At 43.1% G+C, this 126,964-nt stretch overlaps 8 protein-coding genes across 8 annotated transcripts in view; all 8 read left to right on the top strand.

Annotated features, from left to right (window-relative positions):
• The first annotated feature begins 5,296 nt into the window (after positions 1-5,296).
• Positions 5,297-19,068, top strand: LOC311110408 (uncharacterized protein). Its single transcript, XM_084188956.1, has 6 exons — positions 5,297-5,758; positions 7,899-8,029; positions 8,230-8,403; positions 16,190-16,351; positions 17,060-17,171; positions 17,633-19,068. The coding sequence occupies exons 1-6, from the start codon at positions 5,500-5,502 to the stop codon at positions 18,589-18,591; spliced, it is 1,797 nt and encodes a 598-aa protein (XP_084045082.1). The 5' UTR covers positions 5,297-5,499; the 3' UTR covers positions 18,592-19,068.
• A 6,499-nt stretch (positions 19,069-25,567) lies between these two features.
• On the top strand, positions 25,568-44,427 carry LOC311110407 (uncharacterized protein). Its single transcript, XM_084188955.1, has 6 exons — positions 25,568-26,020; positions 27,837-27,967; positions 28,172-28,354; positions 41,034-41,198; positions 41,576-41,687; positions 42,853-44,427. Exons 1-6 carry the CDS (start codon positions 25,744-25,746, stop codon positions 43,893-43,895), a joined length of 1,911 nt encoding a protein of 636 aa, XP_084045081.1. The 5' UTR covers positions 25,568-25,743; the 3' UTR covers positions 43,896-44,427.
• A 4,956-nt stretch (positions 44,428-49,383) lies between these two features.
• On the top strand, positions 49,384-55,664 carry LOC311110424 (uncharacterized protein). The gene is made up of 4 exons (XM_084188970.1): positions 49,384-49,520; positions 49,643-49,888; positions 51,771-51,901; positions 53,071-55,664. The coding sequence occupies exons 1-4, from the start codon at positions 49,481-49,483 to the stop codon at positions 54,262-54,264; spliced, it is 1,611 nt and encodes a 536-aa protein (XP_084045096.1). The 5' UTR covers positions 49,384-49,480; the 3' UTR covers positions 54,265-55,664.
• Positions 55,665-70,868: 15,204 nt separating this feature from the next.
• On the top strand, positions 70,869-77,194 carry LOC311110373 (uncharacterized protein). Its single transcript, XM_084188919.1, has 3 exons — positions 70,869-71,358; positions 74,574-74,704; positions 74,906-77,194. The coding sequence occupies exons 1-3, from the start codon at positions 71,088-71,090 to the stop codon at positions 76,076-76,078; spliced, it is 1,575 nt and encodes a 524-aa protein (XP_084045045.1). The 5' UTR covers positions 70,869-71,087; the 3' UTR covers positions 76,079-77,194.
• A 4,828-nt stretch (positions 77,195-82,022) lies between these two features.
• On the top strand, positions 82,023-91,363 carry LOC311110372 (uncharacterized protein). Its single transcript, XM_084188918.1, has 7 exons — positions 82,023-82,515; positions 83,441-83,571; positions 83,778-83,942; positions 87,183-87,347; positions 87,732-87,843; positions 88,067-88,194; positions 89,268-91,363. Exons 1-7 carry the CDS (start codon positions 82,239-82,241, stop codon positions 90,291-90,293), a joined length of 2,004 nt encoding a protein of 667 aa, XP_084045044.1. The 5' UTR covers positions 82,023-82,238; the 3' UTR covers positions 90,294-91,363.
• LOC311110412 (uncharacterized protein) lies at positions 83,952-84,989 on the top strand (the record flags this gene model as incomplete). The annotated part of the gene is made up of 1 exon (XM_084188959.1): positions 83,952-84,989. A coding segment is annotated over one exon (1,038 nt), but the record flags the coding sequence as incomplete, so codon positions are not given.
• A 5,047-nt stretch (positions 91,364-96,410) lies between the features above and the next one.
• On the top strand, positions 96,411-113,138 carry LOC311110419 (uncharacterized protein). The gene is made up of 7 exons (XM_084188965.1): positions 96,411-96,920; positions 97,346-97,476; positions 97,675-97,860; positions 103,526-103,690; positions 109,358-109,469; positions 109,851-109,978; positions 111,128-113,138. Exons 1-7 carry the CDS (start codon positions 96,638-96,640, stop codon positions 112,031-112,033), a joined length of 1,911 nt encoding a protein of 636 aa, XP_084045091.1. The 5' UTR covers positions 96,411-96,637; the 3' UTR covers positions 112,034-113,138.
• Positions 113,139-122,970: 9,832 nt separating this feature from the next.
• The window catches only part of LOC311110418 (uncharacterized protein), a 14,395-nt gene continuing 10,401 nt past the window's right edge, over positions 122,971-126,964 (top strand). The window contains exons 1-3 of the mRNA XM_084188964.1: positions 122,971-123,467; positions 124,381-124,511; positions 124,693-124,866. Coding sequence (XP_084045090.1) covers positions 123,185-123,467; positions 124,381-124,511; positions 124,693-124,866 — 588 coding nt within the window. The 5' untranslated portion in view covers positions 122,971-123,184. The remainder of the gene's footprint in view (positions 123,468-124,380; positions 124,512-124,692; positions 124,867-126,964) is intronic.

The raw sequence follows: 126,964 nt of genomic DNA, 5'->3' as shown, positions 1-126,964 counted from the left end.
GAGCTAGTGTCATTTTTCAACATGGTGTGGGTCAATGGCTCTGCACCACCACATTGGGTTTGTTTGTGGCAGGTGGGCTTGTTGACTGGTTCTCTTGACACGTAGTTGTGATCAGTCAGTGCTGGAACCTCCCATTGAGTAACAGCATCTTTATTCTGCGGTGGCATTGGCACACTCAGATCAGACTCTGCATCACTACAGTTGTCTTCATCTGTCAAACAAACATAAGAGCGACCACAAGTTTAACAAAATACAATACACAGACAGCCTACTGGTCATGGTTAGGTAAAAGAAAAGAAAACACTTTAAGTTGAATAATTTAGCTAGTTAGACATTTCATGAGCATCACCTGTGGCATGCCAGCAATGATGGGGATAATCATGGAATGGGGGAGACATTGTCAGACAGAAGTTGTTGGATAGCTAACAATGTAAGGACTACGCTAGTTAGCAATACTGTATCAGATGGGCTGCCCTCAAGCTAGCTGGCTAAGTGAGTAAGCTAGGCAACAGTTAGCTAGCTACAGTATGTTAGGACTTAAGAGTGGCTACCTACTGCTAACATAGTTAGTGTTGTGATGTGACTTGCATTAATGTGATGACTGTTATTTATCGAATCAACTAACTATGTTGAATTGTCACTCGATTAAATTAATCATGTTAATTAATTAAATTAATCATGTAACAATTAACTTAAATTAACAATTAAGGAATTTGGGGCACCACGGGAGAAGTTGTTTATACAGTTACCATCTCCCGAATTAAACTCTAAAAGGTCTTTACCTATCACTATGTATAAAACAGTCAACGTATTAATCATTCTGAATGTCGCATAATCCTTGAACCTGCAAGAACCCTAACCTTATTGATGAATCAGCAATACACAAATTGGCTTAATTATTTATTTACTAACTAACTAAATAATAACACAGAATACAAACACACACGGTATAGGTTATTGATTACTAACGTAATACAATGAAAACAGGTCCCTGGTGGACTGGACTATAGCATGACTGCTTGGTTAGGAGAATGAGGGGTCATTCACAGAGACTGAAAGGGAGAGACAGAGATTCAAACTATCGTTGTTACATTTGGAAACTACGCTCACAGTAATCATAATACTTAGCACCCTAACCACCGCTCATTCGGTTAAGAAATGCAATGTATATATTTACGCGTAGCTGTCCTTGATCGTTGTCTCTCTGTTGAACCACTTTCTAAAAAAGAGTTTGAGTGTCCTGGTTCCACTTCGGTGAGTCTCGGCTTGTCTTCGAATGGAGTGTTCGTTGGAATAGATACTTCAGATGTACCAACGGTTGTCGGAGAGGGATTGTCCTTCCCAACTTGTGTCTTTAGTGAAAGTTCTCTAGACGACTATACATGCCTGCTGCAGACTGATATCATAAGGTCTAGTGCGTTTATCTGCTTCTTCACCTCGTGTAGAGGTTGAGAGTTTCAGAGTTTCACCATTTCAAACGTGTGGACTAATGTCTCACGTTTTCTGGTCTGTAGAGTGTCAACCATTTTAAGCCATGGGGCTTCCTGGTCTTCCTGGTCTGGTAGAAATTCGTCATGAGGGGTTTTATACTTGAGTAGAAAAGGGGGCGTTTCATCATGTTTGTGCTCATCTGGGCGTGGCCGCTGACTGAGAACAAGTCAATATGGAAAACAATCATTTCATCTAGAATGCTAAAATCACATTGTTATCTTCACAAAAGTATTATTATACTTAATCATTCGTTTTCTACAACAATTAGATGCAACCCTCATAACTGGGAAGTGTACACCCCCAGAGATACAGTTATGTTGTTCCACCGTCTTTAATGACATCACAACATAGTAACGAATTTGACATGATTGTTCTTTAAATCACCACTGACCATTTCCCACATTCTTTGTGTTAGAAATATTGTTTCATTATCCACTTTTGGATGTTGGAGTTTTGGCGGGAAGAATCCCTGTGTTAACAAAGGGGTCCTTTCTCCCAATACTTCATGGCAAGGAAGAGACAGTCTGCACAGTATTTACGACTGGTTGTTAAGTCATAAAATTGGCCAACTTCTCCCTCCACCCTCTCCTGTGGGAGAGAGAGAGGGTCCTTTGATCCACTGTCAGGACAGTCATGACATTAGCTACGCTAGCTAACTTCTGCCTGATTCAGGACACCCCATCTGTGACGATAGTTAGCGAGTAGCAGCTAGCTAACAGCTACAGTACCTGTATGTGTTGATGTCCTGATGAGATGTCGCCTGGTCTGTGCTGGAGCATCATAGCCCAGACACTTCTCAGGGAAAGGATGCTCTTCAGCCGGCCTCTTGTCCACGAAGTGATAGGAACACACATAGGGTCGGTTTGGTGGTTTCTTCAAGTTCAATGCTTTGAGTCAAAGCCGAAGAGACTCCTCGTCCTTAGGAGATGGGTGCAAATCAAAAGGCGCCTCACAACTGCACTCCCTCAAAAAAGTTTGGTGGTCAAAACACTCCTGCTCCATGAACAGCTTCCGTTTCTGCCAGTTATTGTGGCCTCCCCTTACCGAACATAAAATGCCCGTTTTGCGTGAATCCATGTTTGGGAAGTTGTGAGAAGCGATAGTGAGTTAGTTAGCTAGCTAGCTGTGAACTATTGGCCGGAAGTCCCCCACACAAAAAAAAAGACCCCGCCCATATTTCCATTGAAAATGAGGCGAATAACACAGCACACAATCCCAACAACACCCAAACAATGGCTAGAGGTCTAGGAGGGAGCTCAAAGACTAACCACCTAAGGGTGGCTCCTGCTTCTACCTCCTCTGGTGTCATTGGGTCACAACGTTGGAGGCTGAGCATTAAGATGGACGCAGACAAGCCGTACGCCTGCCCCACGTGTGGGAAGTGCTTTACTTAGGCAAACTATGTGAAGAAGCACCAGACCGTTCACACTAAGGACCTTCAAGTGCAAACAATGTTACAAGATCTTCTCCTTCCTGACTAACCTTACCAGACATAGTAGTGTCCACAATGGGGAGAAATCGTAGCAGTGTGGCTTGAGATGTACACAGGGGATATCTGGGAACCATTCTTTAGCTGACATTTTATAGTCATCATATGAAGTGTCTTGGGGTAAGAGTTTTTTTTTTATTACTAAGTCCCTCAGTTGAGCATCTGGGTTTGCTGTCTTTCTCACATGATACATCCTTGTTGTTTGGTGTGCTGGCATAGCCAAAACACTGTCATTGAAGTCTAACACTGTTCCTTAATGTACTAACATTAGGTGATCAAATCTGTTAATAAATGAGAATTCATGTTGTCCTTTTGATATGCTTGTTTGTCATTTAGAATTGAAATTGGCCTTAGTTTTGTTGGCTTCCTTCAAACCTATAGGTTTCTGTCCCTGCCACTGATGGGATCGAGCCAGCAATTATTGTTAGGTCATTTATGGTAATTTTTCTAAACAACTCTGCTCTGAGCTTGAAAGATACCAGAGAGGAAGAGGCTAAATCTGTCCACGAAAATATGCCCACGAAGTGAGGAATTTTTGTATGGAGGTCAATTCTTATTTTATTCCTCGTGTTACATTTGTTTTACTCTGCATTGTTGGGTAGAGCAAGCATTTCACAGTAAAGTATACACCAGTTGTATTCGGTGAATGCAACAAATAAAATAAAATAAATTGATTTTGATGAGTGTCGAATTTGGTCAACAAAAAATGTAATTGCTAATTTGCTACATGAGGCTTATTTGATCGAATAGAAGTTGAATAGAATGCACTGATAAGTGGACACACGTGGCATTTCGGCAAATTACCCAAAAACGACGTTAAATTGGAGTTGTGCTTGTTGTCATAGAGATAGATGATAGAGGACTCATCATGGATATAACCCGTTTTAGCATGGACATTGCCATTGAAGGCTTCCACTGTTTTAAAGTAGTCAACTGGGTGGAGATTCCTATGAGTTGGGAGCAATCAGCCAACGAAGAAGAAAATGGACTACTTTAAAATGGAGTGCGCTGCCATAGACTGTAAAAATATGCCCATACTGTCACAGGCGCTATAATGGCATAGATACAAAGATGCCGCGTTTAAAAAAACTGGGAACTCGGAAATCTCAGACTTCACACTTCAGTGCGTTCAAGACAACTGAGAACTCAGACAAAAATGAGCTCAGACTGGGAAAAATCGGTCCGAAACGGTCATCCAACTTGGAATTCCAAGTCAGTAACTCAAGCCTCTTTCTAGTGTTCCGACTTTTCAACCTTTAGATCACTGACGTCATGATATGACACCATTTTCTTTCAAAGTTCCCTGTTGTCTTGAAAGCATCATCAGTCCTTTATTTGTTTTTTATTTGTGTACTTGTTTGACATTTTACTGCATTGTTAGGAGCTAATAACATAAGCATTTCGCTGTGCTCACTATATCATCTGCTAAATTGTGTACACAAACCAATAAACTTTGATCTATCTCTATGCCCTGTTGTTCACACGTGTATCTGCCCTCACATTAGCTAGAATGTTACCACCTGATCTTGCCTCCTTCCGCCTTCTATCTTTAAGGACATGTATTTCCATTTTTAGAGTGGTCACTCGAATATCTTGTCAATATAATAGGCAATCGTTGAAGAGGTTTGATGAGTAACGTAATAAGCAGTACCGTATTTCCAGTGGTGTAAAGTACTTAAGTAAAAATACTTTAAAGTACGTTTTGGGGGGTATCTGTACTTTACAATTTATATTTTTGACAACTTTTACTCCACTACATTGCTAAAGAAAATATGTACTTTTTACTACCATACATTTTCCTGACACCAAAAAGTACTCCTTACATTTAGAATGCTCATGCAGGACAGCAATATGGTCCAATTCACGCACCTGTCAATATAAGGTGTTGTCATCCCTACTGCCTCTGATCTGGCGGAATCACTAAACACAAATACTGCATTTGTACATTTTTGGAGTGTGCCCATCTGTCCATAATTGTTTGTTTTTTTATAAAGTCGTGCTGTCTGGTTTGCTTAATATAAGGACTTTGATGTATAGCATTTACTTTTTACTTTTACTAAAGTATGACAATTGAGTACTTTTTCCACCACTGTACTTAAGTACATTTAAAACCAGATACTTTTAGACCTTTACTCAAGTAGTATTTCACTGGGTGACTTTTACTTGAGTCAATTTCTATTAAGGTGTTTTACTTTTACTCAAGTATGACCATTTAGTACTTTTTCCACCACTGCATATTTTAAAGAACAGCGCAAATACCCCTTTTTTATTTAGCCACACCCTTTGAGCTATGACGCCAACCAATAACCTCTCTTCAGTGTAAACGGAAGTAAACAATGACTAAGAACAATTTCCACGTTAGCGTTTTTATTTAGACGTTTATGAACACAATGGAACTCAAACCATGACTCATTTAACTGCACAGTATCGCATACTAACCCCAGGTAGTGTTTAGTTCGCGTTGGAGACTGGACTTGGTTGATAGATGTTATCTAGGTAGGGCTAGCGAGCTGCTAACAATGGCTAACTGTATGGTTTCTCACACTCAAATAGCCTCCATCATGGAGGTGCTAGCAAATGCAGCAGTGGCAGAGATCTGTAAACTCGTTGACGACGACTATGCTGTGTTTCGTTTGGAAATAACTCAAAGCCAGAAAGAAAACAGGGCATTGCGGAGGAAACTACAGCTACAGGAACTGAAGGTGGCGCGGGAGCGCGTTCTCGCCAATCGTCCCAGTAGTGTCAAGATCCTCGACCGATACAGAGGAATGGCAAGAGGTACATTTTGCAGAAGGCCAAGGCTGCGGGGCCTATCGCCCCGTTCCCCTTCTTCTTCAGTGGGGTTTATCGGCGGTTGGCATCCAATGTTATGGCGCATTACCGCCACCTACTGTACTGGAGTGTGGCCCAGAGACAGGGAGAATCTAAATCCTACCTACCATTTACATTTACGTAATTTAGCAGACGCTTTTATCTAGAGCGACTTACAGTTAGTGAGTGTATACATTTTTTTTCATACTGGTCCCCCGTGGGAATCGAACCCACAACTCTTGCATTGCAAACGCCATGCTCTACCAACTGAGCTACACAGGACTGTACCAGCCCCGTTGCTCTTAAAAAAGATAACAAAATATTTGAAACTATATCTAATGACGTTCTACTCAATATACTCTTTAAACGAATTTCCTCTATCCCCTTCGCCCTCATCCTAGATCTCATCCTCTCTGTTTCCCTCTGATACTGCCCACACTGTAGCAATACTGTTTCCTGACAATAATCACACTTTCCTGTTGCATGCTTTCCTATCACATTTAATGTCTTATTCAACTGGCTGTGTCCCACCCTTAATCTTGTAAAAATAGCCTCCTCTCTTCTGTCCCTTCCTATCTATCTCTATGACAACACTTGAAATAAATGCCTTCCCTTATTATCTCTATTCCACTGCTCCTGCCATCTCTGCACCATCACTGTATATGTCAGTCTTTTTGCCTCTGCCTTGCTTATTGAAACTTCAACGTCAACATCCCCACTACTAAGTGCTTGTTTAGCCAGTACATCTACTGCCTCGTTCCCTTCCACCCCCACATGGGCTGGGACTAAAGTAAATCTTATCTGAATATCCATCTGTTTAATCCTGCCATGGGTTTGTAGCACCTCATAAAGCAGGTTTTGTCTGCTACATGAGCTAAAGGACTGGAGACTCATTAACACTGTACATGAATCAGAGCAAATAACTACTCTGTCTTGTTTGACTTCCTCCACCCACTGCAAGGCCAACAGTATGGCCATTAGCTTCACTGTATATACAGCCAGATGATCTGTAATACGTTGCCTGACTTCCACCCCACATTCCTGCACTACAAATGCTGACCCAGTACGTCCTGTCCTTGGATCTTTTGAACCATCTGTGTAAATGGCCACAAAATCCTGATAGACAGTATCCAGACGTCTCTTAAACAAATCGCCCCGTTCCCCTCTGCGCATGTGTTAACCAAGAGTGGAAGAGGCGAAGCAAGAGGTTTTTCTCAACCCAAAATCTGGCCACGAAAATAAGCCCAGGAAGTGAGGCATTTTTGTATGGAGGTAAATTAGTGTCGAATTTGGTCAACATAAAATGTAATTGCTAATTTGCTACGTGAGGCTTCTATTGATCAAATAAGTGTTGTAATGGTTAGGTTGTTACCAATGCACTGATATAAGTGGACGCCACGTGGCATTTCTGGAAATTTTGAATATCAGAGTTGTGCCTGTTGTCATAGAGATAGATAGAGGACTCATCATGGATATAACACATTTTAGAATGGACATTGCCATTGAGGGCTTGCACCATTTAAAAGTAGTCAACTGTGTGGGGATTCCTATGAGTTGGGAGCAATCAGCCGATGAAGAAGAAGAAAATGGACTACTTTAATATAAATGGAGATAGCCTCAATGGTGCTGCCCATGCTGTCACAGACGCTATAATGAGTCATCTATATATCTCTATTGGCTAGAATGGTCCCACCTGATCTCGCCTCCTCCCGCCTGCCTTCCATCTTTGAGGACATGTATTTATATTATCAGAGCCGTCACTCGAATATCTTGTCAATATAATAGACAATCTTTGGTTAACCAGAATTGGGTCTTGGTCAGTTTTTGGATTGTATGCAGTAATTCCCCTGATTACTTAGCTATCTTGCAGAAAGACACAATATCATATTCTAACCAGATTCTTCATTTACTGCATTTCCTATTATTTACTCATTGAAAACAATAAGATGCTTGGAACATAATACATCAATCAATAAATAGTATAACAAGAAGTTATGAGAAGTGTTACCTTACCTAGAATTCTAAAACTGTCAACAGTGTACAATATAGCGTTGAGCATTGACAGTAGCTAACCTAACCACCTTTTTTCCCCCAATCACTCTCTCAGGTGAAGGACATCTCACTGGAGGCTACAGGAGCTTTGTGAAGCCAGCGGGACACAATACATGGAGAGATGACCAACCAATCACTGTTGATGAGGGAAGTGGAACCTCAACCCAGCACGTTTTAGTGATAGAGGTTAGTGTAATAGTTTTACATCAAATTTACAGTGCATTAAATGTGGCTAGTTTATTTCAGAAAGGCTCCCCTCAGCTATTCACTTGCTTACATGTACATCCTTATTTATCTGCCATAGGGGAGCTTGTGAGACTTCCCTAGGACATTGTTATCCAATTCAACCCATGTACCGGTAATAACCTCCTCTCTTTTTGTGTCAGTCTGTAGATGCAGAGGCTGCAGGTCCTGGGGTTAAGCTGGAGAGGTCTGAAGGAGAGGAGGACCCACGGCACAGCAGAGACATCCAGATTGAAGTGGCTGGAGCGCCCCCTGTAGCCACGGAGGACCCAACCACCTCCCCAGCGCCGCCCAGGACCCGAGGCAACATCACGGAGGTCAGTGGAACGCCGAACGCCGTCCTCAAGTCAGAGACCGACACCAAGACTTTAACTGTAACACACAGGCTCTTACACACAGGATCTGACCACAGATCAGACCCAGAGAGACTGGGGCTGGGGAGACTGGGCTGTCCTCCTGCTCCCGGCTCAGAGTATTTACCGGTATTTCACCAGAGCCAGAGGATGGTTCATTCCCGTGGGGATGGTGATGGTGACGCGTTAAACACTGCCGGTGATGATCCGTCTTGTTCTTACGCTACAGAGATGGACCCTGGCAACATGCCCTTGGGTTTAGAGACACAGACTGATCTGTCTAGAGAAGACTGGAACCGGTACAGTAGTAGTTTATACTCTGAAGGGTGCCTAGATAAGAAAGGGGAGGTTATAGTGATAGATGAGGTGAGTGTGAAAGTGGAGGGTGACGCTCCTCCCACATGGAATGCAGATAGTCACCTAGGAGACGGACACTCACAGGGCACAGATTTCTTAGATTACAGGGAAAGCTTAGAGTCAAATCCAAATGTCTCGACCCACTCCCCTTTACACACGTTCAGGGATCGCGACCAAGTGTCAATGTCGATGGTGCCTTCCGATTCACATGGCCGTGTCCTTTTCGATCAGGTATTGAACTCAAACGACAGGGCTAGAGCCCAGGCTCGAGGAGGAGGAGGAGCCACATCAGGCAATAGTAAAGAAAAGCGGTTCCTCTGCACGTTCTGTAACAAAGGCTTCAGCTGCTCCCAGAATGTGGAGATCCACCAGAGGGTCCACACAGGGGAGAAACCCTTCAGTTGTACCCAGTGTCATATGCGCTTTGCCCAGGCTGGCCACCTGAAGAGGCACCAGAGGGTCCACACAGGGGAGAAACCCTATAGCTGCCCCCAGTGTGAGAAGAGGTTCTCCCGCCAGGACCAGCTGAAGATGCACTTGAAGGTCCACACAGGAGAAAGGCTGTTTGCTTACAAACGCACTGCGGGAAGAGGTTCTCAAAGAGGCTCTACCTCAGGATGCACCAGCAGAAAAACCATTCCACTCTATAACATAGAAAGTAACCATTCCACTCAATAGCTTCTGACGTTTAGATCAAACGGCGCATTAACGACAGAGGAATTTTCAGCAGAAAAGATCCACAGATGCATTTGGAATAACGAGAGTAACAGATTTCAGTGTTGAACATTCCTGGGTAGAATATTGCATCCAGACATTGAGATATACAGTGGGGTCAAAAATGATTGACACACTTGATAAAGATCAGCAATAATGACTGTATAAAATATAAATTCAAATACTGAGCTATATTATATGTAATAAAAAAAAAATATATATAATTGATATATTATTTTATACTAATAAAATTGCTCCAGGAGAAAGAGATTTTGTTTAACAAGTAATACTTTTGTTTCAAAAAGGTAGTGGTCAAAATTATTAACACCCCTAAAGATTCTTAGATAAAGTGGTCAAAAGTTTGATATTTGGTCCCGTATTCCTAGCACGCAATGTCTAAATCAAACTTGTGACTTTACAAACTTGTTGGATGCATTTGCAGTTTTGGTTGTGTTTCAGATTATTTTGTGCCCACTAGAAATTAATGGTAAATAACCTTTTACTGCAGTGGGCTAAATCTTGGTCACACAGAGTGTTTCTAGATAGTCTTAAACAAATCTACTTTGAAACAAAAGTATACACCTCACACACATGGTTATGGGTTTAAAAAAAGAAGATACTTGTACCATGTCAGATATAGAATTTAATTGTATAAATGTTTGGCTTTGCATCCCAATATTACACTGAAATATAACAAAACCGTTTGAAATAGAAACACCGGATTTGACGGTAAAAAAAAAAAAAGTGTCTATTAATTATGAAATTATGAAAAATATTAATAACATTCCACCCATGAGGCCACTAGAGGGCGATTTGGTCAGTTGACTGCAGGAATTAAGTATTTTGTCCCATATTTATAGCATGCCATGACTACATCAAGCTTGTGACTCTACAAATTTGTTGGATGCATTCGCTGTTTGTTTTGGTTGTGTTTCAGATTATTTTTGTGCCCAATAGAAATGAATGGAAAATAATGGAGTGTCATTTTGGAGTAACTTTTATTGTAAATAACAATAGAATATGTTTCTAAACACTTATACATTTGTGTGCATGCTACCATGATTACGGATGATCCTGAATGAATCGTGAATGATGAGGAGTGAGAAAGTTAGTGTCAAAGATCATACCTCCAAGACATGTTCTCCTCCCCTGTTATTGGTAATGGTAAGAGGTTAGCATGTCTTGGGGGTATGATCTTTGACCCTCTGTATCTTTCTCACTCATCACCATTCAAGATTCATTTAGGATTATCCATAATCATGGTAGCATCCACATGAAGGTAGAAGTGTTTAGAAACATATTCTATTGTTATTTACAATACAAGTGAATCCAAGTGAATCCAAAATTACACAATGCATTATTTATCATTTATTTCTATTGGGCACAAAACACATTTTTCCCCAAGACACTTTTAATGAGAAAATGAATGCAGTTTGTCAAGTTCATGCTGAATTTTTGTTGAGACGTGTATGTGTGGTTTTCATATGGTGTATTAAGATTTTTTAAAAAGTTTAATAAACACAAAATGGGACTTTTCATTCTAAGATTTTCATTGAGACTCTCTTTAATATACATCACATCTGGGCCCCTATCCACAAAGCATCTCAGAGTAGAATATTGGTCGTAAGTGCTGAGAATAGAGACATTTTACTCCTACTCTAATGGGTAGAAATAAAAGCTATGCATGAAGCCTCTTTAGTGATAAGAGTCCCGCCTAGTCGACAGATATATAGAAGACCTGAGTTGTCCTAATCAGTTAACAGTTACCAGCAAGTGTCTTGATAATAGAAAAAGGCAGAGAGTCAGTGGTTCCTGCACCACATGCAATTTCTTTGGAGTTGTTGAAAGAATGTTTTGATATTTCTATATGATCAATCCATAAATAATCTAGACCTACATGCAACAGTATCTCTTGCGCTTTTGACAATGATTTCACAAGGCCTAATTCACAATATACAAATACTTATAACCACTAGGCTAATAAATAAACATGTTTTTCTTTCAATTATTTTATTACCTACAATCATGTTATTTCAAGTTATATCTTTGGAGCGCAATATCACGTTGTTAAAAAAGATGCCTAAATTGGGCATGCCTATACAGTGAGGGAAAAAAGTATTTGATCCCCTGCTGATTTTGTACGTTTGCCCACTGACAAAGACATGATCAGTCTATAATTTTAATGGTAGGTTTATTTGAACAGTGAGAGACAGAATAACAACAAAAAAATCCAGAAAAACGCATGTAAAAAATGTTATAAATTTATTTGCATTTTAATGAGGGAAATAAGTATTTGACCCCTCTGCAAAACATGATTTAGTACTTGGTGGCAAAACCCTTGTTGGCAATCACAGAGGTCAGACGTTTCTTGTAGTTGGCCACCAGGTTTGCACACATCTCAGGAGGGATTTTGTCCCACTCCTCTTTGCAGATCTTCTCCAAGTCATTAAGGTTTCGAGCCTGACGTTTGGCAACTGACGTTTGCTCTCCCCGTCGCCCCAAGATGAATGGTTTTGACCACTAAAGTTACATGTCATTTGCGGAGTGTATGATCATGAGCCAAGTCATATAAATGTAGCCTATAATTTCACTTCCCCTGTGAGAACTACGAGCACGGGCTGAATTGGCTTTGCTGTACCGCAGCGGAAGCCTGCCAGCACCCTACCTACCAAAGGTTGCACTGTGTCCATTTACAATGTCGAAAAACGTGTCGGCAATTTATGGAAGATGTCAAATCTTTGGAGATAACAATAGATGGTGAAGTCAAAGATAGTCCAGTGGTTTCCATCTGTGGTGAAGGTTTCCCTAAATCAATGCTTATGACAAATCCAGCTCCAGAACCAGCCATTGAGCCAGTTGGCTAATCTTTTGAATACGGTGTAGTTAAAAAAAAACACACACAACAACAGATAACAATAGCTAGCTAGATAAGGTTAGCAAGATACAGTGCCCTCCGTAATTATTTGAAGCATCTTTTCATATTTTTGCTATATACTCCAACAGCTTGGATTTGAAATCAAACAATGACTACGAGGTTAAAGTGCAGACTGTCAGCTATAATTTGAGCGTATTTTCATCCATATCGGTTGAACCGTTTAGAAATTACAGCACTTTCTTTACGTAGTCCCTTCATTTTAGGGGACCAAAAGTATTGGGACAAATTGACTTATATGTGTATTAAAGTAGTAAACAGTAAGTATTTGATGCCATATTCGTAGCACGCCATGACTACATCAAGCTTGTGACTCTACAAATTTGTTGGATGCATTCGCTGTTTGATTTGGTTGTGTTTCAGATTATTTTGTGCCCAATAGAAATGAATGGTAAATGTATGTACAGTGGGGGAAAAAAGTATTTAGTCAGCCACCAATTGTGCAAGTTCTCCCACTTAAAAAGATGAGAGAGGCCTGTAATTTTCATCATAGGTACACGTCAACTATGACAGACAAATTGAGAAAAAAAATCCCTGAAAATCACATTGTAGGATTTTTAATGAATTTATTTGCAAATTATGGTGGAAAATAAGTATTTGGTCACCTACAAACAAGCAAGATTTCTGGCTCTCACAGACCTGTAACTTCTTCTTTAAGAGGCTCCTCTGTCCTCCACTCGTTACCTGTATTAATGGCACCTGTTTGAACTTGTTATCAGTATAAAAGACACCTGTCCACAACCTCAAACAGTCACACTCCAAACTCCACTATGGCCAAGACCAAAGAGCTGTCAAAGGACACCAGAAACAAAATTGTAGACCTGCACCATGCTGGGAAGACTGAATCTGCAATAGGTAAGCAGCTTGGTTTGAAGAAATCAACTGTGGGAGCAATTATTAGGAAATGGAAGACATACAAGACCACTGATAATCTCCCTCGATCTGGGGCTCCACGCAAGATCTCACCCCGTGGGGTCAAAATGATCACAAGAACGGTGAGCAAAAATCCCAGAACCACACGGGGGGACCTAGTGAACGACCTGCAGAGAGCTGGGACCAAAGTAACAAAGCCTACCATCAGTAACACACTACGCCGGCAGGGACTCAAATAGTGCAGTGCCAGACGTGTCCCCCTGCTTAAGCCAGTACATGTCCAGGCCCATCTGAAGTTTGCTAGAGTGCATTTGGATGATCCAGAAGAGGATTGGGAGAATGTCATATGGTCAGATGAAACCAAAATATAACTTTTTGGTAAAAACTCAACTCGTCGTGTTTGGAGGACAAAGAATGCTGAGTTGCATCCAAAGAATACCATACCGACTGTGAAGCATGGGGGTGGAAACATCATGCTTTGGGGCTGTTTTTCTGCAAAGGGACCAGGACGACTGATCCGTGTGAAAGAAAGAATGAATGGGGCCATGTATTGTGAGATTTTGAGTGAAAACCTCCTTCCATCAGCAAGGGCATTGAAGATGAAACGTGGCTGGGTCTTTCAGCATGACAATGATCCCAAACACACCGCCCGGGCAACGAAGGAGTGGCTTCGTAAGAAGCATTTCAAGGTCCTGGAGTGGCCTAGCCAGTCTCCAGATCTCAACCCCATAGAAAATCTTTGGAGGGAGTTGAAAGTCCGTGTTGCCCAGTGACAGCCCCGAAACCTGAAGGATCTGGAGAAGGTCTGTATGGAGGAGTGGACCAAAATCCCTGCTGCAGTGTGTGCAAACCTGGTCAAGACCTACAGGAAACGTATGATCTCTGTAATTGCAAACAAAGGTTTCTGTACCAAATATTAAGTTCTGCTTTTCTGACGTATCAAATACTTATGTCATGCAATAAAATGCAAATTAATTACTTAAAAATCATACAATGTGATTAAAAATTACAGACCTCTACATGCTTTGTAAGTAGGAAAACCTGCAAAATCGGCAGTGTATCAAATACTTGTTCTCCCCACTGTATATCGTGGATTAATTACACAAAAAGTGAAATAGTTCAAGCCTGTATTTGTTTTAATCTTGATGATTACGGTTTACAGCTCATGAAAACCCCAAATTCAGTATCTCAGAAAATTAGAATATTGTGAAAAAGTTCAATATTGTAGACTCAAGGTGTCACACTCTAATCAGCTAACTAACTCAAAACACCTGCAAAGGTTTCCTGAGCCTTTAAACGGTCTATCAGTCCAGTTCAGTAGGCTTCACAATAATGTGGAAGACTGCTGACTTGACAGTTGTGCAGAAGACAGTCATCAACACCCTCCACAAGGAGGGAAAGCCTCAAAAGATCATTGCTAAAGAAGCTGGCTGTGTACAGAGTGCTGTATCCAAGCATATTCATGGAAAGTCGAGTGGAAGGAAGAAGTGTGGTAGGAAAAGGTGCACAAGCAACAGGGATAACCGGAGCCTTGAGATGATTATCAAGCAAAGGCCATTCAAAAATGTGGGGGAGCTTCACAAGGAGAGGACTGAGGCAGGAGTCAGTGCATCAAGAGCCAACACGCCCAGACGTATCCAGGAAATGGGCTACAACTTTCGCATTCCTTTTGTCAAGCCACTCCTGAACAAGAGGCAACGTCAGAAGCGTCTTACCTGGGCTAAGGAGAAAAAGAACTGGTCTGTCGCTCAGTGGTCCAAAGTCCTCTTTTCAGATGAAACTAAATGTTGCATTTCATTTGGCAATCAAGGTCCCAGAGTCTGGAGGAAGAGTGGAGAGGCACAGAATCAAAGTTGCTTGAAGTCCAGTGTGAAGTTTCCACAGTCAGTGATTCATCAAGTCCAAAGTCAACTCAGCCGTCTACCAGGAAATGTTAGAGCACTTAATGCTTCCTTCTGCTGACAAGCTTTATGGAGATGCTGATTTCATTTTCCAGCAGGACTTGGCACCTGCCCACACTGCCAAAGGTACCAATACCTGGTTCAATGACCATGGGATTACTGTGCTTGATCGGCCAGCAAACTCGCCTGATCTGAACCCCATAGAGAATTTATGGGGTATTGTCAAGAGGAAGATGAGAGTCACGAGACCCAACAATGCAGACGAGCTGAAGGCTGCTATCGAAGCAACCTGGGCTTCCATAACACCTCAGCAGTGCCACAGGCTGATCGACTCCATGCCACGCCGCATAGATGCAGTGATTCATGCAAAAGGAGCCCCAACCAAGTACTGACAGCATGTATAAGAACATACTTTTCAGAAGGCCGACATGTCTGTATTACATTTCCTTTTTTCACTGGTCTTATGTCATATTCTAATTTTCTGAGATACTGAATTTGGGGTTTTCATGAGCTGTAAGCCGTAATCATCAAGATTAAAACAAATACAGGCTTGAACTATTTCACTTTTTGTGTAATTAATCCACGATATATATGAGTTTCACTTTGTCAATTGAATTATTGAAATTACTTAACTTTTCCACAATATTCTAATTTATTGAGCTGCACCTGTATACCTACACATACCCACAGACTTACAAAAACCTACGGTACATGTCAAAATAGTTTAGTCAGGTTTGTCTGATGATGACTTTTGACTTATCACAGCTGATTTATTTTTACCCACATCATATTTATGTCCCCAATGATGGGTTTAACAATAATGAAGTCATTCTGTAACTACAGTATAGGACTCAAACGTAGTGGGAATGGGAAAACAACTTCATGTTGAAAGTGTGTTTATTATCTCTGTGTGTGTGTATATGTACCTGAGGGAGTGTATGTCTGTGTAATCTGTATCACCTCTCTCTTCCAGGAGGAGGAGGGTCCAGAGGTGCTGCTGGTGAAGGTGGAGGGGTGTGAGGAGGGTCTGGGGAACCCTGAGGGGACCATGGTCATAGATGACAACCAGACTACACCTCCTGAACCCACAGAGGAACCAGCTGAGCAGCACAGGACCACACACAGTCTCACTGAGGTGAGCCCACTGTGAACTACTGTCTGTATCCACAAGGAGTGCTGATCTAGGATCAGTTTAGCCTTTTAGATCATAATGAATACGATTATTTGGAAAGTTCCTAGATCAACACTCCTACTCTGAGACCCTTTGTAGATAAGGGCCCAGGTCTTCATTAATTTTGTCTTAAGTGTGGGACCATGCCTTTGAATTATCAAACCATTAAAGAGATAGTTCGGGATTTTGGCATTGAGGACTGGAAGTCTTCGGTTACAGCTAGCATGCTAGGGGTACCTGAAGACTTCCATTCTTTGTGCTAAGCTAGTTAGCATTGGCTCACAAAATTACCTCTAACTTTGTTAATACTGGACGCAGATACATAATAATCGTATTCACAAGTTCATCTGACTCTGGGGAAGTTTAAGAATGTCTGCTAAATGACTAAAATATTACATTTACATTTACGTCATTTAGCAGACGCTCTTATCCAGAGCGACTTACAAATTGGAATATAAATGTAGATAATGGGCTTCATTGCCAAAATCCTGAACTATCCCTTTAAAGAGTGTCATGTAATCAAATCAACTAACACTTTTGCATAGTATGAAATCAACATGTTTACATAATACTCATAGCAATGCCTCATTGCCCAATCAGAAGATGATGCATAGAAGGGTGCTGATATCAGATTTCTTGATCCAACATCCTCTCACTCTGTATCTCTTACAGTCAGTAGACATGGAGGATGGGAAGCCTGATCTGCTGCTGGTCAAAGAGGAGACAATAGAAGACGGACCAGAAAGTATTGATCTGTTGAGTGGACTAAAGATGGGGGAGCAAGGTAAGGGAGACATACACAGAACATAATAGATATACTTCAATGGGAATAGTGATGCATCTACATAAAATCAAATCAATACAACTTACACTCAGTGACCAGTTTATCTAGTACTGGGTCGGACCGCCCTTCGCCTCCAGAACATCCTGAATTCTTCGGGGCATGGATTCTACAAGGTGTGGCATTAAAATGTTGCTCAATTGGTATGAAGGGACCTAATGTGTGCCAGGAAAATATTCCCCACACCATTACACCACCGCCACCAGCCTGTACCGTTGACAGGATGGGGACATTGACTCATGCTGCTGACGCCAAATACCTAATACCTAATAAACTGGCCACTGAGTGTATGTTTACATACTAAAACAAACATTATAATGTATGAACTTGACCAGGTAAAAACTCCATATGTAGAGTTCTCTCTGCCATGTTTGTAAAGTCTATTTTGTAACCTCTTCCTGCAGGTGGTTGGCTGGAGGCTAACAGAGGAGACTGGGCGACCATCTTGGATTCCCAGACCCAGATGGGTGCAGCCAAGGGCCCAGGGTACGACATCACTGAGCAAGCCAGGACCAGAGGAGACATAGTGAAGGTCAGTGGATTGGACAGCGTCCTCAACTCTGGGCTGGGGAACAACACTGTTAACCAGAAACTGACAATGGAACACAAAACAACATCCAAACTTAGTCTCCATGACAACAGACTGCCTGAGACCAGGGCTAGACGTAGATTTGGTCTGCAGGGACAGGGAGGTGTCCGAATGCAGCTGGAGAGAACAGACACAGACTCGGCTAGTGATGCTCCATCCTGTTCCTATAGTTGTGATTCAGAGAGACTGATGGCACCTCAGGTTAACCCCCTAACAGGTGCTGCCTTCAGCCTGCCTTCTATAAGATCTATCAACTGGAACATGGACTCTGCGACAACACAGACACACCCTGGCCTTCATCCTCCTCACACTCTCCTTATGTTAAACCAGACGCCAGACAATGCCAGTGCCTCAACACTAAATGGCACAACAATCCCATTGAAAAATTACAGTAGTAGTAACGCTTTCAGTTGTTCCGGTGGCAAAGAGAAGCGCTTCCCGTGTTCGTTCTGTGGGAAAGTCTTCGGTTTCCCTAAGCAGGTGGAGATCCACCAAAGGATGCACACGGGGGAGAAACCGTTCGGTTGCCACCTGTGCCGGGCCAGATTCTCCCACTCGTCCAGCCTGAAGAGGCACCAGAGGGTCCACACAGGGGTGAAACCCTTCAGCTGTACCCAGTGTCAGATGCGCTTTGCCCAGGCTGGTCACCTGAAGAGGCACCAGAGGGTCCACACGGGAGAGAAGCCGTTCGTCTGTACGCACTGCGGGAAGAGGTTCTCAGAGAGGAGCTACCTCAGGATACACCAGCAGAAAATGCACAGGGCCCAAGTATAGAGTATAGTGACATGTAATGTAGTTAGTTTGTTTGTAGTTAATTCTGTTGGTTTTGGATGTAGTAGGGAACTGGATGAGGTGAACTGAGGAAAGAATGAGTATAATGAGGCAGAGTAGATGATATGGTGATGGTTGGTGTGATGGTATCTGTAAAACTGCTTCACTGATGAAGATTGACAACATTGTCCCTTTATAGGTTGATACTGGTGTTTTATAGTGAGACAAGGATGGTGCCTTAATTCATGTTTACTTGACATGTAGTGAAGATGTGTGTAATGTAATGTTGAACCTTTTCCAAAGTATTCTAAAATAGATTTTATCAAAGCGAGGGTACAACATTTACAGAAAAGGTCAAGTGTTACCATAGTGAGAAGTTATTCTATTTGTCACGTATCGTTTTGTGCCAAAAAAGTACTGTACTTAAAAGTTATGAGCACATTACCATTTTGTTTAAATTAAATACAAAATTGAATCTGTGCTGACTGACTCTGTTATTTTTGTATCATTGCAGGGATTGAGTTTCCCTTATCTCAGACTAACAAAAACATTATTCTTGAATTAACACATATGGATTTTTTTTTTTTTGAATGAACTCCAATAGCTCCATATTGTTACGTACTTAAATCACAGTTGTCTGAATACCCATACTTGTGTCCTAAATAGCAGGTCCTTTTGAGTATGTGAAAAAATTAAGTTTAATAGCATAGCCGCGGGAAGTAGGGGTGCTGAGGGTGCTGCAGCACCCTCTGATAAATTGAAGAAAAAATCAATAACAAATTAAAAAACATTTCCACTAAATTAGTGAAGTAGGCCTTTATTACTCCCCTGGTTGACAGCACCCCAACCCCAAAACATCTTGCCACAGCCATATTTAATAGTTTGCGACATTTAGAAAATGTAGTATACTTTAAATGCCCGGATGTCATACTAATTTTGGCTTTGATAACAGCTGATCAATTAGATATGGGGATGCGCTACCGAAATCAATGAATTGCAGGAAACAACGCAATCCCGCTTGACGCATTCTCAGTATGCGAAACTAGAACTAGAATCTAGAATCTCTTTTTTAATGTTTCTGCACATAATAATGTGCACACTAATGAAGCAGCTCACTGTTTGCGTGTCAGTGTTTTTTTTCGTAGAACAAACGAGAAAAGCAGGATCAAGGGAATCATCGTGTAATGTGACCACCCACGTCCTGGGGTTGAGGATGGATGGAATGAAAGATTTGGGACAAGGAAATCGCAAAATGTAATTACATCCAAGTTGTTAAATTTTTTTAGTAAACACAGTATTACCATTAAAGGTTCCATCATGCTTCTCTTTTCTGCTGTGAACCCCCTTTTTATGTCAAATATGTTAGGATAGAAGCTTATACTCAACAAAAAGAAGAAGAAACTGTATTATGAAGCCAAGATCAATGATATAAAGAATGATGGAAAAAATACTTTTGAGTACTTTAAATAAAATGATGGGCAGAAAGACATTCAACTCCATCTTTCATCGAATCAGATGGCTTATTCATCACAAAAACGATTTGATGTTGACAATTCTTTTAGTGATTACTTCATTTGCAAAGTGGGCAAACTTAGGCAGGAAATGCCAACAACGAAAAGTGAGCCATCGCACTCATGCATAAAAAAACAAATAATGAAAGAAAAGCAATTCCAAATTTGAATTTGTTAAAGTTAGTGTGGGAGAGGTGGAACAATTATTGTTATCGATCAATAATGACAAACCTCCTGGCATTGACAACGTAGATGGAAAGCTACTGAGGATGGTAGCTGACTCTATAGCCACTCCTATCTGTAATATATTTAATCTGAGCCTAGAGGAAAGTCTTTGTCCTCAGGAGGGAAGAAAAAGTCATTCCTCTACCCAAGAGTGGTAAAGCAGCTTTTACTGGTTTAAACAGCAGACCTATCAGCTTGCTGCCAGCTCTTAGCAAACTGTTGGGAAAAATGGTGTTTGACTAAATACAACGTTATTTCTCTGTAAACTAATTAACAGACTTTCAGCATGCTTATAGAGAAGGGCACTCAACATGTACTGCACTGACACAAATGATTGAGGATTGGTTCAAAGAAATGTATAATAATAAGATTGTGGGAGCTGTAGATTTCAGTGCAGCCTTTGATATTATTGATCATAACCTGTTGTTGAGAACTTATGTGTTATGGTTATTCTACCACTGCCATATCATGGATTCAGAGCTATCTTTCTAATAGAACTCAGAGGGTTTTCTTTAATGGAAGCTTCTCTAATGTCAAACATGTAAAGTGTGCTGTACTGAAGGGCAGCTCTCTAGGCCCTTTACTCTTTTCTATTTTTACCAATGACCTGCCACTTGCATTAACAAAGCATGTGTGTCCATGTATGCTGATGATTCAACCATATACGCATCAGCAACCACAGCTAATGAAGTCACTGAAACCCTTAACAAAGAGTTGCAGTCTGTTTTGGAATGGGTGGCCAGTAATAAACTGGTCCTGAACATCTCTAAAACTAAGAGCATTGTATTTGGTACAAATCATTCCCTAAGGTCTAGACCTCAGCTGAATCTGGTAATGAATGGTGTGGATGTTGAACAAGTTCAGGAGACTAAATTACTTGGTGTTACCTTAGGTTGTAAACTGTCATGGTCAAAACATATAGATTCAATGTTTGTAAAGATGGGGAGAGGTCTGTCCGTAATAAGACCTAGTTAAGCTGCAGCTGGCCCAGAACAGAGCGGCACGTCTTGCTCTTCATTGTCAGAAGGCTTATATAAATACTATGCATGTCAGTCTCTCTTGGCTAAGAGTTGAGGAGAGACTGACAGCATCACTTCTTCTTTTTATAAGAAACATTAATGTGTTGAAAATTCCAAATTGTTTGCATAGTCAACTTACACACAGCTCTGACACACACACTTACCCCACCAGACATGCCACCAGGGGTCTTTTCACAGTCCCCAAATCCAGAACAAATTCAAGAAAGCGTACAGTATTATATAGAGCCATTATTGCATGGAACTCCCTTCCATCGCATATTGCTCAAATGAACAGCAAACCTGGTTTAAAAAAACAGATAAAGCAACACATCAAGGCACAAAGCCTCTCCCCTATTTGACCTAGATAGTTTGTGTGTATGTATTGATATGTAGGCTACGTGTGCCTTTTTGTAATACTGCGTTTAGATGAGGGACGCAAAAACCGTCATACCAGTCGGCATAGCGGGACAAGAAAGCAAGAAAGATGGTTATGGCAAAAGCAAGCCAGCACAACAGTATGCGTTGCTATGGTGATTTCAGTAAACAAACAGTGCAAACCAACATCCGGTAGAAAACAACGCTATGGAATATTTTAACTCTGGCAGCAAGTCCCGTCTCCTGTGGCGGCTGACGGCATTCACCGCCAGCCACATCAGCATTTACCATTATGCTCTCATTGAAAACAATGACATCCGGTTTGACGTCTACCGTCTACCTCGTACCATGAAAACACAGCATAACTGTGGTGGAGAGCATGAAGCACAATCCTTGGAGAAATAGAAAAAGGTTGCTAAAATCAGGGCAGTTGAGAAAGTCTCCTATGCGGAGGCTGTCAAAAGGGTATTAAGATCAAGGGTTGTGGGTTCGATTCCCACGGGGGGCCAGTATGAAAATGTATGCACTCACTAACTGTAAGTCGCTCTGGATAAGAGTGTCTGCTAAATGACTAAAATGTAAATGAGTAGCTTTGAAGGTCTGGTGGTAGTGAAGACCGCTAGGCCTAGCTACAATGAAGCCTACACCGCATCCTGAGTATCAACAGCAGGATCCACCCTTGCAAAAACAAATTGCAGTCAGAGTGCAGTATAAATGCAGTTCAACTGCAGTACACTACATTTATTCTGCAATTACTGCATCCAAAATACCACAGTCGACTGCAGTTACTGCACTTTTACATCAGTTTCAAAACTGCATTCTTTTTTTGTCAGGGCAGAAATTCTTCATGTGGATAAAGTGGACTTTGTATCATTTATAGCAATGGTGATAAATGGAACTGCACAAGTTGAAAGGAAGATCGACATCATTGTTTCTGCAGCTGAACTCTTTCCGGGATTAAAATATTTCACATCTGAAGAGCTTCATTAGGGAAATGTCTCGTGCGGTATGCTGAGCCTGAGCATGGTATTTGAGTTGAAGGAGTGGGAATGTATATATTTTAGTAAATATTTTTGTAGTATATGTATGGGGATTAAAGATGCACTATGCAGAAATCGCCCCGGGTTGCTAAAATTCTAATAGTTCGCTTAATTCCAGTTTGTGTGACAAAACATCCAAGTATAGTGTAGAGAATCATTGTATCATCTAAACTGCTGTGAAATATATTTTCCATAACCAAATTATTAAAACAAACCTTAAAAACGGGAAGCATAGACATAGTGCACATAGAACAGATATACAGTTTCTTAGACTTGCTTTCAATGAGAATTACAGTTCTATAACTCACATTTCTGTGTGAATGTTGTCTGGTCATACAAAAAGTTACATATTGCAGCTTTAAAGATGCACTATGCAGAAATCGCTCTGGCATTTCCTGGCTGCTAAAATTCTAATAGTTTGCCTCATTTCAGTGTATGTGACAAAATAAGCATGTATAGTGTAGGGAATCATTATACCATCTAATCCGCTGTTAAATATATTTTCCATAACTTCAAATAATGTATTTTCAGCTGTTTGAAGCTGGTGTACAAAACCAAAAGTAAAAGAAGAAAAAACTAAACTTAAGAATGGGAAGCATAGAAATAGTGCACATAGAACCGATCTACCGCTTCTTATACTTGTTTTCAGTGACAGACGGATCTATAACTCATATTTCTATGTGAATTTGGTTGGGTCACCCAAAAAGTTACATATTGCAGCTTTAATGTAAATGTTCCCTTCCCTGTATGGAATTTACTTTTCTTTTGTACATTTTGTACCCCCATCCAGTTAATGGTGACAATGCACCTTTTTGAGTGTAATTCGCCATAGAAATCGAAGAAGAAGAAGAAGTCTGCTGGACACTGAGAGAAGGGAAGTCAAAAGCACACCCAGACCTGATAATAGAGCTGTTGCCACTTTATTGGGTGGGGCAGAAAGGGTGTAAGGTAGGTTTTCTGTGGGTCTGATCTCATGTTGGGGTAAGGGGAAATGAGGCAGCGGATAAGGTAGCGAAAGCAGCTCTGAAGAGGGAGGAGGTCGATGTGGTGGTCCCTTTAGGGAGGATGGAATGTAGAAGCATCACAGCAAAGGGGTTGACCCAGGAGTGGCAACGTGAGTGTGAGAGAGAGGAGCGGGGAAGGCAGTTTTTCTCCATCTTGAATTCTGTGAGGAATGTCAGTAGGTATCAGGGGAGTGAAAGGAGGGATGGGGTGCTGTTGACAAGACTGAGGTTGGGTCATTGTGGATCGGGAAGTGGGTTATTGTTAGTGGGGAAACACCCATATGGGAAGTGTGAGGAATGTGGGGAGGTAGAGACTGTGAAGCATGTCCTGTTATATTGCAAGCAGTATGCTGAAGATAGCAGGATATTTTTCTGTGAGCTGGCGGAGTTGGGTGTAACCACATTTTTGCTTGTAACTACACTACATGACCAAAAGTATGTGGACATCTACTCGTCGAACATCTCATTCCAAAATCATGGCCATTAATATGGTGTTGGTCCCCCCCTTTGCTGCTATAACAGCCACCACTCTTCTGGGAAGACTTCTCTAGATGTTGGAACATTGCTGCAGTGACTTTCTTCCATTCACCCACAAGAGTGAGGTTGGGCACTGATGTTGAGCGATTAGGCCTGGCTCGCAGTCGGCGTTCCAATTCATCCCAAAGGTGTTCGATGGGGTTGAGGTCAGGGCTCTGTGCTGGCCAGTCAAGTTCTTCCACCGATCTCGACAAACCATTTCTGTATGGACCTTGCTTTGTGCACGGGGGCATTGTCATGCTGAAACAGGAAAGGGCCTTCCCCAAACTGTTGCCACAAAGTTGGAAGCACAGAATCGTCTAGAATGTCATTCCTTCACTGGAACTAAGGGGCCTAGGCCGAACCATGAAAAACAGCCTCAGACCATTATTCCTCCTCCACCAAACTTTACAGTTGGCACCATGCATTGGGGCAGGTAGCATTCTCCTGGCATCCACCAAACCGAGATTTGTCTGTCAGACTGCCAGATGGTGAAGTGTGATTCATCACTCCAGAGAACGCGTTTCCACTGCTCCAGAGTCCAATAATGGCTAGCTTTACACCACTCTAGCCAACGCTTGGCATTGCGCATGGTGATCTTAGGCTTGTGTGTGGCTGCTCGGCCATGGAAACCCATTTTATGAAGCTCCCGACAAACAGTTCTTGTGCTGAAGTTTCTCCCGGAGAGGAACTCGGTAGTGAGTGTTGCATCCGAGGACAGACTATTTTTACGCACTACACTCTTCAGCACTCAGTGGTCCCGTTCTGTGAGCTTGTGTGGCCTACCACTTCGCGGCTGAGCTGCTGTTGCTCCTAGATGTTTCCACTTCACAATAACAGCACTTACAGTTGACCAGGACAGCTCTAGCAGGGCAGAAATTTGACGAACTGACTTGTTGGAAAGGTGGCATCCTATGACGGTGCCACGTTGAAAGTCACTGAGCTCTTCAGTAAGGGCATTCTACTGTCAATGTTTGTCTATGAAGATTGCATGGCTGTGTGCTCGATTTTATATTCCTGTCAGCAACGTGTGTGGCTGAAATAGCCGAATCCACAAATTTGAAGGGGTGTCCACATACTTTTGTATATATAGTGTATATTGGGCTCAAATGACAGGCAGAGCGAAATAGCAAGGAAGCTGTTGTGGGTTCTCTATTCCACCGGCCTGCACCAACGGGTATGAGGCTATTAGATATTTAAGTGTGTTTCACACTCCCGCCCGAGAAAGGCAGCAATACAGTGTCTAGTCTGCCGGAAACGGACAAGAAGAAGAAGTCTGCCGGGAACACACACAAAGAAGAAGAATTAAACGGAAGAACAACTTCCGCACTAGCGTTTTTATTTAGACGTATTAACATCCTGGAACTCAAAATATTATTAATTCAACTGCACACCCCATGTAGTGTTTAGTTCGAGTTGGAGACAGGATTTGTTTGATAGCTAACTAACTAGCTAGCTGCTAACAATGGCTAACAGTATGATTTTTCACACTCAAATAGCCTCCATCATGGAGGTTCTAGCGAATGCAGCCGTGGCAGAGATCTGTAAACTCGTAGACGACGACTATGCAGTGTTTCGTTTGGAAATAACTCAAAGCCACAAAGAAAACAGGGCATTGCGGAGGAAACTACTGGAATTGAAGGTGGCACGGGAACGCGCAGAAAGGACAACGCGAGAGCGCGTCCTCGCCAGTCGTCCCAGTAGTGTCAAGATCGTCGAACGATACAGAGGAATGGCAAGAGGTACATTTAGCGGAAGGACGAGGATGCACGGCTTGTCGCGGTTCATAGCGTAGTGCCTGTCACCGAGTTCACCAATGCACGTGTTCAGATGTGTTACCCAAAATTAGGTCTTGGTTCGTTTTTGGATCGTAATAATAATACTTTTTATATAGCGCTTTTATTTACAAGTAGAATTGCACAGTCCTTTTAAAAACAGAAAACAAGTTAACAAAACAAATGTAGGGATCTGGCAGTTCTTGGGCGATGGTCTTCCAAAGCTTTGATGATAGGCAGGTCAGAAAGGTAGTATCTTGAGAGGAGGGAGTATAGGTAGTAGGGCCAGGCTGGGCAGCGAGGTAGAGGCATTGACAGACAGGCCAAGGAGCTCTTGATCTGGCACCTCGTCTTCAATTGTCACAGCTCCTCCTCCGTAGGTAGGCTGGATCGTCCACCACTGAAATGCAGCACCCACCAGGGTGATGCTTCGGTGACTGTAAAAGCGACTGTAAGACCACCACACGCCCTACGAAGCGAGCCTCTGCATCCCCTCACACGGCTAGGAACTGGGACAGGGGGCCAAAAAGCGATGCTGTTGATCTGGTGTTGGTGTATCATTCAAATCATATTAACGAGCTAGCCAAGACAAATATAAACTGACTTGCCATAATCAGTTCTGCAATTCCGTGGGTTACCACCAGATATTTCAGTTAATTTATCAACACATTATCAAAAACAAAAGTTGATAAAAAATGCAATAATAAAACACTTAAACAATACAATATTTACAGACATCTCTGCCTACGATGGTCCCAGTCGGTAATAGATAGAACACCTGTGGGGAAAACAACCTGTGGTTACCTACAGTGCCTTCAGAAAGTATTCATACCCCTTTACTTACTCCACAGTTTGTTGTGTTACAGGCTGAATTCAAAATGGATTCAAATGATTTTTTTCTCACCAATCTACACACAATACCCCGTAATGACAAAGTGAAAACATGTTCTTTTAAATTTGTTACTAATTTATTGAAAATGAAATACAGTATTCACACCCCTGAGTCAATACTTTGTAGAAGCACCTTTGGTAGCGATTACAGCTTTGAGTCTTTCTGGGTAAGTCTCTAAGAGCTTTACACACCTGGATTGCGCAACATTTGCCCATTATTGTTAAATAAATTATTTTACACTAAAGGTGAATTTGAAAGAATGTTTGTTTTCCCAAATTTGTGGGTGTGGTCGAGGGGAATTCCTTATTACGTGAATATCGACTCTATATATATCGCTAGCTATCTTGTAGCCTGGTTGCCGTCGCTGTTCAGCTACTTAATTCCACTCCTTGTACTCCAAAGATGTGACAAGGAGTGTAATGTTAGCTAAAACGACTGGTACGCAGACTAGCTCTCTTGCACAAAGAAACAATATCATATACTAACCAGATTCTTGATTTACTGTATTTTCTGTTATTTACTCAATGAAAACAATATGATGCATGGAACATAATACATAAATCAATAAATAGTATCAAGAAGTTAGGCCAAGTGTTACCTTACATCCTTGCCAATTGTAGACAGTGTCAATAGTGTACAATATACCGTTGACAGTGCTTGACTTAAATAGGTACCAGTACTCATTTTGGGTGCCGGTACTGTTTATATATAGGTGCAGGAGCTCCACAATATTTTGAGCTAATATTCTATAAGAGGAACAGGAGTTCAAGCAGTAGAAAATTTGATGTGCCAGTACTCCGCACCGGCGAGCTCCTGCACAAGTCAAGCACTGACGTTGAGCATTGACAGGAGCTAACCTAACCACTGCTTTTCCCCCAATCACTCTCTCAGGTGAAGGACATCCCACTGGAGGCCACAGGAACTTTGTAAAGCCAGCGGGACACAATACATGGGGAGATGACCAACCAATCACTGTTGATAAGGGGAGTGGAACCTCAACCCAGCACGTTATCGTGATAGAGGTTAGTGTAATAGTGTTGCATTAAAAATTAAAGTTACTTTGTCAATCAAATGTGGCCCGTTTATTTCAGAAGGCTCCCCTCAGCTATTCACTTGCTTCCATGTATATCCTCATTTATCTACCATTGGTGAGCTTTGTGAGACTTCACTACCACATTGTTATCCAATTCAACTCATGTACCGGCAATAACCTCTCTTCTTGTCAGTCTGCAGATGCAGAGTCTGAAGGTCCTGGTGTCAAGCAGGAGAGATCTGAAGGAGAGGAGGACACACGGCACAGCAGAGACATCCAGACTGGAACGGCTGAAGCGCCCCCTGTAGCGCCCCCTGTAGCCAGAGAGGACCCCACCGTCCCAGCGCAGCCCAGGACCCGACGCAGCATCACGGAGGTCAGTGGAATGCCGAAAGCCGTCCTCAAGTCAGAGACAGACACTAAGACTTTAACTGTAACACACAGTCTCTTACGCACAGGATCTGACCACAGATCAGTCCCAGAGAGACTGGGGCTGGGGAGACTGGGCTGTCCTCCTGCTCCCGGCTCAGAATACTTACCAGTATTTCACCAGAGCCAGAGAACAGTTAATTCCCGTAGGGATGGGGATGGTAATGTGTTAGACACTAGTGGTGATGATCCGTCTTGTTCTTACGCTACAGAGATGGACCCTGTCAACATATCCTTGGGTTTAGAGACACAAAGTGATCTGTCTAGAGGGGACTGGAACCGGTACAGTAGTAGTGTATACTCTGAAGGGTGCTTAGATAAGAAAGGGGAGGTTATAGTGGTAGATGAAGTGACTGTGAAAGTGGAGGGCGACGTTCCTCCCACATGGAATGCAGATAGTCACCTAGGAGACAGACACTCACAGGGCAGAGATTTCTTAGATTACAGGGAAAGCTTAGAGACAAATCCAAATGTCGCGACCCACTCCCCTTTACACGCGTTCAGGGATCGTGACCCAGGTTCCACGTTGATGGGGCCTTCCGATTCACACAGCCGTGTCCTTTTCGATCAGGTATTGAACTCAAACGACAGGGCTAGAGCCCAAGCTCGGGGAGGGGGAGCCACATCAGGCAGTAGTAAAGAGAAACGGTTCCTCTGCATGTTCTGTAACAAAGGCTTCAGCTGCCCCCAGAAGGTGGAGCTCCACCAGAGGATCCACACAGGTGTGAAACCCTTCAGCTGTACCCAGTGTCACATGCGCTTCGCCCAGGCTGGCACCCTGAAGAGGCACCAGAGGGTCCACACAGGTGTGAAACCCTTCAGCTGTACCCAGTGTCACATGCGGTTCGCCCAGGCTGGTGACCTGAAGAGGCACCATAGGGTCCACACAGGGGAGAAACCCTATAGCTGCCCCCAGTGTGAGAAGAGATTCACCCGCCAGCACCAGCTGAAGATGCACCTGAAGGTCCACACGGGAGAGATGCCGTTCGCCTGTACGCACTGCGGGAAGAAATTCTCAGAGAGGAGCTACCTCAGGATACACCAGCAGAAAAAACATTCCACTCAATAGCTTCAGATGTTAGATGTATTAAATATAAAGATTAATTTTCATTGTTGTCAGCAGAAAATACCCACAGATGCATTTGGAATAATGAGAGTAACAGATTTCAGTATTGAATATTCCTGGGTAGAATATTGCATCCAGACGTGATACAGTGAGGGAAAAAAGTATTTGATCCCCTGCTGATTTTGTACGTTTGCCCACTGACAAAGAAATGATCAGTCTATAATTTTAATGGTAGGTTTATTTGAACAGTGAGAGACAGAATAACAACAAAAAAATACAGAAAAACGCATGTAAAAAATGTTACACATTGATTTGCATTTTAATGAGGGAAATAAGTATTTGACCCCCTCTCAATCAGAAAGATTTCTGGCTCCCAGGTGTCTTTTATACAGGAAACGAGCTGAGATTAGGAGCACACTCTTACAGTTTGTTACCTGTATTAAAGACACCTGTCCACAGAAGCAATCAATCAATCAGATTCCAAATTCTCCACCATGGCCAAGACCAAAGAGCTCTCCAAGGATGTCAGGGACAAGATTGTAGACCTACACAAGGCTGGAATGGGCTACAAGACCATCGCCAAGCAGCTTGGTGAGAAGGTGACAACAGTTGGTGCGATTATTCGCAAATGGAAGAAAGACAAAATAACTGTCAATCTCCCTCGGCCTGGGGCTCCATGCAAGATCTCACCTCGTGGAGTTGCAATGATCATGAGAATGGTGAGGAATCAGCCCAGAACTACACGGGAAGATCTTGTCAATGATCTCAAGGCAGCTGGGACCATAGTCACCAAGAAAACAATTGGTAACACATTACGCCGTGAAGGACTGAAATCCTGCATCGCCCGCAAGGTCCCCCTGCTCAAGAAAGCACATATACAGGCCCGTCTGAAGTTTGCCAATGAACATCTGAATGATTCAGAGGAGAACTGGATGAAAGTGTTGTGGTCAGATGAGACCAAAATCGAGCTCTTTGGCATCAACTCAACTTGCCGTGTTTGGAGGAGGAGGAATGACCCCAAGAACACCATCCCCACTGTCAAACATGGAGGTGGAAACATTATGCTTTGGGGGTGTTTTTCTACTAAGGGGACAGGACAACTTCACCGCATCAAAGGGACGATGGACGGGGCCATGTACCGTCAAATCTTGGGTGAGAACCTCCTTCCCTCAGCCAGGGCATTGAAAATGGGTCGTGGATGGGTATTCCAGCATGACAATGACCCAAAACACACGGCCAAGGCAACAAAGGAGTGGCTCAAGAAGAAGCACATTAAGGTCCTGGAGTGGCCTAACCAGTCTCCAGACCTTAATCTCATAGAAAATCTGTGGAGGGAGCTGAAGGTTCGAGTGCCAAACGTCAGCCTCGAAACCTTAATGACTTGGAGAAGATCTGCAAAGAGGAGTGGGACAAAATCCCTCCTGAGATGTGTGCAAACCTGGTGGCCAACTACAAGAAACGTCTGACCTCTGTGATTGCCAACAAGGGTTTTGCCACCAAGTACTAAGTCATGTTTTGCAGAGGGGTCAAATACTTATTTCCCTCATTAAAATGCAAATCAATTCATAACATTTTTGACATGCGTTTTTCTGGATTTTTTTGTTGTTATTCTGTCTCTCACTGTTCAAATAAACCTACCATTAAAATGATAGACTGATCATGTCTTTGTCAGTGGGCAAACGCACAAAATCAGCAAGGGATCAAATACTTTTTTCCCTCACTGTATATATGGCATATTTGTGCCTAAAAAGTCTGTTTCATATTGTGTTTGTACTGTGTAGGCCAGGGATGGGCAACTTTGATGGGGGTGGGGGGCCACAGAAAATCGAAACTCAGAGCCTTTTGGGGGCCCTAAGCTACATTTTGAGAGCAAAGCATTTTAGCGGCCCCCTTGACAGCAAATATTTAAAAAAAATAGTTTTAGAGTTAATTTCCTGCCATTCTACACATTTTGCCATGGGGCGTAGAGAAAATTGTGCCATTTTTAAGTATGTTTTCTGCAATTCTACATATTTTGCTATGAGGTGGATAGAAGATTTTCTAATTTTATATGTAATTTCATGCAATTCTACACATGATCAATGGGGGCCCACAGGTCAGTAATTCAATCATGATTACTACAAGTTTGGAAAAATACACATTTTGCCATAAGGTGGAGACAAGTGTTTGCAGTTTTTAATATAATATCTGATGATCAATTGGCTCCCCCCGGTCGGTAATTCGGCCATGATTACTACAAGTTTAGGTAGCTGGGGGGGAATTTAATCCGCAGTAACAAGGGGCGCTGCCGGTTGCCCATCCTTGGTGTAGGCTATATGTGACGTGCTCAATCATAATCAGTTGGAAGTCGCAATGACTAATTTGCATATAAACTGTGTTTTTGTCAACATTTAGATTTTTTTGCTATTTGGGGGTTTCATCTGGTTTTAACAAAACAATGTCTTTGTTTTCATAATCTGTATGTATCATTGCCAAATTCAGTATAAATATAGTTTTTAATCTTATAAATGTAGGATGAAATGGAGCACTTTCCCATCGGTTCGGTGGATGCTAGCTTGTAACACATCAGGCTTTCGCGGCACTAGCTTATCTGCACAATGAAAACCCTCCTCTATTCCCGAAATCATGAATGAATTACAAACTAGCTAGATATATATTTTGAATCAAGCTACAATAGGCTATTCAATTGGAGGATTTTCCTGTTTTCCCAATCAAAGCTACTGTAGTGTATCATCCGCGGGAAAACAAAGTGTACTTCAGGCTACACTCTCTCGCACTTCAAAACCCATCTCCCGAGTGGCGCAGTGGTCTAAGGCACTGCATCTCAGTGCTTGAGGCGTCACTACAGACCCCCTGGTTCGTTTCCAGGCTGTATCACAACCGGCCGTGATTGGGAGTCCCATAGGGCGGCGCACAATTGGCCCAGCGTCGTCCGGGTTTGGCCGGTGTAGGCCATCATTGTACATAAGAATTTGTTCTTAACTGACTTGCCTAGTTAAATAAAGGTTAAAAAAATATATATACATAGTTACACTGTCACTACTGCCTACACCTTAGCTAGCATGCTTAGGTTTATACTGCATTGATGGATTCCCGGGAGAGAGAAATCGCTAAATTTTTTAATAGCAATGTTGTGCTGGGAGCTGGTTCAGACGATCAGTGGCATCAACTTATTGGCGACTACTTTTTGACCCTGCGCCACAGAGCAACGCCATCAGCGACTCAGACAAGCTCACTGAAGTCGAGGCCGAGCACCTTGAGGAGGCATCCGAGGAAGACCACCCATTAATGGTGGATCCGTCAATTACGGTGCTTCAGTCAGTCGAGGGGGAATATGTCAGTGGTGCTGAGCAAGAAATTGAAAAGGCTTGCGAGTTCAGGTGCACTTCCAAGTCCAATGAATGGAAGCCGGGATTTTTGCTTTTACCCCCGAGGAGATGAATTAGCTAACTCACCAATGGTAAGTGCTTGCCATTCAACTATTAGTCGAGTTTATATGGCTGTGAGTGTGTAATGTGTGCGTCTTTCTGTGTCTGTCTATCTGTCAGTGTCTGTGTGTGTGATGAGGCACACATAGACTGACTAGCTAACTGTTAGCGTATTAAAGCCAAGCGTGTGTGTGTGAGTAAATGTGTGGCTTGGGAGGGAGAGCGAGAAGTGGGGGACGTGTAGCCCATGCAACCTAGCTATGTAGCTAGTAATGTATGGGACCTGTGTGTGTGTGTGTAATTGAGTGAGTGAGTGTGGTGTGTGCGTGGGCACGGGGGAGAGAGAGAGAGAAGTGGGGAATGTGTAACCCATAAAACATTTGCAGTAACTTATGGGACCTGTGGCTGCTGATATTTGTCCTAAAGACAGGTTACATAAATGCATGAAATGGCCATCTATAAAGTTATCACATACACACTACCGTTCAAAAGTTTGGGGTCACTTAGAAATGTCCTTGTTTTTGAAAAAATAAGCAATTTTTTGGTCCATTAAAATAACATCAAATTTATCAAAAATATAGTGTAGACATTGTTAATGTTATAAATGGCTGATTTTTAATGGAATATCTACATAGGCGTACAGAGGCCCATTATTAGCAACCATCAGTCCTGTGTTCCAATGGCACGTTGTGTTTGCTAATCCAAGTTTATCATTTTAAAAGGCTAATTGATCATTAGAAAACCTTTTGCAAGTTACAAATAACTTTCTTCTGAAACTCATCAGTCTATTCTTGTTCTGAGAAATCCCAGCATCGCCTCTTCACTGTTGACGTTGAGACTGGTGTTTTGCGGGTAATATTTAATGAAGCTGCCAGTTGAGGACCTGTGAGGCGTCTGTTTCTCAAACTAGACACTAATGTATTTGTCCTCTTGCTCAGTTGTGCACTGGGGCCTCCCACTCCTCTTTCTATTCTGGTTAGAGCCAGTTTGCGCTGTTCTATAAACTTCTGATAAACTTGGATTAGCAAACACAACGTGCCATTGGAACACAGGACTGATGGTTGCTGATAATGGGCCTCTGTACGCCTATGTAGATACTCCATAAAAAAGCAGCTGTTTTCAACTACAATAGCCATTTACAACATTAACAATGTCTACACTGTATTTCTGATCAGTTTCATGTTATTTTAATGGACAAAAAAATAGCTTTTCTTTCGAAAACAAGGACATTTCTAAGTGACCCCAAACTTTTGAACGGTAGTGTACCTTTACATCAAACCTGACCCATTTACACTACTGGTAAAAGTGTGTGTGTGTGTGGAATTCACGCATGCATTTCAATGAGTGCAGGTTGTATAGTTTGTGTGTTGTATTGAAAGTGTGTTGATATTACTTGAAAATCTATTGGCTAGAATAGATTATGACGATGACTGAATGTTAAAGAATTATAAATTGTTATGTCTTATTTTTCAGATGAAAAACATCTAGTGCTCATTGGCAAGATCTCTGGTTCCGTTAACCTCTGCAAGGAAACGGTCATCTGGAACAGGAGCTAACAAAAAGGAAACATCAGAGGACATATTTCTTTGATAGCTAGCAAGTCTGCAGAGAAACATTCAAGTTCTGACACACTTGATGTTTTCTGTTATTATTGGGGCTGCAACAGTATCAACAAGTTCGTGAGGTATTTAAGAAAAAATGAGTAGGACGATGTATCATGACTAGAAATAAAAGAGCAGAGAATACATTGTGCCTTTCAGCACATATTAAAGGCATGTAAAAACAAATAAAAAATCAGATTGATTTCAGATTTTCTACAACAAGCTGACTGCAGTGATAAAGTTCTACAAGGAACATGGTGTGGCTCCAAGGAAGAAGAGGTGTGGTGGTCGTCTTGCCAGAAAACGGGTGCTGTCCTACAAGGACACTCAGCGAATCTTCCACGATGTCAACAACTCCGCCGGTGTCCACGCGATGCCGCTCCCAGGACAGATCCCTGGATTTAAGAGGGCAGACATCCGGTGGCTACCGACATATGAGACCAAGTCCTGTGTGTGGCGCTAGTACAAAAAAGTTCATGCGTGATCATGGTGAGTGTTTTCCAAAATATTGATACTTTTATATTTGTACCCAACGTTCATCAGCTCAAGCCAGCAGCAAAGACTCTAACCAAAGCCCACACGAATCGGATCCAAAGAGACTGTCAGTGCTTACTCTCTGGTGACGCGTGTGTACTCAGATTTTCTTTAACGTTTCTCACTTTAGTTGCTGCTTAGAGACCAGAGCTAACTCTGACCATTTTTAGCTCCAACCCCCTCATTCCCCTTCCATGTTTTAGCTCTATTGAGATGTTGTTTACTCTGTGTGACTGTCATAACAATGTAGGTCCTGGGTTTGTGAGCGGGTTGCTTGGGCACATCTATGCACATTCTCTATAACGTATTTATAAGAGATGTTATTTAACGTGGTAATGTATTCATTATTTATCATCCCAAGCCTCATCTCCGAATGTGATCCAACATGGAAAAACTATGGGACACAACCATGAAATGTTCGAGGACTACGTGGGATGGGCACACGTTTGTACGCGCACATGCGCACATACGTGCACACAGCATGTAGTCCACGCACATATAATGGCGTGAACATGTGCAGTGTGAGAGTGTTTCTCAGTCATACATACAGTACCAGTCAAAAGTTTGGACCCACCTACTCATTCCAGGGTTTTTCTTTATTTTTACTATTTTCTACATTGTAGAATAATAGTGAAGACATCAAAACTATGAAATAACACATATGGAATCATGTAGTAACCAAAAACGTGTTAAACAAATCAAAATATTTTATATTTGAGATTCTTCAAAGTAGCCACCCTTTGCCTTGATGACAGCTTTGCACACTCTTGGCATTCTCTCAACCAGCGTCATGAGATATTCATCTGGAATGCATTTCAATTAACAGGTGTGCCTTCTTAAAAGTTAATTTGTGGAATTTATTTCCTTCTTAATGCATTTGAGCCAATCAGTTGTGTTGTGACAAGGTAGGGGAGGTATACAGAAGATAGGCCTATTTGGTAAAGACTAAGTCTATATTATGGCAAGAACAGCTCAAATAAGCAAAGAGAAAAGACAGTCCATCATTACTTTAAGACATGAAGGTCAGTCAATCCTGAACATTTCTATAACGTTGAACGTTTCTTCAAGTGCAGTTGCAAAAACCATGAAGCGCTATGATGAAACTGGCTCTCATGAGGACCACCACAGGAAAGGAAGACCCAGAGTTACCTCTGCTGCAGAGGATAAGTTCATTAGCGTTAACTGCACCTCAGATTGCAGCCCAAATAATTGCTTCACAGAGTTCAAGTAACAGACATCTCAACATCAACTGTTCAGAGGAGACTGCGTGAATCAGGCCTTCATGGTCGCATTGCTGCAAAGAAACCACTACTAAAGGGCACCAATAAGAAGAAGAGACTTGTTTGGGCCAAGAAACACGAGCAATGGACATTAGACCGGTGGAAATGTGTCCTTTGGTCTGGAGTCCAAATGTAAGATTTTTGGTTCCAACCGCTGTGTCTTTGTGAGACGCAGAGTAGGTGAATAGATGATCTCCGCATGTGTGGTTCCCACCGTGAAGCATGGAGGAGGAGGTGTGATGGTGTGGGGATGCTTTGCTGATGACACTGTCAGTGATTTATTTAGAATTCAAGGCACACTTACCCAGCATGGCTACCACAGCATTCTGCAGCAATATGCCATCCCATCTGGTTTGCGCTTAGTGGGACTATCATTTGTTTTTCAACAGGACAATGACCCAACACACCTCCAGGCTGTGTAAGGGCTATTTGACCAAGAAGGAGAGTGATGGAGTGCTGCATCAGATGACCTGGCCTCCACAATCACCCGACCTCAACCCAATTGAGATGGTTTGGGATGAGTTGGACCACAGAGTGAAGGAAAAGCAGCCAACAAGTGCTCAGCATATGTGGAAAAGCATTCCAGGTGAAGCTGGTTGAGAGAATGCCAAGAGTGTGCAAAGCTGTCATCAAGGCAAAGGGGTGGCTACTTTGAAGAATCTCAAATATAACACTTTTTTTGGTTACTACATGATTCCATATGTGTTATTTCATAGTTTTGATGTCTTCACTGTTATTCTACAATGTAGAAAATAGTAAAAATAAAGAAAAACCCTTGAATGAGTAGGTGTGTCCAAACTTTTTACTGGTACTGTATGTATGCACGTGTACATGTGTGTGCGTGGACGTGTGAAAATAAGTGAATGTTGCCAATACATTCTGTTGCTTGTACAGTACAGATGTTTGATGAACAGTACACCTGCTCATCAAACATCTCATTCCAACATCATCAGCATTAATATGGAGTTGGTCCCCCCTTTTGCTGCTATAACAGCCTCCACTCTTCTGGGAAGGCTTTCCACTAGATGTTGGAACATTCCTGTGGGGACTTGCTTCCATTCAGCCACGAGCATTAGTGAGGTCGGGCACTGATGTTAGCCGATTAGGCCTGGCTCGCAGTCGGCGTTCTAATTAATCCCAAAGGTGTTTTGATGGGGTTGAGGTCAGGGCTCTGTGCAAGCCAGTCATTTTCTTCAACACCAATCTCGACAAAACATTTCTGTGTGGACCTCGCTTTGTGCACAGGGGCATTGTCATGCTGAAACAGGAAAGGGCCTTCTCCAAACTGTTGCCACAAAATTGGAAGCACAGAATAATCTAGAATGTCATTGTATGCTGCAGCGTTAAGATTTCCCTTCATTGGATCTAAGGGGCCTAGCCCGAACCATGGAAAACAGCCCCAAACCATTATTCCTCCTCCACCAAACTTTACAGTTGACACTATGCATTGGGGCAGGTAGCATTCTCCTGGCATCCGCCAAACCCATATTCGTCCGTCGGACTGCCAGATGGTGAAGTGTGATTCATCACTCCAGAGAACAGGTTTCCACTGCTCCAGAGTCCAATGGCACCAAGCTTTACACCACTCCAGCCGAAGCTTGGTGTTGCGCATGGTGATCTTAGGCTTGTGTGCTGCTGCTCACCCATGGAAACCCATTTCATGGAGCTCCCGACAAACAGTTATTGTGCTGACGTTGCTTTCAGAGGCAGTTTGGAACTCGGTAGTGAGTGTTGCAACCAAGGACAGACAATTTTTACCAGCACTAGGCGGTCCCGTTCTTTGAGCTTGTGTGGCCTACCACTTCGCGGGTGAGCCGCTGTTGCTCCTAGACGTTTCCACTTCACAATAACAGCACTTAGTTGACCAGGGCAGCTCTAGCAGGGCAGAAATTTGACGAACTGACTTGTTGGAAAGGTGGCATCCTATGACGGTGCCACGTTGAAAGTCACTGAGCTCTTCAGTAAGGCCATTCTACTGCCAATGTTTATCTGTGGAGATTGCATGGCTGTGAGCTTGACTTTATACACCTGTCAGCAACAGGTGTGGCTGAAATAGCCAAATCCACTCATTTTGAAGGGGTGTCCACATACTTTTGTCTATATAGTGTATGTGTACAAACTTATGTGTGCACATATACATGTGCGCGACAACGATGCAGACAGACACTTTGTCTGTATAGTTAGAGCAATGTGTAATTTGTGTGTGTGCGTAAGTGAAAAAGAAGAACACAGGCTGTCAATCGATTTCATGTTTTGTTTTAAGTAAATAGTTGTTATTCATTATTTCAATAAATGTCTTAAAAGTAACTGTAAACTTTGACTGCATTTTTCTAAAAAACATAATTTGGTGACACTCCGCATGTAATGGCATGTAACTCACTTGTAATTTGGAGTAGAGAGATCATGTTGGTCTCATTAGAAAGCTAATGTTCTCCTCTTTCCAGCACTGTCCAAATGTGTTTTGGGGTCAATGTGAGTGATTATGATAAAGCAAGTCACATATGATGTTCACAAATGCCTATTTCATTATTTCCGTTCAACTACTTAATTATTTTCCCAAAACACTTTTAATGAGAAAATGAATGCAGTTTATCAAGTTCATGCAGATTCTTTTTTGGGAGACATGTACAGTTGAAGTTGGAAGTTTACATACACTTAGGTTGGAGTCATAAAAAATCGTTTTTCAACCACTCCACAAATTTCTTGTTAACAAACTATGGTTTTGCCAAGTTGGTTAGGACATCTACTTTGTGCATGACACAAGTAATTTTTCCAACAATTGTTTATAGACAGATTATTTCACTTATAATTCACTGTATCACAATTCCAGTGGGTCAGAAGTTAACATACACTAAGTTGACTGTGCCTTTAAACAGCTTGGAAAATTCCAGAAAATGATGTCATGGCTTTAGAAGCTTCTGATAGGCTAGTTGACATCATTTGAGTCAATTGGAGGTGTACCTGTGGATGTATTTCAAGGCCTACCTTCAAACTCAGTGCCTCTTTGCTTGACATCATGGGAAAATCAAAAGAAATCAGCCAAGACCTCAGAAAAATAATTGTAGACCTCCACAAGTCTGGTTCATCCTTGGGAGCAATTTCCAAACGCCTGAAGGTACCACGTTTATCTGTACAAACAATAGTACGCAAGTATAAACCCCATGGGACCACGCAGCCGTCATACCGCTCAGGAAGGAGACGCGTTCTGTCTCCTTGAGATGAACGTACTTTGGTGCGAAAAGTGCAAATCAATCCCAGAACAATAGCAAAGAACCTTGTGAAGATGCTGGTGGAAACAGGTACAAAAGTATCTATATCCACAGTAAAACAAGTCCTATGTCGACATAACCTGAAAGGCCGCTCAGCAAGGAAGAAGCCACTGCTACAAAACCGCCATAAAAAAGCCAGACTACGGTTTGCAACTGCACATGGGGACATAGATCGTACTTTTTGGAGAAATGTCGTCTTGTCTGATGAAACAAAAATATAACTGTTTGGCCATAATGACCATCGTTATGTTTGGATGAAAAAGGGGGGAGCTTGCAAGCCGAAGAACACCATCCCAACCGTGAAGCACGGGGGTGGCAGCATCATGCTGTGGGGGTGCTTTGTTGCAGGAGGGACTGGTGCACTTCACAAAATAGATGGCATCATGAGGAAGGAAAATGATGTGGATATATTGAAGCAACATCTCAAGACATCAGTCAGGAAGTTAAAGCTTGGTCGCAAATGGGTCTTCCAAATGGACAATGACTCCAAGCATACTTCCAAAGTTGTGGCAAAATGGCTTAAGGACAACAAATTCAAGGTATTGGAGTGGCCATCACAAAGCCCTGACCTCAATCCTATAGAACATTTGTGGGCAGAACTGAAAAGGCTTGTGCGAGCAAGGAGGCCTACAAACCTGACTCAGTTATACCAGCTCTGTCAGGAGGAATGGGCCAAAATTCACCCAATTTATTGTGGAAGGCTACCTGAAATGTTTGCCCCAAGTTAAACCATTTAAAGGCAATGCTACCAAATACTAATTGAGTGTATGTAAACTTCTGACCCACTGGGAATGTGATGAAAGAAATTAAAGCTGAAATAAATCATTCTCTCTACTATTATTCTGACTTTTCACATTCTTAAAATAAAGTGGTGATCCTAACTGTCCTAAGATAGGGAATTTGTACTAGGATTACATTTCAGGAATTGTGAAGAACTGAGTTTAAATGTATTTGGCTAAGGTGTATGTAAGCTTCTGACTTCAACTGTATGTGTGGTTTTCATATGGTGTAATTAACACTTGTTTATGTTTAATAAACACAATTGGACTTTTCATTCTAAGACTTTCATTGAGACTCTCTTTACTATACATCACATCTGATCTCACCCTATTTTGCATACACCCTACAGAACTTTATAACCAATATACACTTACTAAATATACCTACACATACCCACACACTAACAAACACCTACTGTACACATCAACATAGTTTAGTCAGGTTCGTCTAATGATGACTTATCATAGATTACTTTTTTTACCCACAACATCATATTTTTGTCCACCATGATGGGTTTAACAACAATGAAGTCATTCTGTAACTACAGTATAGGACTCATGTAGTGGGGATGGGTAGACACTCCATGTTGAAAGTGTGTTTATTATCTGTGTGTGTACGTACCTGAGGGAGTGTATGTCTGTGTAATCTGTATCACCTCTCTCTTCCAGGAGGAGGAGGGTCCAGAGGTGCTGCTGGTGAAGGAGGAGGGGTGTGAGGAGGGTCTGGGGAACCCTGAGGGGACCATGGTCATGGAGGACAACCAGACTACACCTCCTCCTGAACCCACAGAGGAACCAGCTGAGCAGCACAGGACCACACACAGTCTCACTGAGGTGAGCCCACTGTGAACTACTGTCTGTATGGTATTAGGTCAAGGCCGGTATCCACAGTGTCTCAGAGTAGGAGTGGTGATCTAGGATTATAAAGAATACGATTATATGGAAAAATCCTAGATCAGCACTCCTAGTCTGAGACTCTTTGTGGATACGGGCCCAGGTCTTGATTAATTTTGTCTTAAGCGCTTTCAATGATCAAACCATTAAAGAGTGGAAAGTAATCGAGCTAACAGGTTTGCATGGTATCAAATCAACTAACATGTTTGCATAGTACTCATAGCAATTCCTCATTGCCCAATCAGAAGATGCTCCATAGCAGGGTGCTCATATCAGATTTCTTGATCCAACATCATCTCACTCTGTATCTCTTACAGTCAGTAGACATGGAGGATGGGAAGCCTGATCTGCTGCTAGTCAAAGAGGAGACAATAGAAGACGGACCAGAGAGCATTGACCTGCTGAGTGGACTAAAGATGGGGGAGCAAGGTAAGGGAGACATACAATACATTTGGAAAGTATTCAGACCCCCACCCTTTTTCCACATTTTGTTACGTTACAGCCTTATTCTAAAATGGATTAAATAGAAAAAAATCCTCATCAATCTACACACAATACCCCATAATGACAAAGCGAAAACAGGTTTTTAGACATTTTTGCACATTATTAAAAATAAAAACAGATACCTTATTTACATAAGTATTCAGACCCTTTGCTAAGAGATTCGAAATTGAGCTCAGGTGCATCCTGTTTCCATTCCATTGATCATCCTTGAGATGTTTCTACAACTTGATTCAATTGATCGTTCATGATTTGGAAAGGCACACACCTGTCTATATATGGTCCCACAGTTGACAGTGCATGTCAGAGCAAAAACCAAGCCATGAGGTCGAAGGAATTGTCCGTAGAGCTCCGAGACAGGATTGTGTCGAGGCACAGAGCTGGGGAAGGGTACCAAATACATTCTGCAGCATTGAAGGTCCCCAAGAACACAGTGGCCTCCATCATTCTTAAATGGAAGAAGTTTGGAACCACCAAGACTCTTTCTAGAGCTGGCCGCCCGGCCAAACTGAGCAATCGGGGGAGAAGGGCCTTGGTCAGGGAGGTGACCAAGAACCCGATGGTCACTCTGACAGAGCTTCAGAGTTCCTTTGTGGAGATGGGAGAACCTTCCAGAAGGACAACCATCTCTGCAGCACTCCACCAATCAGGCCTTTATGGTAGAGTGGCCAGATGGAAGCCACTTCTCAGTAAAAGGCACATGACAGCCCGCTTGGAGTTTGCCAAAAGGCACCTAAAGGACTCTGACCATGATAAACAAGATTCTCTGTTCTGATGAAAGCAAGATTTAACTATTTTTTTGCCCAAAAAATCTAAATATCTGTTTTTACTTTTTCATTATGGTAATTCTGTGTAGATTGAGGAGTAAAAAATACAATTTAATCAATTTTAGAATAAGGCTGTAACGTAACAAAATGTGGAAAAAGTCAAGAGATCTGAATACTTTCCGAATGCGCTGTACATATACAGAACATAATAGATATACTTCAATGGGAATAGTGATGCACCTGGCTATTATTTTGTCCATACAACTCCATATATAGAGTTTTCTCTGCCATGTTTATAAAGTCTATTTTGTAACCTCTTCCTACAGGTGGTTGGCTGGAGGCTAACAGAGGAGACTGGGCGGCCATCTTGGATTCCAAGACCGGTGCAGCCAATATCCCAGGGGATGACATCACTGAGCAGGCCAGGACCAGAGGCAACATCATAGTGGAGGTCAGTGGATGGAACAGCGTCCTCAACTCTGGGCTGGGGAACAACGCTGTTCACCACAACCAGAAACAGACAGTCGAACACAAAACAACATCCGAACTTAGTCTCCATGACAACAGACTGGCTGAGACCAGGGCGAGGCATAGATTTGGTCTGCGGGGACGGGGAGGTGTCCGTATGCAGCTTGAGGGAACAGACACAGACTCGGCTAGCGATGCTCCGTCTTGCTCCTATAGTTGTGATTCAGAGAGACTGATGGTGCCTCAGGTTAACCCCCTAACAGGTGCTGCCTTCAGCCTGCCTTCTTTAGGATATATCAACTGGAACATGGACCCTGCGACAACACAGACACTCCCTGGCCTTCGTCCTCCTCACACTCTCCTTATGTTAAACCAGACCTCAGACAATGCCAGTTCCTCAACACTAAATGGCTACACAAGCCCATTGACAAATGACAGTAGTAGTAAAACTCTCAGCAGATCTGGTGGCAAAGAGAAGCGCTTCCCGTGTTCATTCTGTGGGAAAGCTTTCAGTTTCCCCAAACAGGTCGAGATCCACCAGAGGATGCACACAGGGGAAAAACCATTCAGCTGCCATCTGTGCCGGGTCAGTTTCTCCCACTCGTCCAGCCTGAAGAGGCACCAGATGGTCCACACAGGGTTGAAACCCTTCAGCTGTACCCAGTGTCACATGCGCTTCGCCCAGGCTGGTGACCTGAAGAGGCACCAGAGGGTCCACACAGGGGAGAAACCCTACAGCTGCTCACAGTGTGAGAAGAGGTTCACCCGTCAGAACCAGCTAAAGATGCACCTGAAGGTCCACACAGGAGAGAGGCCGTTCGCCTGTACGCATTGCAGGAAGAGGTTCTCAGAGAGGAACTACCTCAGGATACACCAGCAGAAAAACCATTCCGCTCTATAACATATAAAGTAACCATTCCACTCGATAGCTTCTGACGTTTTGAGCAAACCCTGCAATAAAGACAAAGATTAATTTTCATTGTTGTCAGCAGAAAATATCCACAGATGCATTTGGAATAACGAGAGTAACAGATTTCAGTGTTGAATATTCCTGGGTAGAATATTGCATCCAGACATTGTGGGATATATAAGGCATATATAAGCCTAAAAAGTATATTACATATTGTGTTTGTACTGTGTAGGTTAGGATGTTCACAAATGCCTATTTCATTTACATTACATTTACATTTTGGTCATTTAGCAGACGCTCTTATCCAGAGCGACTTACAGTTAGTGAGTGCATTTTATTTTATTTTATACATTTTTTATTTCATTACTTCCGTTCAACTACTTTTTTCCCCAAGACACTCTTAATGAAAAAATGAATGCAGGTTATTAAATTCATGCTCATTTTAAGTTGAGACCTCTGTGTGGTTTTCATATGGTGTATGTAAAACTTGTTTATGTTCAATAAACACAAAATGGGACTTTTCATTCTGACTTTCATTGAGACTCCCTTAATAGACACTGTTTACAAAACAAACTGACCAGGTGAAAGCTATGATCCCTTATTGATGTCACCTGTTAAATCCACTTCAATCAGTATAGATGAAGGGGAGGAGACAAGTTCAAGATTTTTAAGCCTTGCGACAATTGAGAAATGGATTGTATATGTGTGCCATTGAGGGTGAATGGGCAAGACAAAACATTTGAGTGTGCTTGAACTGGGTATGGTAGTAGGTAGTGATGGGGAAACAAAGTTTTCTGAAACATTAAGCATTTCCAGAAAATTGTGTCCAAAATAGGTTCATTACTTGAGGCTTTGATCCACACAGTGTACACTATTGGCACCTGCTGATCAAAAGCATTTAGAACAGCCAAATTATTATAGATGACGTCGCACACCCCGTAGCGCGTACGCAGGGTAGCCTTTTTGTCTTCTACAGAAGCCAATACCAAACCAATCAGCTGGCTAATCGACAAAACAAAGCTTTGGACGTCATTGATCACGTGCTTCTGATAAAATGGTACAAGCATCGGCACACTGCTTCGAAGTAAACTGCTTAGCGATTTCGCCGCATGCCTCGGAGCTCCGGTATCAAACGTAGCATCGCTAATAGTAGGTGCCAGGTGCCATCCAAAGGACATCCAGACAACTTGACACAACTTTGGGAAGCATTGGAGTCAACATGGGCCAGCATCCCTGTGGAACGCATTTGACGCCTTGTAGAGTCCATGCCCCGATGAATTGAGGCTGTTCTGAGGGCAAAAGGCGGTGCAACTCAATATTAGGACAGTGTTCCTAATGTTTTGTACACTCTGTGTACATCACATCTTTCACCCTATTCTGCATACACCCAACAGCACTTTATAACCAATATACACTCACTCTAACAAACACCTACTGTATGTAACGGGAGTCTGTGTGCTGTTAACAGCTTAGCTTCCTCCACTGTCTGACTTCCCCATACTGGGCTCAAACCAGTGATCCTCTGCAACACACTGTGTGACTGCCCTCCTTCACAACGTGCAAACCTATTTAGCCATACAAAAGGTACCTTATGAATGGCTCCATCTGCAACATTTCCAACTAGCTGTGGAGTGAGGTACGTTCTTAACTCGGTTACATGTACACGTCAAAATAGTTTAGTCGGGTTTGTCTGACTTTTTACTTATAGCCGACTCATTTATGTCCACCATGATGGCTTTAATAACAGTATAGGACTCAAATGTAGTGGGGATGGGTAAACACTCCATGTTTAAAGTGTGTTTATTATCTGTGTGTGTACGTACCTGAGGGAGTGTATGTCTGTGTAATCTGTATCACCTGTCTCTTCCAGGAGGAGGGTCCAGAGGTGCTGCTGGTGAAGGAGGAGGGGTGTGAGGAGGGTCTGGGGAACCCTGAGGTGACCATGGTTATGGAAGACAACCAGACTACACCTCCTCCTGAACCCACAGAGGAACCAGCTGAGCAGCACAGGACCACACACAGTCTCACTGAGGTGAGCCCCACTGTGAACTACTGTCTGTATGGTATTAGGTCAGGGCCTGTATCCACAAAGTATCTTAGAGTAGGAGTGCTGATCTAGGATCAGTTTAGTCTTTTAGATCATAATGAATAAGACTATGTAGACAAGTCGATCAGCACTCTTACTCTGAGACTCTTTGTAGATAAGGGCCCAGGTCTTGATTAATTTTGTTTTAAGTGTGGGACCATGCCTTTGAATTATCAAACCATTAAAGAGTGTCAAGTAATCAAATCGACTAAAACGTTTGCACAGTATCAACTCAACTAACATGTTTGCATAGTACTCATAGCCATCCCTCATTGCCCAATCAGATGCTGCATAGCAGGGTGCTCATATCAGATTTCTTGATCCAACATCCTCTCACTCTGTATCTCTTACAGTCAGTAGACATGGAGGATGGGAAGCCTGATCTGCTGCTGGTCAAAGAGGAGACAATAGAAGACGGACCAGAGAGCATTGACCTGCTGAGTGGACTAAAGATGGGGGAGCAAGGTAAGGGAGAAATACATATAGCCTACATACAGTAATAGATCTTCAATGGAAATAGTGATGCGCCAGGCTGTTTTTTTTTCTAAATTTCCTTCAGTGAAATCATTACAACTTATGTTTACATACTAAAACACATAATGTATGAACTTCACCGGATAATTGACCAAAAAAACTCCATACGTAGAGTTCTCTCTGCCATGATTTTGTAACCTCTTTCTGCAGGTGGTTGGCTGGAGGCAAACAGAGGGGACTGGGCGGCCATCTTGGATTCCCAGACCCAGACCGGTGCAGCCAATGGCCCAGGGGATAACATCACCGAGCAGGCCTAGACCTGAGGTGACATAGTGGAGGTCAGTGGATAGGACAGCATCCTCAACTCTGGGCTGGGGAACAACACTGTTAACCACAACCAGAAACAGACAGTGGAACACAAAACAACATCCAGTCATAGTCTCCATGACAACAGACTGGCTGTGACCAGAGCGAGGCTTAGGTTTTGTCTGCAGGGGTGGGGAGGTGTCTGTATGCGGCAGGATAGAACCGACAGACTGCTAGCGATGCTCCGTCCTGCTCCTATAGTTGTGATTCAGAGAGACTGATGGCGCCTCAGGTTATGCTGCCTTCAGTCTGCCTTGTATAGGATCGCTATGTGGGAAAGCCTTCAGTTTCCCTTAACAGGTGGAGAAATCGTTTGGCTGCCATCTTTGCCAGGCCAATTTCTCCCAGTTGTCCAACCTGAAGAGGCAACATAGAGTCCACACAGGGGAGAAATCCTACAGCTGCCCCCAGTGTTTCTCCCACCAACACCATCTGAAGATGCACCTGAAGGTCCACACGGGAGAAGGCCACACGGGAGAGGAGCTTCCTCAGGTTACACCAACAGAAAATGCACACAGCCCATGTATAGAGTATAGTGACATGTAATAATATGATAATAATGATTAGGGAATAATAATAGATTTATTTTCATGGGACAATGATGATGCACTTCAGTAAAGGAGTAGCTTGATTGGAGGTGGAGTCGATGGTACAGCCAGGGAGGGAGACACATCAGTCAGACAGGCCCAGAGCTTTTCATCAGGCACCTCTGTCTCTGAAGTTCCTTTTCCAAAGTATTCTAAAATTCATTTTATCAAAGTGAGGGTAAAGATAGTGTTACCATACTGAGAAAATTTACACTTCTTGTCATATATCGTTTTGTGAAATAAAAGTACTATACTTGAAGTCACTCATGTTAGAGTAGAACCATTTTGTTGAAATGAAATACAAAATCGAATTTGTGCTGACTGACTATTTTTTATTTTATTTTATCATCTGAGGGACTGAGATCCCAACAATCCCAACAACACCCAAACAATGGCTAGAGGTCAAGGAGGGAGCTCAGTCTAACCACCTGAGGGTGGCACCTGCTTTACCTCCTCATGTGTCATTGGGTCACAACGTGGGAGACCGAGCATTAGGACGGAGACAAGCGCTTCGCTAGGGCAAACTATTTGAAGGAGCACCAGACCGTTCACCCCAAGGAGAGGCCCTTCTCGTGCAAACTGTTACAATAGCTCCTTCCTGACTAACCTTACCAGACATAGGAGTGTCCACAACGGGGAGAAATTATAGCAGTGTGGCTTGAGATGTACGCAGGGGATGTCTGGGAACTGTTCATTAGCTGACATATTATAGTTATCATCTGAAGTTTCTAAGGGTAATAAGGTAATTAACCACATACCCCTCATTAACCCTTTATTAACTTGTCATTTGAAACAGGCTTGTGTAAATAACTGTTTTTAGAGAGACAGTAAGATAGCTATCATAGGAGATTTTATGTGTAATGTACACTGAACAAAAATCTAAACGCAACATGTAAAGTGTTGGTCCCATGTTTCATGAGCTGAAAAAGATCCCAGAAATGTTCCATACACACAAAAAGCTTATTTCTCTAAAATGTTTTGCACAAATGTCTTTACATCCCTGTTAGTGAGCATTTATACTTTGCCAAGATAACCAATCCACCTGTCCAGTGTGGCATATCAAGAAGCCGATTAAACAGCATGATCATCACACAGGTGCACCTTTTGCTGGGGACAATAAAATGCCACTAAAATATGCAGTTTTGTCACACAATACAATGCCACAGATGTCTCAAGTTGAGGGAGCGTGCAATTGACATGCTGACTGCAGGAATGTCCGCCAGAGAATTGAATGTTAATTTCTCTACCATGAGCCGCCTCCTACATTGTTTTAGAGAATTTGGCTGTACATCCAACAGGCCTCAACCGCAGACCACGTGTATGGTGTCATGTGGGCGAGCGGTTTGCTGATGTCAACGTTGTGAACAGAATGCCCTGTGGTGGTGGGGTTGTGATATGGGCAGGCATAAGGTACTGACAACGAACACAATTTCATTTTATCGTGATTTGAATGCACAGAGATACCATACAAGATCCTGAGGCCCATTGTCATGCCATTCATCCGCTGCCATCATCTCATGTTTCAGCATGATAATCCACGGCTCCATGCTGCAAGGATCTGTACACAATTCCTGGAAGCTGAAAATGTCCCAGTTCTTCCATGGCCTGCATACTCACCAGACATGTCACCCATTGAGCATGTTTGCAATACTTTTGATCGACATGTACGACAGCGTGTTCCACTTCCCGCCAATATCCAGCAATTTCGCACAGCCTTTAAAGAGGAGTGGGACAACATTCCACAGGCCCCAATCAACAGCTCTATGCGAATGAGATGTCGCGCTCCAGGAGGCAAATGGTAGTCCTTATATGAACTGTAAAATCTTTTAAATTGTTGCATGTTCCGTTTTATATTTTTGTTCAGTATTCAAAAGCAGTACCATGTTTCAAAGAACAGTGCGCGTACCCTTTTCATTTAACCACACCCTTTGAGCTATGACGCCAACCAATAAGATCCTTTCTCTTCAGTGTAAACGGAAGAGAACAGTGACCAAGAACAATTTCAATGTTAGCGTTTTTATTGTTGTTATTTAGACGTTTATTAACACCGTGGAACTAAAAATATGACAAATGTAACTGCACAGCATCACAAACTTACCACAGGTAGTGTGTAATTCGCGTTGGACTTGGTTGATATGTTATCTAGGTAACGCTAGCTTGCTAGCTTGCTAGTTGCTGACGTTAACTAACAATGGCTAACTGTATGGTTTTTCACACTCAAATAGCCTCCATCATGGAGGTGCTAGCGAATGCAGCCGTGGCAGAGATCTGTAAACTCGTAGACGACGACTATGCAGTGTTTCGTTTGGAAATGTCTCAAAGCCAGAAAGAAAACAGGGCATTGCAGAGGAAACTACAGCTACTGGAACTGAAGGTATCACGGGAGCGCGCAGAGAGGACAATGCGAGAGCGCGTCCTCGCCAGTCCCAGTAGTGTCAAGATCGTTGACCGATACAGAGCATCGGCAAGAGGTACATTTTTCCGAGGCTGTGCTGCCTGACGCCGTTCATATATAGCTCAGTGCCTGTCGCCCCCTTCCCCTTTGCACACATGTTCAGATGTGTTACCCAGAATTGGGTCTTAGTTAGCCCATTCAAATAGACGGTAAATGTTATTAAACATTTTAAACTGGGTGGTCCGAGCCCTGAATGCTGATTGCTGACAGACGTGGTATATCAGACCACCCTTATGACAAAACATCTAGTTTAGCTGCTCTAATTACGTTGGTGACTAGTTTATAATAGCAATAAGGCATCTCGGGGGTTTGTGATATATGGCCAATATACCACGGCTAAGGGCTGTGTCCATGCACTCGCTTTGGGTCGTGCATAAGAACAGCACTTAGCCGTGGTATATTGGCCATATACCACACCTCTGGCCTTATTACTTAATTATACAGTCTATTCTGATGACTGCCTGAGGGCATTTCTCCGATGCTGCCCATGCTCCGTCTTAACACGAATATGCCTTGCCCAAGATACCATTTTGGTAAACTCGAACACTGGATAGAATACGTAAACATAAATGGTACCGTAGATCTGTCATGTACAACCACAGAACAATCATGAGCCAGATGTTTCACACATTTTTATAAATCTGAAGCATCTGGTGAGCATTTCCACAGAAGCCCAGTGGCCGGCAGTGGAAGAAGATGGACCGAGTTTAATTTTGGTCGACATTCTGCACATTTTCTCATTGATGAAACAGATCCTCAATAGAGTTTTCTGTTCCCAAAACTGAAATCTGTTACGAACAGAGTGGTTCTGGTTTAACCGAGATTTCAGTTTTGGAAATCTCGGTTAAACCAGAACCACATAAATTATTTTTCAAATAGAAAATATACACTTGCAAAGTTGCACCCGGCTGTATTTTGAGAAACACAGGAAATGTGGAATGGAATGGTCGAATGGAAATGCGAGCGCAAGGTGAGAGGATGTGTCATAGCCGAGGCAGCGTTTGAAAACAGCCAGGTGCAACTTTGCTAAACTGTGCACAGTAAGTGTATATTTTGTATTTGTAAGATTCTTTCTCTCTTATATGAAAGTTAAGTTAAAGGTTTCCAAAACTGTATCACAAGTGAGGTGCATTTGCGTTCAGACAGTGTCTGGATTAAACAGAGCGTCGGGATTGTAGTTCACGAGGGAGCAAACTGGGATCAATACCATCAGCTGAGAACCAGGGGGGCCGGCTGTAAACTAGGTATACCCCACTTGGGTTCTTGAGAGCTTGGTCTTGGTCAATTCTTGGATAGTAAGCAATAATTCCCCTGATTACTTAACTATCTTGCGCAAAGACACTATCATATTCTAACCAGATGTTTTATTTACTGCATTTCCGATTATTTACTCAATTAAAAAAAAAATATGCATGGAACAAAATGCATCAATCAATAAATAGTATATCAAGAAGTTATAAGAAATGTTACCTTACATCCTTGACAATTCTAGACAGTGTCAAAAGTGTACAATACACTGTTGAGCATTGACAGTAGCTAACCTAACCACTAGAGCCTGACCGATATTGATATCAGCATAAACCGATAATCGATATTCAATAAATAGGGTGGAAAAGGGGAATCTGATGCTTATCTGAACATTTGTGGACATTCTCATGATGTGGAAATATTGTCACAATGTAAGAAATCTACATTTGAAGTGAAGTTATTGGATGGCAGTTTATGAAAATTCAGTGTGGAAAAATGACACTTTTTCATTTTCCGCTGTAACAGTATATCGGCAGATATATCGGTATCGGTAAGTTTTGTTCCCCCAAAAATCTGAATCCGTATTGGACCCAAAAAAACATATAGGTCGGGCTCTACTAAGCACCTCTTTTCCCCCCAATCACTCTCAGGTGAAGGACATCTCACTGGAGGCCACAGGAGCTTTGTGAAGCCAGCGGGACACAATACATGGAGAGAAGACCAACCAATCACTGTTGATGAGGGGAGTGGAACCTCAACACAGCACATTATCATGATAGAGGTTAGTGTAATAGTGTTGCATAAAACAGTTACTTTGTAAATCAAATGTGGCCAGTTTATTTCAGAAAGGCTACCCTCAGCTAGGGATTGGCACGGTTATGTGAATATCCAAACTGATATTAGTATTCGATTACTAGGAGAGTATTCATTTTTGAGGGGGAAAAAAAGGCCTATTATTTTTTAAGGCAGTGTCTAAAATTAAACAATGATCTATGTGACATTGCTACGTAGCCTACGAGGATAGACCATTACATTAAAACATGTTATACAAGTTTTATTACAGTTTTTATGAGTGCGCCCCATAAAAAAAGATTTTACACTGGTGTAGCTTGTTATTGTCGGTCAATCAAGAGGAACCATGTGTAGCAAGTGAAGTGGGAGCTTTCTAATCAATGCTAAATGGAATTAAAGTTACAGAATTATGCTGGCTAAATGAGAAGGAGTAGGCAACAATGATCAACCAACAGGTAGGCTGTTGTTTCATATGAATGGAGTTGTAGACAAGGACGGGAAGCGCAGAAAAATAGCCTCAATTAGCCTTGCTACTTTAGCTAGCTGGCTAACTTAGCTAGCTAGCTTGCTTCTTTATATTGATGCAGTCTAGACAAGATAGCATGACAGATAAACTATGGCAGCAACAAGTTTGTCGAACTAGCGCAAGTTGGTTTGGCTACTTTCCCTCTCTCTTTCTCCCTCAGTGCTACACACACCGGCCCCTGCTCCTCTCTCGACTGCCCCCTACCGTTAGCGCAGCGCACCTTCTCTCTCAAATCTCCATTGAAGTAAAATAAAATAAAAATACATTCTTTAAAACATATGTATCCAGATATCCGAATAAAAGATCATGATATTATTCAAATAGTGAAATAATTTAAAATGCCCATCGCTACCCTAAGCTATTCACTTGTGTACATCCACATTTATCTGTCATTGCCTCCAGAGACTGTTTTTTTTTTTTTTTTTTTTTGAAAAGCCCAAAATGTCCTCTCATAAGTACAACAGGACCTAACACAGTGGCATGTATTTCATTAGTGATACGGATCAAACACAAATGTCCATTAAAGAACATAAAAAATGATTGCTGGGTCTCAGGAGGATATGGGAGCTTGTAAGACTTCCCTATGACATTGTTAACCAATTCAACTCATGTACCACCTCTCTTCTTGTCAGTCTGCAGATGCAGAGGCTGCAGGTCCTGGAGGATCATCTCTGGTCAAGCAGGAGAAGACTGAAAGAGAGGACCCACGACACAGCAGAGACACTGAGACTGGAGTGGCTGGAGCGCCGCCTGTAGCCCCGGAGGACCCCACCACCACCCCAGCGCTGCCCAGGTCCCGATGCAGCATCGGGTCAGTGGAACACCGAACGCCGTCAGAGATGGACACTGAGACTTTAATTGAAACACACAGGCTCTTAAACAAAGGATATGACCACAGATCAGACCCAGAGAGACAGGGCTGTCCTCCTGCTCCCAGCTCAGACTATTTACCGGTATTTCACCAGAGCCAGAGGTCAGTTTATTCCCGTGGAGATGGTGACGCGTTAGACACTGGTGTTGATGATCCTTCTTGTTCTTACACTACAGAGATGGACGCTGGCAACATGCCCTTGGGTTTAGAGACACAGACTGATCTGTCTACAGGGGACTGGAACCGGTACAGTAGTAGTGTATACTCTGAAGGGTGCCTAGATAAGAAAGTGGAGGTTATAGTGGTAGATGAGGTGACTGTGAAAGTGGAGGGCGACACTCCTCCCACATGGAATGCAGATAGTCACCTAGGAGATGGACAGTCGCAGGGCAGAGATTTCTTAGATTACAGGGAAAGCTTAGAGACAAATCTAAATGTTGTGACCCACTCCCCTTTACATTCGCTCAGGGATTGCGACCCAGTGTCCACGTCGGTGGGGCCTTCCAATTCACACGGCCGCATCCTTTTCGATCAGGTATTGAACTCAAACGACAGGGCTAGAGCCCAGGCTCAGGGAGGGGGAGCCACATCAGGCAATAGTAAAGAGAAACGGTTCCTCTGCATGTTCTGTAACAAAGGCTTCAGCTGCCTACAGAAGGTGGAGATCCACCAGAAGGTCCACACAGGGGTGAAACCCTACAGCTGTACCCAGTGTCATATGCGCTTCGCCCAGGCTCGTGACCTGAAGAGGCACCAGAGGGTCCACACAGGGGAGAAACCTTACAGTTGCCCCCAGTGTGAGAAAAGGTTCTCCCGCCAGGACAATTTGAAGATACACCTGAAGGTCCACACGGGAGAGAGGCAGTTCACCTGTACGCACTGCGGGAAGAAGTTCACAGAGAGGAGCTACCTCAGGATACACCAGCAGAAAAACCATCCCACTCTATTAACATAGAAAGTAACCATTCCACGCGATAGCTTCTGAGTTTAGATCAAAACTGCATTAAAGGGTTTGTAGCATTAACATAACCACATGTAACATGGATTTGCATTAGTATACGCATCAAAAGTCCCAATGCAAAGTTACTTAGAGTTATTACATAAAACCCATCAGAATGCCGGAAAATGTTTTTGCGGGGTGTGACGTAATATGGAGGACCCAGGCAAGCCATAATGTAAACTCCAACAGAAATAACTTCAAATGTATAACATGTTTACACTCTTGACTACTGGTTTCAATTACATTTTCAGCCAACTTACAAGCAAATACTTTATGAATTTATTGTTACAAATCAGCTTGCAAGGTTGCTAGCCAACTAGCCTGCTAACGTCAGTGGTGTAAAGTACTTAAGTAAAAATACTTTAAAGTACTACTTAGGTAGTTTTTTGGGTATCTGTACTATACTTTACATTTCTGACAACTTTTACTTACATTTTCCCTGACACCCAAAAGTACTAGTTACATTTTGAAGGCTTAGCAGGACAGGAAAATTGTCCAATTCACACACTTATCAAGAGAACATCCCTGGTCATCCCTACTGCCTCTGAGCTGGTGATCTCACTAAACACGAATGCTTTGTTTGTGAATGATGTATTATGGAGAGTGCCCCTGGCTATCCGTAAATTTTAAAAACAAGAAAAATCTGCGCAAGCAAGCCGTTTTTGCCGCCAGAATGGCCAACGCTACCGAAATTGTTGTGGACATTTTGTTGAAGAATCCCTTTCATTCTCTGGGGTACACAGAAAAGGTGCGAATTAAAACCGAGGGTCGACCTCTGCCTGAGAACAGTTTCATGAAGAAGGATGAAAAGGTGAGGGCGTTCAATACCAATTGGTATCAATAGTATAGCTGGTTAACAGGGAGCCTTTCATCAAGCCGCCTGTATTGCTGACCTTGCCTGCTTTTTGTTAAGTCAGAGCCTTGGGGGGAAAGGGGGTACAGTGACCTGAAGAACATTGGTCGTTCAGCAAAACAGCATAACAAAAGCAGGGAGCATATAAATGCCCACATCAGATTCAAGCTTCTGGGAAAAAGCCACTTCAATCATGTAATGACCTCCTTCAAGGTCTATGTGTTCAAACTGCGCAACACAAGTAAGAAGAAACAGGGATGTTATCAAGCGGCTTATCGACCCCACTGCATTTTTGGCCATACAATAATTGGCGTTTAGAGGACACGAAGAGAGGGAAAGTTCCACTAACAAGGACAACTACAAGGAGCTTGCAGAGGTAATTGCACGTTACGATGCTTTACTTGCTTAACATATGGAACTTTCGACTGTCTTTTCTTGGATGTCGAAATCAATTCAGAATGTTTTGATAGCTTCCATCGCATCATCCATTAAAAGTGAGATTAAAGAGAGAGGTTGACACAGCACATTTTTCCCGCACTCGCTCAAGTAGCCTTTCCACTTTCCTTCTGTATTTATTTAGCAAAGGTGATAACACAATCACTCCGGACAGACACAAACAAGTCTGATCAACTGTAGGCTACTAATAATAACAGCTGCATACAGCCTATGCACCCTGTCCATCTGGTCAGGGTAAACAAATTGTTAACGTTATGGACAGTTACCAGTCAAAGGTTTGGACACACCTACTCATTCCAGGGTTTTTCTTTATTTTGTAATATTTTCTACATTGTGGAATAATAGTGAAGACATCAAAACTGTAAAATAACACATATGGAATCATGTAGTAACCAAAAAAGTGTTAAACAATTCAAAATATATTTTATTTGAGATTTTTCAAAGTAGCCACCCTTTGCCTTGATGACAGCTTTGCACACGCTTGGCATTCTCTCAACCAGCTTCATAAGGTAGTCACCTGGAATGCATTTCAATTAACAGGTGTGCCTTGTTAAAAGTTAATTTGTGGAATTTCTTTCCTTCTTAATGCGTTTGAGCCAAGGTAGGGGTGGTATACAGATGATTGCCCTATCTGGTAAAAGACCAAGTCCATATTATGGCAAGAACAGCTCAAATAAGCAAAGAGAAACGACGGTCCATCATTACTTTAAGACATGAAGGTCAGTTAATCCGGAAAATGTCAAGAACTTTGAAAGTTTCTTCAAGTGCAGTCACAACAACCATCAAGCGCTATGATGAAACTGGCTCTCATGAGGACCGCCACAGGAAAGGAAGACCCAGAGTTACCTCTGCTGCAGAGGATAAGTTCATTAGAGTTACCAGCCTCAAATTGCAGCCTAAATAAATGCTTCAGAGTTCAAGTAACAGACATCTCAACATCAACTGTTCAGAGGAGACTGCATGAATCAGGCCTTCATATTATATTTTTTAAATGTTATATTTTTATAATTTTTTATAAATACATTTTTTACAATATTTTTGGTTTGTCATTTAGCAGATGCTCTTATCCAGAGCGACTTACAGTTAGTGAGTGCATACATTATTTTGCTTGGGGGAAGAAACACGAGCAATGGACATTAGACCAGTGGAAATCTGTCCTTTGGTCTGATGAGTCCAAATATGAGATTTTTGGTTCCAATTGCTGCGTCTTTGTGAGACACAGAGTAGGTGAACGGATGATCTCCGCATGTGTGGTTTCCACCATGAAGCATGGAGGAGGTGGTGTGATGGTGCTTTGCTGGTGACACTGTCAGTGATTTATTTAGAATTCAAGGCACACTTAACCAGCATGGCTACCACAGAATTCTGCAGCGATACGCCATCCCATCTGGTTTGCGCTTAGTGGGACTGTCATTTGTTTTTCAACAGGACAATAACCCAACACACCTCCAGGCTGTGTAAGGGCTATTTGAACAAGGAGAGTGATGGAGTGCTACATCAGATTACTTTGCCTCCACAATCCCCTGACCTCAACCCAATTGAGATGGTTTGGGATGAGTTGGACCTCAGAGTGAAGGAAAAGCAGCCAACAAGTGCTCAGCATATGTGGGAACTCCTTCAAGACAGTTGGAAAAGCATTCCAGGTGAAGCTGGTTGAGAGAATGCCAAAAGTGTGCAAAGCTGTCATCAAGGCAAAGGGAGGCTACTTTGAAGAATCTCAAATATTAAATATATTTAGATTTGTTTAACACTTTTTTTTGGTTACTACATGATTCCATATGTGTTATTTCATAGTTTTGATGTCTTCACTATTATTCTACAATGTAGAAAATTGTTCAAATAAAGAAAAACCCTTGAATGAGTAAGTGTGTCCAAACTTTTGACTGGTACTGTATTTATAGTCCATTTGTGTGTCAGGAGAAAATGTGAATGTGGTCAAATGTGGTTTATATTCAAACTTGGGCTGACTAGACTGCCTTTACGTTTTCAATCCAAAATTATTAACTGGAATTAATCAACATAATAGTGATGACAGATGTGAGTTAATGTTTTATAGGGTGGTATATAGGATACCTGCGTGATGCAAACATGCATATAGCAATCTCAGCCCTGTGAGTTCAATTGTCTATCTGTCTCTGTGTCTGGGTAGAGGAAATCCCCCTCTTAATCGAGTCTAAATATAAGTCATATGAACAAGTACAGTGAGGGAAAAAAAGTATTTGATCCCCTGCTGATGTTGTACGTTTGCCCACTGACAAAGAAATGATCAGTCTATAATTTTAATGGTAGGTTTATTTGAACAGTGAGAGACAGAATAACAACAACAAAATCCAGAAAAACGCATGTCAAAAATTTTATAAATTGATTTGCATTTTAATGAGGGAAATAAGTATTTGACCCCCTCTCAATCAGAAAGATTTCTGTCTCCCAGGTGTCTTTTATACAGGTAACGAGCTGAGATTAGGAGCACACTCTTAAAGGGAGTGCTCCTAATCTCAGCTTGTTACCTGTATAAATGACACCTGTCCACATCAGATTCCAAACTCTCCACCATGGCCAACACCAAAGAGCTCTCCAAGGATGTCAGGGACAATATTGTAGACCTACACAAGGCTGGAATGGGCTACAAGACCATCGCCAAGCAGCTTGGTGAGAAGGTGACAACAGTTGGTGCGATTATTTGCAAATGGAGGAAACACAAAATAACTGTCAATCTCCCTCTGCCTGGGGCTCCATGCAAGATCTCACCTCGTGGAGTTGCAATGATCATGAGAACGGTGAGGAATCAGCACAGAACTACACGGGAGGATCTTGTCAATGATCTCAAGGCAGCTGGGAACGTAGTCACCAAGAAAACAATTGGTAACACACTACGCCGTGAAGGACTGAAATCCTGCAGCACCCGCAAGGTCCCCCTGCTCAAGAAAGCACATATACAGGCCCGTCTGAAGTTTGCCAATGAACATCTGAATGATTCAGAGGAGAACTGGGTGAAAGTGTTGTGGTCAGATGAGACCAAAATGGAGCTCTTTGGCATCAACTCAACTCACCGTGTTTGGAGGAGGAGGAATGCTACCTATGACCCCAAGAACACCATCCCCACCGTCAAACATGGAGGTGGAAACATTATGCTTTGGGGGGTGTTTTTTTGCTAAGGGGACAGGACAACTTCACCGCGTCAAAGGGACGATGGACGGGGCCATGTACCGTCAAATCTTGGGTGAGAACCTCCTTCCCTCAGCCAGGGCATTGAAAATGGGTAGTGGATGGGTATTCCAGCATGACAATGACCCACAACACACGGCCAAGGCAACAAAGGAGTGGCTCAAGAAGAAGCACATTAAGGTCCTGGAGTGGCCTAGCCAGTCTCCAGACCTTAATCCCATAGAAAATCTGTGGAGGGAGCTGAAGGTTCGAGTTGCCAAACGTCAGTCTCGAAACCTTTATGACTTGGAGAAGATCTGCAAAGAGGAGTGGGACAAAATCCCTCCTGAGATGTGTGCAAACCTGGTGGCCAACTACAAGAAACGTCTGACCTCTGATTGCCAACAAGGGTTTTGCCACCAAGTACTAAGTCATGTTTTGCAGAGGGGTCAAATACTTATTTCCCTCATTAAAATGCAAGTCAATTTATAACATTTTTGACATGGGTTTTTCTGGATTTTTTTTTTGTTATTCTGTCTCATACTGTTCAAATAGACCTACCATTAAAATTATAGACTGATCATGTCTTTGTCAGTGGGCAAACGTACAAAATCAGCAGGGGATCAAATACTTTTTTCCCTCACTGTATAAGGTTGCTGCAGTTTGACATGGTTTTCACCCCCCTGTAGGGGCATCTCAAAAACTAAAGCCCTTTTTGAGAATAGAGCTCCATTTAGGCCAGTATGGTCCACCATGCAAACAGGCTGTTCAGAGCCCTATACTACGAATGTAATTTGAGGAGTTAGCGAGGTAACTTTGGTCAACTGAGTTCAACTCGGGATAACCGGTACCACGAAAGTGGTTCAGCTTTCAGCCTGGTACATTTCTATGGCAACGAATCCTTCAGAACTAACCTTGGCCTGGTTTCCCAAAGGCTAAGTGCATCGTTAGAACCTTCGTAGGCGAATCGGTCAATCTCCAACCTTTTTCCCAAAACCATCGTTATTAACGTTGCACTTCAAAACGCTTGTAATCTAACGCCTGCCTCAGACCACTCGTAGAACAGCTAAATGTGTCGTTAGATGCTTTTTTGCCCTCCCGCTTCACTTTATACGCAGATCTCTGCTAAACATAGAATCACATGGTGTATCCGTCTCTCTGTGACAAAAGTTGACTACTAATACAAAGTTGCCAATGTCTTTGCAATTTATACAAACAAGCAACGTACAAAAATATGATTCAAATCAAATCCGAGATGACTGCATAAAAATAAACTGTAGGCTATAGGACTATTTTAATTATAATGAAAAACATGTCATGTTCAATCAATTGAGTTCTATTTAGCTACTTGTAGGCTAGGCTGTCTTGTAATTTGTCTCAATATATTTCATGATGTGTAGCCTAAAGTGCGCAATGATGTTCCAAATCGGTGATTTAATGCATTTTTATTGGGTAAGCATTAGAATAAGCCGCGTTAATATTTCGAGCCTTAGGAGGTAAAATGTATCTAAGAGCTGATCCGTCAACAGTATTGCGAAATAATCCTGATGTTAAGGTAAGATTTGAATGGAGAAAGGTGATCTGAGCGCAGCGCTTCCGTTCTTTCGAGCCTATCAGTATCGACACATGCTCCAACGATGCACTTAGCGACCGTTCTCTGCGTGGTGTTTTGGAAAACGGATGTTACATTATTCGGCCATTGTAGGAAAGATGTATCGTTAAAACACTCGTAAGCCTAAATTCCGTCACTATCGGGAAACTAACTACATTTATCATTAATGAAGTGTCTGAGCCGCGAGTTGAGAACCAATGAAATAACATTCCCTCCCTTTCAAAGATTTCGTCGACATCCAATTCATTTGAGGAAGACAAATTATTTAAATGTTATTCATCAAATGTGTTAAAAAATAGTAATGTTAAATAACCTATCACATTACACACCAAATGCATTTGAAACTTCACGCACAGTAAAACTTTTGTATGCCTTAATACAATGACTTTATCGATAGGAGTGGGGAAAAGGATGCTTGTGCATTGATAAGCACAAAGTAATAAAATAAAGACGGCACTTCTAAAAGCCTATTTCACACCCTAGCCTGCTGAATTGGCAAGATAACGTTTCTTTAATTTAGGCACAAAATGAAAATGTGGAACTGACTTCCCCATGGAATGATGTTTCAGCATTGTCTCAATAAAGAGTTTGGCGTTCGACTAGACATGAGCAACATGCACGCGCAGTTACAAGCCTGCTAGAGTTAGCGGCAGGCGGATGGGCATTATCCACTGTTGTAGTACGGATGAAGCCGGAGCTTGAATGGGATGCTAACTGAAGCTGGCTAGCTTTAGAAAACCCTGAGTAGATCTAGCTTGCTTTGCAGTATACCCCTCTCGGCCTGCATCTTCTGGTGACCTATTGAAAACAGTACAGTAATGATATAGCAAATTATGATGTGTGATGTATGCCTTTTGTTTTTATGACAAAACGAAGTAGCCTACACACCTGTGGAAGTTTGTCGCATTCAAGCTCCAACTGACAGGCTTTCAGGGTCCAGCTCCAACTCAGGTTGAATACCATGTGCTTTAGGTTTTTGTATCCACAAAGCATCTCAGAAAAGGTCTTAGGAATCCTGTTAAACCCGGTTTTAAGAAGAAAACAACCTTCCACCTCAGAGTAGGTTTTAGGATGGTGTTAAGACACTGCTCAGACAAACTCTGAGCCAGGAGTAAAATCAACTCATAAAAGTTTCTCAGCTGGTAATCACGACTATTTGAGGTACTGCAAAGTGATGATGCTCATTGACATTGTTGCAAATGATGGGGAATTACCAATTGCGATGAGGCATCGCCAGCTGTGAACTCTATAGCACGCTTCAGACAACCACGGTGAATGTGACTGTACATCAAATGTTGCAATGGTAAAACTTTTGATATAATTTTCGCCTGACACGATCACTTTGCCGACTCTTAATTCTTACCTAATATGACGTAATATCTGTGATAATGCCTTAAATCATCTTTACTTGACAGGAAGTAGTGAAGCTGTGTGTAATGTAATGTTGAACCTTTTACCAAGTATTCTAAAATCCATTTGATCAAATTGAGGGTATCAGATTTACAGAAAGGGTCAAGTGTTACCATAGTGAAAAGTTTTTCTACTTGTCATGTATCGTTTTGTGCAATAAAATTACTGTACTTTACGTTATGTGAGTGTATGACCATTTTGTTGAAATTAGCATGTTTTATCATCGGACCCAGCTCTGCCAGCTGAATTTAAGAACCCACCACTTATTGTATATAGGAGAGGATGCAATTTACGCGACAGATTGGTCCATGCCAACTGCCAGCTACAAAAATAAATGAGCCCGGTTATTTTACACCCTCTTCCGAATGATAGAGGTTGCGCACAGTGCAACAATATGATGAAGTGTGAATATTTCTGCCACCCACATAGAGGAAAACGGTTCCAAATAAATGACATTATTACGTGCTTCACCACCAATGTTATCTATATGATTAAATGTCCATGTGGGCTGTGTTATGTCCATGTTATGTAGGTAAAACCTCTCGTTCTCTCAAACAGAGAATTAGTGAACATAAAAGTTCAATCAGGAGAAACGACAGGGATTATCCAGTCGCAGTACATTTTAATGACCAAAAACATGACCTTTCTACCTTTAGATTTTGTGGCATAGAGAAAGTCAAGATATCAGACAGGGGCGGTGATATAAATAATACTCTGAGCAAAATATAATGTTTTTGGATTTTCACCCTCCAGACATTATTCCCAAATGGTCTTAATGATTAAATGCCCATGCATGTTATGTTGTAAATGTGAACATGAATTAATGCTGCCCATTCAGTCTACTCTGACGTTTTTTCTTGGGCTGTACTCAGTAATTTATGAAAACTTACTTGATATGTCGATGTCCTCATTGTGGTTTTACACTCTTGTTTAATAAGTTATGTACACACCTTATTAGAATACTTATGAAATGCACATTGTTATATTTGGTAACGCTTGTTTATTTTCCCTCGACTCCAACCCCATTCGATGCATTGAACGGATGTGGGTGGAGCAATGTCTATATAAAGGTGCAAATTATAAAAACTCACAAAATCTCTGACAAGGCCTTGAGGCCGATACGTAAAGCTGAATAAAGAGCAGTGATACTAGCAAGAGCAGTGTGCGGGTTTTCTTTTTTTCTCTTGAAATGAAATGCAAAATGTAATCTGTGCTGACTGACTTATTTTTGTACCATTGAGTCGAGCTATAATTTATAAACAACATTGGCTCCATATTGTTAGGTACTTGTATCACAGTGTTAGAGATGGGCTTGACTGTGGTTAACATTTTATAATAGCATGTCATGTTTGTGTGTACAGCAAAGAGTTTCTTATATAAACCTTTATGCTTTTCTGTACAATCTTTGTTTTAAGTCTGTAGTCCATGGTGAACTGAACAACCACAGTCCTGGTGGTCATCAGCGAGACAGAGGCTCCAGTCAGGGATCCAGTCTGCAGCCCAGACCCTTCTCTTCACAGTCTCAGTGCAGTGATGGAGCAGGGCCTGGGGCTGATAGAGATAGACCTTCCTGTTCCTATGATACAAACACCACAGTATCCATGATGAACAGAGCAGGTTACCCTGGGCTTCAGCCTTCACAGAGAGTGGTGGGAGAGCCCCATGGTGGTAGTCTATCAGCAAGTCTGTCTTCTCCTTCAGGGTCTTGTCTAATGACTAGTGACTGGGTTCATAGAAGACCTGGATATAGCCTTCCTCAGTTACCTCATGGTTACCCCACCAATACAGACCAGGTCAGGATGGGCATTCTCCACAAGAGGTACCTGGTCTATAACACAGCACACAATCTCAACAACATCCAAACAATGGTTAGAGGTCAAGGAGGGAGCTCAAAGACTAATCACATGGGTGGTAGATCCTGTTTCTACCTCCTGGGGTGTCATTGTGTCACAACATGGGAGGCTGAGCATTAGGACGGACGCTGACAAGCCATACGCCTGCCATACGCATGGAAATCGCGTCGCTGAGGCTAATTATGTGAAGAAGCACCAGACCGTTCACACCAAGGAGAGGCTCTTCAAGTGCAAAGAGTTTCTCCTTCCTGAGTAGCCTTATCAGACATAGGAGTGTCCACAATGGGGAGAAATCTTAGAAGTATGGTTTTAGATGTACGCAGGGGATATCTGGGAACCATTCTTTAGCTGACATATTATAGTTATCATGTGAAGCGTCTTGGGGTAAGAGGGTAATTAACCACATACCCCTCATTAACCCTTGGTTAACTTGTCGTTTGAAACAGGCTTGTGTAAATACCTGTTTTTAGAGAGACCGTAAACCTAGGCTAGAACAAGGACAGTTGAATATTTACCTTACTGAGGTGATGTAGATGGAATAAAGTCATTCTATTATTTTCTACTGTAGCTCATACACTGTTCTTTCTAAACAAGTCTCTTCTCAGCTTAAAAGATACTGATCATCAGGGTTTGGTAGGTTACTTTCTAAATGTAATCCGTTAGTTACTAGTTACCGGTCCAAAATTGTAATCAATAATGTAGCTTTTGGATTACCCAAACCCAGTAACGTAATCTGATTACTTTGGTACTTTTGGATTACTTTCCCCTTAAGAGGCATTAGAAGACAAAAAGGATCCATCAAACACATTTGGTGTGTCATCATAGTGGTCTCTGACATGTGGTCAGAATTGCTCAGATGGAACAAACTTAAACTTGCACCTTTTTTCAATGCTGAATTGAATGTCAATGAGAAAACAGAAAGGTGTAAATGTATTTTTTTATCGCAAACTAAATTTGAGTTTAAAAGTAATCCAATAAGTAAAAAATACAAAATCTAAACTATCTATAATCTGATAACAATATTTTTGCTGGTAACGTAACTGATTACAGTTATCTATTTTTTTTGTAATCAGATTACATTTGTATTTATTAAGGATGCCTTGGCAGCAGTTACTCTTTCTGGGGTCCAAACAAGATTAAGGCAATTACATCACAAAAAAAATACATAATAATACCACAATACAACAACAATACAACATTACAAATGTACGTGTGTGTAGAGTGCGTGCAATAACGGTGCGTGGGTAAAATCACTGGGGAAGCCAATCCAGGAAAAAAAAAGCAATATTACAACCTGTGTTGTGATAGTTGCGTTGTTTGCTCTATAACCTGCTAGTTCATACGCCTTAATTAATTTTAATCATTGGACATTGATCACCGGATATTCGGCCAGTCTGCACAGCGCGTTATCGACCCAGATCATATCAGTTTTTCCGCCGGAATCACTGAATCACTGGACCTTTAACTCCGGATTCATCGCTACCAGCTGGCTACAACAAAACGGACGCTGTGGTCTGGCTAATCATCCTGAGCTAGGCCCATCTCCCGGCTATCTACCTCTCTGTCAACCGGACGGGACCACCTAGTGTTGACACGAAGCCCCGCCGATCCTACACGACTGGTCTGCCGACGAAATCGTCTGATGTGGTTACGACGTTAACCACGAAGATTCCATCCATCTGCTAGCCTGGCCCGCTAGCACACGCTATCCGTGGCCTCTTACTCACAAGTGCTTCACCACCGGACCTTATGATAACTCAGCTATACAGCTGATATCTGCTGGACTGTTCCTTTTTACGGTACTACATCCTGTTTATGTTTAGCCTCAGCCCAAACATGGTTAGTTTATTGTTGTTTCGGTTATTTCTAATTGTACTATATCACTGTAGACCCCCCAGCCTAGCTAAACCTGCCTTAGATAGCTCCTTTGTCCCTCCCCCCATACACTCAGAGACCGACTCAATTAATGCCTCTAGAGATACTATCTCTTTCATTGTTACCCAACGCTTAGGTTTACCTCCACTTTACTCATATCCTTCCATATCCTTGTCTGTACATAATGCCCTGAATCTTTTCTATAACACCCGGAAATCTGCCCCCTTTATTCTATGTACCCAACGCACTAGAAGACCAGTTCTTAAAGCCTTTAGCCGTATCCTTATTCTAGTCCTCCTCTGTTCCTCTGGTGATGTAGAGGCTAACCCAGGCCCTGCAGCCCTCAGTATCACTCCTACTCCCCAGGCGCTATCATTTGATGACTTCTGTAATCGCAAAAGTCTTGGTTTCTTGCACATAAATATCAGAAGTCTACTTCCTAAGTTTGAGTTATTCACTGCGTTAGCACACTCTGCCAACCCTGATGTTCTAGCAGTGTCTGAATCCTGGCTCAGGAAGGCCACCAAAAATTCTGAAATTTCCATCCCCAACTATAACATTTTCCGTCTAGATAGAACTGCCAAAGGGGGTGGAGTTGCAATCTACTGTAGAGATAGCCTGCAGAGCTCCATCATACTATCCAGGTCTGTGCCCAAACAGTTTGAGCTTCTACTTCTAAAAATCCACCTTTCCAGAAATAAGTCTCTCACTGTTGCCGCTTGCTACAGACCCCCCTCAGCCCCCAGCTGTGCCCTGGACACCATATGTGAATTGATTGCCCCCCATTTATCCTCAGAGTTTGTACTGCTTGGTGACCTAAATTGGGATATGCTTAATACCCCAGCCATCCTACAATCCAAGCTAGATGCCCTCAACCTCACGCAAATTATCAACGAACCTACCAGGTACAACCCTAAATCCGTAAACATGGGTACCCTCATAGATATCATCCTGACTAACATACCCTCTAAATACACCTCAGCTGTCTTCAACCAGGATCTCAGCGATCACTGCCTTATTGCCTGCGTCCGTAACGGGTCCGCGGTCAAACGACCACCCCTCATCACTGTCAAACGCTCCCTAAAACACTTTAGCAAGGAGGCCTTCCTAATTGACCTGGCCCAGGTATCCTGGATGGATATAGATCTCATTCCGTCAGTAGAGGATGCCTGGTTGTTCCTTAAAAGTAATTTCCTCTCAATCTTAAATAAACATGCCCCATTCAAAAAATACAGAACTAAGAACCGATATAGCCCCTGGTTCTCCTCAGACTTGACTGCCCTTGACCAGCACAAAAACATCCTGTGGCGTACAGCATTAGCATCAAATAGCCCCCGCGATATGCAACTTTTCAGGGAAGTTAGGAACCAATATACACAAGCAGTCAGGAAAGCAAAGGCTAACTTTTTCAAACAGAAATTTGCATCCTGTAGCACTAACTCCAAAAAGTTTTGGGACACTGTAAAGTCCATGGAGAATAAGAGCACTTCCTCCCAGCTGCCCACTGCACTGAGGCTAGGAAACACTATCACCACCGATAAATCTACAATAATCGAGAATTTCAACAAGCATTTTGCTACAGCTGGCCATGCTTTCCATCTGGCTACCACTAACCCGGCCACCAACTCTGCACCCTCTGCTGCAACTTGCCCATGCCCCCCCCGCTTCTCCTTCACACAAATTCAGACAGCTGATGTTTTGAAAGCGCTGCAAAATCTGGACCCCTACAAATCAGCTGGGCTAGACAATCTGGACCCTTTCTTTCTAAAACTAGCCGCCGAAATTGTCGCAACCCCTATTACTAGTCTGTTCAACCTCTCTTTCATAACGTCTGAGATCCCCAGAGATTGGAAAGCTGCCGCGGTCATCCCCCTCTTCAAAGGGGGTGACACTCTAGATCCAAACTGCTACAGACCTATATCCATCCTGCCCTGCCTTTCGAAAGTATTCGAAAGCCAAGTTAACAAACAGATCATCGACCATTTCGAATACCACCGTACCTTCTCCGCTATGCAATCCGGTTTCCGAGCTGGTCACGGGTGCACTTCAGCCACGCTCAAGGTCCTAAACGATATTATAACCGCGATTGATAATAGACAGTACTGTGCAGCCGTCTTCATCGACCTGGCCAAGGCTTTCGACTCTGTCAACCACCGCATTCTTATTGGCAGACTAAATAGCCTTGGTTTCTCAAATGACTGCCTCGCCTGGTTCACCAACTACTTCTCAGATAGAGTTCAGTGTGTCAAATCGGAGGGCCTGTTGTCTGGACCTATGGCAGTCTCTATGGGGGTGCCACAGGGTTCAATTCTTGGGCCGATACTTTTCTCCGTGTATATCAATGATGTCGCTCTTGCTGCTGGTGACTCTCAGATCCACCTCTACGCAGACGACACCATTTTGTATACATCTGGCCCTTCATTGGACACTGTGTTAACAAACCTCCAAACGAGCTTCAATGCCATACAACAATCCTTCAATAGCCTTCAACTGCTCTTAAACACTAGTAAAACTAAATGCATGCTTTTCAATCGAACGCTGCTAGCACCCGCCCACCCGACTAGAATCACCACTCTCGACGGGTCTGACCTAGAGTATGTGGACAACTACAAATATCTAGGTGTCTGGTTAGACTGTAAACTCAACTTCCAGACTCACATAAAGAATCTCCAATCCAAAGTTAAATCTAGAATCGGCTTCCTATTTCGCAACAAAGCCTCCTTCACTCATGCTGCCAAACATGCCCTCGTAAAACTGACTATCCTACCGATCCTTGACTTCGGCGATGTCATTTACAAAATAGCCTCCAACACTCTACTCAGCAAATTGGATGTAGTCTATCACAGTGCCATCCGTTTTGTCTCCAAAGCCCCATACACTACCCACCACTGTGACCTGTACGCTCTTGTTGGCTGGTCCTCACTACATGTTCGTCGTCAAACCCACTGGCTCCAGGCCATCTATAAATCACTGCTAGGCAAATCCCCGCCTTATCTTAGCTCATTGGTCACCATAGCAGCACCCACCCGTAGTCTGCGCTCCAGCAGGTATATCTCTCTGGTCATTCCCAAAGCCAACACCTCCTTTGGCCGCCATTCCTTCCAGTTCTCTGCTGCCAATGACTGGAACGAATTGCAAAAATCTCTGAAGCTGGAGACTCTTATCTCCCTCAATAACTTTAAGCATCAGTTGTCAGAGCACCTTACCGATCACTGCACCTGTACACAGCCCATCTGAAATTAGCCCACCCAACTACCTCATCCCTATATTGTTATTTATTTTGCTCTTTTGCACCCCAGTATCTCTATTTGCACATAATCTCTTGCACATCTAGCATTCCAGTGTTAATACTATTGTAATTATTCTGCACTATAGCCTATTTATTGCCTTACCTCCATAACTTGCTACATTTGCACACACTGTATATATATTTTCTGTTGTATTTCTGACTTTATGTTTTTTTTTTTTTACCCCATATGTAACTCTGTGTTGTTTTTATTGCACTACTTTGCTTTATCTTGGCCAGGTCGCAGTTGTAAATGAGAACCTGTTCTCAACTGGCTTACCTGGTTAAATAAAGGTGAAATAAAATAAAATAAAAAAATACCGTGATATATAGGCCTAAGGCCGAGACAATAAGAAGACACAGTGGCAGAATAAATTCAACCACACATTTGTTTCATTACAAAACGGAGAGCAACATCTGACTGGTGAAGTCCACAAAACATATTGCATGTACCAGTTACATGACCTACAGCATGGTCAAGCAAGGTAATGTTTCCCACATTTTCGGACTGATAAACAAGTCGCAAAGAAAACAGCAGCAGCCTCCACTATTCCAGCACCATTTCAACATATTTCAATACAGTGACAACTAAAAGATACCAACAACTATTTAGTCCAATCAATGTACGCTAAATGGGATGTGGCTGTCCATGGTACTGATGTGTGTGTGTGTGTGTGTAAGTAGAAAAAACATGTTGACTCACCCTACTTGTAGAGAAAAGCCAATGCCATCCTCCTCTTTCATTTTGCCTAAACTGTCTATAACTTTGTCATACAGTACATACTTTTAGTTTTTGTTGTCCTAGGCTACTTGACTAAAATACTTGCTCACTAGTTTCCATTCATGGGCAACAATAGTTAATATTAGCATACTACATCTAGCTAGCTACATGTTGAACTTCCATCCTCACAGGCCAGGGGCACAATGTATAAATGTATGGTTGGATCAGAATCGTCGTTATAATCATTGGCCAGTACAGAGAATTAAATAAAACCACAAGTCCAAATTCTTATCTCCATCGATGGCTAATTTAGGAAAGGGGTGATTTTAGCTAGCTAGCTAGCCACCGGAGGACAACACAACGAGATGCAACAATTCATGTTTTTCACTGTCAATAATGAAGTTTGGCTTGTGATGTGATTGGTCTGAAGCCAAATCCAAACTGGCTTCCCTTGACAATTTTTTATTTTTTTGTGAGCCAGGACCATTCACAACTGAGCTCACTCAGTTTAGCTCAACACTGATTGGCAATTATTATAATTTTTTTCAAATAACAAGGGAGGCCAAATGCTCGCTTGCTGCCTTTGTATTCAATGCTAGGGGTGGAAACAATGTCATACACTTTCTGACCAGAGAGCATCAGATAGATACGCTAAACATACTGAGACAGAGGGGCGCTGTATCGTTCGCTCGGATGCTTTCTCCCTTGTGAATTGAAACTGTGGTATCTGGACAATTTATTACTTTGCTAATGGTTGCAAATGGTCTTAGAGGATGTTGACTAAGCTTAAAAGGGAGCATCTGGAGACTAGTTCTATAGGGGCACCCTAAAGCCGAGGAAGTCTGTTAGGTGGAGTCCTGGGATTGGTCTGTAGAGGAAAACACCCATATTATGTTACATAGGGCATAGGATATAAATACCACGGTTAAAACAGAGGACGGGGAGAATAACATATTACAGATTGGAGCCGGTTATTCTCCAGATATCGGCAGATGTCTGTAAATTGACGCTGGAATACTTTGATATAATAAACCTTTATAATCAAAGTACAGAGTCAGCGGATTTCCTTGTTCTCACAGCATAATTAGCATCGTTTTCTCGACACCACAAAACAGAGGCGAAATATTTCATTTTTTCTTGGTCAATCTGTTGGGGAAGCCTGGCTTCCCTTGGCATCAATGAATACACCCCACTGAGTGCGTTGTTAGCGTGTACATGTAATTAGTTACTCCCCAACACTGCTGATCATTGATTTCATGTGTAACGTAATAAGCAGTACCGTATTTCAAAGAACAGCGCGCATAACCTTTTTCATTTAACCACACCTTTGAGCTATGACGCCAACCAATAAGATACTTTCTCTTTAGTGTAAACGGAAGAACAATTTCCACGTTAGGATTTTAATTGTTATCTTGACGTTTATTAACACCCTGGATCTCAAAATATGACTCATTTAACTGCACAGCATTACATACTTACAACAGGTAGTCTTTAATTCGCATTGGAGATAGGACTTGGTTGATATATATTTTCTAGGTAACGCTATCTAGTAGCTAGTAACGTTAGCTATGTTTTTTCACACTCAAATAACCTCCATCATGGAGGTGCTAGCAAATGCAGCCGTGGCAGAGATCTGTAAACTCGTAGACGACGACTATGCAGTGTTTCGTTTGGAAATAACTAAAAGCCAAAAAGAAAGTAGGGCAATGCGGAGGAAACTACAGCTACTCGAACTGAAGGTGGCACGGGAGCGCGCAGAGAGGACAACGCGAAAGCGCGTCCTCGACAGTCGTCCTGGTAGTGTCAACATCCTCGACCGATACAGAGGAATGGCAAGAGGTACATTTTGTAGAATGCCGAGACTGCAGGGCATGTCGCCCCGTTTTATTTTATTTTTTACAAAGACAGTGCACATTAATCAACGTTTCAGTAAAAGTGCCGGTTTTAGTCAGCCGGCTAATTTTCAACTGCAGTCCCTGGGCAGGTTATTAAAAACAAGTACATTAACAATACAGATAAGAAATTAGCAGTGAGCACATGCAGAGCAACAAAATACATAAAAGCAACAAAGTGTTTACACACCTCACAAGCTACAGATAACATGGAAAGTGGCAATAAACAGCTAGGGATTATGTTTACTAGTCTGATTGTCCTTTAGCCATCTCTTCATGTTTTTTTGTGATGGTGCAGGTATATGTCTGATGGCAATGTGTTCCAGACACGGGAAGCTCTCACAGAGAAAGCAGTTTGACTAAAGGTGCTTTTCCTTAAGGGAACTAACTATACAGTCACTTCTCATGGGAGACCTTGTGGATCTGCTGCCAGTCACTTCTCATGGGAGACCTTGTGGATCTGCTGCCATGGGTTTGGGTTTTCTGTTTGACAAAAGTACTAGGTGGAGGGGGAGCCAGGCCGGTTAGGATCTTGAATACAAGACATGCCTCAGTGTGTTGTACAAGATTTTCCCAACTCAGAAGCTCATGCTTTTTGAGGATGTAACAGTGATGATGTCTATCAAGCACTTTGAGAGCCTGTTTTGTTGATGATCACAAGTTTACTGGAGAACGGAGACCAAGTAGAGACTTTCGGACAAGGTGGATGATTGTATAATATGAGGCAGTTTATTCAGAGGTAAAGATATCTGTAAATAGCGTGCACGGACCCGTTCGTCAACCTCGTAGGGAGATATCTGAGAGCGCGCCCCTAAACATTGTGTGCTGACATTTTATACAATAAAATAAAGTAGGTTGATTCTAGTAGTTCTGATCTTCTGATTGGTCCTGATGAGTTGGTCGAGGTCACTTCCATTGCATTGGCTCTGAGTCGGGTTCTCTGTCTTCAGATGTTCAGCCTAAGAGAAGGGGGTTTTTGTGTGTGTGTGCTTAACAATGATGATGTGTGTGTGTGTGTGTGTGCGTGTGTGTATGTGTGTGTGTGTGTGAGTGTGTGTGTATGTGTGTGTGTGTGTATGTGTGTGTATGAGTGTGTGTGTGTATGTGTGTATGTTTAACAATGATGATGTGTGTGTGTGTATGTGTGTGTGTGTGTGGGGGTGTGTGTGTGTATGTCCTCAGAGCAATAACTCGTGAGTTTGGGAGAACTGAGAGACCTATGGCGTGGGTGTTGTCCATAGCCACCTGCTGATAAGGCCGACAAGATAGAAGTCTTTGTGCATTGTATTAAATCCAAAGGCCCAACACAAGATGGGTTATGCACAAGATTTTAGTCAGACCAAGCTATAACATTATATATTTACTACGACAGTTTGTAGACAGACTGAATGGGTTTTAATGTTGTACAGCAAGCTTGGGCCCAACTAGTCAAGCAGTATGTTAAGTGGGGGAGTAGCATAGCATTGATGTACAGTTTTGCTGCCTCTGTAGTCTAAACAATTTCGTATGTATCGGACATTAGATAGGTTCCTCCTCTGTGCATGTGTTTAGATGTGTTGCCCAGAATCAATGGTGGAAAAATGACTCAATTGTCATAATTGAGTAAAAGTAAAAATTGAGTAAAAGTATCTGGTTTTAAAAGTACTTAAAGGAAAATTCCACCCAAACCTTTTGGTATTTGTTTCATTAGTCCATTGTTGATATAGTCCCAAAATGTTTTGCATATCAGCAATCAAGTTGTATTGATAGGTGTGTGAATTGGACCATAATTATTTCCTGCTTGAGCATTGGAAGTGTAACAAGTACCTTTTGGTGTCAGGGCAAATGTATGGGAATAAAAAGTACATATTTACTTTAGGAATGTAGTGGAGTACAGATACCCCCCAAAACTACTTATGTAGTATTTTAAAGTATTTTTACTTAAGTACTTTACACCACTTCCCAGAATTGGGTCTGGGTCCGTTTTTGGATAGTATGCCATACTTCCCCTAATTACTTAGCTATCTTGAAAAACATTTTATTTTACCTTTATTTTACCAGACAGGTCAATTAAGAACAATTAAGTGTCTTGCAGACACAGTATCATATTCTAACCAGATTCTTGATTTACTGAATTTCCTATTGTCATACTCAATTAAAACAATGTGATGCATGGAACATAATCAATCTATAAATAGTATATCAAGAAGTTATGAGAAGTGTTACCTTACATCCTGGGCCAGATTACCAAACGCTAGAGCTCTATTTTCATGTAATCTGACCAAAGCACCGGTTCCAATCCAACTGCCAGTGCCGTTTAGCAAACTCCTGGCGTTTACATTTGTTGGATGACATGAAAATAGAGCTCTTTGGCCACGCACACCAGTGGTGGGTTTGGTGTCGAAATGAGTTGAAAACAACCCCATACCTACTGTAAAATATGGGGGTGGATCTTTGATGTTATGGGGCTATTTTGCTTCCACTGGTCCTGGGGCCCTTGTTAAGGTCAATGGCATCATGAACTTTACCCAGAACCAGGATATTTTAGCCAAAAACCTGGTTGCCTCTGGCAGGAGGCTCAAACTTGGCCGCAAGTGGATCTTCCAGCAAGACAGTAACCACAAGAACACATCAAAATCTACAAAAATGATTAATTGGCCATAAAATCAACATTTGCAATGGCCATTTCAGTCTCTGGACTTGAAACACATTGAAAACCTGTGGTTTGAATTGAAGAGGGCAGTCCATAAGCACAGACAAAGGATATCAAGAATCTGGAAGGATTCTGTATGGAGGAATGGTCTAAGATCCCTCCAAATGTCTTCTCCAACTCATTAAACATTTTAGAAAAAGGCTATGCGCCGTTATCCTCGCAAGGTAGGCTATTGAAAGGAATTGAAAACGGGTGTCAATTTTTTATGAATTGTTAAACAAAACCTCTGTTTTGAGCATACAATGAAGCTCAGTGTGTGAATTATTTATTTTATACAGTCATTTTTGCTCATCTTTATCAAGGGTGTGAATAATTTTGGACCCCACTGTAGGTGCCCCAGGTCCCCAGATGTGGTAGTCCGGCTTACATCCTTGCCAATTGTAGACGGTGTCAATAGTGTACAATATAGTGTTGAGCTTTGACAGTAGTACCTAACTTAACCACCCCGTTTCCCCCAATCACTCTCTCAGGTGAAGGACATCTTACTGGAGGCCACAGCAGCTTTGTGAAGCCAGCGGAACACAACGTGTGGAGAGATGACCAACCTATAGCTATAGATGAGGGGAGTGGAACCTCAACCCAGCATGTTATCGTGATAGAGGTTAGTGTCATAGTGTAACATAAAAAATTACAGTACATCAAATGTGGCCTGTTTATTTCAGAAAGTCTCCCCTCAGCTATTCATTTGCTTACATGTACATTGTTATTTATCTGCCATAGGGGAGCTTGTGAGACTTCCCTATGACATTGTTATCCTATTCAACTCATGTACCGATAATAACCTCCTCTCTTCTTGTGTCAGTCTGCAGATGCAGAGGCTGCAGGTTATGGAGGATCGTCTCTGGTCAAGCAGGAGAGGACTGAAGGAGAGGACCCACGACACAGCAGAGACATCCAGACTGGAGAAGCAGCTGGAATGGCGCCCCCTGTAGCCACAGAGATAATCGCCGCCTCAACCCAGCCCAGGACACGATGCAGCATCACGGAGGTCAAGTCAGACACAGACACCGAGACTTTAACTGTAACACACACGTTTCTACACACAGGATCTGACCACAGATCAGACCCAGAGAGACTGCAGCTGGGACCAATGGGCTGTCATCCTGCTCCCGGCTCAGAGTATTTACTTTATGGTAATCAAAGCCTGAGGACGGTTAATTCCCATCGGGACTCAGGTGACATGTTAGAGACTGGCAATGATCCGTCTTGTTCTTACACTTCAGAGATGGATCCTGGCAATATGCCCTTGGGTTTAGAGACACAGACTAATCTGTCTAGAGGGGACTGGAACCAGTACAGTAGTAGTGTATACTCTGAAGGGTGCCTAGATAAGGAAGGGGAGGTTATAGTCGTAGATGAGGTGACTGTGAAAGTGGAGGGCGACGCTCCTCAGACATGTAATGTAAACGAGACTCACTTAGGAGAAGGACACTCACAAGGCAGAGATTTATTAGATTACAGGGAAAGTTTAGAGACAAATCCAAATGTTGCGACGCACTCCCCTTTACATACGCTCAGGGGTTGCGACCCAGTGTCCACGTCGATGGGGCCTTCCGATCAGGTATTGAACTCAAACGACAGGGCTAGAGCCCAGGCTCAAGGAGGGGGAGCCACATCAGGCAATAGTAAAGATAAACCGTTCCTCTGCATGTTCTGTAACAAAGGCTTCAGCTGCCTCCAGAAGGTGGAGATCCACCAGAGGGTCCACACAGGGGAGAAACCATTCAGCTGTACCCAGTGCCACATGCGCTTCGCCCAGGCTGGTGACCTGAAGAGGCACCACAGGGTCCACACAGGGGAGAAACCATTCGGCTGCCACCTGTGCCGGGCCAGTTTCTCACACTCGTCCAACCTGAAGAGGCACCTGAAGGTCCACACGGGAGAGAGGCCGTTTGCCTGTACGTACTGCGGAAAGAGGTTCTCAGAGAGGAACTACCTCAGGATACACCAGCAGAAAAAACATTTCACTGTATAACATAGAAAGTAACCATTCCACTCGATAGCTTCTGATGTTTAGATCAAACCTTGCATTAAAGACAAAGATCAATTTTCATTGTCCACAGATGCAGTCCTATGAATTCACGTGTGTCCCAAGGACCTCCCCTTGTGTATAAAAAAGGTGGTGTTTACAGAATACTCACTGCGTGTAAGGTTTTTATGTTCTTCTTTAACTTCAGGCTATAGTCGAGTCGTCCAAAAGCAAGAGTGTTTCCTGGTCCATCTCCTCTGCTGCAAAAGAGAGGGTAAAAGGGAAAGGGGGTACCTAATCAGTTGTACACCTGAATGCATTAAAACGAAATGTGTCTTCCGCATTTCACCTGACCCCTCTGAATCAGAGTGGTGTGGGGGGCTGCCTTAAACGTCTTCGGTGCCCGGGGAGCAGTTGTTGTTGGGGGTTAACTGCCTTGCTCAAGGGCAGAATGGCAGATTTTTCTACCTTGCTGGCTAGGGGAGTCGAACCAGTAACCTTTCAGTTACTGGCCCAAAGCTCTTAACCTTAACTATTAGGGGGGGAGATTGTAAGGGATAGTTTCACCCACATTTCTAAATTAAATACTTTGAAGGAAGGGTTGATAAGCCAGGTCAAATGGTTGAGCAAGGGAGTGAGGAAAGAGCTAAATGAATAGAGGTGGCAGTAGCTTCGCAGTTAGAAAGGCAGGCTGATATTCGAACCCCCGAGCTGCCTGAGGGGAAATCTTCAGGGAGAGATTCGTCAGCCAGACGAATATATCTCTATACCAGCAACAATATCTCTATATACTACCTACTGCTGTTGTGCCCTTGAGCAAGGCACTTTACCCCTAAGTGCTCATGAGCTGCTCCCAGCCTGTGATGTGTGTCAGGTTGGTCACTGTGACAGAATCTGTGCAAATGATCAATAAAGCAAGTATGGTAAAATGAAGGCCAGACTTATCTATGGTAGCTCTGCATGTAATGTATCTAGTCCCAAAGTGGCTGCATGGTTCTAAGAGGCTGTGGTGAAATGAAGTCTCAAGTTTCCATTAAGGTTGTACTATTGGTTATCAATGAAAATGTGGAAGACTTAGATTCTGTTTTACACAGGGTCAATAAAAATCAGTGTTTTTCCCCCACAAAGCTTTGTGCCCACTCTCAAAAATGAATGTATCGTTTTACTTACCCTCAAACTTTGGAATCAAAGAGGCCAGGTTCCACTCATTCAGCGTATCCTTTTCAACGCTGTCCATTCATTGGCCTGGACCTCTGCAAGTACAGAAATAAAGAAATGTTAGAAACATAGCTAACAAACCCCCACTTCTCCTTATATGGTTCCTATCGACACCTCCACTTTTCCTGAGAGATGCACTACACTGAGATGACATATCAGTAGGTGGCAGCATAGAGACCCGGCTGAGGGAGGAATGCTATGAGAGATGATTTCATAGATAGAGATAGCCAGAGATATTACCACAGAAAATGGCTAGCTAGCTAACATTTGTTAGCTAACACTCAAGCTAACGTTAGCAAGCTACCAAAATTATGCTAGGACAACCTATTTAACCTGAATGACCATCAAATTCATAATTCGTAATGTTTGGAGCACCTGGCTGCTGATGTCATGCAGAGGCTGTCATTTTGTGTTTATACTTTTTCATAACAACAACGATGAGTTTGATGTCGGATGACAATAGAATGTTCATGATGACGCTATGACAATTGTCTACAGATGTCGATAGACGGACTGTAAACCAGCCTTAACTTCATTATCCACGAGTTCACCTGACTCTGGGGAAGTAGATACAGGGCCTTATTGCCAAAATCACAAAGTATCCCTTTAATGAAGAGTTCAGCGTTAGACTAGACATGTGCGAAATGCACACGCAGTTACAAGCCTGCTAGAGTTAGTGGCAGGTGGACGAGCAGGTGGACGAGCAATATCCACCGTCGTAGTACGGATAAAGCCTGACCTGGAATGTGAAGCTAACTGAAGCTGGCTAGCTTTATAAAAGCCTGAGTAGATCTTGCTTGCTTCGTAGTATACCTATCAGAGCAGGTCATCCTGGACTTCAGCCTTCACAGAGAGTGGTGGGAAACCCCCCTGGTGGTAGTCTATCAGCAAGTCTGTCTTCGCCTTCAGAGTCTAATCTAATGCCTGGTGACTTGGTTCATAGAAAGCCTGGGTCTAGCCTTCCTCAGCTGCCTCATGGTTACCCCACGAATACAGACAGGGTCAGGATGGGCTTTCACCACGAGAGGTACCTAGCCTATAACACAGCACACAATCCCAACAACACCCAAACAATGGCTAGAGGTCAAGGAGGGAGCTCAAAGACTAACCACCTGAGGGTGGTGGCTCCTGCTTCTACCTCCTCTGGTGTCATTGGGTCACAACGTGGAAGGCAGAGTGTTAGGCTGGACAAGCCGCACGCCTGCCCCAGGTGTGGGAGGCGCTTCGCTGAGGCGAGCTTTGTGAAGAAGCACCAGACCGTTCACACCAAGGAGAGCAGGCTGGTCACTACAAACAGGTGTCTATTTTAGACGTTTGAAAAGGTCCTGAGGACGTCAATATATGCCACCATTCTTATAAAAAACTATGGCACAGCACTGGGCTCGAATTCATGACACTGCAGTTCACAATTGTCTAGCAAGCAGGGAGAGTACTTGATGATACTAAATGGAAAGCGCATTGTTTGAAATTGATTAGTTTAATGCTTTCTCCTAACCATAACCCTAACCACTCGGAATTAATACCTAAACTTAACCCTTTGAGTTTTTAAAAAGTATTATTTAGTTTTATGCTTTCCCCAAATCATAGCCCTAACCACTCGGAATGAATACCTAAACTTAACCCTGTAACCACGCGGAATTAATGGGTAAAAAATCTACGTTCATCCAATTACGTCAAATCCCGAAGTGAAACTATAAAACAAGTTGAGGAGAGGCCCTTCAAATGTAAACTATGTTACAAGAACTTCTCCACGTCACGCGCCTCGGGATTGACCTGTGTCGTGCTTTGCTCTCTGGAGCAGGGTGCCACTCAAAGTAGTGATCAATGGGGTAGAGTTGGATCAAATGAAAAATAATATTCCTGGTGTTTGTGACGTCCAATGTTTGGTGAGACGTAGACCCTGTGGCAATGGCAAGACTGAGAATACCCTCTCTGTCTTGTTGAGCTTTGACACAGTTTCTACCTGACAAAGTCAGGTTAGATTATATTTGCTATTCTGTGAGGGCCTATGTTCAGAACCCACTATGGTGCTTTAGGTACCAAGGATTCGGACACGTTGCAGCAGTGTGTAGAAGGGAGATTCCACGATGTGAGAAATGTACTGGAGAGCACTGTAAGAGAGAGTGTAAAGTTGGGATAGAAAAAGCACTGTCTGTCAACTGTGGGGGCAACATGCAGCTGGGGAGCCGAAGTGCCCTGTGAGAGAGAGAGACAGGTTGAGATTGCCAGAGCTGGAGTGGGGCAGAACGTTTCCTATGCCTTGGCAGTGAAGAGAGCAGTAGAGGATAGTGTTTCAACTGGGAGTCCCCAGTGAGTAGGCCTGAAGAGAGCGATCAAATCAAATGAAATTGTATTTGTCACATGCGCCAAATACAACAGGTGTAGACCTTACCGTGAAACGCTTACTTACAAGCCAACAATGCAGTTAAGAAAAATAAGAGTTAAGAAAATATTTACTAAATAAACTAAAGTGAAAAAAGTAACAATAAAATAACAATAACGAGGCTATATACAGGAGTACCGGTACTGGGTCAATGTGCGGCAGTACAGATTAGTCTAGATAATTGAGGTAATATGTACATGTAGGTAGAGGTAAAGTGACTATGCATAGATAATAAACAGAGAGTAGCAGCAGCGTAAAATAAAGGGGGGGGGGGGGGTCAATGCAAATAGTCCGGGTAGCCATTTGATTAACCGTTCAGCAGTCTTATGGCTTGGGGGTAGAAGCTGTTAAGGAGCCTTTTGAACCTAGACTTCGCGCTCTGTTACCGCTTGCCGTGCGGTAGCAGAGAGAACAGTCTATGACTAGGGTGGCTGGAGTCTTTGACAATTTTTAGGGCCTTCCTCTGACACCACCTGGTATAGAGGTCCTGTATGGCAGGAAGCTTGGCCCCAGTGATGTACTGGGCCTTACACAATACCCTCTGCAGCGCCTTGAGGTCGGATGCCGAGCAGTTGCCATACCAGGCGGTGATGCAACCAGTCAGGATGCTCTCGATGGTGCAGCTGTAGAACATTTTGAGGATCTGAGGGCCCATGCCAAATCTTTCCAGAGGATAAGTTTTAGTAAGGTAGGATTTCATGTGTTTTTTGTTATGGTTATTAATTGTACTGCACTGATGGAGTGTAAATCCTAGAAAATAGATGTGGTAGTGGCAGCAACAGAGATATTTTTGGGTGTAAGAGATTTTAGCGCAGAAGATCTAAAGGGGGTTTTAAGAGAAGGGGTCCCATCCTCCCAGTTGGCCTGGAGTAAGATCTGGTAGGGCTAAAGTAGTGGGGTAGGGGAGGTGTTTTTTTTTGGGTATAGTGGTGTATACAATTAGTGGGCAGGGGCGGTGTGTTCATTAGGGCGATATGGGCGACGCACTGCCAAACGGGAAAAGGAAGGGATTTGTTTTCTAATCAATTATATCACGGCAACAGTAGTTATCAGTGTTCTAATCTAGACGTCTGATCTGCCACTAAATGTCCAATCAGGCTAAAGTCGTGCTTCAAATGGCCCCGCCCCTTTTGGGGCGATTTCAGTCAGGTTGAAAATCGCCCCAGAAGTCTCTCATAGACTCTCATGTAAAATCTTTTTTTTTCAAATATCAGAGCTTTCAATACAATCTCTATGGGTTCTGGGAGGGCTTGCACTTACGCGCTTTCGTCATACGTAACATAACCATGAACGTAACTAAGAAAAGAGCGGGTAGCAGCGTCAATCAATTCACGTACTACTGTCAAGATGGCTAGCGTTCAGTGCAACTCGATTGTCTCTTTGAAAGAAGTTCCTTTTTGTCGGCGAACAAATCAAGATAAATTGGCAACGAAACAATTAGGACCTCCCAGACCAAATTTAATAATTCAACAGGTTTCTACTAAAGGGGGAAAGTCCTACACCCGAGGATTTTCCAAAAATTGGTACGAACGAAAAACCTGGCTAGCAGGCTGCGATGTAGCTAATGCAGTCTTCTGCTACCCCTGCTTACTCTTTCACCCTGAAGGCGGCACGGCAGACAGCACCGCTTGGACAGCGACTGGTGTAACGGACATGCACCATCTTTCAGAAAAGATTAAGAAACATGAGCTGTCAAAGACCCACATGGATAGCTGTTTGAGATTGTCTGCTTTGGGGAGAGTGAACATTGCCACTCAACTGGATGAGGGATACAGGCTAGCTGTCCGCCGCCACAACGATGAGGTTAGCAAGAACCGCCACATCCTCCGCCGGCTAATCCAGTGTGTGAAGTTTTGCGGAGTGTTTGAGTTAGCTTTGCGAGGCAAAGATGAAACTGAGGGCTCCACCAACCCTGGTATTTTTCTTGGACTTGTCAACTTTGTGGCACAATTAGATGAGGTGTTTTATGGAAATGCATATTGTTTATGCAGTGTTGAGGAATGTGAAAGAACACCCTTGATTATTTTTACTGTGATAACTTATTTTGCTTTTGTAAGCCAACACTTTTGAGATCAGTCAATAAATGCTTCTGGTATTGACTTATATGCTGCCCCTGTCTTCATGTTGTTGCTGGACATATCTTTTTAAAAATGTGTGTAGGTCACCTAAATCATCAGAAAAATTGCCCCCCCTGAGAATTTTTTCAGGAGCCGCCACTGTTAGTGGGTCAGATGGTGGTGCGATTTATTTTCTACCTTTCCCCTTATTTTTGTGACAAATTGTGCAATTCACACTCCGACCTGTGAAAGGCAACAATACCCAACACAGCGACCAGTCTACCGGAAACTCACACGAAGAACAAGTAAACAGAACGTGAACAGTGACTTAGAAGAATTTCCATTTTTTTTGCGTTTTTATTGTTATTTAAACGTTTATTAACACCCAGGAACTCAAAATATGACTAATTTAACTGCACAGCATCACATAATTGCTGTGTATAGTGTTTAATAAGCGTTGGAGACTGGACTTGGTTGATAGATGTGATCTAGGTAACGCTAGCTAACAATGGCTAACTGTATGGTTTTTCACACTCAAATAGCCTCCATCATGGAGGTGCTAGCTAATGCAGCTGTAGCAGAGATCTGTAAACTTGTAGACGACGACTATGCAGTATTTCGTTTGGAAATAACTCAAAGCCAGAAAGAAAACAGGGTTTTGCGGAGGAAACTACTGGAACAGAAGGTGGCACGGGAGCGCGCAGAGAGGACAATGCGGGAGCGCGTCCTCGCCAGTCGTCCCAGCAGTGTCAAGATCCCCGACCGAAACAGAGAAATGTTAAGAGGTACAGTTTGCAGACCAGTTTGTGGTGAACAATATTAGCGTGCAATAGTGTTATCGTCGGATCGCATTCAAAATAAAAGTCCTCCATTGAAACTGATGCAAACTGATAAAAATTGTGGAATAATGCCCCATTAAATAATGCTAAACCATTTTGGAATGTTGTTATATAAATTCAACAAAATACAATAATTAGTTAATTTGACATAAAAAAGGAAAAATCAGTTGAAATCGCATTGTGGATGTATAGACTTCAGAATTAAATTGGGGGCATAATTATATTGCAGTGTAGATACAACCTTACCTATGGGTCTTGGGTCTATGAAATGGGATATCAGCCTACTCAGTGACACCCACAGATTGCAGAAATATTATTGTGTTACTTTAACTGTGGGAAATCACCTCATTATACAGGCTATTTCTTACCAAGATCATAGGTATAAGGCTGTACACTGCAATATGAATGTTCAATACAATAGTCTGAATAGTGAGGTTATTTCCCACAGTTAAAGTAACACAATAAGAGCTACGATGCTAATATTTGTGTAAACTCTTCAGAGTTGTAATCTGTGGGTGTCCCCTCTTCCCTTCTGCACGTGTTCAGATGTGTTACCTAGAATTGGGTCTTGCTGGTCACTTTTTTAATAGTATGCAATAATTCACCTGATTACTTAGCCATCTTGCGCAAAGACACAATATCATATTCTAACCAGATTCTTGATTTACTGCATTTACTATTATTTCCTCAATGAAAACAATGTGATGCAAGGAACATAATACACTGATAAATAAAAAGTATATCAAGCAGTTATGAGAAGTGTTACCTTACATCCTTGCCAATTGTAGACAGTGTCAATAGTGTACAATATACCGTTGAGCATTGACAGTAGCTAACCGAACCACCTCTTTTCCCCCAATCACTCTCTCAGGTGAAGGACATCACACTGGAGGCCACAGGAGCTTTGTGAAGCCAGCGGGACACACTACATGGAGAGATGACCAACCAATCACTGTTGATGAGGGGAGTGGAACCTCAACCCAGCACGTTATCGTAATAGAGGTTAGTGTAATAGTGGTGCATAAGAAATTACAGTTTGTCACTGAAATGTGTCCTGTTTATTTCAGAAAGGCTAACCCTCAGCTATTCACTTGCCTACATGTACATCCTTATTTATCTGCTATAGGGGAGCTTGTGAGACTTCCCTACTACATTGTTATTCAATTCTACTCATGTACCTGTAATAACCTCCTCTCTTCTTGTGTCAGTCTGCAGATGCAGAGGCTGCAGGTCCTGGGGTCAAGCAGGAGAGGTCTGAAGGAGAGGAGGACCCACGGCACAGCAGAGACATCCAGACTGGAGCGCCCCCTGTAGCCACAGAGGACCCCACCACGGCCCCAGCGCAGTCCAGGATGCGACGCAGCATCACGGAGGTCAGTGGAACGCAGAACGCCGTCCTCAAGTCAGAGACCGACACCAAGACTTTAACTTTAACACACAGGCTCTTACACACAGGTTCTGACCACAGATCTGACCCAGAGAGACTGGGGCGGGGGAGACTGGGCTGTCCTCCTGCTCCCGGTTCAGAGCACTTACCGGTATTTCACCAGAGCCAGAGGACGGTTCATTCCCGTGGAGATGGTGATGCGTTAGACACTGGTGTTGATGATCCTTCTTGTTCTTACACTACAGAGATGGACCCTGGCAACATGTCCTTGGATTTAGAGACACAGACTGATCTGTCTAAAGGGGACTGGAACCAGTACAGTAGTAGTGTATACTCTGAAGGGTGCCTAGATAAGAAAGGGGAGGTTATAGTGGTAGATGAGGTGACTGTGAAAGTGGAGGGCGTCGTTCCTCCCACATGGAATGCAGATAGTCACCTAGGAAACAGACACTCACAGGGCAGAGATTTCTTAGATTACAGGGAAAGCTTAGAGACAAATCCAAATGTTGAGACCCACTCCCCTTTACACGCGTTCAGGGATCGCAACCCAGTGTCCATGTCGATGGGGCCTTCCGATTCACACAGCCACGTCCTTTTCGATCAGGTATTGAACTCAAACGACAGGGCTAAAGCCCAGGCTCGGGGAGGGGGAGCAACATCAGGCAATAGTAAAGAGAAACGGTTCCTCTGCATGTTCTGTAACAAAGGCTTCAGCTGCCCCCAGAATGTGGAGATCCACCAGAGGGTCCACACAGGGGAGAAACCCTACAGCTGCCCCCAGTGTCACATGCGCTTCGCCCAGTCTGGCAGCCTGAAGAGACACCAAAGGGTCCACACAGGTGAGAAACCCTACAGCTGCCCCCAGTGTGAGAAGAGGTTCTCCCGCCAGCACCTGCTGAAGACGCACCTGAAGGTTCACACAGGAGAGAGGCCATTCGCCTGTACGCACTGCGGGAAGAGGTTCTCAGAGAGGAGCTACCTCAGGATACATCAGCAGAAAAACCATTCCATAACTATAGCTTCTGACGTTTAGATCAAACCCTGCATTAAAAGTAGACTCAGTGAGATGACGTAGATGCACAAAGAAAACCGCAGTAGTGGGTCAATTTCCACAACAACTAAGAGCGTTGAAGCACGAGGCTAAACTTCTCTGAAGTTTTGGTCCTGCAGCTACCACGTTGTAGCAGCGTGAAGCAAACCCGTGTACATGCGCAGATACTCTGTGTGACAGCAAAGTCTAGCATCACGCTCTTAACAATATCTGCGGTTCTGCTCGTGGCAACCTCATAAGGCGAGTCTTCCTTTAAAAGACTAATGTTCATTTTCATTGTTGTCAAAATAACGAGAGTAACAGATTTCAGTGTTAAATATTCCTGGGTAGAATATTTCCTTCAGGCGTTGTGTGATACAGTGCCTTTAGAAAGTATTCACACTACTCAACTTTTTTCACATTTTGTTGTGTTACTGGCCTACACACAATACCCCATAATGTCAAAGTGGATTCTTTTTTTTTTTAAACCAATTAATAAAAAATGAAAAACTGAAATGTCTTGAGTCAATAAGTATTCAACCCCTTTGTTATGGCAAGCCTAAATAAGTTCAGGAGTAAAAATGTGTCACATAATAAGTTGCACAGTGTTTAACACAATTATCTGTATGGTCCCTCAGTCGAGCAGTGAATTTCAAACACAGATTCAACCACAAAGACCAGGAAGGTTTTCCAATGCCTTGCAAATAAGGGCACCTATTGGTAGATAGGTAAAATTAATAAAAAAAGCACTTTTAAGAGTTACAGAGGTTTAATGGCTGTGATAGGAGAAAACACTAACCTAAGTGAAAAGAAGGAAGCCTGTACAAAATAAAAATATTCCAAAACATGCATCCTGTTTGCAATAAGACACTAAAGTAAAACTGAGGCAAAGAAATTCACTTTATGTCCTGAATACAAAGCGTTATGTTTGGGGCAAATCCAACACAACACATCACTGAGTACCACTAAGTATTTTCAAGCATGGAGGTGGCTGCATCATGTTATTGGTATGCTTGTCATTGGCAAGGACTAGGGAGTTTTTTTTATCAAAAAAATAAACGGAATAGAGCTAAGCACAGGCAAAATCCTAGACGAAAGCCTGGTTCAGTCTGCTTTCCAACAGACATTGGGAGTCAAATTCACCTTTCAGCAGGACAATAACCGAAAACACAACGACAAATATACACTGGCGTTGCTTACCAAGACGACATTGAATGTTCCTGAGTGGCCTAGTTCCAGTTTTGACTTAAATCGGCTTGAAAATATATGGCAAGACTTGAAAATGGCTGTCTACCAATGATCAACAACCAACTTGAAGAGCTTGAAGTTTAAAAAAAAGAATAATGTGCAAATATTGTACAATCCAGGTGTGCAAAGCTCTTAGGGACTTACCCAGAAAGACTCATAGCTGTAATCACTGCCAAAGGTGATTCTAACATGTATTGACTCAAGGGGTTGAATACTTATTTAATGAAGATGAGTTAACGTTTTTTTTTTTTTTACAAATGTTAGAATTTTTCCAATTACAATGTATTTACAATTAAATACATTTTAATCTCACTTAACACAACAATATTTGGAAAAAGTAAAAGGGGAGTGAAGGCAGTACTTAATTTTTATATTGTGCTTGTACCGTGTAGACTATGATGTTCACAAATGCCATTGAAATACATTTTTTCTTCCCAAGACACTTTTAATGAGAACATTAATGCAGTTCATGCATATTTTTTGTTGAGACATTTGCATGTGTGGTTTTCATATGATGTATTTAAAACTTGATTATGTTCAATAAACACAAAATGGGACTTTTCATTCTAAGACTTTCATTCACTCTCTTTAGTATACATCACATCTGATCTCACCCTATTCCGCATACACACACAACAATGCTTTATATCCAATATACACTTACTAAATATACCTACACACTAACAAACACCTGCAATACACGTCAAAATAGTTTAGTCAGGTTTGTCAGATGACTTCTGCCTTACCCTAGCTGACTTGTTTTTACCCACATCATATTTATCCCCACCATGATGAGTTTAACAACAATGAAGTCGTTCTGTAACTACAGCATAGGACTCAAACGTAGTTGGGATGGGTAAACACTCCATGTTGAAAGTGTTTATTATCTGTGTGTACGTACCTGAGGGAGTGTATGTCTGTGTAATCTGTATCACCTCTCTCTTCCAGGAGGAGGAGGGTCCAGAGGTGCTGCTGGTGAAGGAGGAGGGGTGTGAGGAGGGTCTGGGGAACCCTGAGGGGACTATGGTCATGGAGGACAACCAGACTACACCTCCTCCTGAACCCACAGAGGAACCAGCTGAGCAGCACAGGACCACACACAGTCTCACTGAGGTGAGCCCACTGTGAACTACTGTCTGCATGGTATTAGGTCAGGGCCCGTATCCACAAAGCCTCTCAGAGTAGGAGTGCTGATCTAGGATCAGTTTAGCCTTTTAAATCATAATGAATAAGATTATATGGAAAGATCCTAGATCAGCACTCCTACTCTGAGACGCTTTGTGGATACGGGCCCAGGTCTTGATTCATTTTGTCTTAAGTGTGGAACCATGCCTTTGAATTATCAAACCATTAAAGAGTGTCAAGTAATCAAATCAACTAACATGTTTGCATAGTACTCAAAGCAATCCCTAATTGCTCAATCAAAAGATGATTCATAGCAGGGTGCTCATATCAGATTTCTTGATCCAACATCCTCTCACTCTGTGTCTCTTACAGTCAGTAGACATGGAGGATGGGAAGCCTGATCTGCTGCTGGTCAAAGAGGAGACAATAGAAGACGGACCAGAGAGCATTGATCTGCTGAGTGGAGTAAAGATGGGGGAGCAAGGTAAGGGAGAAATACAAATAGCCTACATAGAGTAATAGATCTTCAATGGGAACAGTGATGCGCCTGGCTCATTTTGTTAATTCATAAAATGAAATCAATACAACTCATGTTTACATACAAAAACACACATTATAATGTATTTACTTGACCAGGTGATTGACCAGGTTAATAAAACTCCATACGTAGAGTTCTCTGCCATGTTTTGTAAACCCTCTTCCTGCAGGTGGTTGGCTGGAGGCTAACAAAGGAGACTGGACAGCCATCTTGGATTCCCAGATTCAGACGGGTGCAGCCAAGGGCCCAGGGGACATCATCACTGAGCAGGCCAGGACCAGAGATGACATATTGGAGGTCAGTGTATGGGACAGCGTCCTCAATTCTGGGCTGGGGAACAACACTGTTAACCAGAACCAGAAACAGACAGTCGAACACATAACAACAACCGAACTTAGTCTCCATGACAACAGGCTGGCTGAGACCAGGGCGAGGCGTAGAGGCCTGTTTCGTATGCGGTGGGAGAGAACAGACGCAGCTAGCGGTGCTCCGTCCTGCTCCTATAGTTGTGATTCAGAGAGACTGATGGCGCCTCAGGTTAACCCCCTAACAGGTGCTGCCTTCAGCCTGCCTTCTATAGGATCTATCAACTGGAACATGGACCCTGTGACAACACAGACACTCCCTGGCCTTCGTCCTCCTCACACTCTCCTAATGCTAAACTAGACCTCAGACAATGCCAGTGCCTCAACACTAAATGGCTACACAAGCCCATTGACAAATGGCAGTAGTAGTGACGCTATCATCAGATCCGGTGGCAAAGGGAAGAGCTTCCCATGTTCGTTCTGTGGGAAAGACTTCAGTTTTCCCAAACAGGTGGAGATCCACCAGAAGGGGAGACACCATTCGGCTGCCCCCAGTGCGGGAAGAGGTTCTCCCGCCAACACCTGCTGAAGACGCAACTGAAGGTTCACATGGGAGAGAGGCCGTTCACCTGTACGCACTGCAGGGAAGAGGTTCTTAGAGAGGAGCTACCTCAGGATACACCAGCAGAAAATGCACACGGCCCATGTATAGTGACATGTAATGTAGTACTAGTTAGTTTGTAGTTAATTCTGTTGGTTTTGGATGTAGTAGGGAACTGGATGAGGTGAGCTGAGGAAAGAATGAGTATGATGAGGCAGAGTAGATGATATGGTGGTGGTTGGTGTGATGGTGTCTGTAAAAATGCTTCACTGATAAAGAGTGACAACTTTGTCCTGTTGTTTGATACTGGTGTTTTATAGTGAGGTAAGGATGGTGCCTTAATTCATGTTTACTTGACATGAAGTAGTGAAGATGATAACATTTGATAATATTATGTAATGTTTCTGTGTGTACAGCAAAGAGATTCTTATATAATCCTTTTTCTTTCCAATCTTTGTTTACAGTCTGCAGTCCATGAAGACCTGCTGATATCCAGTGTTACTGGCGGGAGAGACTGGACCTCTGAGGTGGCTGGTCACAAACCCTGGCCCCGGAACCTGAATCAGGAGCCGTCACTCTTCCTTCCTGAGTCGGAACCAGAACCCAACCGCGAGGGACAGAGACTCCACCACCACACAGAACACAAACAGTGGACAGGTGGACTGAACAACTTCAGTCCTGGTGGTCATCAGAGAGACAGAGGCTCCAGTCAGGGATCCAGTCTGCAGCCCAGACCCTTCTCTTCACAGGCTCAGTGCAGGGATGAAGCAGGGCCTGGGGCTGATAGAGATAGACCCTCCTGTTCCTATGATACAAACACCACAGTATCCATGATGAACAGAGGAAGTCACCCTGGGCTTCAGCCTTCACAGAGAGTGGTGGGAGACCCCCCTGATGGGAGTCTAACAGGACGTCTGTCTTCTCCTTCAGGGTCTCATCTAATGCCTGGTGACTGGGTTCATAGATGGCCTGGACCTGGGTCTAGCCTTCCTCAGTTACCTCATGGTTACCCCACCAATACAGACCGGGTCAGGATGGGTGTTCACCATGAGAGGCACCTAGCCTATAACACAGCACACAATCCCAACAACACCCAAACAATGGCTAGAGTTCAAGGAGGGAGCTCAAAGACTAACCACCTGAGGGTGGTGGCTCCTGCTTCTACCTCCTCTGGTGTCATTGGGTCACAACGTGTGAGGGCGAGCATTAGGACGGACGCCGACAAGCTGTACGTCTGCCCCACTTGTGGGAAGCGCTTTGCTAAAGCAAACTATGTGAAGGAGCACCAGACCATTCACACCAAGGAGAGGCCCTTCAAGTGTAAGCTATGTTACAAGAGCTTCTCCTTCCTGAGTAACCTAATCAGACATAGGAGTGTCCACAATGGAGAGAAACCTTTCAGCTGTACTCAGTGTCACATGCGCTTCGCCCATGCTGGCAACATGAAGAGGCACCAGAGGGTCCACATAGGGGAGAAAGTCTACAGCTGACCCCAGTGTGAGAAGAGGTTCTCCAGTCAGAACCAGCTGAAGATGCACCTGAAGGGCCAACTGGGAGAGAGGCTGTTCGCCTGTACACACTGCGAGAAGAGGTTCTCAGAGAGGAGCTACCTCAGGATACACCAGCAGAAAATGCACACAACCCATGTATAGAGTATAGTGACATGTAATGTAGCTAGTTTGTTTGTAGTTAATTCTGTTGGTTTTGGATGTAGTAGGGAACTGGATGAGGTGAACTGAGGAAAGAATTAGTATGATGAGGCAGAGTAGATGAGTAGACTCCCGAGTGGCGCTGTGCCACTAGAGATCCTACCGGGAGGCCGCGACTAGAGGCCGCGACCGGGAGACCCATGGGGCGGCGCACAATTGGCCCAGCGTTGTCCAGGGTAGGGGAGGGAATGGCCGGCAGGGATGTAGCTCAGTTGGTAGAGCATGGCGTTTGATTCCCACGGGGGTCCAGTATGAAAAAATAAAATAATAACTCACTAACTGTAAGTCGCTCTGGATAAGAGCGTCTGCTAAATGACGTAAATGTAAATGTAATGATATGGTGATGGTTGGTGTCTGTAAAAAATGCTTTACTGATGAAGAGTGTAACTGGCCCTTTAGGTTGATACTGGTGTTTTATAGTGAGGAAATGATAGTGCCTTAATTCATGTTAACTTACATTTAAAAAAACATTTTTAGTAATTTAGAAGACGCTCTTATCCAGAGCGACTTACAGGAGCAATTAGGGTTAAGTGCCTTGCTCAAGGTCTCATCGACAGATTTTTCACCTAGTCGGCTCTGCGACTCGAACCAGCAACCATAACCACTAGGCTACCTACCAGCTACTTGACATAAAGTAGTGAAGATATATGTAATGTAATGTTGAACCTTTCCCAAAGTATTCTAAAATTAATTTTATCAAAGTGAGGGTACCAGATTTACAGAAAAGGTCAAGTGTTACCATAGTGAGAAAAGTTATTTTACTTGTCACGTATCATTTTGTGCAATAAAAGTACTGTACTTTAAAGTTATGCGAGTGTGACAATTAAAAAATAAATACAAAATCGACTCTGTGCTGACTGACATGGTTATTTTTGTATAATTGGAGGGACTGAGTTTCCCTTATCTCAGTCGAACCAAAACACTATACTTCATTCTTGAATCAACACATATGGACATTTTTTTAAATAATAAACTCAAATACCTCCATATTGTTAGGTACTTGAATCACAGTGTTAGATATGAGCTTGACAGTGGTTAACATTTGAAAATATGTCATGGTTCTGTGTGTACAGCAAAGAGTTTCAAAAATACGTACCCCAACCAAAAAACGTGTATAGATGGCATTTATTGCACAAAACTGAAATCTCGAACCACCGCATTCAACCACTAAGGTGACCGGGAACATTGACAAGTACAAAACACACCAGCTACGACCTCTGTTAGGCAATCAGAGGCAAAAAGTCAGTACAGGGACAAAGAGGTCATAATTCAATGGTTCAGACACGAGACGCATTTGGCAGGGACTTCAGACAATCACGGATTATAAAGGGATAACCAGCTGCGTAGTGGTCACTTCCAGACAGGCTAAACACCTTTTTTGCCCACTGTCCCCACATGCTTCAAGATCTCCACCATTGTTCCTGTACCCAAGCAAGCTAAGGTAACTGAACTAAATGACTATCGCCCCGTAGCACTCACTTCTGTCACTATGAAGTTGTTTGAGAGGCTAGCCAAGGACGATATCACCTCCACCTTACCCGACACCCTGGACCCACTATAATTTGCATACCGCCCCAATAGATCCACGGACGACGCAATCACCATCGCAGTACACACCGCCCTATCCCACTTGGACAAGGGGAATACCTATGTGAGAATGCTGTTCATCGACTACAGCTCAGCATTAAACATCATAGTGCCCTCCAAGCTCGTCACTAAGCTCAGGGCCCTGGGTCTGAACTCATCCCTGTACAACTGTGTGCTGGACTTCCTGATGGGCTGACCCCAAGTAGTGAGGATAGGCAACAACCCCTCAACCACACTGACCCTTAACACTGGGGCCCCCCAGGGATGTGTGCTCAGCCCCCTGCTGTACTCCCTGTTCACCCACGCACAACTCCTACTCGATCATCAAGTTTGCTGACGACGCGACAGTGATAGGCCTGATTACCAACAATGATGAGACAGCCTACAGGGAGGAGGTTGGAGCCCTGGCGGAATGGTGCCAGGACCATAACCTCTCTCTCAACAGTCAACAAAACCAAGGAACTGATTGTGGACTACAGGAGACAGAAGAGAGAGCACGCCCTTATCCATATCAGCGGTGCCACAGTGGGGAGGGTCAAAAGCTTCAAGTTCCTCGGAGTGCACATCACCGAGGACCTAACATGATCACATCACATTGACACCGTAGTGAAGAAGGCGCAACCTCACCACCTGGTACGGTAACTGCACCCTTCAGAGGGTGGTGAGGTCAGCCCAACACACTATCGGGGGCACGCTGCCTGTCCTCCAGGTCATTTACACCACTCGGTGTCGAAGGAATACCAAGAAGATCATTGGGGACCTCAGCCACCCGAGTCACGGACTGTTCACTCTGCTACTGTCTGGCAAACGGTACAGGAGCATCAGAGTGCCGGAACCAACAGGCTCCTAGACAGCTTCTAACACCAGACCATCAGACTGGTGAACAGCCATCACTAGCTGTCTGCCTGTCCAGTACTCTGTCCTGCACCTTAGAGACTTTTTTTGCACACATACTCCCACAAAACACACACACAAGCTCTCGCACACACACACCTCACACAAACAAACACTGCACTCACATATACACTCACACCCATACTTGCAAACACACACACTCACATACACACACACACAGTCAACTCTGCTGTCCCATGTATAGTATATAGAGACATTGAACACGGGACACTTTTAATTTCTGTTTGGGAGGGTAATTAACCACGTACCCTCATTAACCCTTTGTTAACTTGTCATTTGAAACAGGCTTGTTTCTATGGCGCCAACCAATAAGATCCTTTCTCTTCAGTGTAAACGGGTGTCTTGATTTGTCTAGATCTCTCTGAGTCATGACACAGACCCGGAAGAATGGGAAGAAAGGCTCAAACCTCCGTGTTTGTTTGTTCTGAGTGCATTCGGAAAGTATTAAGACCCCTTGACTTTTCCCACATTTTGTTACATTACAGCCTTATTCTAAAATGGATTAAATGAAAATGTTTCCTCAATCTACCCATAATGACAAAGCAAAAACAGGTTATTTTTTTTTGCAAATGTATACAAAAAATAAATCACATAAGTATTCAGATCCATTGCTATGAGACTCGAAATTGAGCTCAGGTGCATCCTGTTTCCATTGATCATCCTTGAGATGTTTCTACAACTTGATTGCAGTCCAACTGTGGTAATTTCAATTGATTGGACATGATTTGCAAAGGCACACAACTGGCTATATAAGGTCCCACAGTTGACAGTGCATGTCAGAGCAAAAACCAAGCCATGAGGTCGAGGGAATTGTCCGTAGAGCTCCAAGACAGGATTGTGTCGAGGCACAAATCTGGAGAAGGGTACCAAAAAATGTCTGCAGCATTGAAGGTCCCCCAAGAAGGCCTCCATCGTTCTTAAATGGAAATTTGGCCTGAATGCCAAGCGTCAAGTCTGAAGGAAACCTGGCACCATCCCTACGGTGAAGCATGGTGGTGGCAGCATCATGCTGTGGGGATGTTTTTCTGCGGCAGGGACTGGGAGACTAGTCAGGATCGAGGGAAAGATGAACTGAGTAAAGTACAAAGAGATCCTTGATGAAAACCTACTCCAGAGCGCTCAGGACCTCAGACTGGGGAGAAGGTTTACCTTCCAACAGGACAACAACCCTAAGCACACAGCCAAGACAACGCAGGAGTGGCTTCGGGACAAGTCTCTGAATGTCCTTGAGTGGCCCAGCCAGAGCCCGGATTTGAACCCGATTGAACATCTCTGGAGAGACCTGAAAATAGCTGTGCAGTGACACTCCCCATCCAACCTGACAGAGCTTGAGAGGATCTGCAGAGAAGAATGGGAGAAACTCTTCAAGCTTGTAGCGTCATACCCTAAAAGACTCGAGGCTGTAATCACTGCCAAATCGCTGCCAAAGGTGCTTCAACAAAGTACTGAGTAAAGGGTCTGAATACTTATGCAAATGTAATATTTCAATTTTTTAAAATATAAATTAGCAAACATTTCTAAAAACCTGTTTTTGCTTTGTCATTATGGAGTATTGTGTAGATTGATATCTTTTTTAAATCCATTTTAGAATATGGCTGTAAAGTAACAAAATGTGGAAAAAGTCAAGGGATCTGAATACTTTCCGAATGCACTGTATACCTAGTAATGGTGTTAAAGAGTACACATCAACTACTGAGTGTGAGATCCTGTCTCCTGTTACAACAAGTAACCATGGAGGGAGTGACATGGAGTTTGGAAATGAGCCTGACCAGGATAAAGTACTTGCGACGACAGGTGTGGTAGAAACTTCAACGTTTTCCCTGAGAATCCTACCAGAGATGATTTTGGACTGGTTTTGGATCCCTGCTTTTTGGCTGACCCATACGTTGTTTCAAGCTGGGTAAATGACTAACAGAACTGTTACACCTGTCAAAGTTTCGAGAAGTGGAATTTTTTAGATTTTTGAGGTACCGGGTGCTCCGCGTCACACCCCTCGGGGATTGACCCGTGTCGTGCTTTGCTCTCCGGTCATGAGCAAAACATGTTGATTGCCACACACATAGATCCGCGTTTTGAAGTTGGTTTAATAATACTTTCCTGTGGACCACCAGCAGAGCAAGTTTAAATATAATTTCATTCAACATTTGTGACAGACAAGGAACATGTAAATGTGCGTGGCGTTGTCTACATAATTTAGTGACTAGGATAGAGAAAGCACTGTGTCAACTGTGGGGGCGCCCAAGATGTACTCTTAAAAAGTCTTAATCGATTCTCAATTGCGATGCGGTTCTAGAAACAAAGCCCATTACTTTCATATCACATCAAAATAAATTCACAAATGCTAAATATACACACTGTGTTAACTGGATTTATCACAGTTGCAGCCGACAGTATTTTTCAGTTACAAGTTCCTGGCAGCCTTCTTCTGTAACACACATGCTAGATAGCTAATTAGCACAGATGGTCCCTCTGTCTTCCGTAAACACATGCTGTAACATGGAGATATGGACGTGTGTGAACATATATTTTTGGCTGACATGAAACTTACGTTCCTTATGTTTCCAAAACCGTACCGCAAGCGATACGTGTTCACGTTTAGAGTAAACATCGGTTCTATCATCAATAGGTGATAAAGGTAGTTAGCGTCTATGAATGGGGTAGAGGCACCCATGCAGCTGGTGATAGGAAGTGCTCTGTGAGAGAGAAACGAGTTTGAGTGGGGCAGAAAGTTTCCTATGCTGAGGCAGTGAAGAGAGTAGAGGATAACCCAAGGGAGAGTGATTTGACTGGAGCCCCCCAGTGAGTAGGCCTGAAGAGAGCGATCCAGAGAGGATGAGTTTTAGTAAGGTAGGATTTATTGCTATGGTTATTAATTGTCTGCACTGATGGAGCATAAATCCCAGAAAATAGATGTGGTAGTGGCAGCAGCTGTTGGCCTGGATTAGGATCTGGTAGGGCTAAAGTATTGGTATATTTTTGTATATGTGTAGGGTTAGATAGTGGTGAGATTTATTTTCACCCTTCTTTTCTGTGACATAATGTGCAATTCACACTCCGACCTGTAAAAGACAGCAATACGCAACACAGCGCCAAGTATGCATGCCGGAAACTCACAGGAAGAAGAAGTAAACAGTAAACCTATGCTAGGACAGTTGAATATTTACCTTACTGAGTCGATGGAATAAAGTTATGTATTATTTTCTATTCTATTCTATTTTTTATTTTCTATTCTAACACACTGTTCATTGTAAACAAGTCTGCTTTGACCTTGAAAGATACTGATCATAGGAGATTGGATGTGTACAGTACCGTAATTCAAAGAACAGCGCGCATACGCTTTTCATTTAAGCACACCCTTTGAGCTATGACGCCAACAAATAAGATCCTTTCTCTTCTGTGTAAACGGAAGTGAACAGTGACCAAGAACCATTTCCACATTCATGTTTTTATTGTTGTTATTTGGACGTTTATTAACCCACTGGAACCTTAAAATATGACCCATTTAACTGCACAGTGTCACATACTTACCTCAGGTCTTACCTCAGGTCTTTAATTCGCGTTGGAGACAGGACTTGATAGATGTTATCTAGTTAACGCTAGCTAGCTGCAAACGTTAGCTAACAATGGCTAACTGTATGGTTTTTCACACTCAAATAGCCTCCATCATGGAGGTGCTAGCGAATGCAGCCGTGGCAGAGATCTGTAAACTCGTAGACGACGACTATGCAGTGTTTCGTTTGGAAATTTCTCAAAGCCAGAAAGAAAACAGGGGATTGCGGAGGAAACTACAGCTACTCGAACTGAAGGTGTCACGGGAGCGCGCAGAGAGGACCATTCGAGAGCGCGTCCTCGCAAGTCGTCCGAGTAGTGTCAAGATCCTCGACCGATACAGAGGAATGGCAAGAGGTACATTTAGCCTGTCGCCCCGTTCGCCTCTGCGCATGTGTTCAGATGTGTTACCCAGAATTGGGTCTTGGTCAATTTTGGGATAGTATGCAACTTCCCCTGATTACTTAGCTATCTTGCAAAAACGTTTTTCTTGTATCTTTATTTTACCTGGCAGATCAATTAAGAGCAAATTCTTCTTGCACAAAGACACAATATAATATTCTAACCAAATTCTTGAATTTCCTATTGTTATACTAAACATTTTGTATTTATTGCATGGAATATAATCAATCAATAAATAGTATATCAAAAAGTTATGAATAGTGTTATAAGTGTTACCTTACATCCTTGCCAATTGTAGACAGTGTCAATAGTGTAAATATTGTGTTGAGCATTGACAGTAGCTAACTTAACCACTCCTTTCCCCACAATCACTCTCATAGGTGAAGGACATCTCACTGGAGGCCACAGGAGCTTTGTGAAGCCAGTGGGACCCAATGCGTGGAGAGATGACCAACCTATAGCTATAGATGAAGGGAATGGAACCTCAACCCAGCATGTTATCGTGATAGAGGTTAGTGTCATAGTGTTGCATAAAACATTACAGTACATAAAATGTGGCCCGTTTATTTCAGAAAGGCTCCCCTCAGCTATTTACTTGCTTACACGTACATCCTAATTTATCTGCCATAGGGGAGCTTGTGAGACTTCCCTACGACATTATCTAATTCAACTCATGTACCGACAATAACCTCTTCTCTTCTTGTGTCAGTCTGCAGATGCAGAGGCTGCAGGTCCTGGAGGATCGTCTCTGGTCAAGCAGGAGAGGACCGAAGGAGATGAACCACAACACACCAGAGACATCCAGACTGGCACAGTGGCTGGAGTGGCGTCCCCTTTAGCCACGGAGGACCCCGCCGCCCAGCCCCAGCCCAGGACCCGACGCAGCAACACGGAGGTCAGTGGAACGCTGAACGCCGTCCTCAAGTCAGAGACAGACAGCGAGAATTTAACTGTAACACACAGGCTCTTACACACAGGACCTGACCACAGATCAGACCAAGAGAGACTGGAGTTGGGACCACTGGGCTGTCCTCCTGCTCCTGTCTCAGAGTATTTGCTTCACGGTATCCCAAGCCCGAGGACGGTTCATTTCCATCGGGACTCAGGTGACGCGTTAGAGACTGGCAATGATCTGTCTTGTTCTTACACTACAGAGATGGACCCTGGCAACATGCCCTTGGGTTTAAAGACACAAACTGATCTGTCTAGAGGGGACTGGAACCGGTACAGTAGTAGTGTATACTCTGAAGGGTGCCTAGATAAGAAAGTGGAGGATATAGTGGTAGATGAATTGACTGTGAAAGTGGAGGGTGACGCTCCTCCCACAAGGAATACAGATAGTCACCTAGGAGATGGACACTCACAGGGCAGATATTTCTTAGATTACAGAGAAAGATTAGAGACAAATCCAAACGTTGTGACCCACTCCCCTTTGCACATGCTCAGGGATCGTGAACCTGTGTCCACGTCGATGGGGCCTTCCAATTCACATGGCTGCATCCTTTTCGATCAGGTATTGAACTCAGAGGACCAAAGGGCCAAGGTGCAGGGAGGGGGACTAACATCCGGCAATAGCAAAGAGAAACGGTTCCTCTGCATGTTCTGTAACAAAGGCTTCAGCTGCCCCCAGAAGGTGGAGATCCACCAGAGGGTCCACACAGGGATAAAACCCTTCAGCTGTACCCAGTGTCACATGCGCTTCGCCGAGGCTGGCAACCTGAAGAGGCACCAGAGGGTCCACACAGGGGAGAAACCTTTCAGCTGTACCCAGTGTCAGATGTGCTTCACCCAGGCTTGCCACCTGAAGAGGCACCAGAGGGTCCACACAGGGGAGAAACCCTACAGCTGCCCCCGGTGTCATATGCGCTTCGCCCAGGCTGGCAACCTGAAGATGCACCTGAAGGTCCACACGGAAGAGAGGCCGTTCGCTTGTACGCACTGTGGGAAGAGGTTCTCAGAGAGGAGCTACCTCAAGATACACCAGCAGAAAAACCATTCCACTCGATAGCTTCTGATTTTCATTGTTGTCAGCAGAAAAGATCCACAGATGCATTTGGTATAACAAGAGTAACATATTTCAGTGTTGAATATTCCTGGGTAGAATATTGCATCCAGGCATTGTGTGATATATAACGCATATATAAGCCTAAAAAGGCTGTTACATATTGTGTTTGTACCGTGTAGGGTATATGTTGTTCACAAATGCCTGTTTCATTACCTCCATTTAAGATTCTATTTCAAGAGGTAGGCTTTCAGACATTTTCAGAAGATGGGCAGGGACTATGCTGTCCTAGCTTCAGGGGGAAGCTGGTTCCACCAATCGGGTGCCAGGACAGAGAAGAGCATTGCCTGGGCTGAGCGGGAGCTGACCTCCCGTAGGGGTGGGACGGCCAAGAGACCAGAGGAGGCAGAACGGATGCTCAGGTTGGGGTGTAGGGTTTGATTATAGCCGGAAGGTATGGAGGGCCAATTCCCCTTGCTGCTCCGTAGGCAAGCGCCATGGTCTGCTAGTGGATGCAAGCTTTGACTGGAAGCCAGTGGAGTGTGCGGAGGTGTGGGGTGAGAACTTGGGAAGGTTGAACACACGGCGGGCTGCGGCGTTCTGGATAAGTTGCAGGGGTTTGATGGCACAAGCAGGGAGCCCAGCCAACAGAGAGTTGCAGTAGTCTAGATGGGAGGTGACAAGCGCAGGGATTAGGACCTGCGCCGCTTCCTGTGTGAGGAAGGGTCGTACTCTATGGATGTTATAGAGCACGTGTCACACTCAACACCCCTGTTGTAGAGCATGAACCTGCAGGAGCGAGTCACTGCTTTGATGTTCTTTGCACTCTGGGAGGGGGACACCGTGGAGCCGCGGCTTTGTCTTGTTGAGCTTGAGGTGGTGGGCCAACATCCAAGCTGAGATGTCTGCCAGGCACGCAGAGACGTGTATGTGTGGTTTTCATATGGTGTATTTAACACTTGTTTATGTTTAATAAACACAATGGGACTTTTCATTCTAAGACTTTCATTGAGACTCTTTAGTATACATCACATCTGATCTCACCCTATTCTGCATATACCCAGCAGCGCTTTATAGCTGTAGCGGGGATGGGTAAACACTCCATGTTGAAAGTGTGTTTATTACAGGGCCGGCATTATGGGCGGGCCTTAGGGGGCCTGGCCCGCCATACTGTATCTCCATACCCGTCCAAATATATTTATCATTTATTTGGCCGAGACGCGCGCAGACAGAAAGACCCATCATTGTCAGATAAAGCATCCGAGCAACCAAAACAGCCCCCCTCTGTCTCAGTATGTATAGCCCAAGAGTATGGCAAGACATTCTCTTTTTTGACCACATCAGACAAATGGGCTACATATTGTAAGACAGAAATGTAAGTCGTTCGGATGCTATTTTGGACTAACGTGCGAAGGTAACCTACTTTTTAAAGTGATTTGATTTACAATCGGATGAAAACATCATGACGTGTTGCGTTCATGCCACATTATAAGGTAGACAAATACATTTTTACAGTTAAATTACATGTCATTACTATAAAACCCACAATAGAAGCGCTAAAGCAGTCATTTGGACTGCTCAAGAATTTAAAAAATACATTAGTCTACTCTGCTATTTTTAAAGTCAGGCCCCCTCCGTCCTTGACTTTTCCTAAATAAGTCCATAATACACACTGTCCTTGTCAGAATCTTAATATCACAAACAGAACTGGTGTTATAGACCGTTTTAGGAGGGCATATCATTTTGGTTTTCCTCGTTGCCCCTCCTCCTGACGGTAAGGCCTGCTCCCCACCTTCTCCCGATAGTTGAAGATGCCGTGCCCAGTTGATAATCACCCCGATAATTGCCTCGAAGCTGAACCTAAACTATACTGAAACGAATTTCACACATATAATAACAGATTAAATAAATTAAGTAGGCTAAAGTATGATGAGGGAGAATGGATGAGTTGATGCGCAAGGGGAAGCGAACAATGCATAATTATGCTATCACCAATTGTGAATAAAGAACAGGGCGGGCCATTCTATTGTATTGATCTATTCTAATTATAATCTAAAAATGGTACAGTGGAGAAAAAAAGTATTTAGTCAGCCACCAATTGTGCAAGTTCTCACACTTAAAAAGATGAGAGAGGCCTGTAATTTTCATCATAGGTACACGTCAACTATGACAGACAAATTGAGAGAAAATTTTTCCAGAAAATCACATTGTAGGATTTTTAATGAATTTATTTGCAAATTATGGTGGAAAATAAGTATTTGGTCACCTACAAACAAGCAAGATTTCTGGCTCTCACAGACCTGTAACTTCTTCTTTAAGAGGCTCCTCTGTCCTCCACTCGTTACCTGTATTAATGGCACCTGTTTGAACTTGTTATCAGTATAAAAGACACCTGTCCACAACCTCAAACAGTCACACTCCAAACTCCACTATGGCCAAGACCAAAGAGCTGTCAAAGGACACCAGAAACAAAATTGTAGTCCTGCACCAGGCTGGGAAGACTGAATCTGCAATAGGTAAGCAGCTTGGTTTGAAGAAATCAACTGTGGGAGCAATTATTAGGAAATGGAAGACATACAAGACCACTGATAATCTCCCTCGATCTGGGGCTCCACGCAAGATCTCACCCCGTGGGGTCAAAATGATCACAAGAACGGTGAGCAAAAATCCCAGAACCACACGGGGGGACCTAGTGAATGACCTGCAGAGAGCTGGGACCAAAGTAACAAAGCCTACCATCAGTAACACACTACGCCGCCAGGGACTCAAATCCTGCAGTGCCAGACGTGTCCCCCTGCTTAAGCCAGTACATGTCCAGGCCCGTCTGAAGTTTGCTAGAGTGCATTTGGATGATCCAGAAGAGGATTGGGAGAATGTCATATGGTCAGATGAAACCAAAATAGAACTTTTTGGTAAAAACTCAACTCGTTGTGTTTGGAGGACAAAGAATGCTGAGTTGCATCCAAAGAACACCATACCTACTGTGAAGCATGGGGGTGGAAACATCATGCTTTGGGGCTGTTTTTCTGCAAAGGGACCAGGACGACTGATCCGTGTAAAGGAAAGAATGAATGGGGCCATGTATCTTGAGATTTTGAGTGAAAACCTCCTTCCATCAGCAAGGGCATTGAAGATGAAACGTGGCTGGGTCTTTCAGCATGACAATGATCCCAAACACACCGCCCGGGCAACGAAGGAGTGGCTTCGTAAGAAGCATTTCAAGGTCCTGGAGTGGCCTAGCCAGTCTCCAGATCTCAACCCCATAGAAAAAATTTGGAGGGAGTTGAAAGTCCGTGTTGCCCAGCGACAGCCCCAAAACATCACTGCTCTGGAGGAGATCTGCATGGAGGAATGGGCCAAAATACCAGCAAAAGTGTGTGAAAACCTTGTGAAGACTTACAGAAAACGTTTGACCTGTGTCATTGCCAACAAAGGGTATATAACAAAGTATTGAGAAACTTTTGTTATTAACCAAATACTTATTTTCCACCATAATTTGCAAATAAATTCATTAAAAATCCTACAATGTGATTTTCTGGATTTTTTTTCCTCATTTTGTCTGTCATAGTTGACGTGTACCTATGATGAAAATTACCGGCCTCTCTCATCTTTTTAAGTGGGAGAACTTGCACAATTGGTGGCTGACTAAATACTTTTTTCCCCACTGTATATACTCACTCTGTCAATCTATTCTGGCCTACTTGGAGTACACAGTGAGAGCGTGCGTAATTTACAATGGCAAGAAGACCAAGACAAATGGATGCACTTGTTACCGTTGCTACAAAATCTGAATGAAACCAACTCAGATGGTGGGGAAGAGTGAATCATGATGACATCTCTGATGAGTATTCTTCTGATTCTAAGCCTCAACCTGAATCTACTCCCAAGCGCAAAACATAATTGTGCACGCTGAGCAGGTGCCAGCGCCACCACCAAATGAAACGGTGAGACAGGAGAGAGGAGGGCACCGTTCGGAATAGAACAAGCCGGTGAGAATTCTATGGGCCATTATCAGCACAAAATGTCATCACTGCGAGAGCAGGCCCTACATCTCAAGCAAGAAAACAAATTCAGCAACACACTTTCGTTGTTTAGGCTATGTGAGATGGACATGTTCCAACTGATAATTAACTTTTGGACTGGTGTCATATCAACACTTATATTAATTATGCCATTATTGCTTTTGTGATGATTTTCACTATTATCAAGCACACTTGGCGCTTGTAATGATATTTAGGCTACTGATGTTTTCATCATTTGACCGTGCATCTTGCTGACCATGTGTATTGGCTGTTGGGGTATTTATTTTTATTTAGTTGTTATAAATATACCGGGTTCATAGTTGTAACAAAGCCACTCCACAAATACAATTGATTGAACACTTTAATTATTATAATAAAAAATGTTTATACATATATCCACATAGGAGGTCTTGAAAAAAACATGCCCCCCTACGTTGCCCGTCCAACGGATTCGTTCTTATTATCTGTTTGTGCGTGTGTACAGTACATATCTGATGGAGTGGATGTCTGTTTAATCTGTATCACCTCTCTTCCAGGAGGAGGAGGATCCAGAGGTGCTGCTGGTGAAGGAGGAGGGGTGTGAGGAGGGTCTGGGGAACCCTGAGGGGACCATGGTCATGGAGGACAACCAGACTACACCTCCTCCTGAACCCACAGAGGAACCAGCTGAGCAGCACAGGATCACACACAGTCTCACTGAGGTGGGCCCACTGTGAACTACTGTCTGAATGGTATTAGGTCAGGGCCCGTATCCACAAAGCCTCTCAGAGTAGGAGTGCTGATCTAGGATCAGTTTAGCCTGTTAGATCATAATGAATAAGACTATGTAGACAGGTGGAGGACCTTTGCTTTGTGGATTTAATTTTGTCTTAACTGTGGGACCATGCCTTTTAATGATGAAACCATTAGTGTCAAGTAATCAAATTAACAAACACGTTTTTTATTTCGCCTTTATTTAATCAGGGAGTCATACTGAGACCAAGGTCTCTTTTACAGATGAGCCCTGAATTACAGAAATGTGAGAAAATACACACATCAAAATATAAATACAAAATGCAACTAGAAAGAAAAACAGTCATAAAATACAAACACATTCATCAGGATTAAGGTCCTCAAGCATCCTTCTGAATTGCCCTAGAGGCACCAAAACATCAAATGTAAGAACATTTTGAAGATTGTTCCACAAATAAGGTGCAAGAAAACTAAAAGCTGATGAACCTAACTTAGTAGAGACCAAATGAATTTCCTGAGTTAGCCAACCCTGACACCGGGTGTGGTAACTCATAAGTCTAAAGTTTAGTAATAATGTTAGGTACAGTGGGAGTTTTTGTAAAGGGGCTTTATAAATGAAAATATAGCAATGTATCAACCTACGTGACATCAAAGAGGGCCAACCAACTTTCTGGTAGAGAATGCATTGATGAGTACTAAAACTGTCGCCAATAATGATAATAGCATCTAACGGCTTTAATGAAGTGGCAGCTGCATTCATATAGATGATGTCGCCATAGACTGAATAATTTGCTGTCTACTATTTAGCGAGAGGTATGACCTATTTCTATAGAAGAAGCCTATTTTTATTCTCAGCTTAAATAACTCATCCATATTCTTTTTAAAATACAGATTTTCATCTATCCAGATGCCCAGACATTTGTAAGCAGGGACACGTTCAATATGGACACCATCCAAAGTACATATGCTTAAATCATCAGAGTTATTTTTATGCGCTCTAGAGAACAACATATGCTTAGTTTGATCTGCATTCAATACTAATTTCAGGTCAATAAAGTTTTTCTGTAATACGATGAAGGCAGACTGTAGATCAGATAAAGCCTGGTGAATCGTGGGGGTAATAGCATACACAACAGTATCATCGGCATGCAAGTGCAGGTTACAATTTTTTTGTAAACTGCAACAATATTGTTAATGTAAACAGTAAAAGGTACAGGACCCAGAATTGACCCCTGCGGGATACCTTTTGTTATGTCCAGAAAACAGGATTTAACACCATCAGTAGATACACATTGAATTCTATCTGCCAATAAATGTTTTAAACAGTTATACTGAACTAAAATATAAACGAACATGTAAAGTGTTGGTCCCATTTTTCATGAGCTGAAATAAAAGATCCCAGAAATGTTCCATATGCACAAAAGCTTATTTCTCTCAAATGTTGTGCACAAATTTGTTTACATCCCTGTTAGTGAGAATTTCTCCTTTGCCAAGATAATCCATCCACCTGACAGGTGTGGCATATCAAGAAGCTGATTAAACAGCATGATCATTACACAGGTACAACTTGTGTTGGGAACCACTCTAAAATGTGTAGTTTTGTCAAACAACACAATGCCACAGATGTCTCAAGTTTTGAGAGAGCTTACAATTGGCATGCTGACTGCAGGAATGTTCAACAGAGCTGTTGCCAGAGAATTTCATGTTAATTTTTTGACCATAAGCCGCCTCCAACGTCGTTTTAGAGAATTTGGCAGTATTCAGTACTCAGACTAGAAGTGGTAGGCCACACAAGCTCACAGAACGTGACCGCCGAATGCTGAAACGCATAACGTGTCAGTCCTCGGTTGCAACACTCACTACCGACTTCCTAACTGCCTCTGGAAGCAACGTCAGCACAATAATTGTTCGTCGGGAGCTTCATGACCGAGCAGCCGCACACAAGCCTAAGATCACCATGGCAATGCCAAGCGTCGGCTGGAGTGGTGTAAAACTTCCCGCCATTGCATTCTGGAGCAGTGGAAATGTGTTCTCTGGCGTGATGAATCACACTTCACCATCTGGCAGTCTGACGGACGACTCTGGGTTTTGCAGATGCCAGGAGAACGCTATCTGCCCCAATGCATAGTACCAATGGTAAAGTTTGGCGGAAGAAGAATAATGGTCTGGGGCTGTTTTTCATGGTTCGGGCTAGGCCCCTTAGTACCAGTGAAGGGAAATCTTAATCCTACAGCATACAATGACATTCTAGACGATTCTGTGCTTCCAACTATGTAGCAACAGTTTGGGGAAGGCCCTTTCCTGTTTTAGCATGACAATGCCCCCATGCACAAAGAGAGGTCCATACAGAAAGGGTTTTGTTGAGATCGGTGTGGAAGAACTTGACTGGCCTGCACAGAGCCCTGATCTCAACCCCATCGAACATCTTTGGGATGAATTGGAATGCCGACTACGAGCCAGGCCTAATCGCCCAACATCAGTGCCCGAACTCACTAATGCTCTTGTAGCTGAATGGAAGCAAGTCCCCGCAGCAATGTTCCAACATCTAGTGGAAAGCCTTTCCAGAAGAGTGGAGGCTGTTATAGCAGCAAAGGGGGACCAACTCCATATTAATGCCCATGATTTTGGAATTAGATGTTCGACGAGCAGGTGTCCACATACTTTTGGTCATGTAGTGTATGTTGATGTTGATGGTGGTGCTGGAGATTATGAATATGTCCCTTTAACTTCTTAAGGATCGGACACTTTTTTTCAATTTTCGCCTAAAATGACATACCCAAATCTAACTGCCTATAGCTCAGGACCTGAAGCAAGGATATGCATATTCTTGATACCATTTGAAAGGAAACACTTTGAAGTTTGTGGAAATGTGAAATTAATGTAGGAGAATATAACACATTAGATCTGGTAAAAGATAATACAAACAAAAAAACATGAGTTTCTTTTCTTGTTCCATCATCTTTGAAATGTAGGAGAAAGGCCACAATATAATATTGCAGTTTAGGCGCAATTTAGATTTTGGCCACTAGATGGCAGCAGTGTGTATGCAAAGTTTCAGATTGATCCAGTGAAGCGTTGCAATACTGGACTATTATCATGTCTGCCTAAATGTGCCGAATTGGTCAATTGATACATTTTCAAGTACATAACTATAGAGAACATACAAAAATGATATGGTAATACAAAATGTAAGTTGACACACTCCCAGGAATGTCATACATGATGGATCATTAGCTTATGCACTAACTTTCACACATCTAGATGGCCGGGGTTCAAACTGTAGAACCCAGTTCCTACATTTGAATATAAAAATTTATTTTATCAAACAAAACTATGCTACATTTTATCTCTGGGACCCTTAGGATGACAAATCAGAGCAAGATTACTGAATGTAAGTACATTATTTACCTTCAGAGGTGAATGTATCAAACCAGTTGCCGTGATACGTTTTTTGTTGTTTTGCACTCTCCTCAAACAATAGCATGGCATTTTTTTCACTGTAATAGCTACTGTAAATTGGACAGTGCAGTTAGATTAACAATAATTTAAGCTTTCTGCCCATATAAGACATGTCTATGTCCTGGAATTGTTGTGCATTTACTGTTTTCAAATCACCAGCAGTCAGAGATGGAGCTTTAAAAGTAGCTTGATTTAGCTTTCTTAATGAAAATAGCGCATCTGTTTCTCAGTTGTCTGAAAGAGTGCCAGTCCACTACAGAGTCAGTTTTCCTTGCTTTGGACCAGGCCTGATTTCTCATCTGAAGGAGCTCAGATAGCTGCGAAGAAAACCAGGGGTTAGATCTATCTTTGACTCTGAATTGTTTAAAAGGGGCGTGTTTATCTGCCAGAGGAATAAATATGGAGTGTACATTTTCTAGAGCCAACTCAGGGTCAGGAATACAGGAGACAGTGGCTAAATCAGAGTAGAGCATGTCATGTAAAAACCCTTGAGGAGAGAATTTTTACAAATGTATATTTTTAATTAAACAAGGGTGAGTATTTTTGCTGTTTGGTATCTCGAATACATACTATGGGACAATTATCACTGAGATCATATGCAAATACTCCACTAGACAAATATTTATGGGGGTTATTAGTAAGACATTAAGCTGTGTGGGTTTTGAGATCAATTGAGTCAGATTAAACTCAACGCATTCGTGAAAGTATTCAGACCCCTTGACTTTTTGCACATTTTGTTACGTTATAGCCTTATTCTAAAACTGATTAAATTGTTTTTTCCCCTCATCAATCTACACACAATTCCCCATAATGACGAAGCAAAAACAGGTTTTTAGAAATTAGAAAAATGTGGCAAAGCAATTCAGTTTTTGTCCTGAATACAAATTGTTATGTTTGGGGCAAATCCAATACGACACATTACTGAGTACCACTCTTCATATTTTCAAGCATAGTGGTGGCAGCATCATGTTATGGGTATGCTTGTAATTGGCAAGGACTGGGGATTTTATCAGGATAAAAATAAAACAGAATGAAGCTAAGCACAGGCAAAATCCTAGAAGAAAACCTTGTTCAGTCTGCTTTCCACCAGACACTGGGAGATTAATTCACCTTTCAGCAGGACAATAACCTGAAACACAAGGCCAAATCTACACTGGAGTTGCTTAACAAGAAGACAGTGAATGTTCCTGAGTGGCCAAGTTACAGTTTTGACCAATCTACTTGAAAATATATGTCAATCCCTGAAAATGATTGTCTAACAATGATCAACAACCAATTTGACAGAGCTTGTAGAATTTTGAAAAGAATAATGGGCAAATGTTGCACAATCCAGGTGTGGAAAGCTCTTAGAGACTTAACCAGAAAGATTCAGAGCTGTAATCGCTGCCAAAGGTGCTTCTACTAAATATTGACTCGGGTGGGAATACTTATGTCAAGTAGATATTTCTGTATCTTATTTTCAATACATTTGAAAACATTTCTAAAAACATGTTTTCACTTTGTCATTATGGGGTATTGTGAGAAAAAAATCTATTTACTCCATTTTGAATGCAGGCTGAAACGCAACAAAATGTGGAAAAATAATACTTTCTGAAGGCACTGTATATGGCCACTCCTCCCCCTTTCTGTAATCTGTCACATCTAAATACATTATAATAATTTACTTCAATGTCTTTATCAGAGACAGAACCATTTAACCATGTTTCCGAGAGAACCAGAATGTCAAGACACTAGTTCTGAACCCAAATGTCAATTGTGTCCATTTTTTAAATCATACTACGCACATTTAGGTGCATTAGCCCCCTACAAGATTTAAAGTCAGAGGGGGTATTCAGCTCATTCACATAAGAGCTAACAGGCATAGGGTCATCTGCAGCAATTTGTTGAGTAAGCTGAGACTTTGCCAGGTCCCTGGCCAACCATGTGAGAGCAGAGCAGACTGAGAATTCGACAGATCTCCTTCAAGTCGCTGGATGCAAGGGCTGGGATGGGAACGGGGTGAGCAGTGTTTGCAGGGCTCAGTCCACCCGGATGAAACTCCCATAGTATCAAATTAACTAACATGTTTGCATAGTACTAATAGCAATCCTTCTTTGCCCAATCAGAAGATGCTCCATAGCAGGGTGCTCATATGATATTTCTTGATCCAACATCCTCTCACTCTGTATCTCTTACAGTCAGTAGACATGGAGGATGGGAAGCCTGATCTGCTGCTGGTCAAAGAAGAGACAATAAAGGACGGACTAGAGAGCATTGACCTGCTGAGTGGACTAAAGATGGGGGAGCAAGGTAAGGGAGAAATACATATAGCCTACATACAACCCTGTGTAGCTCAGTTGGTAGAGCATGGCGCTTGCAATGCCAGGGTTGTGGGTTCGATTCCCACGAGGGGCAAGTATGAAAATGTATGCACTCACTAACTGTAAGTCGCTCTGGATAAGAGCGTCTGCTAAATGACTAAAATGTAATACAGTAATAGATCTACAATGGGAATAGTGATGCGCCTGGCTATTATTCTTTCTTAATTTTCTTCATTGATAAAATGTAATCAATACAACTTATGTTTACATACCAAAACACACATTATAATGTATGAACTTGACCAGGTAATTGACTCAGAAAACTTCTCTGCCATGTTTGTAAAGTCTATTTTGTAACGTCTTCCTGCAGGTGGTTGGCTGGAGGCAAACAGAGGAGACTGGGCGGCCATCTTGGATTCCCAGACCCAGACGGGTGCAACCAAGGGCCCAGGGGACAACATCACTGAGCAGGGCAGAACCAGAGGCGACATAGTGGAGGTCAGTGGATGGGACAGCGTCCTCAACTCTGCGCTGCAGTACAATACTGTTAACCACAAACAGAAACAGACAGTCAAACACAAAACAACATCCGATCTTAGTCTCCATGACAGCAAACTGGCTGAGACCAGGTCGAGGCGTAGATTTGGTCTGCGGAGACAGGGAGGTGTCCATATGTGGCGGGAGAGAACAGACACAGACTAGCAATGCTCCATCCTGCTCCTATAGTTGTGATTCAGACAGACTGATGGCGCCTCAGGTTAACCCCCTAACAGGTGCTGCCTTCAGCCTGCCTTCTATAGGATCTATCAACTGGAACATGGACCCTACGACAACACAGACACTCCCTGGCCTTCGTCCTCCTCACAATCTCCTTATGTTAAACCAGACCTCAGACAATGCCAGTGCCTCAACACTAAGTGGCTACACAAGCCCATTCACAAATGACAGTAGTAGTGACGCTATCAGCAGATCCGGTGGCGAAGAGAAGTGCTTCCCGTGTTCGTTCTGTGGGAAAGCCTTCAGTTTCCCCAAACAGGTGGAGATCCACCAGAGGATGCACCCGGGGGAGAAATTGTTTGGCTGCCACCTCGACTGGGCCTGTTTCTCCGACTCATCCCACATGAAGATGCACCTGATGGTCCACATGGGAGTGAGGCCATTCGCCTGTACATACTGCTGGAAGAGGTTCTCATAGAGGAGATACCTCAGGATACACCAGTATAGTGTATCCTGAGTATAGTGATATGTAATGTAATACTAGTTAGTTAGTTCGTAGTTAATTCTGTTGGTTTTGGATGTAGTAGGGAACTGGATGAGGTGAACTGAGGAAAAAATGAGTATGATGAGGCAGAGTAGATGATATGGTGATGGTTGGTGTGATGGTGTCTGTAAAAATGCTTCACTGATGAAAAGTGTTTTCATGTAATGTTGCACCTTTTCCAAAGTATCCCCCAACCCAACCCGGTTATATCCACCAACCCAACCCAGTTAAATCCCCCATATCCCCCCCAACCCAACCCGATTATATCCCCCATACCCCCATTGACTGTGGTTAATATTTTAGAATATCATGTCATGTTTCTGTGTGTACAGCAAAAGGTTTCTTATATAAACCTTTATGATTTTCTCTTCCATTTGTGTTTACAGTCTGCAGTCCATGAGGACTTGCTGATATCCAGTGTTACTGGTGGGAGAGAGTGGACCTCTGAAGCGGCTGGTCACAAACCCTGGCCCCGGATCGGGACCATGGATCAGGAGCCATCGCTCTTCCTTCCTGAGTCGGATCCAGGACCGAACCGCGAGGGACAGAGACTCCACCACCACCACAAATACACAGAACACAACCAGTGGACAGGTGGACTGAACAACCTCAGTCCTGGTGGTCATAAGAGAGACAGAGGCTCCAGTCAGGGATCCAGTCTGCAGCCCAGATCCTTTTCTTCACAGTCTCAGTGCAGGGATGAAGCAGGGCCTGGGACTGATAGAGGTAGACCCTCCTGTTCCTATGATACAAACACAACAGTATCCATGATGAACAGAGCAAGTCACCCTGGGCTTCAGCCTTCAGAGAGAGTGGTGGGAGAGCCCCCTGGTGGGAGTCTAACAGGAAGTCTGTCTTCTCTTTCCGGGTCTCGTCTAATGCCTAGTGACTGGGTTCATAAAAGGCATGGGCCTGGACCTGGGTCTAGCCTTCCTCAGCTACCTCATGGTTACCCTACCAATACAGCACACAATCCCAACAACACCCAAACAATGGCTAGAGGTCAAGGAGGGAGCTCAAAGACTAATCACCTGAGGGTGGAGGCTCCTGCTTCTACTTCCTCTGGTGTTATTGGGTCACAGCGTGGGAGGCAGAGCATTAGGGGGGATGCCGACAAGCCGTACGCCTGCCCCACATGTGGGAAGCGCTTCGCTCAGGCGAATTATGTGAAGATGCATCAGACCGTTCACACCAAGGAGAAGCCCTTCAAGTGCAAACTATGTTACAAGAGCTTCTCCTTCCTGACTAACCTTACCAGACATAAGAGTGTCCACAATGGGGAGAAATCGTAGCACTGTGGCTTGAGTTTTACACAGGGGATATCTGGGAACCATTCTTTAGCTGACATATTATAGTGATCATGCGAAGTGTCTTAGGGTAAGATTTTATTTTTTTAAGTACTCTAAGTCCCTCCATTGAGCATCTGGGTATGCTCACATTTTCGTCCTCCATTTGGCAAATCTGACCATAACTCTATCCTCCTGATTCCTGCTTACAAGCAAAAACTCAAACAGGAAGTACCAGGACGCTCTAAATTCGGAAGTGATCAGATGATGTGGATGCTAAGCTACAGGACTGTTTCGCTAGCACAGACTGGAATATTGTTCTGGGACTCATCCGATGGCATTGAGTTAACCACATCAGTCATAAGTGCATTGATGATATTGTCCCCACAGTGACCATATGTACATATCCCAACCAGAAGCCATGGATTACAGGCAACATCCGCATGGATGTGGCAGGGCTTGCAAACTATCACGGACTACAAAGGGAAACCAATGCCGCGAGCTGCCCAGTGACACGAGCTTACCAGACGAGCTAAATGCCTTCTATGTTCGCTTCAAGGCAACCAACAGTGAACCATGCGAGAGCACCAGCTGTTCCGGATGACTGTGTGAGCACGCTCTCCGTAGCTGACGTGTATAAAACCTTTAAACAGGTTGACATTCACATGGGCCAGACGGATTACCGGGACACGTAGTCAGAGCATGCGCTGTCCAGCTGGCAAGTGTCTTCACTGACATTTTCAACCTCTTCTTGACCCAGTCTGTAATACCTACATGTTTCAAGCAGACCACTATAGTCCCTGTGCCCAAGACCGCCAAGATAACCTATCTAAATGACTATCGCCCCATAGCACCCACATCTGTAGCTGTGAAATGCTTTGAAAGGCTGGTCATGGCTCACATCAACATCATCATCCCATTTTTATTTCCCACAGCAAGAGAGGAGTTGCCACATTTATACAATATTTTTTTTTCTCCATAATGTTTTCAAGCCAATTAAGAAGGAATATCGATGTAACTTGTAACTACGTTAGAAGCTACATTTGGTTTATCAAAATAATAATTATTGTGAACTATGACATGACGTAATAAACTAATTTGAATATGTCGCAAGAGAAAATATAATTTGCCCTTATTAAACTTGCCAGATCATTTTCCATCAATGGATGTCGATTTAACTAGTTTGACTGCTATGATTAACCAATAAAGCACGAGAGGGTATGGTATATGGCCAATATACCACAGCTAAGGGCTGTTCTTAAGCATGACGCAACGCGGAGTGCCTGGATACAGCCGTTAGCCATGGTACAGTGCCTTGCAAAAGTATTCATCCCCCTTGGCGTTTTTCCTATTTTGTTGCATTACAACCTATAATTTAAATGGATTTTTATTTGGATTTAATGTAATGGGCATACACAAAATAGTCCAAATAGGTGAAGTGAAATGAAAGAAATTACTTGTTTCAAAACATTCAAAAAAATAAATAACGGAAAAGTTTACATACACTCAATTAGTATTTGGTAGCATTTCCTTTAAATTGTTTAATGTTTCGGGTAGCCTTCCACAAGCTTCCCACAATAAGTTGGGTGAATTTTGGCCCATTCCTCCTGACAGAGCTGGTGTAACTGAGTCAGGTTTGTAGGCCTCCTTGCTCGCACACGCTTTTTCAGTTCTGCCCACAAATTGTCTATAGGAATGAGGTCAGGGCTTTGTGATGGCCACTCCAATACCTTGACTTTGTTGTCCTTAAGCCATTTTGCCACAACTTTGGAAGTATGCTTGGGGTCATTGTCCATTTGGAAGACCCATTTGCGACCAAGCTTTAACTTCCTGACTGATGTCTTGAGATGTTGCTTCAATATATCCACATCATTTTCCTTCCTCATGATGCCATCTATTTTGTGAAGTGCATCAGTCCCTCCTGCAGCAAAGCACCCCCACAGCATGATGCTGCCACCCCCGTGCTTCACGGTTGGGATTGTGTTCTTCGGCTTGCAAGCCTACCCCTTTTTCCTCCAAACATAACGATGGTCATTATGGCCAAACAGTTCTATTTCTGTTTCATCAGACCAGAGGACATTTCTCCAAAAAGTACGATCTATGTCCCCATGTGCAGTTGCAAACCATAGTCTGGCTTTTTTATGGCGGTTTTGGAGCAGTGGCTTCTTCCTTGCTGAGCGGCCTTTCAGGTTATGTCGATATAGGACTCCTTTTACTGTGGATATAGATACTTTTGTACCTGTTTCCTCCAGCATCTTCACAAGGTCCTTTGCTGTTGTTCTAAGATTGATTTGCACTTTTCGCACCAAAGTACATTCATCTCTAGGAGACAGAACGCGTCTCCTTCCTGAGCGGTATGACGGCTGTGTGGTCCCATGGTGTTTATACTTGCGTACTATTGTTTGTACAGATGAACGTGGTACCTTCAGGCGTTTGGAAATTGCTCCCAAGGATGAACCAGACTTGTGGAGGTCTACCATTTTTTTTCTGAGGTCTTGGCTGATTTCTTTCTATTTTCCCATGATGTCAAGCAAAGAGGCACTGAGTTTGAAGGTAGGTCTTGAAATATATCCACAGGTACACTTCCAATTGACTCAAATTATGTCAATTAGCCTATCAGAAGCTTCTAAAGCCATGACATCATTTTATGGAATTTTCCAAGCTGTTTAAAGGCACAGTCAACTAAGTGTATGAAAAACGTCTGACCCACTGGAATTGTGATACAGTGAAGTTAAATAATCTGTCTGTAAACAATTGTTGGAAAAATTACTTGTGTCATGCACAAAGTAGATGTCCTAACCGACTTGCCAAAACTATGGTTTGTTAACAAGAAATTTGTAGAGTGGTTGAGAAATGAGTTTTAATGACTCCAACCTAAGTGTATGTAAACTTCCGACTTCAACTGTATATACACCTGTTCTGAAAGGCCCCAGAGTCTGCAACACCACTAAGCAAGGGGCACCACCAAGCAAGCGGCACCATGAAGACCAAGGAACTCTCCAAACAGGTCAGGGACAAAGTTGTGGAGAAGTACAGATCAGGGTTGGGTATAAAAACATATCCAAAACTTTGAACATCCCACGGAGCACCATTAAATCCATTATTAAAAAATGGAAAGAATATGGCACCACAACAAACCTGCCAAGAGAGGGCCGCCCACCAAAACTCACGGACCATGCAAGGAGGGCATTAATCAGAGAGGCAACAAAGAGACCAAAGATAACCCTGAAGGAGCTGCAAAGCTCCACAGCGGAGATTGGAGTATCTGTCCATAGGACCACTTTAAGCTGTACACTCCACAGAGTTGGGTTTTACGGAAGAGTGGTCAGAAAAAAGCCATTGCTTAAAGACAAAAATAAGCGAACACGTTTGGCATGTGGGAGACTCCCCAAACATATGGAAGAAGGTACTCTGGTCAGATGAGACTAAAATTGAGCTTTTTGGCCATCAAGGAAAACGCTATGTCTGGCGTAAACCCAACACCTCTCATCACCTCTCATGGTGGTGGCAGTATCATGCTGTGGGATGTTTTCATCGGCAGGGACTGGGAAACTGGTCAGATTGAAGGAATGATGGATGGTGCTAAATACAGGGAAATTCTTGAGAGAAACCTGTTTCAGTCTTCCAGTGATTTGAGACTGGGACGGAGGTTCACCTTCCAGCAGGACAATGACCCTAAGCATACTGCTAAAGCAACACTTGAGTGGTTTAAGGGGAAACTTTTTAAATGTCTTGGAATGGCCTAGTCAAAGCCCAGACCTCAATCCAATTGAGAATCTGTGGTATGACTTAAAGATTGTTGTACACCAGCGGAAACCATCCAACTTGAAGGAGCTGAAGCAGTTTTGCCTTGAAGAATGGGTAAAAGTCCCAGTGGCTAGATGTGCCAAGCTTATAGAGACATACATTTTACATTTTACATTTGAGTCATTTAGCAGATGCTCTTATCCAGAGCGACTTACAGTTAGTGAGTGCATACATTTTTCATACCCCAAGAGACTTGCAGCTGTAATTGCTGCAAAAGGTGGCTCTACAAAGTATTGACTTTGGGGGGGTGAATAGTTATGTATGCTCAAGTTTTCTGTTTCTTTGTCTTTCACACACAAAAAAATATTTTGCATCTTCAAAGTGGTAGGCATGTTGTATAAATCAAATTATACAAACCCCCCCCAAATATCCATTTTAATTCCAGGTTGTAAGGCAACAAAATAGGAAAAATGCCAAGGGGGGTGAATACTTTCGCAAGCTACTGTATATTAGCCATATACCAGAAACCCCCAGGGTGCCTTATTGCTTTTATAAGCTGGTTACCAACGTAAAAGTACTTTTTTGTCACACCCATGGTATGTGGTGTGATATACCATGGCTTTCAGCCGTTCAGTATTCAGGGCTCGAACACGGTTTATAATTGTAAGTAAATCCCTTTTGTGCATAACTATAGATAAATCCGACATGAGAGTTTGAGTGATGAAAGTTGGACAGAGGATCTCGAAATCTCTAAGCAAGAAACACTTGGACAAACTTTCAAAAACAAATGTTAGGTTATTTTCTGCCAATTATGCCGTTATTATGTGCCAGATGTTAAGACTACAAACAGTTATAAATGGTCAATTTGCGAGATTGACACCATACCTACTGTGAAGCATGGGGGTGGAAACATCATGCTTTGAAGCTGTTTTTCTGCAAAGGGACCAGGACGACTGATCCGTGTAAAGGAAAGAATGAATGAGGCCATGTATCGTGAGATTTTGAGTGAAAACCTCCTTCCATCAGCAAGGGCATTGAAGATGAAACGTGGCTGGGTCTTTCAGCATGACAATGATCCCAAACACACCGCCCGGGCAACGAAGGAGTGGCTTCGTAAGAAGCATTTCAAGGTCCTGGAGTGGCCTAGCCAGTCTCCAGATCTCAACCCCATAGAAAATCTTTGGAGGGAGTTGAAAGTCTGTGTTGCCCAGTGACAGCCCCAAAACATCACTGCTCTAGAGGAGATCTGCATGGAGGAATGGGCCAAAATACCAGCAACAGTGTGTGAAAACCTTGTGAAGACTTACAGAAAACGTTTGACCGGTGTCATTGCCAACAAGGGGTATACAACAAAGTATTGAGAAACTTTTGTTATTGACCAGATACTTATTTTCCACCATCATTTGCAAATAAATTCATTAAAAATCCTACAATGTGATTTTCTGGAATATTCTTTCTCATTTTGTCTGTCATAGTTGACGTGTACCTATGATGAAAATTACAGGCCTCTCTCATCTTTTTAAGTGGGAGAACTTGCACAATTGGTGGCTGACTAAATACTTTTTTCCCCCACTGTATAGTCATTTCAACATATTTATTGTATCAAATGGCAGCCTACAGTAGCCTATAATGGCATATAAATTTATAGCCAACTTGATGGCCAACAGATGCTAATGTATCATTCTCCACATTTAATGTCAATTTCATTGAGGACTTTTCCCTATAACAGAAGCACGCGAGGGAGTTCCATAACTTCCATTTCAAATTTCCACTGGTGCATAATAAGTTAAATAGCCTACCTACTGGTAAAAAGTTGTCACAACATGCTCGTACTGCTTTGTCTCCACTCACTCATGTGACTCAGCCAATAGTGAACTAAGCTGCATGCTGCAGTGCTTTCCCAACACGCACACACCCCTCCGACCCTCCCCACCACTCGCTCAGCAACAGCCTGCCTCACTGCCTGATAGTCAGCAGCAGCAGGTCACAGTGAAATAGATTATTTATTTTTTAAAGAAAAATGCCATGGTGGCCGTGGTGCAACTTAGAAGTAGCCCAAAAACCTGCAACCAATACATTTTCACCTGCGGCATCGTTTTCAAAGTAGCCCTATTTGCGGGAAAAACGCGAACATGGCAGCCATGCCCTCAGGTGTGCATGCTTAGTTCCCTTCTGTACTCCCTGTTCACCCACGACTGCATAGCTGCTCAGGACTCCAACACCATCTTAAGTTTGCAGAGGACACAATGGTGGTAGGCCTGATCACCGACGATGATGAGACAGCCTATAGGGAGGATGTCAGAGACCTGGCAGTGTGGTGCCAGGTCAACATCTTCTCCCTCAACGTCAGCAAGACAAAGGAGCTGATCGTGGACTACAGGAAACAGAGGGGCGAGCACGCCTCGATTCATATCGACGGGGCTGAAGTGGAGCAGGTCGAGAGGTTCAAGTTCTTCGGTGTCCACATCACTAAGGATCTATCATGTTCCAAACACACCAACACAGTCTTGAAGAGGGCACGACAACGCCTCTCCCCCCTCAGGAGGCTGAAAAGATTTGGGATGGGCCCCCAGATCCTCAAAAAGTTGAGGGCATCTTCACTGGCTGCATCACCGCTTGGTATGGCAATTGCTTGGCATCCGACCACAAGGCGCTACAGAGTACATCCAGTACATCACTGGAACCGAGCTCCCTGCCAACCAGGAGCTCTATACCAGGCGGTGTCAGAGGAAGGCACAACATGTTTTAATAGACTGCAGTCAACCAAGTCACAGACGGTTCTCTCTGCAACGGCATGGCAAGCGGTACCGATGCACCAAGTCTGGAACCAACAGGACCCTGAACAGCTTCTACCACCACCACTGCTACATAGTTAGTCCGGGTAGCTATTTGGTTAATAATATAATATAATAATATGCCATTTAGCAGACGCTTTTATCCAAAGCGACTTACAGTCATGCGTGCATACATTTTTGTGTATGGGTGGTCCCGGGGATCGAACCCACTACCCTGGCGTTACAAGCTCCGTGCTCTACCAGCTGAGCTACAGAGGACCACTATTTAATTATCTGCGTTGGCTCTTTTCTGCACAAACTCCTCACATACGCTGCTGCTACTGTTTACTATCTGTCACTTTATTCCTACTTATATGTACATATCTACCTCAAATACCTCGTAACCCTGCACATTGGTTTGGTACTGGTACCCGTGTATATAGCCAAGTTATCGTTACTCATTGTGTATCTATTATTATTTTTAATATTACGTGTTTTACCTTTCTATTCCTTCTCTATTTCTCTCTGTATTGTTGGGAAGGGCCCGTAGGTAAGTATTTCACTGTTAGTCGACACCTGTTGTTTACAAAGCATGTGATGAATAAAATGTGATTTGATTTGAGATAAAGGTGCTCAAAGTTTTGCATACCCCACCATTTATTTTATTTATTTATTTCACCTTTATTTAACCAGGTAAGCCAGTTGAGAACAAGTTCTCATTTACAACTGCGACCTGGCCAAGATAAAGCAAAGCAGTGCGATAAAAACAACAACACAGAGTTACATATGGGGTAAAACAAAACATAAAGTCAAAAATACAACAGAAAATATATAAACAGTGTGTGCAAATGTAGCAAGTTATGGAGGTAAGGCAATAAATAGGCCATAGTGCAAAATAATTACAATTAGTATTAACACTGGAATGATAGATGTGCAAGAGATTATGTGCAAATAGAGATACTGGGGTGCAAATGAGCTAAATAAATAACAATATGGGGATGAGGTAGTTGGGTGGGCTAATTTCAGATGGGCTGTGTACAGGTGCAGTGATCGGTAAGGTGCTCTGACAACTGACGCTTAAAGTTAGGGAGGGAGATAAGAGTCTCCAGCTTCAGATATTTTTGCAGTTCGTTCCAGTCATTGGCAGCAGAGAACTGGAAGGAATGGCAGCCAAAGGAGGTGTTGGCTTTGGGGATGACCAGTGAGATATACCTGCTGGTGGGTGTTGATATGGTGACCAATGCGCTAAGATAAGGTGGGGATTTGCCTAGCAGTGATTTATAGATGGCCTGGAGCCAGTAGGTTTGGCGACGAATATGTAGTGAGTACCAGCCAACAAGAGCGTACAGGTCACAGTGGTGGGTAGTATATGGGGCTTTGGTGACAAAACAGATGGCACTGTGATAGACTACATCCAATTTGCTGAGTAGAGTGTTGGAGGCTATTTTGTAAATGACATCGCCGAAGTCAAGGATCGGTAGGATAGTCAGTTTTACGAGGGCATGTTTGGTAGCATGAGTGAAGGAGGCTTTGTTGCGAAATAGGAAGCCGATTCTAGATTTAATTTTGGATTGGAGACGCTTAATGTGAGTCTGGAAGGAGAGTTTACGGTCTAATCAGACACCTAGGTATTTGTAGTTGTCCACATATTCTAAGTCAGACCCGCCGAGAGTAGTGATTCTAGTCGGGTGGGCGGGTGCAAGCAGCGTTCGGTTGAAGAGCATGCATTTAGTTTTACTTGTGTTTAAGAGCAGTTGGAGGCTACGGAAGGAGTGTTGTATGGCATTGAAGCTCGTTTGGAGGTTTGTTAACACAGTGTCCAATGAAGGGCCAGATGTATACAAAATTGTGTCGTCTGCATAGAGGTGGATCTGAGAATCACCAGCAGCAAGAGCGACATCATTGATATACACAGAGAAAAGAGTCGGCCCAAGAATTGAACCCTGTGGCACCCTCATAGAGACTGCCATAGGTCCAGACAACAGGCCCTCCGATTTGACACGTTGAACTCTATCTGAGCCATACCATGAGACATCCATGTCTTCATCACAGGAAAATAAAAAATAGTTGAGATTGATATAATTTAAAAGCTTACAAACAGGGTTGTCAAACTATTCAATCATTTCTTGAAAAAAATGTAAAATAAAATAAAAAATGATGTTATTTATTTACCTTTATAGTAAATTATCTAAAAACACCTAAACTCCGATGTTTTTTATATTCGCATTCAGAAAGTACAGTTTTACAGTTTTGACATAAATCTGTTTGAAAATCTATGGCAAGACCTGAAAATGGTTGTCTAGCAATGATCAACAACCAATTTCACAGAGCTTGAAGAATTTTTAAAAGAATAATGGGCAAATGTTGCACAATCCAGGTGTGGAAAACTCATAGAGACTTACCAGAAAGGTTCAAAGCATGTATTGACTCAGGGGGTTGAATACTTATCTAATTAAGATACAGTCTTATTTGTGTTTTATTTGTCATGATTTTTTAAAATACAAACGTTAAACTTTTTCTTGCACTTTGACATTACAGAGTATTTTGTGTAGATCGTTGACAAAAAAATGACAATTAAATCCATTTTAATCCCACTTTGTAACACAACAAAATATGGAAAAAGTTAAGTGGTGTGAATAATTTCTGACGGCACTGTATGTGGTAGTTTACAGTGCATTCGGAGAGTATTCAGAACCCTTGACTTTTTTCACATTTTGTCACGTTACAACCTTATTCTAAAACAAAAACTCAACAATCTACACACAATACCCCATAATGACAGTGAAAACAGGTTTTTAGACATTTTTGCTAATTTATTAAAAATGTAAAACAAATACCTTATTTACATAAGTATTCAGACCCTTTGCTATGAGACTCGGAATTGAGCTCAGGTGCATCCTGTTTCCATTGATCATCCTTGAGATGTTTCTACAAGTTGATTGGAGTTCACCTGTGGTAAATTCAATTGATTGGACATGATTTGGAAAGGCACACACCTGTCCATATAAGTTCCCACAGTTGACAGTGAATGTCAGAGCAAAAACCAAGCCATGAGGTCGAAGGAATTGTCCGTAGAGCTCCGAGACAGCTTTGAAGGTCCCCAAGAACACAGTAGCCTTCATTCTTCTTAAATGGAAGAAGTTGGAACCACCAAGACTCTTCCTAGAACTGGCCGCCTGGCCAAACTGAGCAATCGGGGGAGAAGGGCCTTGGTCAGGCAGGTGACCAAGAACATGATGGTCACTCTGACAGAGCTCGAGAGTTCCTCTGTGGCAATGGGAGAACCTTCCAGAAGGACAACCATCTCTGCAGCACTCCACCAATCAGGCCTTTATGGTAGAGTGGCCAGACGGAAGCCACTCCTCAGTAAAAGGCACATGAACGCCCGCTTGGAGTTTGCCAAAAGGCACCTAAAGGACTCTGACCATGAGAAACAAGCTTCTCTGGTTTGATGAAACCAAGATTGAACTCTTTGGCCTGAATGCCAAGCGTCACATCTGGAGGAAACCTGGCACCATCCCTCTGGTGAAGCATGGTGGTGGCAGCATCATGCTGTGGGGATGTTGTTCAGTGACAGGGACTGGGAGACTAGTCAGGTTTGAGGGAAAGATTAACGGAGCAAAGTACAGAGAGATCCTTGATGAAAACCTGCTCCAGAGTGCTCAGGACCTCAGACTGGGGCGAAGGTTCACCTTCCAATAGGACAACGACCCTAAGCACACAGCCAAGACAACGCAGGAGTGGCTTCGGGACAAGTCTCTGAATGTCCTTGAGTGGCCCAGCCAGAGCCCGGACTTGAACCCGATCGAACATCTCTGGAGAGACCTGAAAATAGCTGTGCAGCGACGCTCCCCATCCAACCTGACAGAGCCTGAGAGGATCTGCAGAGAAGAACGGGAGAAACTCCCCAAATACAGGTGTGCCAAGCCTGTAGTGTCAAACCCAAGAAGACTCGAGGCTGTAATCGCTGCCAAAGGTGCTTCAACAAAGTACTGAGTAAAGGGTCTGAATACTTATGTAAATTTGATATTTCAGTTTTTTAAATTTGCTAACATTTCTACAAACCTGTTTTTGTTTTGTCATTATGGGGTATTGTGTGTAGATTGATGAGGGAAAAAATCATAATAATAATTTATTAGAAAAACACTGCAGATGCAGGAATGCCCACATGCAGGAACACCCTGAATCACACACTATTGGAGAGAGGACATATTTGCTGAGGAATGTGATTAATTTTCATGAGTCATATTTTATTTGTTAGTATTTTTATTTTCTGGTGTAATTTGTTGTGTAATTGTAAGATGCAGGGCTCCCTGTTAAAATAAAGGTAAAACATGTTTCATAATAAAGTACAGTGCGCATTCTCTTCATTTAGCCAAACCCTTTGAGCTATGACGCCTACCAATAACATCCTTTCTCTTCAGTGTAAACGGAAGTAAACAATGACCAAGAAACATTTCCACGTTAGCGTTTTTTTATTGTTGTTATTTAGACGTTTATCAACACAATGGAACTCAAAATGTTGACAATTTAACAGCACAGCATCACATTCTTACCCCATGTAGTCTTTAATTCGCGTTGTAGACAGGACTTGATTGATATATGTTATCTAGGTAACGCTAGCTAGCTGCTAACAATGGCTAACTGTATGGTTTTTCACACTCAAATAGCCTCCATTATGGAGGTGCTAGCGAATGCAGCAGTGGCAGATATTTGTAAACTCGTAGACAACGACTATGCAGTGTTTCGTTTGGAAATGTCTCAAAGCCAGAATGAAAACAGGTCATTGCGGAGGAAACTACAGCTACTGGAACTGAAGGTGGCACGGGAGCGCGCAGAGAGGACAATGCGAGATCGCGTAGTTGCCAGTCGTCCTAGTAGTGTCAAGATCCTCGACCGATACAGAGGAATGGCAAGAGGTACAATTTGTAGAAGGCCGAGGCTGCGCGGTCTGTCTCCCTATTCCCCTCTGCACATGTGTTCAGATGTGTTACCCAGAATTGGGTCTTGGTCCGTTTTTGGATAGTATACAGTAATTTCCCTGATTACTTAGCTAGCTATCTTGCACAGACAAAATATCGTTCAGGTATTCTAACCAGATGCGCGCTACTTTTGGATGCAGATTGCAGAATGAAAGCAGGTCACCCAGTCGTCAGTCAGGGCCCCGAATAACTATTCATAGGTTGTTGTAACCAGAGCCATAGAATTTTGGGTTGTCATAATAATAATATGCCATTTAGCAGACGCTTTTACCCAAAGCGACTTACAGTCATGCGTGCATAATTTTTTTAGTTTTTTGTGTATGGGTGGTCCCGGGGATCGAACCCACTACCTTGGCGTTACAAGCGCCGTGCTCTACCAGCTGAGCTACAGAGGCTCATACGCGTATAATGTTTTGATTATTACTTGAACAGTCACTATGATTATATTTGGTTGTCTTTTTTTTTTTAATAACTATTTTGGATACAGCAGTTGTTAGTTCGAACGCTAACGCTCATTGACATAGGCTGTAGCAAAGTTAGCCGAAAGAACCATCATTTTAAAGTATAATGCAGTTGATTTGCGATGATGACACAAACGTTATATTTAGCAGGACATTCATGCGAGCTTTAATCCAATTATAATCAAAAAGTAGTGTGAAATGCACTCATATGCAACATGTAAAACATGTTTTGTTGTTGCTGACGTTCTATGAGAACTTCCCCGTCTTCTGGAACCAAATTCTGCGCATAGCCCTGGTGCAGCAATGTTTGCAAACACAGAATGGGGTCTATACCGTTGAGCAGACAGTAGTTAACCTAAAAACCTATTTTCCCCTAATCACTTTCTCAGGTGAGGGACATCTCACTGGAGGCCACAGGAGCGTTGTGAAACCAGCAGGACACAATAGATGGAGAGATGACCAACCAATCACTTTTGATGAGGGAAGTGGAACCTCAACCCAGCACATTATCGTGATAGAGGTTAGTGTAATAGTGTTGCATAATTTTTTTTAAACTTTGTAAATCAAATGTGTCCAGTTTATTTCTGAAAGGCTCCCCTCAGCTATTCACTTGCCATAGGGGAGCTTGTGAGACTTCCCTACAATATTGTTATCCAATTTTACTCATGTACCGGTAATAACCTCCCCTCTTCTTGTGTCAGTCTGCAGATGCAGAGGCTGCAGGTCCTGAGGTCAAGCTGGAGAGGTCTGAAGGAAAGGAGGACCCACGGCACAGCTGTGACATCCAGACTGGACTGGCTGGAGCGCCCCCTGTAGCTATGGAGGACCCCACCACTGCCCCAGCGCAGCCCAGGACCCGATGCAGTATCACGGAGGTCAGTGGAACGCCGAACGCCGTCCTCAAGTCAAAGACAGACACCAAGACTTTAACTGTAACACACATGTTCTTACACACAGGATCTGACCACAGATCAGATCCAAAGAGCCTGGGGCCACTCGGCTGTCCTCCTGCTCCCGGCTCAGAGTATTTACCGGTATTTCACCAGAGCCAGAGGACGGTTAATTCCCATGTAGATGGTGAAGCGTTAGAAACTGGCGGTGATGATCCTTCTTGTTCTTACGCTACAGAGATGGAACCTGGCAACATGCCCTTGGATTTAGAGACACAGACTGATCTGTCTAGAGGGGACTGGAACCAGTACAGTAGTAGTGTATACTCTGAAGGGTGCCTAGATAAGAAAGGGGAGGTTCTGGCTGTAGATGAAGTGACTGTGAAATTGGAGGGCGACGAATGGAATCCAGATAGTCACCTAGGAGATGGACACTCACAGGGCAGAGATTTGTTAGATTACGGGGAAATCATAGAGACAAATCAAAATGTTGCGACCCACTCCCCTTTACACGCATTCAGGGATCGCAACCCAGTGTCCACGTCGATGGGGCCTTCCGATTCACACGGCCGCGTCCTTTTCGATCAGGTATTGAACTCAAACGACAGGGCTAGACCCCAGGATCGGAGAGGGGGAGCTACATCTGGCAATAGTAAAGAGAAGCGGTTCCTCTGCATGTTCTGTAACAAAGGCTTCAGCTGCCCCCAGAAGGTGGAGATCCACCAGAGGGTCCACACAGGGGTGAAACCCTTCAGCTGTACCCAGTGTCACATGTGTTTCGCTGAGGCTGGCACCCTGAAGAGGCACCAGAGGGTCCACACAGGGGAGAAACCCTACAGCTGCCCCCAGTGTGAGAAGAGGTTCTCCCGTCAGCACCAGCTGAAGATGCACATGAAGGTCCACACGGGAGAAAGGCCATTCGCCTGTACGCACTGTGGGAAGAGGTTCTCAGAGAGGAGATACCTCAGGATACACCAGCAGAAAAACCATTCCGCTCTATAAAATAGAAAGTAACCCTTCCACTCGATAGCTTCTGACGTTAACGTAAAACCCTGCATTAAAGGTAGACTCAGTGAGATTACGTAGATGCACAAAGTAAACAGCAGTAGTTGGTCAATTTACGCAACAACTAAGAGCGTTGAAGTGCAAGGCCCAGACATTGTGGGATATATAAGGCATATACAGTGGGGAGAACAAGTATTTGATACACTTCTTACGGAGCCACTCCTTAGTTGCCCTGGCTGTGTGTTTCGGGTCGTTGTCATGCCGGAAGACCCAGCCACGACCCATCTTCAATGCTCTTACTGATGGAAGGCGGTTGTTGGCCAAGATGTCGCGATACATGGCCCCATCCATCCTCCCCTCAATACGGTGCAGTCGTCCTGTCCCCTTTGCAGAAAAGCATTCCCAAAGAATGATGTTTCCACCTCCATGCTTCACGGTTGGGATGGTGTTCTTGGGGTTGTACTCATCCTTCTTCTTCCTCCAAACACGGCGAGTGGAGTTTAGACCAAAAAGCTATATTTTTGTCTCATCAGACCACATGACCTTCTCCCATTCCTCCTCTGGATCATCCAGATGGTCATTGGCAAACTTCAGACGGGCCTGGACATGCGCTGGCTTGAGCAGGGGGACCTTGCGTGCACTGCAGGCGTAGTGTGTTACTAATGGTTTTCTTTGAGACTGTGGTCCCAGCTCTCTTCAGGTCATTGACCAGGTCCTGCCGTGTAGTTCTGGGCTGATCCCTCACCTTCCTCATGATCATTGATGCCCCACAAGGTGAGATCTTGCATGGAGCCCCAGACTGAGGGTGATTGACCGTCATCTTGAACTTCTTCCATTTTCTAATAATTGCGCCAACAGTTGTTGCCTTCTCACCAAGCTGCTTGCCTATTGTCCTGTAGCCCATCCCAGCCTTGTGCAGGTCTACAATTTTATCCCTGATGTCCTTACACAGCTCTCTGGTCGTGGCCATTGTGGAGAGGTTGGAGTCTGTTTGATTGAGTGTGTGGACAGGTGTCTTTTATACAGGTAACGAGTTCAAACAGGTGCAGTTAATACAGGTAATGAGTGGAGAACAGGA

This window comes from Coregonus lavaretus, assembly GCF_964263955.1.
Source record: "Coregonus lavaretus genome assembly, contig: SUPER_35_unloc_5, whole genome shotgun sequence".
NCBI classification, from domain to species: domain Eukaryota; kingdom Metazoa; phylum Chordata; class Actinopteri; order Salmoniformes; family Salmonidae; genus Coregonus; species Coregonus lavaretus.
This window is presented reverse-complemented; position numbering and strand designations above follow the sequence as displayed.

What these genes read in the sequence shown, in the direction of transcription:
- LOC311110408 (XM_084188956.1), top strand. Translation starts at nt 5,500, where the DNA reads ATGGCTAACTGTATGGTTTCTCACACTCAAATAGCCTCCATCATGGAG. An exon ending in AGCACGTTTTAGTGATAGAG is followed by an intron (nt 8,030 to 8,229) that starts GTTAGTGTAATA and finishes TTTTTGTGTCAG; the next exon opens with TCTGTAGATGCAGAGGCTGC. An exon ending in ACTAAAGATGGGGGAGCAAG is followed by an intron (nt 17,172 to 17,632) that starts GTAAGGGAGACA and finishes CTCTTCCTGCAG; the next exon opens with GTGGTTGGCTGGAGGCTAAC.
- LOC311110407 (XM_084188955.1), top strand. Translation starts at nt 25,744, where the DNA reads ATGGCTAACAGTATGATTTTTCACACTCAAATAGCCTCCATCATGGAG. An exon ending in CCCGACGCAGCATCACGGAG is followed by an intron (nt 28,355 to 41,033) that starts GTCAGTGGAATG and finishes TCTCTCTTCCAG; the next exon opens with GAGGAGGAGGGTCCAGAGGT. An exon ending in CCACACACAGTCTCACTGAG is followed by an intron (nt 41,199 to 41,575) that starts GTGAGCCCACTG and finishes TATCTCTTACAG; the next exon opens with TCAGTAGACATGGAGGATGG.
- LOC311110424 (XM_084188970.1), top strand. Translation starts at nt 49,481, where the DNA reads ATGACAAATGTAACTGCACAGCATCACAAACTTACCACAG. An exon ending in GCATCACAAACTTACCACAG is followed by an intron (nt 49,521 to 49,642) that starts GTAGTGTGTAAT and finishes ACACTCAAATAG; the next exon opens with CCTCCATCATGGAGGTGCTA. An exon ending in AGCACATTATCATGATAGAG is followed by an intron (nt 51,902 to 53,070) that starts GTTAGTGTAATA and finishes TCTTCTTGTCAG; the next exon opens with TCTGCAGATGCAGAGGCTGC.
- LOC311110373 (XM_084188919.1), top strand. Translation starts at nt 71,088, where the DNA reads ATGTTTTTTCACACTCAAATAACCTCCATCATGGAGGTGCTAGCAAAT. An exon ending in ATACAGAGGAATGGCAAGAG is followed by an intron (nt 71,359 to 74,573) that starts GTACATTTTGTA and finishes TCACTCTCTCAG; the next exon opens with GTGAAGGACATCTTACTGGA. An exon ending in AGCATGTTATCGTGATAGAG is followed by an intron (nt 74,705 to 74,905) that starts GTTAGTGTCATA and finishes TTCTTGTGTCAG; the next exon opens with TCTGCAGATGCAGAGGCTGC.
- LOC311110372 (XM_084188918.1), top strand. Translation starts at nt 82,239, where the DNA reads ATGGCTAACTGTATGGTTTTTCACACTCAAATAGCCTCCATCATGGAG. An exon ending in AGCACGTTATCGTAATAGAG is followed by an intron (nt 83,572 to 83,777) that starts GTTAGTGTAATA and finishes TTCTTGTGTCAG; the next exon opens with TCTGCAGATGCAGAGGCTGC. An exon ending in CCACACACAGTCTCACTGAG is followed by an intron (nt 87,348 to 87,731) that starts GTGAGCCCACTG and finishes TGTCTCTTACAG; the next exon opens with TCAGTAGACATGGAGGATGG.
- LOC311110419 (XM_084188965.1), top strand. Translation starts at nt 96,638, where the DNA reads ATGGCTAACTGTATGGTTTTTCACACTCAAATAGCCTCCATCATGGAG. An exon ending in ATACAGAGGAATGGCAAGAG is followed by an intron (nt 96,921 to 97,345) that starts GTACATTTAGCC and finishes TCACTCTCATAG; the next exon opens with GTGAAGGACATCTCACTGGA. An exon ending in TCACACACAGTCTCACTGAG is followed by an intron (nt 103,691 to 109,357) that starts GTGGGCCCACTG and finishes TATCTCTTACAG; the next exon opens with TCAGTAGACATGGAGGATGG.